The sequence below is a fragment of the Mytilus edulis genome, chromosome 13, assembly GCF_963676685.1.
Source record: "Mytilus edulis chromosome 13, xbMytEdul2.2, whole genome shotgun sequence".
Classification (NCBI taxonomy): Eukaryota; Metazoa; Mollusca; class Bivalvia; order Mytilida; family Mytilidae; genus Mytilus; species Mytilus edulis.
Genome location: NC_092356.1, coordinates 69,984,923 through 70,108,389, shown reverse-complemented (window position 1 = coordinate 70,108,389; position 123,467 = coordinate 69,984,923). Strand labels below are relative to the sequence as shown.

General features: G+C 32.6%; 3 protein-coding genes across 7 annotated transcripts; 1 reads left to right on the top strand and 2 right to left on the bottom strand.

The window, feature by feature from the left end:
* Positions 1 to 1,925: 1,925 nt before the first annotated feature.
* On the bottom strand, positions 1,926 to 48,483 carry LOC139501646 (neuralized-like protein 4). Of its 4 annotated transcripts, XM_071290784.1 has the most exons (27): positions 48,265 to 48,483; positions 43,665 to 43,827; positions 41,514 to 41,714; positions 39,425 to 39,714; positions 37,866 to 37,977; positions 37,477 to 37,565; positions 35,775 to 36,042; positions 35,108 to 35,198; positions 33,950 to 34,217; positions 33,481 to 33,643; positions 32,495 to 32,737; positions 32,024 to 32,102; positions 30,892 to 31,061; positions 29,887 to 30,015; positions 29,233 to 29,372; positions 25,793 to 26,005; positions 24,452 to 24,550; positions 24,041 to 24,160; positions 22,267 to 22,434; positions 19,892 to 20,050; positions 19,041 to 19,220; positions 9,444 to 9,525; positions 8,255 to 8,362; positions 4,119 to 4,257; positions 3,535 to 3,650; positions 2,967 to 3,114; positions 1,926 to 2,244 (listed from the first exon to the last, which is right to left on the bottom strand). In XM_071290784.1, the coding sequence occupies exons 1-27, from the start codon at positions 48,445 to 48,447 to the stop codon at positions 2,040 to 2,042; spliced, it is 4,326 nt and encodes a 1,441-aa protein (XP_071146885.1). In that variant the 5' UTR covers positions 48,448 to 48,483; the 3' UTR covers positions 1,926 to 2,039. The 4 variants fall into 4 exon arrangements, with proteins under 4 accessions (XP_071146885.1, XP_071146887.1, XP_071146886.1 ...); XM_071290786.1 differs by lacking the exons at positions 43,665 to 43,827; positions 48,265 to 48,483 and adding an exon at positions 43,063 to 43,135; XM_071290785.1 differs by lacking the exons at positions 43,665 to 43,827; positions 48,265 to 48,483 and adding an exon at positions 42,461 to 42,561.
* A 4-nt stretch (positions 48,484 to 48,487) lies between these two features.
* LOC139501647 (spermidine synthase-like) lies at positions 48,488 to 61,517 on the top strand. Its single transcript, XM_071290788.1, has 8 exons — positions 48,488 to 48,674; positions 49,898 to 50,018; positions 52,946 to 53,038; positions 56,730 to 56,883; positions 58,722 to 58,805; positions 59,289 to 59,434; positions 60,217 to 60,339; positions 61,347 to 61,517. Exons 1-8 carry the CDS (start codon positions 48,544 to 48,546, stop codon positions 61,383 to 61,385), a joined length of 891 nt encoding a protein of 296 aa, XP_071146889.1. The 5' UTR covers positions 48,488 to 48,543; the 3' UTR covers positions 61,386 to 61,517.
* Positions 61,518 to 67,319: 5,802 nt separating this feature from the next.
* On the bottom strand, positions 67,320 to 114,115 carry LOC139501645 (E3 ubiquitin-protein ligase MIB2-like). 2 transcript variants are annotated; one of them, XM_071290781.1, is made up of 19 exons: positions 114,070 to 114,115; positions 110,315 to 110,528; positions 107,614 to 107,785; positions 107,144 to 107,256; positions 104,079 to 104,285; positions 103,223 to 103,350; positions 102,005 to 102,115; positions 101,573 to 101,677; positions 100,941 to 101,157; positions 100,372 to 100,517; positions 98,999 to 99,147; positions 80,053 to 80,209; positions 79,031 to 79,191; positions 78,069 to 78,192; positions 77,165 to 77,270; positions 76,675 to 76,754; positions 74,653 to 74,804; positions 73,695 to 73,937; positions 67,320 to 69,231 (listed from the first exon to the last, which is right to left on the bottom strand). In XM_071290781.1, exons 1-19 carry the CDS (start codon positions 114,076 to 114,078, stop codon positions 68,811 to 68,813), a joined length of 3,015 nt encoding a protein of 1,004 aa, XP_071146882.1. In that variant the 5' UTR covers positions 114,079 to 114,115; the 3' UTR covers positions 67,320 to 68,810. The 2 variants fall into 2 exon arrangements, with proteins under 2 accessions (XP_071146882.1, XP_071146881.1); XM_071290780.1 differs by having other exon boundaries at positions 113,820 to 114,096.
* Between the last annotated feature and the right edge of the window lie 9,352 nt (positions 114,116 to 123,467).

The window sequence follows — 123,467 nt, the reverse complement described above, 5'->3', positions numbered from 1 at the left end:
TTTCTCATATACCGTAAGCAATAGACCAGCTTTATTTGATTTATGGAATGATTGTAAAATGTACATGTCAGTCATGCTGGTGTCACCTGACCTTGAACCTGTTTTTATGATTCATTGGATAATGATAGGGTTTTCTTAGGTAATATAAGCAATACTAATATACTTATGCAGAAAATGGTGGATTGCACCTGGTTCTATAGCTTGCTTAACCTCTCACTTGTATGACAGTCTCATATAATTTGAATGGAGATAAAAGGAAACATAACAAACTTGTTTTCACATTTAATCTTTAAGCAACATATAATTTACACAAACAATTATAACAATAGGAAATAAATTATAGTAAATTTGCCTAAAAAGTCATTATTGAAAATGACAAGCCTCCTGAAATGTTCGAAAGTTACAGATGTAGTTTTCAACCAACATAATACAAAAGATAATGTGTTGGTTTAAAACTCAAAACATAAAACTGATAAGTGGTTTCATTAAAGTCATGTGGTTTTGATAACCTAATTTTATCTGAAATGTCTACATTAGAAAATTGCTTGTAACTTAGATTGTTCAGATTTTTTTAGTGTATTTCATGGAATCTAAGAAATATTTAGTCAAATTCTGTTGAGGACATTAACATATCTGTTGAAATTATCCAGGAGTTATTTACCTTTGTCATTTTCTGTTCTATCACATGACTTGGAATTATTTTAGAGTTATCTACCTTTGTCATTTTATGTCCTATCACATGACTTGGAATTATTTTAGAGTTATCTATCTTTGTCATTTTCTGCATATGTCATGAATGATAAGGAATGTCAGACTGATGATTTGTTCAAAGGAATAAATATTCTGATTTTTCAAAATTTCAATACAGTATGTATAACCGTATACATAGGAGACCATGCCCTGATCACAAAAACCCAATTTCTATGTAAAATCTTGGTCAACCCCATAATTAGGAATACATCTTTTACTGTTCACATTAAAATCAGACCGATAGCTTTCTCATTTGAATTGTTTGTCAATTGTCATTTAAGGCCTTTTATAGTGAACTATATGGTCTAAATTTTGTTCATTGTTAAAGGCAATACATTGACCTATAGTTGTTAACTTCTGTGTCTTTTGGACTCTGGAGGAGAGTTGTCAGAACACACCTTTTTATTTGTATATTTGGTGGAGAGTTGTCAGAACACACCTTTTTATTTGTTCATTGTTAAAGGCAATACATTGACCTATAGTTGTTAACTCCTGTGTCTTTTGTACTCTGGTGGAGAGTTGTCAGAACACACCTTTTTATTTGAATATTTGGTGGAGAGTTGTCAAAACACACCTTTTTATTTGTTTATTTGTTAAAGTTTCAAAACGTTGTTACCCAAATTCATGGAAAACAAAAGCTTCCTCACTTTTCCATTTCTGATGAAACACAAATAAGGTTCAAAATTCTTATTTGGCATAAATATTAAAAAGTTAAAAAGCATATAGACTATGCTATAATGGTTTACTTTTATAAATTGTTATTTGGATGGAGAGGTTTCTCATTGGCACTCACACCACATCTTCCTATATCTATGACTCAAGTTGATTTGACCACACACTTCTGGTTATATAAACTAACCTAAAGTTTAACATGATACAGGAAGGGTGTTCAAAATGAGGCACAGATGAGGAAACATGATGCCACAAAGACAATCTCTTCTATCAACTCAAATTGAAATACTGTCCAAGTCTTCGTAACTCCACATTCAACCATATAATGACTTAGATGATAAATCCTTTTAACGACATCATAACATTTGATTTACAACGCCTGTTTTATGATTGACCTGTTTTTTTAAGGAACAGTCTTCATAACACATTTGATTTACAATGACTTTGATGATGGGACTGTTTTTTGAAGGACCAGTCTTTTTACATTTGATTTACCATGACTCTTTAATGATGGACGTTTTTTATGGATCCTAATACATCATGGATCAGTCTTCATGATGAATTTAAAATGACTGTTACATGGTGGACCTTTTACTTTTGATACTAAAAAAACATTTTTATTCAATCTTAATTAGCAATGACTGTAACATAATTGATCCCCGTTCCTTTGTTGACCATTCTAGTTCATTGTTTTTAAATTTGGGGTCTATTTGTTCATCAAAGCCTAAAGACTGAGGTCCAACTTTATAGGAGCCTGGTTTTAACCACACCTGTAGTCCTATTCTAACACAGTAGGTCTTTTTGGTCTTTGGATCTGTTAATCTGTAAACAAATATTCAAATGGAGTTATACAATAAAAATATGAAATTATTCCATAAATAATAAAACTTTGATTGAAACCTCTATCAATAATGTAAATATGTGACTATAGTTGAAGACTATGAAAACCTCCAGATATATACTTATTTTGTTGAGGCAAGTTTGTTTAAACAAAATTTTCCTCACAGAGGAGTTGCATACACAAGGCGTCATTGTACAATTAGTAAGATTCTTGACAAGTTGTACAGGCACTTGTCTTTGTGGCATATAAGACAACCATATACATGTATTAACCGCTTTCGCTCTTTTGGTGATATTCTTTAACCAAGAGTGTCAAAAAATGCTTAAAAGTTGAGAGTAATTTTAGGCAGTTAAGCTAGGTAGTTAACTCTTTAAATAGTAATGGGTTTGAATAACCTGTGTTACTTAGACACATTAAATTCTAGTAAATTGTGCTCACAAATTGCCATTGATTTAAATTTGAAGGGATTGTAATGTGTTGAAAACATGTTCTTCAAAACTCTGTGATATAGATTTAGACGAAACGCGTGTCTGGCGCAAATATAAAATTTTGATCCTTGTATCTATGATGAGTTTATTTATAATCATGTTTATGTTTACAATGGTTTAGGACTGAATTTGTCAATTCAGCACATTTAATACACATATTAGAATACACACTGGCTCAAGACCAGACATTTACACACCGTGTGGTGTGTACTTACTTATATTTAGGACTGAATTCATTACATCCAGCATATTTAATAGTCGGAGATAAGTACACTGGTTTGAGACCGCAAGTTTCTGGTCGTGATTTCTCTGTGTATTTTGTTATAGATGACGTTAAAATACTGCATGATCCACTCTCACTCCCTAAAAGTAGATTAAATTTTAAAAAGTTTAAAAATTGCTGATAATTGATAAAGTTTTATAAAATGCAGCTAATAAACCATAGAGTACAGCTCATTGAACAGATTAATTCACACTGAACAGATCTCTGCGAAAATGCTTTCACAATAATTGCAGGGATGAAGAAATGCCTGCTAATTTCTATATGTTCAACAAAACAAGGATTAGATCACTTTCATGAACATTTATCCAACAAAATAATCCTAACCTTGAAAGATTTGGTAAATTATCTTATATTATTATGATGAATGTACATCAGCATCAGCATGCTGTTCTACACTCTAATATCTGTGGCTGTTCTTCATAAAAGATTTTACATACAGCATCATTATCAGTACAGAAAGACATAATCTCAAGAAATCCCCCAAACAATTTATTTTTTACCTGACACATGTAAATCCCCAGTATCCACAATTCTCCGTAACAAATCCATCCGTGTTCCGTAATATGCTGAGTGCCATTTGTCCTGAACATTTAAAGTGTGAGCTTTGTTCGGTAATCTGAAATAAAAAAATGAACTTGTTGATTTTTTGTTCAGGAGTACTTTTCATGTGAATGGGGTCATCTTCACTCTGAAACATAATGTTTTATATTATTTTTACTTACATGATTCCTTAAAAGATTACTGTAAATTCAGAAATTATTGTGTGCACTTGTTATTGGGATTTTATCATTTTTGACTTAAATTTAAATATTTGCGATATCGAGAAAAATTCTGTTTCATTCATATAAAAAAAATCAAAATGCGAGTTTAAATAATTGTGATTATTAACCTGTCGCATTTTTTCGCAATAATTTCTGAATTTACAGTAGATAAGGGTCCACAATACTGAATACATGGACAATTTTTGAAAACAGTGTATTATGTCTACACCTTCATTTAAGTTATAAAAAGCTATTTACGTCAAGATCTAAGTTTGTGGCAGGCATCACAGAGCAGAGAGGTACAACAACTGCATTATACTTACTTGAAAGAGAATTTACACCACGAGGAGGGAAGAGCAAATTCTTTTGGTGGATCTCCTTTACAATGGTACATTTCATCAGATCTAAGTTTGTGGCAGACATCACAGTAACAAATGTTCATGGAGGTGTCAAAATATCCATCTACAATAGATAAACATTCATAGAAGAATCAACATATCCATCTTAAGATAGACAAACATTCGTAGAGGGGTAACAATATCCATCTTAAGACAGATGAACATTCATTGAGGGGTCAAAATATCCAAAGAAATCTAAATATAGACAAACATTCATAGAGGGGTCAAAATATCCATCTTAAGATAGATGGACATTCATTGAGGGGTCAAAATATCCATTTAAATCAACGAGGGATCAAAATATCCATCTTAAATCATAGAGGTGTCAAAATATCCAACGAAATCTAAATATAGACAAACATTCATAGAGTGGTCAAAATATCCATAAAAAAATAGACGAACATTCATGGATGAGTAAAAACATCTGTCTAAAAATAAACAAACATTTATAAAGGGGTAAAAAAATGCTATTTGTATACAGTTGTATTAGCATTGGCACATCTACTATTCATTGAAATTGTTTGGCCCTGTCCCCTCGGTAATGGTATATTAATTTTGAAACTTTTGCTAAGTTTAAATGATGAAATTTATCATTAAAGGGAAACTTCGCAAAAAAATCAAAAATTGATATTATGTTCATTCTGTATAAAAAAGCTCAAATTCATAATTATTAAAGTTTTATTCAGCTAGATAAGCGATCAACATCGATTTTAAATTAGGGTATCAATTCTCTGCGTTCGGCCATTTTGTCTTCTTTCCCGATTAAAAACAACGATATGTCTATAAACCACAAAGGAACAAAACGACAGTAACCGATGTAGTCGTAATTGCGTGTCGATATTTTGTCACTCGTACGGTTGTTTTATCCAACTAACTAACTAGATACGGAAAATATTCCTTTTTTTTTTTAATTACCATGGTCTGTTGTTTTTAAACTGTTAATATTGGAATTAGGTAAAAAGTCAAAGTTGAAATCATAAATAAGTGTTCCGTGAAAATTGTTTTCGAAAATCTAATTTGTTCATAATTCTTTAAAGTAATAAACTTTTTTCAAATAAATTCTGATCTTCCCTCATCTGATCACCAGCATGGCTAAAGGTATCACTTCCAAAGGTATTGTGAGGGGTGTGAGGTGACACGTCCAGGTATTCAAGCGATTTCCTGTCGGGCTTGCAAGTTCATGCATCGTTTCACTTCTGCAAGTATTGATCAGTGTACACGGCGGATAACTTATAACTTTCCATTTTGAACAATCAGATGTTATAATATACAAGTCTGTCTTACTTGTCATTACTAAACTCATACGCTTGTTTATAAATAACATTTCTAGTATAAAGAATATTATTCATAAAAATATAAATAATACCCAAAAAAATAAGATTTGATGAAATTAAAATCTATTTAAATATTTTTTCCAAGGGTGAATTTGGGAAAATGTAATATATATGCTCGTTGTCAATAGTGAAGGACAGAGTGGAACAAAATAGAAATATTGATTTAAAAATGAACGCACTTGTCGACGATTCGTTTCTACGACTGGGTAGAAAGTTACGGAACTATGGCGCAATTTAAAATATAAACATGTATACATTGAACATAAGAAAAAAATATATATTTTGAATAAATTGAGGTAAAAGTTTTGTAAATAGACTAGTCCACGTATACCAACATTATGTAATCATCGAATGTCGATAGACTATTGTATACCAAAAGAAGAAGAAGAAGAGAAACAATTTGATTTAAATACAGGACGATGTATAACTTGCTTTGGTTCATCGAAGTTGTGGACATAGTAAAATCACAGATTTATATTTCAATAAGATTGTTCTCGAAACAAAGGAAGGAATTCGTCATCACAATTGTTATATATGCCACTGGACGGACACTAATTATAAAAATAAATTGCTTGTCCGCTAAATAGGGTTATTCTTGTCAGATAAAAGACTTTTAGTTATATTAAAAAAATAGGGAAATATGACATTAAATTGGTTCTGTCTTTTTTTTAAACATCGTTAAAAAGATGTGTGTCTAAGGTGAACGCCACAAGAACCCTGTAATACTAGTACGAGAGTATAGCATGTAAACATTACTTCTAAATAATATGGTTGTATTGGAAATCTTTTCATACAGATTGACAACTCATGGTCCGATATGCATGTTATATTTGCCACATGACACCCATAGTTCTATCTACCATCATCATCTTATTCTTTAATATTGCTGTTAACATCGATGGTTCACACCAAAACAAAATGGGAGTGATGTACCTTCAGAGCTTCTCAGTGTTATAACTTGTGAATCTTAATATATAGACAAAATTTCAGTATTGAAATGAATCTACATCTCACAAACAGGATTTTGAGTAATTCCCTAACGAACCAATATAAACGTATGGCAAGATATAACCATGATTGAAGGAATTTAGTTTTTGTCAGACGCAAGAACTCATCACTATCATAAACGTATACGTATATATGCATGCAGTTTCAAATATCAAGAACAAGCGGTCGATGTCGATAGTCCGTTTTCTAACTGTTCAGAGTTAGACATGTCACATGTTCATTCTTGGAAGCCTTCATATTCCCCGTCCAACGATTGGAACCCTTTATGCTTGTATGGTTATTCTGTCGTTTATCTGTACAAGTGGTTTCATTTCCTCTTCTTTCCCAACAAACAAACTAACAAAACGCTACTAGTCTGCTTTCTCTGGAGCTCATCCTCAATGGCGCTTATACGTCAGGAAACTTACATGTATACTAATAATGATTGTTACAAGAACAACGATGTAGGGACGAACTATTCTAATTTCGTCAATATCAGTTATGCATGACTAAAATATAAGTTTTATTACAACAACTGTATTTGGTCTCGAATGTATGTTAACTAATTAATGTGTTTTTATAGACTAGCTCAAATCCTCATCCAAATAATATAATCTATATGTAATAATTGTTTCCTACCACACCAAGATTTAATGCCAAGCTGTAGACATATTTTAGGTACTAATTAAGTAATTAAATGAACAATATTATTGATAACAATAATTAATCATTAATGTGCAAAGATTAAAAAACAACAGTAGTTTTTCTTTATTTGTACATATTATATTCCGCTTCGGTAGAGTTATCTTCAAATAGTTTCAGATATTATTAAATACAGGGGTTTCAAAAGTCTAAATGTAAGTATTCTCGTACATTTTTTTGCCTAATAAAGACAATCAAAATGCTTTGGTAAAGCTATTTCTAATTTCTAAGTTCCCCTTTTTATGAGACATAAATCAAGGACAAGAGGTGTATATCATTTCATTCTGACACATGAATTAAGTTTCCCGTCTTTAACCGAAAATTGTTTATTTCTTTGCAAATTAATTTATTTGAATTCAAATAAATAATAGCACCAAATATAATTAAATAATTCCACGGCGATCTATTTTCATTTGTCACCAACTTGAATATGTATTTTAAATGTGTATATTAAATGCTCCCTTGTTTTATAATCCATTGATCCGAATAGACAGTCACACCTGGCAAGGTGTGCCCTAGAGGCGTGGTTAACATGATACCGAAGTGCAAATAACAATTTACCTTTCAACAAGCCATCTACGAGTTTTGCCACAGAACCGTGAATACACACATCGTATAAACCTAGTCATAGCAGAGACAGTAAAAGGTCAATAAGAGTACACCAACATATTGTCTTTGCAGATTATTGTACTTTAATTTGTTCACCTTATCAGTCCGATAATGCATTAATTAAAAATAAATTTATAACTTTTTGTGTTGTCTAAAAAATTAATTTGAATATATACGTTTAACATAGAAAATTTATCTCAGGAATGTGTACAATTGCACGTCTGTGTGTTTTATCTTATGAATAGTATTGGCATTAGCAAATCTTATCTACACAAACATTATTCTGCCTTCTCCACTCAGTGGCGATTCATTGACTTCAGTTTACATGTAAAAAGTATGGCCATTTTTATTTCAACATTTGTATTTGGTATTGAAATAATTTATAAGCAAGACATAACTGTGTTTTTATTATATATATGTTATACATACCAGGAACTCCTAACAGTATTTTTATCCTAGAACAAATATTTTGGTATTCACAGTTCCGGGCTAAGTTTGGTTCTACAATGTTTATTCTTCCTGACTTCTCCTTTACCACTACAAAACATGATAACATGATTTTAATACCTCATCTCATGAATATTCATATAACAAGACAACAGATTCTTCCTGACTTCTCCTTTACCACTACAAAACATGATAACATGATTTTAATACCTCATCTCATGAATATTCATATAACAAGACAACAGATTCTTCCTGACTTCTCCTTTACCACTACAAAACATGATAACACGATTTCAATACCTCATCTCATGAATATTCATAAAATAAGACTATAGATTCTCACTAATTTCTCCTTTACCACTACAAAACATGATAACATGGTTTTAATACCTCATCTCATAATAAGACTATAGATTCTCCCTGATTTCTCCCCTTACCACTACAAAACATGATAACATGATTTCAATACCTCATCTCATAATAAGACTATAGATTCTCCCTGATTTCTCCACTTACCACTACAAAACCTGATAACATGATACCACATCTCATGAATATTCATATTATAACTCATCTCATGAATATTCATATTATAAACCTATAGATTCTCCCTAATTTCTCCTCTTACAACTGCAAAACATGATAACATGATTTCAATACCTCATCTCATATTAAGACTAAAGATTCTTCCTGATTTTCCCCCTTACCACTACAAAACATGATAACATGATATACTTCATCTCATGAATATTTATATTATAAAACTATAGATTCTCACTAATTTCTCCTTTACCACTACAAAACATGATAACATGATTTCAATACTTCATCTCACAAATATTCATATTATAAACCTATGGATTCTCCCTAATTTCTCCCCTTACCACTACAAAACATGATAACATGATATCAATATCTCATCTCAAGAATATTCATATAATAAGACTATAGATTCTCCCTGATTTCTTACCTTACCACTGCAAAACATGATAACATGATTTCAATACCTCATCTCATGAATATTCATATAACATATAACATAGAACTATAGATAACATTTACCACTTTTGATAAATAACATTAAATTTTCTTATATTCTTATTAGGAACAATACTTAATGATTAAAACCAAAAGACTATGGAATCAAGCAATTAAATACAACATATAATACCTTCATCGAAATCAGCTTTTTCTCTGTCCTCTGCTATACACATAGGGACGGGTGATACACGTTCTGTTGGTACAACAGAAACCTATAAATACAATTTTTTAACCTAATTACACAATCCTAAGTGTTTGACATAGTATAAGTAGAGGTTTGGATAACACTCACTTAGTTTGAATTACATCTATATAAGTTAGGATTATTTCAATTAAATTATTTGTGATTCCCTAAGTGCACTTTTGGATGGATATAACTGTGGTTTGTTAAAAAGGGAGATAATATATTTTGAACTATGGATCACATCTTTTTTTTATTTATTGTGGTGTAAAAGCATTGAACAAAGCATATTTTGAATGGAAACCTAAAGTAATAGCACATTCTGTAAACAGGGGAGATAATAACATGTTTATATTACCATACATTTCTATTTTCCCACAGCCAGTGTAGGGAATGGGATTATGGTATATAATCAGGGGAGGTTATTTCCTAATCATATCAACAATCTGTTATTCAGAATCAAGAGATGGATAAGTCCCCTTCGTGATTTCCCCATTCCTTAGTCAGGGGAGATAATTACCTGTTCACATTGACAATCTGTAATTCAGAATCAAGAGATGGATAAGTCCCCTTCGTGATTACCTCATTTCTTAGTTAGGGGAGATAATTACCTGTTCACATTGACAATCTGTGATTCAGAATCAAGAGATGGTTAAGTCCCCTTCGTGATTACCCCATTCCTTAGTCAGGGGAGATAATTACCTGTTTACATAGACAATCTGTGATTCAGAATCAAGAGATCCCTTTCGTGATTTCCCCATTCCTTAGTCAGGGGAGATAATTACCTGTTCACATTGACAATCTGTGATTCAGAATAATGAGATGGAGAAGTCCCCTTCGCGATTACCCCATTCCTTAGTCAGGGGAGATAATTACCTGTTCACATTGACAATCTGTGATTCAGAATCAAGAGATGGATAAGTCCCCTTCGTGATTACCCCATTCCTTAGTCAGGGGAGATAATTACCTGTTTACATAGACAATCTGTGATTCAGAATCAAGAGATCCCTTTCGTGATTTCCCCATTCCTTAGTCAGGGGAGATAATTACCTGTTCACATTGACAATCTGTAATTCAGAATCAAGAGATGGATAAGTCCCCTTCGTGATTACCCCATTCCTTCGTCAGGGGAGATAATTACCTGTTCACATTCACAATCTGTGATTCAGAATCAAGAGATGGAAAAGTCCCATTCATGATTTCCCCATTCCTTAGTCAGGGGAGATAATTACCTGTTCACATTGACAATCTGTGATTCAGAATCAAGAGAATGATAAGTCCCATTCATGATTTCCCAATTCCTTAGTCAGGGGAGATAATTACCTGTTCACATTGACAATCTGTGAATCAGAATCAAGAGATTGATAAGTCCCATTCGTGATTTCCCCATTCCTTAGTCAGGGGAGATAATTACCTGTTCACATTGACAATCTGTGATTCAGAATAATGAGATGGATAAGTCCCCTTCCTGATTTCCCCATTCCTTAGTCAGGGGAGATAATTACCTGTTCACATTGACAATCTGTGATTCAGAATCAAGAGATCGATAAGTCCCCTTCGTGATTACCCCATTCCTTAGTCAGGGGAGATAATTACCTGTTCACATTGACAATCTGTGATTCAGAATCAAGATAAGGATAAGTCCCCTTCGTGATTTCCCCATTCCTTAGTCAGGGGAGATAATTACCTGTTCACATTGACAATCTGTGATTCAGAATCAAGAGATCGATAAGTCCCCTTCGTGATTACCCCATTCATTAGTCAGGGGAGATAATTACCTGTTCACATTGACAATCTGTGATTCAGAATCAAGAGATTGATAAGTCCCCTTTGTGATTTCCCCATTCCTTAGTCAGGGGAGATAATTACCTGTTCACATTGACAATCTGTGATTCAGAATCAAGAGATGGTTAAGTCCCCTTCGTGATTTCCCCATTCCTTAGTCAGGGGAGATAATTACCTGTTCACATTGACAATGGTAATTTTTGAAATCTCAAGAAGAGATTTTATATGAATTTATAGGGTTAAATAAACTTACCATGAAATTACATTTATATTATATAGAATATGTTTGCTTTCACAACATGTTCTCATCGCAATTAACTAGGTGATTAAAAATTACATCCATGAGATGTACTCACCTACGTCATAGTTCACCTGTGTAACATACACTAGCTTTAGTTTTAATTTGTCGTTTAATTGAATAATTTCAATTAAGTGAACAAAAAACTGAATTTATTCCAGGGGTGGTGGTGGATTGTGGTAAGTATATTTAACCCTATAAATTCATATAAAATCTCTTCTTGAGATTTCAAAAATTACCATTTTATATGAATTTGGTTAAATATACTTACCATGAAATTACATTTATATTATATAGAATATTTACTGATTAACAAGCAGTATTTCATTTGGTGGAGGATAAATTCTCTCACACACATACAATTTCAACATATAAAAAATTATGTGAAATTTTTTAAAAAGTAACTACATTAAATTTTGTAAATACGGATATTAGTAAAAACCGAAATTACTGAATTTATTATACAATGAAGCTATTCTGCATAACTATATGTATCAATGGCAAACTTTGCAGATTGTATAAATACAAGTATGCAAAATTAATAGACTTGATGTAGAGTTGTCTCAATGGCACTCACATGTATATATATACCCCATCTTTCTATATCTGATGAATAAATAATCTGCAGGTCAGTATAGAAATAATTATATTAAAGCTCCTTCATTATGAGCTAAATGTGTTGTAATATTTATGCAACAGTAAATAAGCATTTATTTCTGAATAGGTTGTTCTTGTTGCTTGTACAAATCGACAAGAAGTAATCCAACCTTAATTTCATTACTTTCCACTTTGAAACTTAAGTTTATTTGGAAACATTATTACCTTTCTTTAACTTTCCATTGTTTTCTCTATATTAATATAATAACAGATAATATATGATTGCTGTCGTCTTTTGATAACCTGATCAATATCACATCTTTAGAAATAAATTCTTTTCTACTTAATTAAAGAATTATAAGCAATTAAAATATACTTTGTAAATAGGTGTCCTTAATACAATCAAAGTTTATTAAAGACTCAAACTAAAGTTGTTTCATGATTATGCTAAATCTGGATTAATCTTTAAACTTTTTTTTTTAAAGTTATAGTCCCTGAGAATTTGCTTCTCTGCTAGATATACTACTTTTAATATTTTATAGATTTAGAATAAAATATTTTCATCAAGAGAAGTCTTGTACTATTGTATAATGACAATTCTCTAAACTGACTAAATTTAAAAAATCTGATAAAATTTCTATGAGTGGTAGAACCTTTGAATACAATGTCTACCATTTCAACCATGAACAATATTTTTGTTTTGTATTGGACTACTCAAGTGTAAAAATACAGAAATGGACAAATCAGTGGAAAAGTTTCAATATACATGTTTCCATTGATATACTGCTTCCACAGAACATTTGGATGTTGAGCTGAATTAAAGCCATGATTGTTGTCCTTATAAGTCCAAAAAGAATGCTAACAGATGATTTTCTCCAGCTATGAAAAATCTGTCTAAAATAAAATGTTTTGATATTTCTAATTAACATTTCACAACGGTTAACTTTCTAGAATATCTTGCCATGACGTACAGTTCCAAATTTAAAGAAACAAAAATTTGACATAATGAACAACTCTTGTATGTTGCTCTTGACAATTGTTTATATTAATTTCAGAAATTATTTCGCTATCAGAAATACTAAAATGCAACTTGTCAAATATAGTTCTATAGTTGTATTTATTGAAAAACACTTGTTTGGCAATATGGAAAACACTTGTACTAACTTGCAGTATCCTTAAGTGTTCTTAGTTATTTCAGAAATGGTTTCCCTATCAAAAATGCTCATTTTATTTCTGTCTTGGTTCACCTCATCTGAATCCTATACATTCTGATATGATTCAATATATATCAACCAAACAGCTTTTGGTAGTATTTTGTGACTTCAACCCAGTCATTTGGTTAAAGTTAGTCACTCAGAAGAATTTTGCATTTGTCCCCAGATTTGGCAAAAACAAAATTAATGTGATTTAAATAATCACATCTTTCAAAACCAATATTGAATCAAAATTCAAAGTAATTGTTTAAAATAAACACATTTCAATTTTGTGTAGCATATTCTTGCATAAGATACTAACTCTATGCTATATATTTATATTATTCTGGCTGGTAAAATGGAAATTGAAAAAAGTGAATAATTACCATCAATTCCGAGGTTAAAATCACATGCATTCGGAAAACCTTCCTGCATATAGATAATACACAACTTGACTTTGACCAGACTAGATTTTTGTAACTTTATGCTTATAATGAGCAAAAATAAAAATAAACAGTGACATTTTAATATTTAGGTATAATATTAAGAAAATGTCTCGCATTTGATTTGATATAATCATGGAATTATCATACTATATTTTACTTCCATGTACTATTCTTAGACTATTGAAAGCTATTTGCTAACTATTAATCATTCTTTTAAATAAATTGCTTTTCCTACATTTTGCTGTTAGATTAACTGCTTCTACACTGGTGCTAAAAATTTGAGAACCAAATGAAATGTATATATGTTATATGTTTATATTGGTACATCATGTGTTACTCCAAAAAAAAAACTCTTCTTTTTTTCTGCATCTCGTAAAGACTGACTAAATAAAAGGTTTATATAAAGAGCTGTATAATAGATAGTTTCAAATCTTGAGAACTACTTCAATTTCCTAGACCATGTCTAGCATTTTAAATAAATCCTGCATCCACAATGCTTTAAATCTTATTTATTTATTTACCAATATTTTACTAATTTTTTTTTTTTTTTTTTTTTTTTACAAGATCTAAATTAATGATAATCTTGTTTCTATAAATCAGCATATTTGAGTCCTCTATACTTCAGAATTCTGAATCAATATTTAACTCTAGGAAAAACAATGTGTAGCCATTGCATAAACTGTTGGGTTCTACCAATCTCACATTAAGAATAAAACAGACCCAATGAATGAATCCTTATAGCAGAAACTTGCCCATCTGTTGGCATTGCTTAGAAAACTTAAGATGTAAATTAAGGCATAATTTTCTATATTTAAAAGAGCATCCAAACTCATTTGCTTTCATGATTGGAAGATATATGTATAATTTGACAGTGATTCCCATATAGTGAGGGTAAGATAGTCTCTTAAGTCTTACGTTATCACCTCTTTTTTGTGTACTCAAAACAAAACAGAATTAGTACATATTATATTTAATAAATGCATTGGCAATGTACACTCTGAATTATGTAATCAATATATAAGCCATTACCTTGAATGAGTCTTTGTGAAATGCATCATGGCATCCCCTAAACTCTTTATTCAATAGACAATCTAATGTTTACATAAAAACATATAAAAGCCTTTGTTTCCTTACTGCCGACAAAAACAAACAATTGGTTATAGCAGTTCATACTTATAATATTCATGTTCTTCTTGTCATAAGTAAACTGACCATGAAATTTAATATTAGTAAAAAGAGTTGTCACAAGCTATCAACTGTATTTAGAACAGTGCTCCATTCTTACTGTCTCCATGTCTGTTAGAGCATTGGAGAATTATTTATCAGTAAAAAAATAATTAAATATTTACAGAAATTTGCTGTTCTGGAAAAATATTTCAGGCTTCTAAGAATTACTGTCCTGATTTAAACTGGACATATTTAAAAGAAGTATGCATTGGTATGCTTAAACTGCAATCACATTTGTATTGTACTAGATAACAATGTATTATTTTAGTGTCTTTAATATCTGTCTTGACTATTTCCAGACACTTGTTCAATATATCATCAATATGAGCAAATATGTTAATTGACTAAACTGTTGGTTCATCACAAAAAACAATGTGCAACCAAATATTAGCTATGCTTGTGTTGTTTTAAAATATAATAAAAGTAGACATAATGTTCCCTGGGTGGAAGGATGTCTAGAAAAGTCAGATAGACCTGGACTTAAATTCACTAGTCTGATTCTAATTTATTTTATTTGCAACAATCATCCACATGCAATTCTATGCTCCATAAATATCAATGTGCAATCAATAAATAGTTATGATTTAATTTTATGTAAGATATCAAATCTGTATTTTATTAGAATGAATGCAACTTATAGATTCTAAATCATACATGTTGTTCTAGTTCCTATGTTTCCTGTATGAAACATGTCAACATTAATCAAATAGACTTGGGCAAAATCCCTATTCTATTTTAAGTCTATAGTGATCCATTGAGCACGTTTTATTTTCAATAAATATGGTTTATGTTCCCTGAATGGAAGGTTAACCAAATAAACATCATCAGATGTGGGCAAAAACCCTATTCTGATTGTGATGTATTTATCAACTGTTAAAACAGTATCACTGTTGGTCTACGCTCCCTGTATGGAACGTTTTCCAAATAAAACAATCAGAAATGGGCAGATTCCCTTTTCTGATTGAAATTTATTGAACCAATTGAGGTTCTAGTCACAATAGTGGTATACGCTCCCATACGGACGTTATCCACATTAAAATAATCAGATCTGGTCAAAATACCTATTCTGACTTAATAGTTATAAATGTGTTTACAGTCTCGTGTACCAGGTGTACACGTAACAGACTGCAAATTGTAAACAATCAAACCAATTGAGGTTCTAGTGACAATAGTGGTATACGCTCCCATACGGACGTTTTCCACATGAAAAACAATCAGATCTGGTCAAAATACCTATTCTGATTTTAATATAGTGATGTGTTTACACAGTCTCGTGTACAGACTGCAAAATGTAAACAATCGACTTTATCCAAACTTTACACTCGACCCGTTTCGTAGCATTGCTCTAATGCAGTGAAAAATCCGGTCAGCTGAGCGTGAAAAAAAAAAACAAAAAAAACATCCGTTTAAATATATATCTTTTTAAAAACGTAGCACTCACGTAACATGTCCGATTTTGACAGCTAAATTCTGCCTTTCCTCGGACCCGATTTAATGTTTGAAAATGGCGTCTAAACAAAGGTCATTTTCTATGTCGTCGTATTTCCAGACTCGTAAGCTGTAAAAATGACGAAAACGTGCATATCAGAAACTTGGCAGAAGCGCTGTATTCTGATTCACATTAAATTAATCGTATACCGATATTCCGAAAACAAATAATGTCTTTATAAAACATAAGGATTTTCAACAGTAAACTGTTAAAAATCCTTGCCGACGAGAAACATGCGTTCTCTTGAACGCAAAAATTAAAACTAAAGCTAGTGTATGTTACACAGGTGAACTATGACGTAGGTGAGTACATCTCATGGATGTAATTTTTAATCACCTAGTTAATTGCGATGAGAACATGTTGTGAAAGCAAACATATTCTATATAATATAAATGTAATTTCATGGTAAGTATATTTAACCAAATTCATATAAAATCTGTGATTCAGAATAATGAGATTGAGAAGTCCCCTTCGTGATTTCCCCATTCCTTAGTCAGGGGAGATAATTACCTGTTCAGATTGACAATCTGTGATTCAGAATGAACAGATGGAGAAGTCCCCTTTGTGATTTCCCCACTCCTTAGTCAGGGGAGATAATTACCTGTTCACATTGACAATCTGTGATTCAGAATCAAGAGATGGATAAGTCCCCTTTCGTGATTTCCCCATTCCTTAGTCAGGGGAGATAATTACCTGTTCACATTGACAATCTGTGATTCAGAATAATGAGATGGATAAGTCCCCTTCGTGATTTCCCCATTCCTTAGTCAGGGGAGATAATTACCTGTTCACATTCACAATCTGTGATTCAGAATCAAGAGATGGATAAGTCCCCTTCGTGATTTCCCCATTCCTTAGTCAGGGGAGATAATTACCTGTTCACATTGACAATCTGTGATTCAGAATCAAGAGATTGATGAGTCCCCTTAATGATTTCCCCATTCCTTAGTCAGGGGAGATAATTACCCATTCACATTCACAATCTGTGATTCAGAATCAAGAGATGGAGAAGCCCCCTTGGTGATTACCCCATTCCTTAGTCAGGGGAGATAATTACCTGTTGACATTACCTCTGTGATTCAGAATAATGAGATGGAGAAGTCCCCTTTGTGATTTCCCCATTCCTTAGTCAGGGGAGATAATTACCTGTTCAGATTGACAATCTGTGATTCAGAATCAAGAGATGGAGAAGTCCCCTTCGTGATTTCCCCATTCCTTAGTCAGGGGAGATAATTACCTGTTCACATTGACAATCTGTGATTCAGAATCAAGAGAAGGAGAAGTCTCCTTTGTGATTTCCCCATTCCTTAGTCAGGGGAGATAATTACCTGTTCAGATTGACAATCTGTGATTCAGAATCAAGAGATGGAGAAGTCCCCTTTGTGATTTCCCCATTCCTTAGTCAGGGGAGATAATTACCTGTTCACATTGACAATCTGTGATTCAGAATCAAGAGAAGGAGAAGTCTCCTTTGTGATTTCCCCATTCCTTAGTCAGGGGAGATAATTACCTGTTCACATTGACAATCTGTGATTCAGATTCAAGAGATGGATAAGTCCCCTTCGTGATTTCCCCATTCCTTAGTCAGGGGAGATAATTACCTGTTCACATTGACAATCTGTGATTCAAAATCAAGAGATGGAGAAGTCCCATTCGTGATTTCCCCATTCCTTAGTCAGGGGAGATAATTACCTGTTCAAATTGACAATCTGTGATTCAGAATAATGAGATGGAGAAGTCTCCTTCGTGATTTCCCCATTCCTTAGTCAGGGGAGATAATTACCTGTTCAGATTGACAATCTGTGATTCAGAATGAAGAGATGGAGAAGTCCCCTTCGTGATTTCCCCACTCCTTAGTCAGGGGAAATAATTACCTGTTCACATTGACAATCTGTGATTCAGAATCAAGAGATGGATAAGTCCCCTTCGTGATTTCCCCATTCCTTAGTCAGGGGAGATAATTACCTGTTCTCATTGACAATCTGTGATTCAGAATAATGAGATGGATAAGTCCCCTTTGTGATTTCCCCATTCCTTAGTCAGGGGAAATAATTACCTGTTCACATTCACAATCTGTGATTCAGAATCAAGAGATGGATAAGTCCCCTTCGTGATTTCCCCATTCCTTAGTCAGGGGAGATAATTACCTGTTGACATTGACAATCTGTGATTCAGAATCAAGAGATTGATGAGTCCCCTTAATGATTTCCACATTCCTTAGTCAGGGGAGATAATTACCTGTTCACATTGACAATCTGTGATTCAGAATCAAGAGATGGAGAAGCCCCCTTCGTGATTAACCCATTCCTTAGTCAGGGGAGATAATTACCTGTTCACATTGACAATCTGTGATTCAGAATCAAGAGATGGAGAAGTCCCATTCGTGATTTCCCCATTCCTTAGTCAGGGGAGATAATTACCTGTTCACATTGACAATCTGTGATTCAGATTCAAGAGATGGATAAGTCCCCTTCGTGATTTCCCAATTCCTTAGTCAGGGGAGATAATTACCTGTTCACATTGACCGTAGAGATCTATTATTCCATAACATGGATAGGGAATGTCCCTGGCTGCTACACCTTGGTCCATATTATCTATATATAGGTGCAAACAGAAGTCATTATCTATTAATAAGCCTACAGTTTGGCCTATTTTTAACTGGTCTAGATTTGGTCCATATTTTTCTTTCACCTGTAAAAGAAAACACTTAATCATTGTATTTCAAATAAGTCTAACTGAAATATTTTGGTACAGATACAAAATAAAACCATTTACAAGATCTATTGACAAGATGATAATTTTTATATTTATTTCCTTGTTTCTCTTTGGATTTGTTATCATAAATTCCCATTTGGATAGAAGTTAGCAGTTATTTTATATGTACAAAGATATCTAATAACATTGTAAAAATGGTATAAATATTTCTTATCTCATTGGAAAAAATATTCTGTATTCTTTAATCAATTAGGGTAAACTAAGATCCTTGTCATATGGTCTCATTGGCAATCATACCCCGTCTTCTTGTCTTTTTAAGTTTAAAAATATTTCATGTCATTTAAAATAATATTATAAAGGAACTTTTAATTCCATGTAATTGGAAATAATATTATAAAGGAACTTTTAATTTCATGTAATTGGAAATAGTATTATAAAGGAAACTTTTAATTCCATGTAATTGGAAATAATATTATAAAGGAACTTTTAATTTCATGTAATTGGAAATAGTATTATAAAGGAACTTGTAATTTCATGAAAAGAGGACTATTTGGATGCAAGAGAAACTGATCACCTCTTTTTAAATTTGGCACTCTTTACCTAATCACAACAACTGTAGACTTAATCTTCTTGTATTATTACATTACCTTGACACCACAACTGTAAACTGAATCTCCTTGTACTACAATACAGGACTTTTTAATACCAATGGCTGATACTGGAAAGTTAAATCTGTCAGGTGTAAAACCCAATACACCAACAACTAGTGAGCAACTCCAACAGGCATTTAATTTATCTACTTTTATCTGAAAATATAAACAAAAAACAATTTAATAACCACAGGTCATTTAGAAAATTAAAAGGGAGTATAAACTTGGTGTGAGCCAAGGCTCCGTGTTGAAGGCCGTACATTGACCTATAATGGTTTACTTTTTTAAATTGTTATTTGGACGGAGAGTTGTCTCATTGGCACTCACACCACATCTTCCTATATCTATAAACATCTATTCTTAACTGAGAGTATGTCTAAATAAAGATCTAGCAGGTGATTTGAGATTCTAAATGTCAGACGATTTCATTCATAAAAAAATATATTGAGCTTGTTTCCAATTTGCACTGATCCGTTTCAGGACTTTTCTGATTAAGTATGAGCAAATACAATTGAGGTAAGCAAAGGCTCACCTGAATCTATCTTCAACACTTGTCACTTTCTAACAAAGACTCGCCTGAATCTATCTTCAACACTTGTCACTTTCTAACAAAGGCTCACCTGAATCTATCTTCAACACTTGTCACTTTCTAACAAAGGTTCACCTGAATCTATCTTCAACACTTGTCACTTTCTAACAAAGGCTCACCTGAATCTATCTTCAACACTTGTCACTTTCTAACAAAGACTCGCCTGAATCTATCTTCAACACTTGTCACTTTCTAACAAAGGCTCACCTGAATCTATCTTCAACACTTGTCACTTTCTAACAAAGGTTCACCTGAATCTATCTTCAACACTTGTCACTTTCTAACAAAGGCTCACCTGAATCTATCTTCAACACTTGTCACTTTCTAACAAAGACTCGCCTGAATCTATCTTCAACACTTGTCACTTTCTAACAAAGGCTCACCTGAATCTATCTTCAACACTTGTCACTTTCTAACAAAGGCTCACCTGAATCTATCTTCAACACTTGTCACTTTCTAACAAAGGCTCACCTGAATCTATCTTCAACACTTGTCACTTTCTAACAAAGGTTCACCTGAATCTATCTTCAACACTTGTCACTTTCTAACAAAGGTTCACCTGAATCTATCTTCAACACTTGTCACTTTCTAACAAAGGCTCACCTGAATCTATCTTCAGCACTTGTCACTTTCTAACAAAGACTCGCCTGAATCTATCTTCAACACTTGTCACTTTCTAACAAAGGCTCACCTGAATCTATCTTCAACACTTGTCACTTTCTAACAAAGGTTCACCTGAATCTATCTTCAACACTTGTCACTTTCTAACAAAGGTTCACCTGAATCTATCTTCAACACTTGTCACTTTCTAACAAAGGTTCACCTGAATCTATCTTCAACACTTGTCACTTTCTAACAAAGGCTCACCTGAATCTATCTTCAACACTTGTCACTTTCTAACAAAGGCTCACCTGAATCTATCTTCAACACTTGTCACTTTCTAACAAAGGTTCACCTGAATCTATCTTCAACACTTGTCACTTTCTAACAAAGGCTCACCTGAATCTATCTTCAACACTTGTCACTTTCTAACAAAGACTCGCCTGAATCTATCTTCAACACTTGTCACTTTCTAACAAAGGCTCATCTGAATCTATCTTCAACACTTGTCACTTTCTAACAAAGGCTCACCTTTTTTAAGTTCTTGTTTTTGCTGATCCTTTTAGTTATTTACACCTTCTCTCTACTATAGTGTTTACCAAAATGGGTAAACCATCTTTTTGTAAAGGGCCAGCAAAATTTCAGCTATATGTCATTTTTTTGGATCTTGTCTTGCTGACTGTTTTTGCTGTGTGATGTTTTTCTTTTAATTAGCCTATATAGTGTTTGCCCAAAACTAATTTTAAAACTCTTAGTAGGAGTCCACTAACAATTCCAACTTTGTTTACTAATTAGTAGATATTATATAACTAAAGATCAAAGCCAAAAACTTCAAAATTGGGAAATAACTCCTATAAATTGCAGCCATATTGCTTATTTGTAGATCTGTGATTTCCTTTGTGTACTTTTTAAGTTATAACATGTTACTATTAATAGGTTGCTTTGAACTGTTGTTTTGGTTAGTTCACATCAAATACTTTCTATTTGCATATAGTGGGAAATAATTACAAGAAAGTGATGATGCCCTTTGAGTACTAACCATTACATTATTTTAATTATAAGTTTTATGTTGTGACATTATTTTTATCTATAGAGCATGTTTATTTTCTATACTTGTTTTTCATGTCATCTTGAATCATTTCAGTTTCTTATAACACGTAAAACAAAACCATAAGTTACTTACTTGGAATAACTTATTTCTCTTGAGACGACAACTAGTAACGATAACAGCTTGATTATAACTACCCGCTCTTTGAGCTGTACAGTTACCAGCTGACAGAATTATATTCTTTCCATGGTTACCATGGAAACTAACATCACTGGATGTATCCTGATCCTGATCTTTGTCAATCTACAATTATATAATTCTTATATGATTTGCATATTAGGGAATACGTTGATATGATTATTCCAGAAAACTTCCAGTAGTTGATCTTGACGTTGGTTATTTTTCAATATACGATGTTGACCGAACTTCTTTTGGTAACCAATGTAATCAAGATGACAGCGATAATAACACTGATGCTACAGAATTTATTTTCACTGCATGTTAATCGTTAAAAAAAAATAGTACACAAAAACATTCGTTGAATTATAATAAAAGTTTTTGCAGTTTACCTTTTTTCAGATAGCAAACTTCATTGAGTACATATTGTTGTGTTAACCAACAAATATATTCATGCGCCAGTCCTATTCAATGACATATATATATATAATTTACGTGCCATGAAAACGTGTTTAATCTTATAATAAATAATTTACAGTATTATAACCATGACAATTGTTCAATTTGTTTTAGTACAACTTTTTAATTTCCAAATTTAAAAGAACTAACAAAGATAGTGATTCAAACCACATCTCATTTTCTAAAGCATCGCTTAACAATTTCACAAGACAAGGAATAGACTATTCATAATCTCAATGCTTTTTCTTTCTCATGAGGTTGGATATTCTGTCAGATATAATTGATATATACTAGTCCTATTTATTTGAGATAAATAACATCATTATTTTCAAAACTTAAAATTTGTTAAAGTAAAGGTCATCTCCCCTTACCTCAACATATCTAACATGATAGACTGGTCAATTTAGACAGACTGGTCAATTTAGGATACAGGCCTCTACAATAACTGATTTGTCTTGGTCCTGAAATGTCTCCTGCCTTGCCAAACTGTCTATCAATCATGTCTACTAAATATGTCTCCTACGGTGCCTATCTGTCTATTAAACTTTGAGCTAAACCTGTCCAGGTGACGAACTGTCCTGTAAAGTTACCTTATCTACAAAGCGCAGCATTGATTCGGATCAGTAAGACTGGTTTCCGAGAAAAGTATACCTTTAGCCTGTTAAAAAGTACCTAACAAAGAACCAGTTAAAAATTATCGATTGCAAGTAAACATGTTGAAGAAAAAGGTTTTGCAATTGAATAAACAGAATACAGAAATATGTCAAATTAACATTTGTTTTTTTGTTTATAATTATACTTTGTTCATCAAAGTTGGATGAAATTTATTTTCTGCAGAATTATTGTACTTGTCCTGACGGATAAGCTTAACACAACTTTTACTTGTCCGACCTATTTACCCTTTGGTACCGGACAATCGGACAAGTGTTATTGTCGAGGTCTGGGATATCTTCTCTTTTTAAAGAACCAATCAAAGAGAAATTTATCTGCCCTTACTTCTACAATTCCTGACACAGCAAGCTGACTAGCAAGCATTGGATTATCTCCTCCTGAATAACTGATCACACAGAGAGTAATTTTCCCTTAACTTTACAAGTTCTGATACTGTTGACACCTGACTAGCAATCATTGGATTATCTCCCCCTGAATTACTGATCACACAGAGTTATTTCCCCTTACCTCTACAAGTTCTGATACTGTTGACACTTGACTATCAAGCATTGGATTATCTCCCCCTGAATTACTGATCACACAGAGAGTTATTTCCCCTTACCTCTACAAGTTCTGATACTGTTGACACTTGACTAGCAAGCATTGGATTATCTCCCCCTGAATTACTGATCACAGATATTGATTCTACAGATCCATATAAATCTATCACAGCAAACACATTCTGTAAGTAAACATAAGTGTTAACATAGTTTGATGATATATAAAAGTTGTACAGAAACAAGGTAAAAATCTTACATTACACTATATAACTATGAGTTACTTTTCAGTTTTCCATTATTATAGTCAAGAGATTGGTCTCCATCTAATATCATCTAAAGCCAGATAGCCTTCCATAAAGAAAACATGGAAATTTCAAAAACAGACAATGGCAAAATTTTCTCTTTCAAAATTTGTAAAAAGCATATATCATGTAATCATTTACTATCTATATTTATTTTTGTACCCACTTTACCTTAGGAATGTTAGAAGCAGCAACGCCCATATCTTCTCCATTGATATATACATGCATGGTGCCATCAGCACATCTCTTCACCCCAACTCTGTTTCCTATCTGAAAATTGGACATAAATTAAAATGAAAGTTGTAAAAATAACTCAGAGCTATAAATATTCATAAAATTGAGAATGGAAATGGGGAAAGTGTCAAAGAGACAACAACCCGACCATAGAGCAGACAACAGCAGAAGGTCACCAACAGGTCTTCAATGCAGCAAGAAATTCCCGCACCCAGAGGCGTCCTCCAGCTGGCCCCTAAACAAATATATATACTAGTTCAGTGATAATGGACGTCAAACTCTCCAATTATACACAAGAAACTAAAATTAAGATAATACAAGACCAACAAAGGCCAGGGGCTCCTGACTATATATATTCATGAATATTCTTGTCAGGTAAATACAGAGCTATAAATATTCATGAATATTCTTTGAAAGGTAAACACAGAGCTATAAATATTCATGAGTATTCTTGAAAGGTAAACACAGAGCTATAAATATTCATGAATATTCTTGACAGATAACACAGAGCTATAAATTTTCATGAATATTTTTTGAAAGGTAAACACAGAGCTATAACTATTCATGAGTATTCTTGAAAGGTAAACACAGTGCTATAAATATTCATGAATGTTCTTGAAAGGTAAACACAAAGCTATAAATATTCATGAATATTCTTTGAAAGGTAAACACAGAGCTATAAATATTCATGATTATTCTTGAAAGGTAAACACAGAGCTATAAATATTCATGATTATTCTTGACAGATAACACAGAGCTATATATATTCATGAATATTCTTTGAAAGGTAAACACAGAGCTATAAATATTCATGAGTATTTTTGAAAGGTAAACATAGAAATATAAATATTCATGAGTATTCTTGAAAGGTCAACACAGAGCTATAAATATTCATGAATATTCTTGACAGATAACATAGAGCTATAAATATTCATGAATATTCTTGACAGATAACATAGAGCTATAAATATTCATGAATATTCTTGACAGATAACATAGAGCTATAAATATTCATGAATATTCTTTGAAAGGTAAACACAAAGCTATACATATTCATGAATTTTCTTGAAAGGTAAAACACAGAGCTATAAATATTCATGAATTTTCTTGAAAGGTAAAACACAGAGCTATAAATATTCATGAATATTTTTGACAGATAACACAGAGCTACAAATATTCATGAGTATTCTCAACAGATAAACACAGCTATATTCATGAATAATATAAACCAGTACTGTATACATCTACTCTATGTACAATACAATTTATTAGACTTACCTCTAGTCTATATAAAGATGGAGTATAATTTTCCTTAATAAGTGAGCCACATTTCTTGACCTCTGAGCCCAGAACTACCCATGTTGGTTTAGAGACTAGTTCTGTAGCTCTGGTGGGGACCAAGGACTGTGGAGTAGAGTCAGATATAGCTGAACTGGTCAGTCCGATGTGTAATGATCCAGACCAAACTTTGGATAGTGTTTCTATTCTTATCTACAAATAAAGGAATATGATATAGCTGAACTGGTCAGTCCAATGTGTAATGATCCAGACCAAACTTTGGATAGTGTTTCTATTCTTATCTACAAATAAAGGAATATGATATAGCTGAACTGGTCAGTCCAATGTGTAATGATCCAGACCAAACTTTGGATAGTGTTTCTATTCTTATCTACAAATAAAGGAATATGATATAGCTGAACTGGTCAGTCCAATGTGTAATGATCCAGACCAAACTTTGGATAGTGTTTCTATTCTTATCTACAAATAAAGGAATATGATATAGCTGAACTGGTCAGTCCGATGTGTAACGATCCAGACCAAACTTTGGATAGTGTTTCTATTCTTATCTACAAATAAAGGAATATGATATAGCTGAACTGGTCAGTCCGATGTGTAACGATCCAGACCAAACTTTGGATAGTGTTTCTATTCTTATCTACAAATAAAGGAATATGATATAGCTGAACTGGTCAGTCCGATGTGTAATGATCCAGACCAAACTTTGGATAGTGTTTCTAATCTTATCTACAAATAAAGGAATATGATATAGCTGAACTGGTCAGTCCGATGTGTAACGATCCAGACCAAACCTTGGATAGGGTTTCTATTCTTATCTACAAATAAAGGAATATGATATAGCTGAACTGGTCAGTCCGATGTGTAACAATCCAGACCAAACTTTGGATAGTGTTTCTATTCTTATCTACAAATAAAGGAATATGATATAGCTGAACTGGTCAGTCCAATGTGTAACGATCCAGACCAAACTTTGGATAGAGTTTCTATTCTTATCTACAAATAAAGGAATATGATATAGCTGAACTGGTCAGTCCGATGTGTAATGATCCAGACCAAACTTTGGATAGGGTTTCTAATCTTATCTACAAATAAAGGAACATGATATAGCTGAACTGGTCAGTCCGATGTGTAATGATCCAGACCAAACTTTGGATAGTGTTTCTATTCTTATCTACAAATAAAGGAATATGATATAGCTGAACTGGTCAGTCCGATGTGTAATGATCCAGACCAAACTTTGGATAGGGTTTCTAATCTTATCTACAAATAAAGGAATATGATATAGCTAAACTGGTCAGTCCGATGTGTAACGATCCAGACCAAACTTTGGATAGTGTTTCTATTCTTATCTACAAATAAAGGAATATGATATAGCTGAACTGGTCAGTCCGATGTGTAATGATCCAGACCAAACTTTGGATAGTGTTTCTAATTTTATATACAAATAAAGGAATATTTAAAACATATGTTCAGAGAAGAATTGAAGGTTTTTCCATCTCACATGTGTATAATTCAAAATATTTAACTGAACTGTCTATTACTTTTACATAAGTTGTATTTAAGTGGGTCTTACTAATTAATTAAATTGAGCCATTCACCAATGATATTTACATTTTGTTCTCATGTTACACTGTCCTATGTGTGTCTTATTAGTTAATTAAGTTGAGCCATTCACCAATGATATTTACATTTTGTTCTCATGTTACACTGTCCTATGTGTGTCTTATTAGTTAATTAAGTTGAGCCATTCACAAATGATATTTACATTTTGTTCTCATGTTACACTGTCCTATGTGTGTCTTATTAGTTAATTAAATTGAGCCATTCACCAATGATATTCACATTTTGTTCTCATGTTACACTGTCCTATGTGTGTCTAATTAATTAAGTTGAGCCATTCACCAATAATATTTACATTTTGTTCTCATGTTACACTGTCCTATGTGTGTCTTATTAGTTAATTAAATTGAGCCATTCACCAATGATATTCACATTTTGTTCTCATGTTACACTGTCCTATGTGTGTCTAATTAATTAAGTTGAGCCATTCACCAATAATATTTACATTTTGTTCTCATGTTACACTGTCCTATGTGTGTCTTATTAGTTAATTAAATTGAGCCATTCACCAATGATATTTACATTTTGTTCTCATGTTACACTGTCCTATGTGTGTCTTATTAGTTAATTAAGTTGAGCCATTCACCAATGATATTTACATTTTGTTCTCATGTTACACTGTCCTATGTGTGTCTTATTAGTTAATTAAGTTGAGCCATTCACAAATGATATTTACATTTTGTTCTCATGTTACACTGTCCTATGTGTGTCTTATTAGTTAATTAAATTGAGCCATTCACCAATGATATTCACATTTTGTTCTCATGTTACACTGTCCTATGTGTGTCTAATTAATTAAGTTGAGCCATTCACCAATAATATTTACATTTTGTTCTCATGTTACACTGTCCTATGTGTGTCTTATTAGTTAATTAAATTGAGCCATTCACCAATGATATTCACATTTTGTTCTCATGTTACACTGTCCTATGTGTGTCTAATTAATTAAGTTGAGCCATTCACCAATAATATTTACATTTTGTTCTCATGTTACACTGTCCTATGTGTGTCTTATTAGTTAATTAAATTGAGCCATTCACCAATGATATTTACATTTTGTTCTCATGTTACACTGTCCTATGTGTGTCTTATTAGTTAATTAAGTTGAGCCATTCACCAATGATATTTACATTTTGTTCTCATGTTACACTGTCCTATGTGTGTCTTATTAGTTAATTAAGTTGAGCCATTCACAAATGATATTTACATTTTGTTCTCATGTTACACTGTCCTATGTGTGTCTTATTAGTTAATTAAATTGAGCCATTCACCAATGATATTCACATTTTGTTCTCATGTTACACTGTCCTATGTGTGTCTAATTAATTAAGTTGAGCCATTCACCAATAATATTTACATTTTGTTCTCATGTTACACTGTCCTATGTGTGTCTTATTAGTTAATTAAATTGAGCCATTCACCAATGATATTCACATTTTGTTCTCATGTTACACTGTCCTATGTGTGTCTAATTAATTAAGTTGAGCCATTCACCAATAATATTTACATTTTGTTCTCATGTTACACTGTCCTATGTGTGTCTTATTAGTTAATTAAATTGAGCCATTCACCAATGATATTCACATTTTGTTCTCATGTTACACTGTCCTATGTGTGTCTTATTAGTTAATTAAATTGAGCCATTCACCAATGATATTCACATTTTGTTCTCATGTTACACTGTCCTATGTGAAGGGAGAAGCACATTTCCTAGGGTTCAGTGTTAACAAATATGTTTAACCCCTCTACATTCTCAATGTGTCTGTCCAAGAGATTAAAATCTGGGGAAAGGAAAATACCTCAAAAAGTTCATCTCTTTTGAGTGGATCAGAACTAAATACCAGTCCATGGTTAAAATTTCTCGTTCTACATGCAGAAGAACCATTATTTTTGATAGAAATATTCTTCCCGCAGCACTGGCTAAACTTGTGTGTGACATCTGAAAAATAGAAGGTACCTTTAATTAAAGTTATTAACTAAAACCATTTACACCCGCTGCAATTTTTTGTTTGTTTGTACCTGTCCTCAGTCAGGAATCTGATGTTCAGGAGTTGCTGTTTGTTGATGTTGTTCATAAGTGTATCCCTATTCTTGTATTTTACATAGCTTACAAATGTAGGTTGTTGGTTTTCCTGTTGGAATGGTTTTACACTAGTAATTTTAGGAACCCTTTATAGCTTGCTGTTCGATGTGAGCAAAGGCTCTGTGTTGAATACTGTACTTTGACCTATAATGGTTTACTTTTATAAATTGTTACTAGGTTGGAGAGTTGTCTTATTGGCACTCATACCACATCTTCTTATATCTACTGTTAAATATTTTGATTTGAGACAGAACAATTTTTCTGGAATATAAACACAAAAATTTAGTAATGAACTTTGAACATACATAAAAGTCTGATGGGTCGTTATCCTATATATTAACTAAGGACAAAGTTAGAGGTTACACATTACCTGATGGTGATACTATTGACAGATCTGTACTATTTTGTAATAAATTATTATCTGTAGGAAGAACTCCAGAACCACTTGTAATAGACACTTGGCTACATTGTCCATATAAATCTATGACTGCAAATACATCTGTAAAATACAAAAAAAAGCTACCTTTTGGTGTCTACTTTTAGTTTCAATTGTACAGATTTATCTATTATGTATTATTGCAAGGGAAATAAATCATTTCCACATTCCATAATATTTTTAAATTTCTACTTAGAGAAATCCATCACTCATTGATTAATTAATTCAAAGAAAAAAAGAGATCTTCAAAAAAGAAGAAATACATGTATCAACACACAAAACTGCATGTGTTTAGCTGAGCAAACCACTCACTTCTACTGACAATGTACCAACTTACTTGTAGAAATATCTGAACAGGCCACTCTCTGCCACTGACAATGTACCAACTTACTTGTAGAAATATCTGAACAGGCCACTCACTGCCACTGACAATGTACCAACTTACTTGTAGAAATATCTGAACAGGCCACTCACTGCCACTGACAATGTACCAACTTACTTGTAGAAATATCTGAACAGGCCACTCACTGCCACTGACAATGTACCAACTTACTTGTAGAAATATCTGAACAGGCCACTCCCTGCTACTGACAATGTAATAACTTACTTGTAGAAATATCTGAACAGGCCACTCCCTGCTACTGACAATGTAATAACTTACTTGTAGAAATATCTGAACAGGCCACTCCCTGCTACTGACAATGTAATAACTTACTTGTAGAAATATCTGAACAGGCCACTCCCTGCTACTGACAATGTAATAACTTACTTGTAGAAATATCTGAACAGGCCATTCCCTGCTACTGACAATGTAATAACTTACTTGTAGAAATATCTGAACAGGCCACTCCCTGCTACTGACAATGTAACAATTTAATAACTTACTTGTAGAAATATCTGAGCAGGCCACTCACTGCAATCTACAATGTACCAACTTACTTGTAGAAATATCTGAACAGGCCACTCCCTGGTCTCTACCGTTATAATAAAAGTGTAGCGTCCCATCAGAACATCTCATCATCCCCAGACGACACCCCACAGTTACTAAATCTAAATCTAAAGGATAACCATTTCTTATAGTAGTACCATCCTGCATGATGGCAGATCCACTGAAAACAAAAAAAGAGGACACACATAAATATCTTGACTAAATCATTGCAAGTCAATTTAAAATGAAAAGTGGACACATACAAATGTCACGGCAACATCATAGAATATTTATATAATAGAAAACATAAATACAATAGCTGCATTGTATCATAGTCGCTGGAAAAACATAAGATGGACACACCTAAATGTCATAGCTGTATTAAAGCAGATTCAATTAAAGATGAAGTGGACACACATAAATGTTATGTCTTAATAGTAGCACATCCACTATAATTGTGTACCATAAAGGTATTGTTTATGTACTACAAAGGTATTGTTTGTGTACCATAAAGGTATTGTTTGTGTACTATAAAGGTATTGTTTGTGAACCATAAAGGTATTGTTTGTGTACCATAAAGGTATTGTTTGTGTACTATAAAGGTATTGTTTGTGTACCATAAATGTATTGTTTGTTTACCATAAAGGTATTGTTTGTGTACCATAAAGGTATTGTTTGTGTACTATAAATATTTGTGTACCATAAAGGTATTGTTTGTGTACCATAAAGGTATTGTTTGTGTACTATAAAGGTATTGTTTGTGTACCATAAAGGTATTGTTTGTGTACTATAAATATTTGTGTACCATAAAGGTATTGTTTGTGTACCATAAAGGTATCGTTTGTGTACCATAAAAGTATTGTTTGTGTACCATAAATGTATTGTTTGTGTACTATGAAGGTATTAATATTGTTTGTGTACCATAAAGGTATTGTTTGTGTACCATAAAGGTTTTGTTTGTGTACCATAAATGTATTGTTTGTCTACTATGAAGGTATTGTTTGTGTGCCATAAAGGTTGTTTGTGTACCATAAATGTATTGTTTGTCTACTATGAAGGTATTGTTTGTGTGCCATAAGCTATTGTTTGTATACTATAAAGGTATTGTTTGTGTATCATAAAGGTATTGTGACTAGAACATACCTTAACATCCATGTATCATAATCTATATCTGTCATGGTGTTAGGAAATTCTAAATCTTCTGGCTTGATGGCTGTTACTCCTAAAAAATATACCAAAGAAAAATATTCTCAAATTTTTAAAATGCTATTTAATACTCCTGAAAAGAAGATACCACATAAATACTAGAACTTTATACTTCGGGGGAAACATAAAGTCATTACTTCTGTTGATTTCAGCCTTTCTCCTAAAAATAAAGTATTTTCACATTCATTTGAACCCTTTTGCATAAATCTGAACTAAGTACTTTGCCTACTAACCCCTCATTACAGTACAATCATAAACCAATCATTTTCTCCTGGGGACTGCCTTATCACACCCTAGAAAGAACAAGACACACAATTGACATAATTTACTAGGTCTGCATAGATGAATTCAATAGATTCAACATAGAAAGACCCAAAAATAATCATTTCATTGTTGTGGCAGACTTACCAGCCTCAATAGACCCAGACCAACGATCCACCATTTTCTCAATAATGATTTCAAACAGTTCGTTATCCTTTAATGGTCTGTTACTCATGATGATGGCATCATTAAATTCTCCCGTGGCATTAGGACGTGTAGCAGTTCTACCATTGTTGACAATAACAGCGTTCTGTCCATGGACGAGATGAAACCTTAATTCCTCTGTCTCCACCATACTACTAGACTCTGCATCGGGAGAGCTTAGACTATCTGTAAATACATGAATAGATTACAATGGTATAATAACTAGATTCTGCATTGGGAGAGCTTAGACTATCTGGAAATAATTTAATTTTGGATGTAAGGCGTCTTCTGATTGGCTGTCTTGGTTTTGTTTATCAGCTTATAGACATGATTTTGTCATGTGACCGTGATGTCATCAAGGTTTTTTTTATGATTTACTCCGATTTAAAATGGATTTAAGAATTATATTATAAGAAATTACTGTTATATTTTTTCTGCTATAGCGGGTTATTTAAAGTGTGCACCACATTTTTTATGTTATTTCTTCATAGACACACATTCATTAAATGCATAAATAGATTACCATGTAATATTATAATTGTTTTTTTCCACTACCAGAAGTCCTGCATGTTTTATGATTGAATGTTCAGCATTAGTTGTTTCTCATTTAGTGATTGTTTTCTCCTTAGTATTAGATTTGCTGTCATCTTCTTGGGGGTAAAAGGTCAGCCAACAACAAATACAAAATCAAACTCAAAATATGTTTATTTATGTCCCTATTAGAATTTTAAGGTTTGCATGGATAAAAAAACTTCCTTTTTTTATAAAATAAAGAATGGAATTTGGGAATATGTCAAAGACAACAACCAAAGAGTAAAACACACAGCCTTAAGCCACCAGTATAGTTCAGTCCATCTGTGAAAATATTTTTTTTCATTATTTTAATGTGAGTGTCCAAAGTTTCCCTTTAAAACTTGTAATTGTCTTACCATATCTATCTATAATTGTGGCCTGTGCAGCTTGTCCATACAAATCTACCACACCAAACACATTCTCTGGAATATTAGTGGCAGCTTGACCCTGGTCTATACCATTAACATAGAAATTCAAAGTCCCATCAGCTCTTCTTCTAACACCTACTCTATCTCCTGCCTAAAATAGGTTAAATCAAAGAACTGTTAATGCTGTGGGACAGGTTATACCATTAACATAGAAATTCAAAGTTCTTATCCTGGCTCCTTAGCAATCTCCTGCATACAACATATCAAATCAAGGCAGAGTGACAGCTAGAGGGACAGGCTATTCTGCTAACCAAGTTGTGTTAAAAAAAAGAAACAAATTTAACACACAGATAACTTTTAACAGAGTCTATGTGGAACACTCTTTCAACCTTAATATATTTCATGATTCTGTCATCAATAAGAGTCATCCCAACCCCTTTCCCCTAGGTAATCCTACCTTTAAGCGATCAAGGTTTTGTCCATATTCATCAATAACTGTTGTTCCATTATGCATCACTCCATTCCCTGTCATCATCCATGTCCCCGATCTGATGTTTGTCATTGTTGAAGGGAACTCCAGCTCCTCAGCACAATGTAATGTTACCCCTATCTCTACTGACCCTGCCCATTTGTCTATCATTTTATCAAGTCGGACCTCAAATAGTTCATCTGGTTTCAGTGTTCTAGTTGTAAGTACAACTCCATTGTTAAAATCATCCATTGCACTACAAAATCAACAAGTTCTTTTAATGTTAATTTACGGGATTCACGTTTTTCTTATATTCAAACAGTTTTTTTTTTCTCACAAAAGGAGTAGGTCCAGTAAGACCCCTTTTCGGCCCCAAAATATCGAAGTTTTATAAAATTGTTAAATTGTAAACTTTTAGTTATTTATTGGACATTAGAATGCTTCTGCTACATAAATATGGGCTGTTTTTGACAATACAATGCACATTATGGTACTAGCACCATAAAGTCATGCTGAATTACTGAAAACTTCACAATTCTTTGTCGGTTTTCGTGTAAGACGAAAGTGGCCGCATTCGTGTTCATCCTTTATTTTGAAATGTAAGTTTTATTTTATTATAATACATAACATATATAAAGGTTGAGGATGAACATGAATGCGGACACTTTCATTTTTGACAAAAACCAACTGAAAAGTGACATTTTTCAGCATATTTGATAGATTTTTCATATTTGAGCTTGAATCGGATTGTTTTTAATGACTAAATCAGTTAAAATCTTTAACTTAAACTGATTGATTCAAATGAAATAGACACTTAAGTGTTTAAAAAGTGGTCAAAATCTTTTTTCAGATGAACTTGAAATTTGAGGCCAAAATTGGTCCTTACCGGACCTACTCCTTTAGCAAGGTAAACAAATGTCTTTGTTTTTTAATTTACATATAGTAATGTGTTAATCAACAAATTTTGGATTTAACATTGATCTGCATACACAATATAATTCACTTAACAATATTAGTTTTACTTTATACACAAACCTAAACAACAAGTTGATGCTGTGGCTGTATAGATATATATATATTTACATTGAAATGTTGACCATGAAGGTTTATTAATTTGATTTTATTATACCCCTGAAATAAACTTACTTAGGTCTGAGAGCTGTTCTTTGTCCACTCATAACGGTAGCATGTGACCCACAGGATGTATGAAATAATAACCTGTCAGATTCTTCTTCATCTAAAAAATATATCTCAAACATTTCATTATCAATAACATGTGATCACTTCAGATACAACCATTATAACAATTAAGACTAGTTTGAAAATGGAACAAAACAACAAAAGTGATGCCAATAGTTTTTTTAAACCCTGAACTTATCATTTATAAGTAGCAAAGATTCATGAAATTTAGTTCTTCTATTACTGTGGATTCATTATTATTCGTTGGATACCAATTTTTGTGTTTTCGTGGAGACATGAATTCTCAAATATTCAACAGATTTCAACTTGTGAATAGGCTTTGTATGCAGAGATAGGCATAACCACAAATAAAATATTCACAAAAATTTTAGTTTTCCTCAATCAACGAGAATTGATACCCACGAAAATGGATCCACAATAACAACTAAACAGTTTGACATAATAGTGATGCTTCAGACATCAATCCCAAACACTTGAATACCTTGTATACAAAAGAGTTAATCCCCTCTTTATATTCAAATGAATAAAGCCCTGTTATATAAAAGGGAGATAAGCCCTACTAATATACAAGTAAATATTCCTCTATTAATGTACAAGGGAGATAATCAATTACCAATATTAGTCACTTCCAAAGCTTCTTCATCATACAGATCAGGAAAATGTCGGAAAACATTATTTCTTGTAACTGTGTTTTGTATGTTGTTAGGATAGTTAGGGTCATTTCTATCCAGAATGGTTACTTTGACAGCCATCCCATAGAGGTCCACCACACCCCATATAGTCTGTGGGGTCTCGTTAGAGGCCACACCTTGGTCCTGACCATTGATGTAATAATGTAACTGACCATTAGATTTCCTCATCAAACCAATTCTATCTCCCTCCTGAAAATAAAGTAAAGTAAATAGAAATAGAAAAAGACTTTTGATGGAACTGTTATTTCAACTGTAAACTTTTTTTTCCATTAAAGAAATGAACAGAAGGAAATATGGCTCATATATGTAAATTTTTAGTCATTGAATCAATTTCACATTGTTTTCATAAGGTTTTAATGTAAAAACAGTTTAATTCAAAAGCTTACAAAATTTTTCACTTTACAATGTTTTCACAACAAAAAGTTCACTTCATTCTCTGTTATGTTTTTTAAGAATTTAAATTTAAAGCCCACAAGCACTTTTATTAAAAAAGCTTAAATTTCAGGAAAAGATTTGAAAATTTACCACTCTTTATTATTTTGAAAGAGTATTTTACATGTAAAACATTGCATTTACAAAATGCATATCAATGGTTGTGTCAACCTTTTTAAAAAAATACAAGATAAGATGCATTATGGTACACCAGAGACCAGAAAAACAATTATCTGTCATTTTAAAACCATGTTATTAGCATAAACTTTAAAATACAATGATAATTGTCTTAGTTTATTTAAAGGGGCACTAGCTGTCAAATTCATTGTAACCGATTTGACTCAAATTCTCATATTTGGTTTATAACAATGTAAAACATTTATCCAAACTATCAAAAGTCTAAAATAAACAGTTTAAAGAGCATGGGGTAGATAATATATAGGTTCGTTTCGTGTGTATTTTAGTCCAGACGCCATCTAATTAACTATCGATTTGACCTCAGATGACCATATAAGCGATGTAAACAAAAATAAAGATACGAATAGATTAAACCAACACGTGCAATTGCATTTTTATAGGTCTGTTTGATTTTATTTTATAGATTAAAAATAGATGTTTCTCATTGTTTTTAACCATATAAGAATGATTTTATGTGCATCGAATTAGTAATCAAATGATTTACCGTAGTTTCACTTTCATTGTTGACATTCTTTTTCTTTAAATAACCAGTACACGTACAATGCATGCGTTGTCAATCTCTAGCTAGGGGTTAACTTGAAGTTCACATGAATACCGGTTAGAATGATGATGACGTTTTCACTTGCAAGTGAATCAGTCAAAAATTATGTTTAATCGCGTATTTCAACAAAATTAAAGGAAATTGATTGCTAAAAGCAAATTATTATTTCATTATTCCAATTTGATTAATGATTGATCTATAAAAAATCATACTTTTTTTTTATATATATATCGTAGCTAGTGCCCCTTTAAAGTTTCCATCCTTTTAATTTTCTACAACTCAATTCTAAAATGTTTTGACTGAAATGTGCAGTTTCAGATACAAACAAGTATGCCTAACCCTAAAACATGTTACTAAATCTCCTATAGTCATATTACAACCCTTAATGTCCACAGACACCACAGGTGACCCCCTCCCCCCTCTATATGATATTTAACCTAACCCATACTTACCGCCAATTCATCTAAGTTATATTGTCCATACTCTCTCCTTGTACCTTTCCCATTGGTCAGAATTCCACAACCACTCATCATAATAGTACCTACAATATAAAATATCATCAATTAGTAATGTTTCAAATAAAGAAAGTATATCATGCCATCAATAGCAACTTTTCATTGGCTATGCATACATCATGTGATCAATAAGTTATGTTCCATTGCCAGCAAATAGTAACCTTTCATTGATGGAGAATTCATCATGTGAATAGTTTGACTGCAAAAACATAATATGCTCAAGTAGTTTCATTAACTATAAATACACCCTGAGATGAATAAGTATTAAATCATTGGCAACAAGTTGATTTTTTAATTTTTTAAGTTCTCTTTGAAGAAAAACTAACCAGATCTCATATTTGTCATAGTTGCTGGAATGTCCAATGTACCAGGATTATGAGTTGTAATTCCTACCTCTATAGACCCTGACCATTTATCTACTAAAATATCCAGACGAATCTAAAACATACAAACATATATATAAGTTCCAATTATATCATTTCTAGTGCTTATCATTACTTATACACTGATAAAGAACCCTACATTTTTAAAACCATGCAAAAGGTTATAATTGAGAAATTTGTGTCATTATTTTGTATTGTAAATATTTTAAAAGCCTTCTTTATAAGAAATATCTTTTCATTAGTTTTATTTATGTTAAAGACGTTTTGCACTGCTGAACAAATGCAGTAATTCTACATGTTTAACTCTGATGGAATTCTTCATAAAAAAATCATGATGGTATATAATCATGATATACAATTTGGTTTAAATTTAAAGATGATTATCATGGTTATTGTTTGTATGATATCTGACTAGTTTAAGGTGGTATGGGAGTCTAAAATAAAAATGATAGAATTTGCTCATACTTTGCCAAAACGTAGTATCTATTGATATATATGTTGAAAAATATAATAAAAATGATAGGTCACCGCACATTTTCTAAAGCTACAGGACATGACAAAATAACACATTTTGTATGGATTATACAGGAAAAAACACCATTTTGGAATTAGAAACTAAACAAAATGATAGAATTGTTAAATACTTAAGGAAAAGATAGCTTTCGGACAATGCTTTGAGAATATCAAAAGAAAAGATAGGGTCACCATACGTTTTTCCCCAGCTAAAATACAAAATAGGAAAATTCCATGTAGATTCCTTCAGAAAATGCACTGTTTTAGAGTTACCTCCCCTTAAAATGCCAATTTAAAAAAAACAAAAAAACAACCAAAATTAATCAACATTTGCAAAAATATTTTAAATATTTATAAGTTATATTCTTATAAATTGGTTCTTTTAAATGAAAATTCAAATTAAATATATGCATTCCTGCATCAAATTTTGCTGACTTGATAGAAAATCTGGACCTTTGGTTCTCTGATTTTTACAATCCAAGATGGAGGAAGACACCCATACCACCTTAACTGCTATTTTACTCCTTAACTTGAGTGTTTTGAGTTTTGTGGCTTTATTGAAGTGTGTCTGTTTAGAGGAATACAGTAGCTTTGTTATCTCTTGCATCTTTACATTTATATCAATACAATGTACCATCTTTAAAGTTATAACAATGATTCACTTTTCTTTTTGTTGAAGTTACTAAGAGAAAACATTTTTTCACATTTTGAAAAGTAATGGTTATGTCCAATTTTCATTCCACAAGTTTTTTTTATCATATTTGTTTTTAGTAAATTGTGTTTGACATAAATTAGGCAATTAGTTTTCTCAAGGGACTTCATATTCAACTATACAGTTGTGTTTTTGTTTCTCATTGTTGAAGGCCCTACGGCCTACGGTTGCCTATAATTGTAAACATACACTTCATTTGAACCCTGGTGGACGGGTGTCTGATTGGCAATCATACCACATCTCCTTATGTTACATTGGGTAATATAATACAACATACTTCAAACATTTCATCATTTTTTAAAGGTCTATTTGTCATCACAACTCCATTATTGAACTCATCCAGGGGGCGCTTTCTCTCTGCTGTTCTCATTTCATTGGTTAATTTAATAAGACTGCCACACTTTTGATGGAATGTCAACATATCATTTGAAGGTGAAGCTTCAGCATTGGAAGTATTGGATGTTGATAAAATGTCTGCACTTCTGGTTAAATCATTGACAATCTGATTGGATAATTGTGTCAGAAATTCATTGGCTATCTGACTGGCAACATCATTGGAGGTGATATCTAAAACAGAATTTATTGAATAATTGTTACAAAACTTGTGCAGACCTGCCAACTTTTGAAAATCTCCATCGGGGATTTAGCGCGACCAGATTTCAAAGGGTTACAATTTTTGTGACGTTTCTGTGTGTATTGTTTTTTACTCCTAAAATAGTCTCATTTCTCTTCTTTTTTCTTTTGGTATACAAATGATGAGCTTGTGGCCTTTGTTTTCTTTTATTTGCATGATTCTTGTACAATTTAAATTTAAAATTTACAAAATAACTGAAGAAAAGAGAAAAATGGCTTTAAAAATAAAAGATTCAAAGTAGAGACCCCCCTTTACCCCATCCAAAGACCTTCTTATCTATGAACCATGACTGAAAAGACCTAAACCTACATGCCCTAAAGTTAAAAGGATAAATACGGATTTTTATTTAGTCTTTATCAGTATTAATGAGAAAATGGATAAAATTTGAGTTATCTTTCTTTGTATTCAGAGGTGCTCTTACCGGCAGAGGCTTACACAGTAACACAGTAGAACTAAGAAGTGATTACCAAATGGTGTTGATTTAATGGCGTCGATTTTAAATCGACAGACACACGATGTGTGGTTTCAAAAATTAAACGTATTTCAAGATAAACGATGTTTTCTTGAGAGTTCATTACAGTTTTCATCTTTCAGTTAATTATGATTTTGTTGTGGAACTACGGTTAAACATTGCAAATTGTGCTCCTATGATAAATTGATTAAAATATTGAAAGGCTGTCTGACCTAATTTGTGTTTACAAATTAATTTGAGGATTGTCATGACCCATTAGGTAATCCGATTACATACAACAACTAATTATTACGCCTGTTGTGACTGTTGATAAGCGTAAGGTAGTTTACCTGTCATAATATGTCCCAAGATAAAATTATAGATTTTTTTTTTAAATTGATCAGAAAAACGTCAATATCGGTAACCAATAATTTTTCGGGTATATTTTCTGAAAATCGGGATTTTGACTAGTTTGACGATAACGATATCGGGATTCGGGTAGAGGGATGAAAATCGGGATGATACCGGAAAATCGGGATAGTTGGCAGGTCTGCTTGTGTCAAAATCATTGGAGGATATATATATTAACTTTATTTTCTTCTGATCGAAGTTTTCTAAGTATTAAATAATTTTTGTACAATAATAAAGATATTAGAGTGATTGAATGATTTATTAGGGCTATCTGACTGGCAACATCATGTCAGGTGATATCTGAAACAGAATTGATTGGTTAATTGTCCAATATCACCAGAGGTGAAATCTGAAAGAAAATTGATTGGTTAATTGTCACACAATTTGTTCCAGGAATTCATTGGCTATCTGCCTGACAACATCACCTAGAGGTGAATTCTATTACAAATATTTGGATAGTTGTAATTGTAAATTAACCTAAATGTAAAACTTAAACTAATTCAATCAATTATTAAATATAGCTGATTGTGGTCTACATGTACTATACATCACTCAAGCTCATTGTGGTCTATATGTTCTATACATAACTCAAGCCACTGAGAATTTTAAGATAACCTAAATGACAAAATAATTCTGACTGATCATTACAAACTTCAATGTTCTGTGAAATGTATGAGAAGAATACTCACTATTATCTAGGTTGAGTTCAATATCGTAGCACCTACGTAGCGGCTTCATAGCTGCTATCATTATCTATATAGCAACTAATCTATAGCTACACGATCAATAGTCAAAATCTATGTAGCACTAAGTAGCAGCTACGATATTGAAAGCGGCCCTGTTCTTTGTACAGAGCCAAGAAATACTCACTATTATCTGTTCTATGGACAGAGCCAGGTCTAATAATAGAAACCTGTGCACATTTTCCATACATGTCAACAACAGCATAAACTTTAGAATTTATGTCTGATGCGGCTGTTCCTTGATCAACACCATTCACAAAGAACCTTAACTCTCTCTTCCAGTTCACCATAACACCAACTGTGTCCCCCTCTGATAACTGGTCTAAATCTGAAAATATATCAAAGAACCATAACTCTCTCTTCAAGTTCACCATAACACCAACTGTGTCCCCCTCTGATAACTGATCTAAACCTGAAAATATATCAAAGAACCTTAACTCTCTCTTCCAGTTCACCATAACACCAACTGTGTCCCCCTCTGATAACTGGTCTAAATCTGAAAATATATCAAAGAACCATAACTCTCTCTTCAAGTTCACCATAACACCAACTGTGTCACCCTCTGATAACTGATCTAAATCTGAAAATATATCAAAGAACCATAACTCTCTCTATAACATCAACTATATCCCCTGTTAATAACTGGTCTAAATATATCAAAGTACCACAACTCTCTAATTATAACATCAATATGTTCAGTGGACCGTGAAAATTGGAGAAAATCTCTAATTTGGCATTAAAATTAGAAAGATGATATCATAGGGACTGTATACTAAGTTTCAAGTTGATTGAACTTCAACTTCATCAAAAACTACCTCTACCAAAAACTTTAACCTGAAGCAGGACCCACGGACAAACAGACTCTAATTTCGCATTAAAATTAGAAAGATGATATCATAGGGAACATGTATACTTAACTAAGGTTAAAGTTGATTGGACTTCAACTTCATCAAAAACTACCTTGACCAAAAACTTTAACATGATGCAGGACAGACGGAGGAACGGACGGACGGACTGGCAGACAGACCAGAAAATATAATGCCCATAAATGGGCCATAATAAAAACAAACTTACCTGCCCCATACTCCTCTGTTATAGAATGTCCATCCTTCAGTATAGAACTACCAGACATAACCCATGTTCCCTCTCTGAAACCTTACCTGCCCCATACTCCTCTGTTATAGAATTTCCATCCTTCAGTATAGAACTACCAGACATAACCCATGTTCCCTCTCTGAAACCTTACCTGCCCCATACTCCTCTGTTATAGAATGTCCATCCTTTAGTATAGAACTACCAGACATAACCCATGTTCCCTCTCTGAAACCTTACCTGCCCCATAATCCTCTGTTATAGAATGTCCATCCTTCAGTATAGAACTACCAGACATAACCCATGTTCCCTCTCTGAAACCTTACCTGCCCCATACTCCTCTGTAAAAGAATGTCCATCCTTAAGTATAGAACTACCAGACATAACCCATGTTCCCTCTCTGAAACCTTACCTGCCCCATACTCCTCTGTTATAGAATGTCCATCCTTAAGTAAAGAACTACCAGACATAACCCATGTTCCCTCTCTGAAACCTTACCTGCACCATACTCCTCTGTTATAGAATGTCCATCCTTAAGTATAGAACTACCAGACATAACCCATGTTCCCTCTCTGAAACCTTACCTGCCCCATACTCCTCTGTTATAGAATGTCCATCCTTAAGTATAGAACTACCAGACATTACCCATGTTCCCTCTCTGAAACCTTACCTGCACCATACTCCTCTGTTATAGAATGTCCATCCTTAAGTATAGAACTACCAGACATAACCCATGTTCCCTCTCTGAAACCTTACCTGCACCATACTCCTCTGTTATAGAATGTCCATCCTTAAGTATAGAACTACCAGACATAACCCATGTTCCCTCTCTGAAACCTTACCTGCCCCATACTCCTCTGTTATAGAATGTCCATCCTTCAGTATAGAACTACCAGACATAACCCATGTTCCCTCTCTGAAACCTTACCTGCCCCATACTCCTCTGTTATAGAATGTCCATCCTTCAGTATAGAACTACCAGACATAACCCATGTTCCCTCTCTGAAACCTTACCTGCCCCATACTCCTCTGTTATAGAATGTCCATCCTTCAGTATAGAACTACCAGACATAACCCATGTTCCCTCTCTGAAACCTTACCTGCCCCATACTCCTCTGTTATAGAATGTCCATCCTTCAGTATAGAACTACCAGACATAACCCATGTTCCCTCTCTGAAACCTTACCTGCCCCATACTCCTCTGTTATAGAATGTCCATCCTTAAGTATAGAACTACCAGACATAACCCATGTTCCCTCTCTGAAACCTGTTGCACTGATAGGGAAGTTCAGGTTATTTGGATCACAAGTAGTAACTCCAATCTCTATAGATCCACTCCATGAATTAACCTGAAACAATCAAAAAATGATTTCCACAATAACAATGTTAAACTAGTCCTGAATACTGCTTAAATCTTATGGGTATGCAAACAATATGCAACTGTATACATTACATATATATTTCCTTTTTATGGGATATCATTTTATTGATTACTCGACCTTAGTGTTTTATTGTTTGTGTTAATGTATATCAAAATATTGAACCGACGTACATATACCAAGGATGCAAAAAACAGTGCTTCTTCAATGTAACATTTGACCTGTGCAAAATCGGATAAGTACATCAAAATGTTCAAAAGGGAAGGCACTAATACATCATTTTTCAGTTCTGTCCTTGAAAAGTTCATTAATTATGCACACCTTCATAATGTCATTTACCAGATCATGTGATCGCCTATCATGTGATCGCCTATATTCATGCAGTATCATATCATGTACTAAAAGCATTATATATTGTTATGAGGCATAATATTTTTTCAACCGCTAGCACATTGACTATGGGGAGGAAGTAAGGATGCTCCTAAACTAGGGTAGTAATGCCCTTTACCGTCAGGCATCAAACGGGTCAATCAGTCATTTTCGTCTACCATTTAATAGCATCAAATTGGTTACAATTTTATTGTGATACATCAAAATATTTATATGGTAATTCATCACACGCCTGAAAATAATTAATTGTTTGTTATTTTTGAGAGAAAAAAAGGAACATAATTCTTCAAAATACGATGATTATTTTATTGCCATACACTGAACAATGATATAAAAAATGTACAGTTTATTTTTGTCATGCATGTCATGTATCAAAAAATTACTGTTAATGTCATTTGGCAAGATTTTTCAACTTTATATGTCCATTGAAAACACTCTGAAAAGGTTAACTGATGTTCACTAAAACCAAAGTTTTAGACAGATACTGTATACATGGTATACATCCATACCTGCCAACCTAAGAAACCTTCAAAGAGGGAGATCTCCCCCTCAGTCAAAACAGCGGAGGGGAGCTTTTTCGCAAACAACATTTTCAAGTGAAATATATGACCTGTTTATTTATTCATCTACAAAACATATTTATATATATATATAAGAGTTACTTAATATATTTTTTTTTTTAAATATGATTATAACCTGTCATGCCTGAACAGAGTGTGTTATTTGTTTATTTCCTTTCACCATGTTCACATCATCTTTGTCATTTGTATCCCATCAAAACAACTATAATATATGTGTATATATGTACTCCATGTCTTTAACTATTATCATGATTATGGTTACATGGTACGGTATGTGTATGCACATTTACAAGAGATACAATTTGGTTCCATAAATAAATTATAAATTTCAATTCAAACATTGAATAGAGGTATATTTTTTTTAAGTGATTTTTTCCCCCTTAGGCATCAAAAAATTATTTAGTTGCCATCCTTTTATGATTCTTTGTTCAATTTGTATTTAATTCATATTGTTTTATCAATTCACATTATTTTTAGAAGGGAAACTTAAAAAACAGGTTTAAACTGGGGAAGTAACCCGAAATTTCTTTGAAGTGTTTTGAAAGCTTGAAGCATTGAAAAGTCGTTAATGATCCTTAATTAGTACTATGTTTGACACCCAAGTTGCCAAGTGAAGCCATTTAATTACACATTGTCTGTGATTTACAGGTAAAAACAACCCTCAAACGTAATTAATGTTAACTTGTCATTCAAGGTTAAAATATTCAAAACGGTAGATTCTGTACTCCTGTACAGGAGGGTACCGGCAAGCGGGAGATTTCCCGAATTTTGGCATTTAAGGGGGAGTCTCCCGCTCAAAACGTGAGGATTAGCAGGTATGATACATCAAACTTGAAGTGGCCTATGACCATATACAAATGTACATGTTTGCAGTTCCAGATACCTTTTTTAGTTGAATCTGTCATATATGACTTCCATCACCATGTGACCATAAACATGAAAACCTAGGCATCGTTACCTCCAGCCCGAGTTGAACAAACAGAGGAAAAAGTTTGATTTTAGACTGCACAAAATATTTGGAAAATTTAAATCTAATAAGAATGGTCACCCAGACGTATGGGAATCAAGATAATTTCCATACTTACGGAACATAAAATATTGAGGTACATGTGCTACCGTATGGAATGACGATTCTGAAAGTATTGGACACTCTTAATTAGTAGAGCAGGGATACAGGCGCGCCTTCTATCTGGTAAATGACGTCTTCAATTGACAATCTTTTTCAGTGAAAGACTGATACTGGAAGATCATGTTCTGTATATGGTAGTCCAAATAATTACGATGTCTGGCAAGGCTATTTTAAATTTTTTTCTGGGACGCAGGGAGGCAACACAGAAAAAAGTAAAATTGCCTTGCCAGACATCATAAATACTAGAACACACCCACGAAATCGCGTGCATATACAGCTTGTGAACTGCTGTAGGGTGATTTTTTGTAAGAGACATTACATGTATGTATGGAGAATTTCATAAAAGGTATCAAAAGCCCTCTCCCTTTTTCCAAAGTCCGATTATTTGTTTCCTTTCTGTTAAATTCAATTATTTTCGTGTTTCGTGCCTCAGACCACAATTATTCTTCTCCTTTGCTACAATGCATCTTTTGGTAATAGTCAAATTAAATTAAAAATTTGCACCACTTCAAACATGAAATAAATGTAACTGCTTATATAAAGACCATTATTAGTCTAATAAAATATGCTTCTAGGACAATCCATAAGTGCTTTTTCTTTTGAGAGCCTTGTTAACATGCCAATGGTAGGATATGAATCTTGTATAAATAACTAAGACCGACTAAGGCCAATTTGAGGGTGGTCGGAGGGGTCCTGATCCCGAAATCCAGGGCTTAAAAACATGAAATCCTGAGATGCAGAATTTAAAGAAATTCATATCCCGAAATCGAAAAATATATTCCCGGATCCCGTAAGAAACGATCCCCAAATCCCGGGCTTAAAACACACGACCCCGACGTCCCAAAAAAGGTCCTGCCTCCCTCTAATCTCTACCCTACTTTCATTTTTGCCAAATCATTACTTTCACTTCCAACAATAAATTTTTATGACCCATTTATGGGCATTATGTTTTCTAGTCTGTGCGTTTGTTCGTTCATCCTTCCGTCTCATGATCCCGCGTCAGGTTAAAGTTTTTGGTCGAGGAAGTTTTTGATGAAGTTGAAGTCCAATCAACTCGAAACTTAGTAAATATAGTGCCGATGTGGCATCCGTGTACTATGGACACATTCTTGTTTCCACATGTTTTACTTATTTTAATATATATTCAACTGGTATGACTCCTTTTAAAAATAGTAATATATTTCAAAGAAAACTGCAGACAGAATACAGAGAGTCTCTATATATTAAAGTATTATAATCGTAGTTTACATGTAGATAAACGCAAAAAATAATTGTCCTCTCTAAGGAGGTATAATAGTAGTGGTTCTGGCGACCTAAACACCATGATATGGAGAACGCTCTGATTGGCTTATTTATTTTTTCATTTTTGTTATCTATCATACGATTGGTTGTACTTGTGCGTGTTTCAAACCGGAAGTTGATCTATGACTAAAAGTCAGTCTGATGACGTAATCAATATTCGGACTCCTTTTTTTTCGTTTTTCTCCAAAAATAACACAATCTGAATAATCATAAGAATGAATGACAAATGCGACTATGCATGTTACATATAGAACACAGAGGCATGATGATTAATTTATCGTGGAAGGAAGAGAAGCGACACACAAAATGAGGTCTTCTTGTTTTATAATAGTATAGATTTGGACCATGTACATTATGTGAGTTCGTGGTCTAGTGGTTAAGACCGATGGCTACAGTGCTAAAGGTCCCGAGTTCGATTCTCACTCGGGGTGCTAAAAATATCAGTACATCAGAAGGGTAATTTTCACCCTCTCACACACATCTCCGGTACCCAGACCGGAGTTTAAACTAGAATGAGTACTTTGGGGGCCTAGGTTGGTCAAAGTTGTCCCCTACTTTGACCTGGAGATCAATCTTCTGATATCTCTCTGGTTTGTCTGTTTCCACCGAGTGGCCCGGTGGTTCTCTCCAAGTACTTCGGCTTCCTCCACCATAATAACAGACTTCTCTGTGTCCTACACGCTCCCTTGGGCAGTGTTGGGTGGAGATTGTTCTGGTGGTGGGATAATATTGTAAAGGACACATCTCCATTAAACCTTAGGGAGTGAACATGGATCCACTGTACCCTTGCAGTCAATCAAGGGGTGCGTTTAAATTATCGGAATCTCGAAGTACATACATACATGTCAACCCTTCACTCAAATGTTTATGGGTATGCACAGACGGTTTTGGTTAAAATGTTAGCACAGACATATCGCACCATTTTAAGGCTGATATTGGTTTAAGGGACTGGGGAAACGCTGACAAAGTAAGAAAAAATATAAGACATGCTGAGACATGGACAACCTTTTTGTCTATTTTGACTTCAAATAATTGGTCTTCCTTTAATGGGTCTCTGCTAATAGCGACACCATTATTGAACTCTTGGGCGGGATGGTTTCTCTGTGCTGTCCTGTTCTCATTACTCAGTTGGACAAGCGATCCAACCCTTTCATGGAATTTTGGCAAGGGTTCGTCTGAGGAGGCCATTTTCTGGAATCCTCTGATTTTTACGTCTACCTGGTAAATCCAAGAGAACACCCGAAGTTAACAGTTTCCGTTTTTCGGTTCATCAGCTGATTACCAATGGATTTAATTAAAGACGGGTGGTTTAGTGAATTAAGTGAACTATGGCCAGGACAGTGCATGTCACTCCAAGTGGAAGAATTGTTGTTTCATGAAAAATCTAAATATCAGGATTTAATTGTATTTAAAAGGTAAAATTTTATATCTCTCACTGTATAAACAACACACGTGTCCAAACTGTTATTTTATCTTATATGATGCATTTTCAGTCAATGCTAAAATTAAAAGATAAAAGAAGATACAATGTTACTTAGAATTTAGCTGTAAAGAATTATTTGCTTTTTCAAAGTTTTTAATAAGAACATCTAGGTTTTGATGAATGTTTTCCAATTTTTAGTACAACAAGTATAACATGTATAACAATCGTGTATATATTTAGATATATAATAAAGTTAAAGGGCATAATCATTCAGCTTATCATTAGCCTAATATTTTTTTGCTAATTTTGAGAAGAAAAAATGTGAACAAAAAAGGTGTTCAAATATTCTTATTTTACAAGTTTTATTGGTTTTAAGCAAAATATATATTTTTCATAAAAGCAGAATTGTGAAATTATAATTAACCTTAACCTGAAACCCTATCATGGGACATGTACCTATTCAAATAAACATGATAAACAGATCAAAACAACTTATACATATGTCAGTGCTATTTAAATTTTAATTATATGTCAGTGCTATTTTAAAGCTCACTAGAGCTTGTGTTATGTAGTTTATTGAATATCGACTCTAAATAAAACTTTGAATCTTGAATCTTATTTAAGTTAAACTTATATGTCAGTGGTATTTACATTTGCAAGTTAAAACTTAATTGTCAGTGCTATTTGATTTAAGCTTATATGTCAGTGCTATTTAAGTTTAAATTATATATATGTCAGTGCTATTAATTTAAGTTTAAATGTTTAAATTATATGTCAGTACTATTTAAGTTTAAATTATATGTCAGTGCTACTTAAGTTTAAATTATATATATGTCAGTGCTATTTAAGTTTAAATTATATATATGTCATGTATGTCAGTGCCATTTAAGTTTAAATTATATATTCAGTGCTATTTAAGTTAAACTTATATGTCAGTACTATTTAAGTTTAAATTATATGTCAGTGCTATTTAAGTTTAAATTATATATATGTCAGTGCTATTTAAGTTTAAATTATATGGCAGTGCTATTTAAGAAAACTTATATAATGATATATAAATATCAGTGCTAATAAAGTTAAACTTATATGTCAGTGCTATTTCAGCATGTTCAGTAAATACTATTTGTCAGTGATCCCTATTTCAGTTAATATTACATGTCAAAGGGTTCCCTCTTTCACTCAGTAAATATTATATGTCAGTGTTGTCTATTTCAGTAAAACTTATGGTAATGTTTTGGTGTTAGATGGTGTAATACAGTGCACAGAAAGAGATGAATTTTCATATCAAGAAATGTTGGCACATTTACCACTGAATTCTCATCCTAACCCTCAAAAGGTTTGCAAATAGAACAGTTTTAAAGGGGAGATCCAATTACCCTAAGGTACATGTAATCCTTACCAGTGAACAGTTTAAAAGGAAGGGGAGATCCAATAACTTGAAGGTAATCTTTACCAGTGAACAGTTTGGGAAGGGGAGATCAAACTATCTTAAGGTAATTCTTACCAGTGAACAGTTTAGGGAGGGGATATCCAATTACATTAAGTTAATCCTTTCAAGTGAACTGTTTGGAAAGGGGAGATCTAATAACCCTTAGGTAATCCTTACCAAAGAACCTTTTAGGAAGAGGAGATCCTATTACTCTATGTTAATCCTTACCAGTGAACAGTTTAGGAAGGGGAGATCCAATTACTCCAAGGTAGTCCTTATGAGTGAACAGTTTAGGAAGGGGAGATCCTATCATTCTATGTTAATCCTTACCAGTGAACAGTTTAGGAAGGGGAGATCCATCTACTCCAAGGTAGTCCTTATCAGTGAACAGTTTAGGAAGGGGAGATCCTATTACTCTATGTTAATCCTTATCAGTGAACAGTTTAGAAAGGGGAAATCCAATTACTCCAAGGTAGTCCTTATCAGTGAACAGTTTAGGAAGGTGAGATCTAATTACCCTAATGTTATCTCTATCAGTGAACAGTTTGAGAAGGGGAGATCCAATCAACCTAAGGTAATCCTTACCAGTGAACAGTTTAGGAAGGGGAGATCCTATTATTCTATGTTAATCCTTACCAGTGAACAGTTTAGGAAGGGGAGATCTAATTACCCTAATGTTATCTCTATCAGTGAACAGTTTGAGAAGGGGAGATCTAATCAACCTAAGGTAATTCTTACCAGTGAACAGTTTGAGAAGGGGAGATCTAATTACCCCTAAGGTAATCCTTACCAGTGAACAGTTTGGGAAGGGGAGATCCAATTACCCTAAGGTAATCCTTACCAGTGAACAGTTTAGGAAGGGGAGATCCAATACCCTAAGGTAGTCCTTATCAGTGAACAATTTAGGAAGGGGAGATCCAATTACCCTAAGGTAATCCTTATCAGTGAACAGTTTAGAAAAGGGAGATCCAATTACCCTAAGGTAATTCTTACCAGTGAACAGTTTAGAAAGGGGAGATACAATTACCCTAATGTAATCCTTACCAGTAAACAGTTTAGAAAGGGGAGATCTAATTACCCTAAGGTTATCCTTACCAGTGAACAGTTTAGAAAGGGGAGATCTAATTACCCTAAGGTTATCCTTACCAGTGAACAGTTTAGAAAGGGAGACCCAATTACCCTAAGGTAATCCTTATCAGTGAACAGTTTAGAAAGGGGAGATCTAATTACCCTAAGGTTATCCTTACCAGTGAACAGTTTAGAAAGGGGAGATCTAATTACCCTAAGGTTATCCGTACCAGTGAACAGTTTAGAAAGGGGAGATCCAATTACCCTAAGGTAATCCTTATCAGTGAACAGTTTAGAAAGGGTGATCAAATTATCCTAAGGTAATTCTTACCAGTGAACAGTTTAGAAAGGGGAGATTCAATTACCCTAATGTAATCCTTACCAGTGAACAGTTTAGAAAGGGGAGATCAAATTACCCTTATGTAATCCTTACCAGTAAACAGTTTAGGGAGGGGAGATCCTATTACCATGATTAATCTATGTTACCCTTGCCAGTGAACAGTTTAAAGAGGGTGATACGTTATACTGATCCAATAACCCTTAGGTTATCCTTACCAGTGAACAGTTTAGAAAGGGGAGATCCAATTACCCTCAGGTAATCTTTACCAGTGAACAGTTTAGAAAGGGGAGATCCAATTACCCTTAGGTTATCCTTACCAGTGAACAGTTTAGGAAGGGGAGATCCAATTACCCTCAGGTAATCTTTACCAGTGAACAGTTTAGGAAGGGGAGATCTAATTACTCTAAGGTTATCGTTACCAGTGAACAGTTTTAGAAAGGGGATATCTAATTATCATAAGGTAATCTTAACCAGTTAACAGTTTGGGAGGGAGAAATCCAATGACTTTAAAGTAATCTTTACTAGTGAACAGTGTACAAAGGGGAGATCAAATTACTAGTAGGTTATCCTTACCAGTGAACAGTTTAGGAAGGGGAGATCTAATTACCCTAAGTTATCCTTTCCAGTGAACAGTTTAAGAAAGGGGATAATTATCATAAGGTAATTTTAACCAGTTAACAGTTTGGGAGGGAGAAACCTTATTACTTCAAAGTGATCATTACTAGTGAACAGTGTAGAAAGGGGAGATCCTATTACTCTAAGGTTATCTTTACTAGTCAACTTGTTGGAGAGGGGAGATCTTATTACCCTAAGGTAATCTTTACAAGAGAACAGTTTGGGAAGGGAGATTCAGTTATCCTAAGGTAGTCGTTACCAGAGAATAGTTTGGGAAAGGGAAGCCCAATTACTCTAAGATAATCCTTACTTGTCAACAGTTTGGGAAAGGGAGATCCACTTATCTGAAGGTAATACATGTAATACCATGAATACTCAACAGTTTGGGAAGGTGGACTTTGCACATGATTATTTAAATTAATGTAAGGTCATGAAGGTTCTCTTTACCAAGTCATGTAAAAATCTAAAATCTTTAACCTTCATCAAAGTTTTATATGAAAACTTTATCATTCAAGGGTACTTATTATACATGTACAAGTGATTTCAGAGTCACCCTTTTAAGTGATTTTTGCATAAATTTTTTTTTTTTTAATTTAAAAAAAAAGATCTGAATTTGTGGTTCACAGTTATCATCAAAAATTGGTACATGAAAAACAGGTATGCAAATAATATGCATACTAATTTTCTTACAAAAATGTTGAAAGGTATTTAAATTGAAATTTATCTCAAGTTCTAAAATGTAACATGTCATGCATTCATCCATTCTCCATGTTCTCAATTTAATGTATATCATTTTAAATTTTCTTTTCAGGTTTTGATAATTGGTGGAGGTGATGGGGGCGTACTGAGGGAGGTTGTTAAACATCCACAGGTGTCTTCAGTATATATGTGTGAAATAGACGAGGTATGTTGATAGGTATTAAGGGAGGTAATTATATAATCAAGCATTAACTGGAGTCATCAGATTATATGTGAAAAAGATTAGATTGTTAATACAACATTTATTTGTACAAGTATCAAACCTCCAGAGGGTCAATAATTAATATAGTATGCTCAAACAGGTATCTTTGTTGTATGAAAGTAAGTCCTTACTTGAATTGTGAATAAGTCACATGTTACCAGGTTACAGATAAAACAAAGTGTTCTTGGAAATCCCTGTGAATGTCATGCATGTATCACTAATGAAGTTTATGTAAATATAGGTGTCATTGTGATAATAGAAAGTTAAAATAACTGCCTGGCATATAACAAGTAATAAAAAATACCTATATGAATAATTCCTGTAATAGCAGGTATTTCAAAATACCTGCCAGACATATATAACAAGTCATCCAAAATACCTTATTATCTTTGTCTCTGGATATAAACATGGAATTAAAATGTATCTGGGTAAAAACAGGGAATAAGAAATATCTCTTGGTAAAAACAGGTAATAAAAAAAAATTGGTAAAAAAAAGATATCTAGAAAATACGGGAATTAAAAACAGGGAATTAGAGATATATATTGGTGAAAACAGGGAATTAGGAATATCACTGGGTAAAAACAGAGAACGAGGAAATGATATCAGGGTAAAAACAGGGAATTGAAATTATTCTTGGGGAAAACAGAATTTTGTAATTACTCTTCAGTAAATTTAAGGCAAACACATAACCAATCAAGCTATTTGTTTTTTTTCTTTTGAAATTTTTCTTATTCTGAAACAAAGAATTGCATTTTTGAGAGTTTAATACAATTCATTGATGTTTCCTCTGAAATCCTGTTTAAATATTTATATAAGTTTATACCTACATACATCAAGTTCTATTGAATTTTCTTGTAGATTTTCCACACTGCATATATACCAATATTTACTTACTGTCAGATCTTTGAGCTGATGCTGGAAATAGTCCTCTAATTATTTTGGTACACTCTGGATAACATATTGAAAGTAAAAGTCTGCACCTTAATATACATGTAAATGTAATATACATGCTTTAATTATATACTTTGCTTGCTTTAATAAACTCCTTTTATTGTTTGATGAAATTTTACTTTTTGTCTCTCATAATTCTTTTAAGAATGGCATTAATATATATTTATGTTTTATGATATTGTTATGAATTTATAGTTTAAGAAGGTTATAATATTTCTACAGTTGCATATTTTTCGAAACCTCTTTGAATTTTCCATTTGATCTCTTTATCATTGAAAATGGCATTAAAAATCATCCCTTTATCCTTGGTTGCTATCAGACGCTTTACCTGTACAGTTGTTGCTAGGGTGCTCTCTTTGAGGTCCGCGTTCGAAGTATAAATAGTGGGTAGCTATTCAGTTCAAATTGTCTTTTTTACCGAAGACAGCAGTCAGTGAACATCGGAAAGGTCGGAAAGGAAGTAGTTTATAGCAGGCAGAAGGTTTAGGTTAAGTAAAGTGAAGTGCTTGGAACCTGCGGACAGAATAGAGAATGGTCTGAGACTGTTGGTTCGGTACAGATTGTCCAAACAGGGCTGGTGCTAAGGTTTTGCGTCTCGCATCTCTCATTATTGCAGTGAGTGTTTGCTGACATACCATGCCTTAGTGCTATCCTGTTGTTCCAACAGTTATAGACATGTTTATTAAATAAAGTTTTATACCTTTTACGTTTCAGCCCGTTTGACACATTTCAGTTTCAGTTCGTTTGATACATTTCGGTTCAGCCCCGTTTCATACATTTATGGTTAAGACCCGTTCCATACATTTAGGTTTCAGACAATAGTTCCAAACTGTCAGACCAGTTTCATACATTTAGGTTTCAGACCAGTTCCAAACATTTAGGTTTCAGACCAGTTCCAAACATTTAGGTTTCAGACCATTTCCAAACATTTAGGTTTCAGACAATAGTTCCAAACCGTCAGACCAGTTTCATACATTTAGGTTTCAGACCCATTCCATACATTTATGTTTTAGACCAGTTTCATACATTTAGGTTTCAGACCCATTCCATACATTTATGTTTTAGACCAGTTTCATACATTTAGGTTTCAGACCAGTTTCATACATTTATGTTTCAAACCAGTTCCATGTATTTAGGTTTCAGACTATAGTTTCAAACAGTTGGTTTTAAACAGGATTGGACTGAAAGGGTTTTAAACAGTTTTAATTCAACAAGTTCGGTTTAGGTTGATAGGGGTTGAAATTAGTTTTATGTAGTATAGTATTTATTTCATATTTGATAGTGATAGTGTAACCTTTTTATTGACTTTAGAACTTTTGAATTGCTTTTCAAATCCTAGGAAACTGGTACGAACCCGAGGATAAAAATATCTAAACGTCCCCGCCCGGTTACACGTTACAATATTTGTAAATATTGTATTGTGTATATTAATGGTGAGACGTTAATAAACTAACTATCATGTCTTTCTATCTATCTTTCTTTAATCTAGTCTATTCTGTGAATTAATTTGGAAGGGTTGAGACTAACTTTCCTTGCATTTGGTCTACAAGGTCTTGTCTGTGACTTATCTTGGGAGGGAGACTTAGGTGTGCTTTTTTCAGCAATTAGTAGAAATAATCATTTTTGTAATTAGTTTGAGTGATAATGCATTACAAATACAAGTGCAAGATATATCTCCATGATCTCTGTGTAAACAGAAAACACATTGTCTACATTGTTTATGCATTTTCTTCTTATTTCCTCATTTACCTTAAACATTTATCATTAAATTAACATTATTTTTACAATTTACAATACACATGATACATGGGCTCGGTAATATCTATCAGCATGTATTTTTCGTCCAGATACCATCTAACATGTCTAATGAACCATTGAGGAGACCTCCAAAGACTGCAGACAGTCATATAACATGATATAAACAAAAAATATAGAAATAAATTGATAGATAGCAAACTAGTTCAATTAGATTTTTCTAGGTCTGCTTGATTTCATAATATAGGCTAAAAATAAATATATCAATTATTGTTTTTACCAGTATAAAAAGAATGAGTTATTGTGAATTGAATCAGTTTAATCAAATTGTTTCCTTTAAAACACTTTCAATGTTGATATTCTTTTCCATTCTGATAACTGAACATGCCTAATTCATGCACAACCATCTCTAGCTAAATGGTTGAATTGAAGGTTACATCATGTACATGAATATTGACTCTATGATGTTGAATTATTTAATTGCAATTGAACAATTCATCACCAATGATTATTATCTTATTTTGACAAAATTGAACAAATCAATTCAGTTTTATTTTTTTATCTCGTAAGTAGTGCTCCTTTAACAAATCTTGAGTTATGCCCCTTTGTAAATAGAAATTTGCTAAATCTGTTGTTTCTGTTCTGTATCTTTAGTTTGCCTCAATCAAATGTTATAAAATTTATACACTATATTTAGTTATATGGGTAATAAGTATCTATTATACTGAAAAAACATTCTTTGGTTTTGTTTGTTTCAGGCTAAATACTTTTTTGAGGAGCACTCCTAATATTTCTACTGTAGGCTAGGTCACATAATTCATGCTACAAAAATCAATGTCAAATGGAAACAGCATCTTGAAAAAGGAAATAAAGCACTGAGTCTATTATAGACTTACATCAAACTTTATTCTATTTTTTTAATTTCAGAAAGTGATAGAGGTATCTAAAAAGTATTTACCCAACATGTCATGTGGGTTTAACAGTGACAAATTAACTCTGCATATAGGAGATGGATTTGAGTACATGAAAAAACACCAGGGTGAATTTGATGTCATTATAACAGATTCGTCAGATCCCATTGGTTAGTAATCTATTGTTACTATGGTAATGTACTTATCCTTCGGGAGTGCTCCTTAGATAGGAGGAACATAACAGTAACAGTAATGGTGACAAATTACAGGCAAATTTAGGAACTGTTTGAATACAAAAAAAATAACACAGTTTAGATGCCATTACTATAAGGTATGAAATATATTTTCAAAAGATTGGCCATTTTAACATAGAGATTGAATAAGGAGTATCAAGTGAAATGTTGTATTTGTCCTCTAAGTCTTTTTTACATGAACATATTAAACTATTAGAAAAACAGCAGTGATAAAATAATGATAATAAATTCTTTTTATGCCCCACCTACGATAGTAGAGGGGCATTATGTTTTCTGGTCTGTGCCTCCGTTCGTGCGTCCGTTCATTTGTCTGTGCGTCCGTTCGTCAGGTTAAAGGTTTTGGTCGAGGTAGTTTTTGATGAAGTTGAAGTCCAATCAACTTGAAACTTTGTACACATGTTCCCTGTGATATGATCTTTCTAATTTTAATGCCAAATTATAGTTTTGACCACAATTTCATGGTCCACTGAACATAGAAAATGATAGTGCGAAGTTCAGGTTAAAGTTTTTGGTCAAGGTAGTTTTTGATGAAGTTAAAGTTACATCAACTTGAAACTTAGTACACATGTTCCCTTTGATATGATCTTTCTAATTTTAATTCCAAATTAAAGTGTTGACCTAAATTTAGTGCGAGTGGGGCATCCGTTTACTATGGACACATTTTTGTTTTTTAAAAGATTAACCACAGTAAGTTACAAGCTTATCTTCCATGAGGCCCTAACATTCAATACATTACAATCATAAACAGATATTTACAGATAGATTATTTACAATCTTATAGTTCAATGTACGTAACTTTATAAAAGATTAAACAGTTCAAGAGGTACATGTAGTTAAAACGAAAACATGTGATATACATGTACTTGATGTACCAATCATTATTACGTACATTCTAAAATCATTCATAAACTTATCTGTGTCTAAGTATTTCTTAATGTTTTGATTAAAAGTAAGAAAGTGTTTTAAATTTTATGTATTTTGTGTATGGCAGACAATTCCATTGAACTGATCTAGAAGTTTAAGAAAATCTTAAAACAGTTCACATGGTTCAGTTTTTGGCTTAGGAACTATGATTTTTTTGAGTACCACCATTAACATGATTAAAATAATACTGATTATTATCATAATTATCTGATATCTAAACATTGATTGGATAACATCTGCTGTCAAAATTATTGGCATAAATGTTGTTTTAGGAATCAGAATTTGTTATTTGTGTTTTGAACATATAACTAGTATAACTAGTATAAATATGTGACACTACAATAAACAAATTGTATTCTTATTATAAAATATAATTAAGAATGACAGTTTGTATTTGAATAACTCAGTTGGGAATTTTATTGGTCTCTTATTTCCGTGTGGACAGCAACACTATAGTTTGTGACTGTCTAAACTCAATTGACAGTGGCGAATCTTCAAAAACAGTACTGAAAATAACATACAAAAACATACCATACCCGTAGCCAGAGGGGGTTTGGATGAACCCCTCTTGAAAACAAATAAGCACTGTTAAAGTCAATGTTCTGTTCGAATTGTGACTGTTAAAGTGGAGTTTGTGAGTCCAATGGGCCTGCATACTGCAAGAAAAATTCAAAACTGAAAGTCCCTCATCAAATGGCAAAATCAAAAACTCAAACACATCAAACTTGTGGAAAACAATTGTCTAAAGTTCCTGACTTGATATCCTTGAAATGCCTTAATAAACCTTTGACCTAAATGATAATAGCTAGGTTTATATTGGTTTATTGTAGGACCAGCATCTTCTTTGTTTGAGAAATCATATTATGAGTTGATGAAGACCGCATTAAAACCAGGTGGCATTGTCTGTTGTCAAGGTAACCGCTATAAGTATAGATAAATGTAAACATAATTCATTCATTGTGATTAGTTAACTTTTATATATTAAATTTTTATGATTAAATCTGACAGATTTTATTTAGTTTTTTGTTTGTATAAATATATCAGCATGAAAATACAGTTTTGTAATTTGAATTTTAAATATTAGAGCGCTGTTCTTGCCTCCTACCGGTACTTCCATATTTGAATAACTTATTTGATAATACTTCCATGTTGATACCATTGTTTAATTGACATGCATCTGACTTCTTTATCAACAAACAAAACCATACAGTAATACCTGGTTTTCAAAAGACACATGTTAATGCAATGGGGTAATGTAGTTATTCTACAATAGAAATAACCTGTCAAAATGTGTCCTGGAAAAGGTATGAATTACATGTAGCTCTTGATAAAGATCTGATTTAAAGAACAATCTCTATATATGTATGATTGATTTATACTGGGAAATCTTCTTTCAGGAGAGTGTTTATGGCTTCATTTAGACCTAATTAAAGGAATGTTAGATTTTTGTGGCAATCTGTATGCTGTAACAAGTTATGCCTACACAGCAATACCCACCTACCCTAGTGGACAGATAGGTTTTATCATGTGTAGTAAAAACCCAGTAAGTACCCACCTACCCTAGTGGGCAAAAAGGATTTATCATTTGTAGTAAAAATCTAGAAACTTTCCAACTTTCTTACAGGAATGATTTATCATATGTATTAAAACTAAGTAGTTATCTAACTTTCCTATTGGGAAATTTATCGTGTGATTGTTCAGTAAAAACCAGTAAATATTCACCTATCCTAGTGGAAAGTTTTATCATGTGTAGTAAAAACCAAGTAACTATCCAACTACCCTAGTGACATTTTCCCCCAATACATTGTATGAGTGGATATATAGGATTTTTCATGTGTTGTAAAATTGAATAGACCTATATATGTGAACAGATAGGATTTTATGCTCCTGCCATAGCAGAGGAGGCATAAACTTTTATTCTTGTTGGTTTGTATATACGTACGACTGTAGTACTATACCATAGATTAATATTTAATTTGGGTGGTGTCATTTATACTTTTCAAGAGTTATGCCCCTTTACAAATGGAGAAATTGCATAATATTGCATACCAGTTCTCTATTTTAAGTTTGCCACATCCAAATGTTATGGATCTTATAGATACAATGCTGATAAACTTGAAACACAGATTATTTGGTGGCGTAACTTTTAGAAAGAAAAATTTAATGATTTTGTCTTCAAATAGTTATCAAAGGTACCAGGATTATAATTTAGTACGCCAGACTAAGTCAAAGTTTGTTTCGGTTTACTTAAATGCAAGCATTCATTTTACTTTCAATCACAAAGTTAAAACAATTTGAATGTTTATCTTTTCTTTTTTCTTTCAGGATACCAATTTTGCAGAACCATTGAGAAAATTTACACCTGAAGAAAGTGAGAAGTTAGATTTAAAGTATTACAACTCTAGTATACACAGCAGTGCATTTGTTTTACCAGAATTTGCTAGAAAGGTAAGTGTCTGTTCAACTTACCTGAAAGACAATAAAAACAACAATAATATCCAATGAACCAACTTACTAAAATACCTTATTGTGGGTTATTTTCGCAGGTGTAAAATTTCGGTATTTTAATTGAAAAAAGTATACAAAATATTTTGGCAGATTCAACACTTTCATCAATACTTTTGCATGTACCCTTTAAAATTAGTAGAATTTATTTTGGCGATTTTATTCCATATGCGAAAATCCCCCCTGAAAATAACCCGCTATACAGTACAACCTATGGATAAAACAATTTGGTATTGGGTTTGTTTGAACACTCCATACTTAATCGTGTTTATTCAAAATGAGGCATGAGATTTAATAGTGTACAACTAGTTTTCTCCATTTGAACTTGTAACATTACATGGCTCTTACACTTTACCATGCTGGTATAAATTTTACCTGTATAAATTGATGAATGCACTAAGCTTACATCTATAATAATTTCTGCAAAGATGATCATTCTAAAAGTTTTTTTTTGTTGGTGTATCTGCAAGGTTATTTTTATGCCTTATATAAAGAAAAGTGACCCTTGTTAGTTAATGTGTGTCACATTTTTTCCTTTATTTTCCAGCTACAAACTTTAAGAAGCTTTATCTTTCTTCAGTTGTTAGGTATTTCCTTTCATATATGAAGGAAGCATTTTATCTGAGTTTTAAAGTATCTAGTAAGATCTAATACTATTTATATTTACTTGACATTCCAGCTACAGCCATTACATGCTGACAACACATCATTCTTTATGTAATGTCACCGTCAGTGGCGGATCCAGGGGGGGGGTTCCGGGGGTGCACCCCCCCCTTTATTTTTGCCGATCAATGCATTTGTATCGGGACATATGTTTTGCACCCCCCCTTTGCCCTGGGTGCCCTGGGTTAGCACCCCCCCTTTCGAAAATTCCTGCATCCGCCCCTGCCCGTATACATGTACATGTATATCATTTCATCTTCTATAGATTGATTTTCATTTTATTTCAGAAATTGAGTCAGACAGAGAGTATACAGAATGGTAATTAGAAGACGAGCCTATTCAGCATTAATATCATCTTTAAGTTTCATTGGTTGTACAAGGATGTCTTTACTGCATTCAAATATAAAATAAACATTCTAAGATATCTTTGCACAGATAATAAATGTATTTTATGTTAATTTTGTGCCTTTTTTATACTAATGTTTACAATTGGTAATGCTTGTTGGTGTTTAAAGCCAATTTTAGCACTTTTGGCTATATCAGTTTTGATTGAAGAAAAACAGTGTGCCTCAAGCAAACACTACTGAACAATCTGCATTGTGCCTAAAGCATTGATATTTTGTTGATAGTCCTTAATAGAAAGCTTTTCCACAAGGCTTAAATTAAAATATTGTTTGTTTGCCCTTTACAGACCGACCCTATAAATTTGTTTTGCCTGAAAATCTTTTATTTGTATTTACCAGCAAGATTTTATTTTATTTTATTTTTTTTGCTCTTACCAAAAATCTTATATTAATTTGTATTTCCCGCTCCAAACTTTTTTACCGGAATCCTCGGGTTTTATCTTTCCCATATAAGGTATAGTCCGTTTGGTATCACGTGAGCGGTTGACATGAATGAACACTTGCATTTAGAGTTTCAAAGCATTTGTTTGAAATCAATGTTGAAAGCTTTGAAATCATGATATGACGAATGTTTCTCTGTGTCTTTATACTTGAAGAGCAGGGTTCATTAAAAAAAAAAAAAATTGTCCATTACAAAATTAATATGAGGCAGGCATTACCTGTGAATGGGGACGAAGTCTGTATGAATTAATTTTTTTGGAACTTAAATATTTGTTAAAAAAGAAACGGAAATACGGTAGCGTTTCTGATTTTGGTTTTGTTGTTAGTGATTTTACTTGTAACGTTATTCAAGTTATGACATCATGTTCAATGTTAACAAAGAAACGAAATGCATCAGGTAACAAATTCATATCAAAGACAAAGAATTATTAAAAATGAAATATTGGTATTGTGTTCCTTGAGTTCCTATATTTTACTAGACTGCTCAAAGTCTCACGACAATGAGACCAGAAGAAGTAAGTAGATTTCTGCCTTCTGCGCAAATGCAGGAACTAAAAAAAAGCGACAAAAAATTTTTGAACGATTTTGAGTTCAAATTAGTACAATGAAAAATTTTCCCGATATTTTTATTGATTTTTCTACTGTAATAGAAGGTCTTCGTTTACATATCAATGTGTGTACAAAATATTTTGTAAACGGACCTTGTATCCTATGTAGGAATGGCCTTTGATAGTCCGTAGATCAGGATGCCTTTGACATTGATATATTATTTATATCCGACATGAACCAAAGGTCTGTAAAGTGGAGAATATTTGGCATTAAAATCGCTAAGTTTTTCCATACAGATCATTTATATATATATGCAATGTAAAATACGTGACAATTGCGTTTCAAGTCTTGTAGCATTTTTATTGGAAACACAGGCACACACACAAATGTTTAAAACACTCTAGGGACTTTTTCTACTAGTAATGTATGTCTGCCTGGACATATTTTACCAGGACCATGTTATCTCTTACAGAAAAACTTTAGGTCAGGGTAAGCGTACAAGGTTTATAATATTTCGCACAGCCCTATATTTTGATATTTGAAAAAAAATAGTAGTGCATGTGAATTAACTTCACATTCTACATGATATTTTTTTTTCAAAACTTGGGACTATTATACTAATATTATACTAATAGTCCCAGAAACTTATTAGCAAAAGCATACTTAAACAAAAGCAATACAGACAAAATGACATCATGCAGATTCTGTATCTATAAAATTAAAATATTATACCTACCAGCTGCCTACCCATGACCACAATGTACCGAGCTAAGTTATTTTATTTGGAAAGAAAAATAAAATATTTTACCTTCCTACCTACCCTGTTTCAAAACATAGGGTTGGAAAAGGGCAAACAAACAATATTTTGATTTCGGCCCAACTATCACATAAACTTAACATGACACAAGAAAATGAGGTCAAGGTCATATAAACCAAAAGAGAAATACATGTACACCTAACAATTATTCAATACACTAAATATAAGTTGACCTATTTCTTATAGTTTCTAAGAAATAGACTTAACCAAGAAAAACTAAACAGTTACCAATAAATCATGAATCATGCCAGGCAGGTATGTACAGCTTACAATCCTTCAATAAAACCAATATAGTTGACCTATTGCTTATAATTTTAGAAAAACAGACCAAAACACAAAAACATAACACTGAGCAATGAACCATGAAAATGAAATCAAGGTCAAATAAAACCTGTGAGACTGGTCATCAACATGTCCATCATAAGGTATTTCCATACACCAAATATAGCAGACTGGTTGTATAAGAAAAAAGACCAAAACTCAAAAACTTAACTTTGACCACTGAACCATGAAACTGAGGTCAAGGACAGATGATACCTGCCAGCTGACATGTACACCTTGCCATCTTTACATACACTAAATATAAGAGACCTTTTTCATATAGTATATGAAAATCAGACCAAAACACAAAAAGTAAACTATATCTACGGAACCATGAAAATGAGGCCAAGGTCAGATGACACCTGCCAGTTGGACACCTTACAATCCTTCTATACACCAAATATACTAAATCTATTGCTTATAATATCTGAGATATGGACATGATCACCAAATTTAATAAAATTGAGAATGGAAATGGGGAACATGTCAAAGAGACAACAATCTGACCAAAGAGCAGACAACAGCTGAAGGCCACCAATGGGTCTTCAATGCAGCGAGAAACTCCCTCACCCAGAGGCGTGCTTCAGTTGGCCCCTAAACAAAAATGTATAATTTGTATACCTTAACCTTGGTCACTGATCCATGAAATGAGGTCAATACACCTTATCACTATTTGTCCGCCATTACTGGATATCACACAGGTTCCTGTAAAATTTTGACGTCACAATACAAAATATCTGACGCCACAATGGAAAAGTGATTGTTGTATGCATCAAAAGTTCAAGCGGCCGGGTCAGCCGGAATTAGCGATAAGGTGTATTGAAAACTGTCTGACGGGCATGAGGACATTCAAAAATATGCACATACCTAATATAAATATCCGATTACTTATAACAAGAGAGAATATTAACATTAGAAAAAAATCTTTTTTTTTAAGAAGTCACTGAACCATGAAAATGAGGTCAAGGACAATTGTCATGTGACAGACGGAAACTTAATAACATAAGGCATCTATAAACACAGTATGAAGCATCCAGGTCTTCCACTTTCTAATATATAAAGCTTTAAGAAGTTACCTAATGAAGCCGCTGCAGGATCACTATCCCTATAGCTATGTTGAGCTTTCTGCGACAAAAGTCGCTGGCTTGACAAAAATGACAAAATTGTAACTTGGATGAAGAGTTGTCTAATTGGCACTCATACCACATTTTCTTATATCTATCTTGTACAAATTTCATAAAATTCCATGAAAATTATTGATGTCTTTGAAATCTTTTACTGCAGACTGGACCTAAATGTTATGGAAGCTGACAAAGGATTCTAAGATCACTATATCTCACTATTCAGGAAATGTACTTTGCAGGCTCTGCAATAACATATGCTTAATAGGTTGTGTGAAGTAATAAATTTTGTGGGAAATTTCTTTTCATCATTTGTTCCTCATTTCTTTTTTAATTGCTTTGAATAAGGTTAAGTAATGTGATGTATCTTGTTGTGTTGTTCTGCAACAGTGATTTCCTTTCTATCTCTTCTTGTTAAATGGAGAGGAAAAAAGTAAGAGAAACTCGGAAGGTAATAAAGTATGGACAACTGATCTGATGTTCAGTGGTTGTCATCTGTTGATGTGGTTCATAAGTGTTTCTTGTTTCTCGTTTTTATATAGATTAGACTTGGTTTTCCTGTTTGAATGGTTTTACACTAGTAATTTTTAGGGCCCTTCATAGCTTGCTGTTCAGTATGAACCAAGGCTCTGTGTTGAAGGTCGTACCTTGACCTATAATGGTTTACTTTTATAAATTGTTACTTGGATGAGAGTTGTCTCATTGGCACTTATACCACATCTTCATTTTCTAACAACTAAAATGGAAACCTGGGAACTAGACATAAAAACATGGATACACTTTATTCTAATGTGAAACTTGACAAAATTACTCACTTAACAAAGCCTTTCTCACCGGATTACAATTCTGAAGTATTTTGTTGGTATATTAATGTCTGAAAAGCATTATCATATACGCTCTCCTAGATCTTAGTATCAATAAATACGAATTAATGTGAAAAAAAACTGAAAAGCAGTACATGAAGATACAATTTGTACATTGTTCTTTTTAAATAAGCTGTATGTCCTAGGGTTTCTGAAAACAAATATTTCCACAGTACTTTGAATAACATGCAGGTTATATTTTTCTCTGAAATGTAATCCCATTCAAGTAGCCATGAATTTTATTTAATGTATATGTCGTGTACAAGTTGCGATTTTGTACAGGTTATAACATGTACAAAAATATTGTACATGTTATAACTTGTATAATGCAAAAATACAAGTTATAACATGTACAAAAGTACCTCATACATGTTATAACCTGTACAAAATATTGCTTAAAAATGGTTTTAACTTGTACAAAATTTAAAATAAATCTTAATGAAGTAAAATATACATTTAAATTCACCAATGCATAAAGAACAACAATAAAAAGGCCAGAACGTGTCTTTTTCTGTAGAGGACAATGAGCACAAAGTTTCAGAAATATATTTTTCATGACTTATGTTGGCAAAATGTGTTTTCATGAAATTGTATGTTTTATGCAGTCCATCATGGCTTAAATAAGTGTGAAACTATTTACTAAAAGCGTGCATTCCTCAATGACAATTACATTATATACTAGTAACTAAATTCTTCCAAAAAAATTAAGAACGAATCCTAATAATTTTGGGAAATACTCCTCCCACTCGTTTTTATAGCATGCAAAGACTAGAACAATGTCTTATATGATTACTTTCAGGCGTAAAAGCAAGAGAGAGCTGAAATAGTTTTCATTGGACCACGCTTCATTATCAATATCTTTGGATCTATTCTACAACATTTTTGGCCTTCAGCATGACTTATGTAAATATTTAACTCAATTTTTGTTTATAAACTATAAGATCATTGCATGAGGCGAATGTCATTTTGATGTTTTAAATATATATCCTCTACTTTGAAAGCATGTATTTGTGGCCTTTGGATGTTGTCTGATCCATAGGCGGGTTGTTGTCTTTTAGACACATACCCCATTTCAATTCCTAATTTTATTTGTAGACACATCTATCCTGGCTATCCTCTTATGTCTTTTAGTGTCAACTAGAAAGAAAGTATTTTACTACTGCCTTCAAAGTGGACACTCACAATTATAATTCATCAAATAAAGATATGTCCATAGATAGTCATAAGAGGATCATAAGACATGTCCTAAGATATATCTTATGACAGGTCTTAGGAATGCTTCGTAATACCGACCCCTGGACATTAACTGTATCAAAAAAGGACAAAACACACTAACATGAAGGAATAATACAAAAGTTATGAAAATGTTATTGAGGTCAATATCATCTGTTGCGATAATAGAAAAATATCTTTATTTTTCGATTTTGTACAAGTTAAAACCATTTTTAAGCAATATTTTGTACAGGTTATAACATGTATGGGGTACTTTTGTACATGTTATAACTTGTATTTTTGCATTATACAAGTTATAACATGTACAATATTTTTGTACATGTTATAACCTGTACAAAATCGCAACTTGTACACGACATATATATAAAAGAACAAATGAAATATATTGTCACTCATTGATGGCATTCAGTTTAAAGCATTTCTGCATGTAAAAATATTAATATAATGAACTTTGACATGAATTTATATTCATTCACACTAAGAGAATGTTGAAATTTGAAACTATGACACATGAAGAAAGATATGTTTATTCCTATAAAGTCTACAATGTCGTTAACAACCTAACAAATTAACACTTATCTTAACAAACTTGTGTATTAAAAAATATAAAACACACATTAATTTGGTTACATGGCATGTCATTCACTCATGTTGAACTATAAATACATAAAAATAGAGTACATGAAGATAGTATGAATGGAAAAGATTTAAATTTTACACTGACAGTCCGACATTAATATTGATACAATATAAAAATTATCATTCTTAATTAAGAGCTGTAACAAAGTTTGCCTATTAACCCTTTTAACTGAAATGATAGATTAGACTAAAAAAAAGTAATTATATCATACAAATAATGAATTATTATTAATCAAGTTGTCTCTTAATATTTAGCTGCATAAGGTGTAACACCACTAATTAAGGCCCAGTCAGAAAGGAGTATATATTTAACACAAAATATTTCCTACACAAAATATTTAAAAATATGTAGAACATTAAAGTATTTTTGGAATCAAATGGGTACATTTTGCCTGTGTGTCAGATCTGAAGTACGTGTTTTCATGCATCATAAGGTACAGGAACCATTTTTTTTATATGACATTATTAAAAAGGTATGTTGATTTTTTTTTTCAATACAAGACACCATAATGTGTTGCTTTGACATGCAATGATGGTTACTTTTTTCCAACTTAAAACAAAAGAGTTGTGTCTGCTTGAAACAGAGAAAAGCAATAGTCCATGAATTAGTGGTGTACTTCCATAACTAGGTAAAAAAGAATGTTTACTTAAGGTTGAAGAAGTTAAAAATATATATCAGAAAATTCAACAAACATGTAAAATGTAATTGCTTTCATTTGACCATAAAAGGGAAAATTGTTTGAAGTGATTACACAAGAATACATTGTCATTTTTCAAACCAAACTACACAGTGACCAACATAAACAATATCTAGACATCTTTTCCATCATGTCAATCCAGTGTATGATATTTGTTCAAGTACAGTAATAACCACATATACCTTTACTACTGGGGATTCATTTATTTTCGTCGTTTGAAGAAAACATGCATTTCCACAGATATTTGATTACGAGGTTTTACCAATCTCTGCATAAAAGCCTATAGAAAATTTGTAATTGATTGAATATTTAAATTTGTGGTTTACCTGTATGCAAGAAACCCACGAAAATTGCTATCCGACAAAAAATTATGAATCCATGTGGTTATTACTGTTGAACAAATATCATAAACTGAATGGACTTGCAATTGTGATAAATAAATAACATCCAAAAACTACTATGATCATACATGCATGACAATTAGTCAAAATTATATACATAAAAAACTGACATCACAAGACATCTCACTCTCAGCAGATATATAGTTCAGCCACCTTAACTATATTAAAGCTGCAAATCTTGTTAAGGTTAAAGTTATGCATTTCTGCAATGTTTACAACACTAAGGAAAAGCACAATATAATTTCCATAAAAGGTTATAAAAGTTTATGTGTATTCAATAAGGTGTTCTGGGTAATATTGACTGTCATGAAAAACACAGTATATTCTAGGGTTCTTCTCATTGTCAACACAGCTATCAAATATTGGACCCTTTGGGTTATTGGTATCTTGAGGTGGTGGTTTTACATATTCTGATCTTCCAATACAAGTCTTCCCTGCTAAGACCTTCAAAAGAAACATGAATTTATGTCCGTTGTGATCAGCTTGGGCATACAAATCAGAATATTTAGCATCTGTGGCAAAGTAAGTACCTTTACCAAACAATGCACCTACTCGCCCTCCAGCAAGTCGAGGATCTAAATTTTGTTCAGCAATAACATCTAATTTATCTGGAGTTGTACCATGGAACAGTGTTAGTTCATTGGCACATCCATTTCCATATGCATGCTCTAACTGCCTTTTTCTCCTGCAAAATAGAAAATGAAATTAAAGTTGTATTGTGTTACACAACTGAAATAAAATGGTGGTATACCACCATTAATTTTCCCCTTATTAGTCTTAGTTACAGAAGAAGGCCTGTTAAGACTGCTTTTTGGCCCCAAAATATAGCATTTTTACAAATTTGTTAAAATGTGTTTAGCTATTTATTGGAAAGTAAAATATATGTGTTCCATAAATATAGGCTGTTTGTGGCAATACAATCCACAGGCATCAGGTAATAGCATCATAAATTCGTGCAATATTACAAATTTTACAGTAATGGTTGTAAGGGTGCTCATGGGTATAAATAATTTTTTTTTTTAAATATAGGATTTCGCTATTTTTTTCTATAAATAAACTTTACCCTATACTAAATAGAAAAATGAAATAAAAATTTGGGGTGACTGTTAGTTTAAGCTCACAATTTGCCTTCTAAAGAAGCATGCATTTGTCTTAAAATACTTTTTTTCTGTTGAACTAATAGCAGAAAAAAAGGTACTGTGGATTTATATATATTCGTTGGATACCAATTTTCGTTGATTTTGTGGGTACAGGGAAACAACAAATTCAAATGTTCAAGGAATCACACATTTTCTAATAGAATGTGTGTAGACTTTGCATAATCCATGAAAATAAATATCAACGAATATGCAAGTTTTCCTCAAACCACGAAAATTGGTAGCCACGAAAATAAATGAATCCACAGTAATATCGAAATAAAAAAAGAATTAAATTACAGAAATTGCTTAAATTTTACACTAGTTTAGTTTTTAAGTACTGTGTATTTGAAAAAATAATAAAAAATATAGGTCACAGATGAGTTAAAAAAGTTATTTCAATTTTAATGCCCCAAAAAATGGCCTTTTTTCACCAAAGGGAGATAAATTAGAGCTTTTTTGATGATATTTATATTTTAAAAATCATCTGGGGCCAAAACGAATTAATGTTTTTGGTTGATTTTGTACCATATCATAAAGTAACAACTAATAGTGTAATAAATCAAATTTAATTGTAATGAAAAAAAAATGTTTTAAATTTTGCTGATTTTTTTGTACCTTGCGAGCCTCCTTAAAAATGGAAGCTGCCACATTTGTTTTCAGTCTTAATATTTGAATATATGTTGTGTTTGAAAATAATACATAACATATATAAAGGTTAAGACTGGACACAAAATCGGCCACTTCAATTTTTGACAAAAAACATCTAAAAAATAATGTTTTATGGCATGTTTGATAGAATTTTCATATACAAGCTTGAATTTGAGCGTCTGAAATGACCAAATAAGTTCAAATCTTTTACATAAACTAATTGAATCAACTGAATTTTAGTGTTTAAAAAATGTCAAAAATCTTTCATTAGGCCACACCAATTTAATTTCTTGTTCTACGGAATTTTGGACTCCAAAATTTGGGGCGAGCGAGCGATTTGAATATTTTAATGAAAAAATATTTAATTTGAAAATTTTTGAGGCGAAGCTTGAAAAGTAAAGGCGAGCGATTATAATTTTTTTTTGTAAACATAAAATAATAGGTTTTGACAATATTAAAACTTGATTTATCACTTGTACTTTGACATTTCTTTAATTTCGGAAGTATTTTTTCCCTGTTCACCAAGAAATAATTAAATCTGGTCTATGTATGTGTGACTGACAATGAGACAATTCTCCATCCAAATCATAATCAGTTTGGGGGCAACCCCTTAATGTTATAAATATACCTTTTACATGTTTTATGAGGGATCAATATAAGTTATAATATATTTGTTTGTACAAAAGGACTCATATTTTCTCATATATATCTATCTGGTATTAAATGGTCAAAACATGTCCAAGAATTTAGTAGTATTCCTGGACTTTAACCATGTAAACACATTTACTTTAACAGTTTAATATTATTCAAAAATAAGTGGACCCCTCTTTTAGAAAAAAATGTTTAAAATATGATGTAAGTCTCCTCTTTTTGAGTACAAAATTCTAAGTGTTCAAAGGTTTTGTATAGAAGATCTATACAAATCCTTGGTATTTCTATTTTCTTTTCTACATCAGTAAAATGACCCCTTGTCTGAGGGAGGGTTGTTCTCAAACTGACAATAACAAACACAGGTCAAAGTACGGCCTTTTACACAGGGCTTTGATACAGACCAAACAGCAAGCTATAAAGGACCCCAAAATTATTAGCGTACACAATTCGAACAGGAAAACCAACGATCTAATTTATATATCCAAACGGGAAAATACCAATGAACAACATCAACAAAGGATAACTGCTGAATGACATGCTCCTGAATCAATCAGGATAGGTGCATAAACATGCAGCGGTTATGGATAGTTTTGTTTCGCCAGCATACAATATAATTGCAGTTGAAGGCAAATCCTTCAGAAGTTCTTTGTACTTTATTCTAACAACGAACATTTTTTTATAGGGAATATAAGTAAAGGGGAAAGAAACCAATTTTTTGTTCTTCACGGAAATACCCGCTGTTATAACTTTTTATCGGAGCACTCCAGGTTTCATGCGGAAACAAATATTCTCACAGATATTTACACAGTGTGGTGGGGTGCTTTTATGTTTAAAATCGTTATATACAGGTTAGACTGTGATTTAACAAATGTTGATATCTTTTTATAATATTTACAAACAAAAAACGGTGCGGGAAATGGACATGATTACAATTCCGAATGCGGGAAGCGGGAATATAAAAAAAATAAAAAAATTCTGTTTTGAAAAAAATAGGTGCGGGCAGGTCCGTCGAACAAGGGATCAAATTGGTGTTTACCTTTGCACTTTTCAAAAAATTGTGCAGAATTTATCTTGGATTCAATAAAGAAATACTTGGCATGAGTAAACTTTTATTCTGTCCAGTACTATAGACAAAATTTCTAAAACCAAAAGAAATAAAAATTAAGTTAGCTTTTGACAAATTTTACTCCTAAATTACAGTTACTCAAGAAATTATCCAAATTTGACATGTAAAGAAGAAATAATGTTAACATTTTTCTACTCCAATGTTAAGTGTTGGAGTAAATCTGTTTGAAACACAAAAATCAATCTTTTAGAAAAATAAACAAGAGACTCCTACAAGCCTGGGCCTGTATGCATAAAGCTACTAAAGTTAAGATTTGTTCTGAATTGACAGATTTTTCGTCATGTCCTACAATAAATTAGTATTACCATTGGATATCTTAAGGGGGTTCGCGGGTCTAAATCATTTATATAGGATTTCTCTATATTTTTCTATAAATGAACTTTATCTTATAGTTAATAGAAAAATAAAATAAAAAAGTGGGGTCACCGTTCATTTGCGCTCACAATCTGCCTTCGAAAGAAGCATACATTTTTGTAAAGGCGTTTTTTTTTCTGTTGAATTAATAGGAGAAATAAAGGTAATATCGAAATAAAAAAAAGAAATTTATTACAGAAATCGCTAAAATTTTACAATGAGTTAGTTTAAGTACAGCTTATATGGAAATTATATTAAAAAAGATAGGTCACCGATGAGTTGAAAAAGATATTTCAATTTTGGAGCCAAAAAATGGCATTTTTCCACCAAAGGGAGATAATTTGGAACTTTTTCAATGATGTATACATTTTGAAAGTCATCTGGGGTCAACACGAATTGATTGTTTTGAATGATTTTTGTACCATATGATAAAGTAACAACTACAAAAGGAAATAAATAAAATTTGTAATGAAAAACAAATGTTTGATTTTTTTCTGAAATTTTTATACCCTCGAGCCTCCTTAACTAAAGTTGTTTTATGCACACAATATCTGAATTGTTAAAATGATAGGTTAAGAACTTGAAAATTAGTTGAAAATCACTATCAAAGGCTAATAACTCATAAACTGAGTCTTCCAATGGATTCAGTCAGAACAAATTTTTGTAGATCTTGTCTAACTGATAAATGTTGCTGTTTCCATTTTTTACCTATCTATTAGTTTTCAAGATAATAGGCAATAAACTTTTACACTATTAAAAGAAATATTATCTATAATTAAAGGACTCATATGATTTCAGATTGCTCAGTATTTTATTTAAGGAAAACCAAGAATGTGTCCATGGGGACAGATTACCCCACTTAACTGTTAAGTTACAAAAAAATCAGCAATTTATTCATTCATAAAGGGACATAACTAAAGATAGGTGAAAGTAACATCTTACTTGATCTATGTTTGGTTCTAATAAACATTGTGTATAAGTTTCAAAATGTTAAAAAAAAATTCAGCAATTTAGCAAATTTCCATCTATAAAGGGACATAATCCAACAGTAATAGTAACTTCATCCAAAGTTCAAACATGATCTGTGTTTTGTGGTAATAAGATTTGTGTATAAGTCTCAAAACATTTGATGGAGTTAAGATTAAAGTAAACCAATTTCTAACTGACAGGGTGATTTCAATTTAATCCGTAATTTTTTTTTACAGGACTATACAATAAAGTAATACTTACAAGTAATACATTTCCCATAGAAACATATTTTGCATCCTATGGATTGATATAATTCTGGCTTGAGGTAGGGTCTTCTCAAACTGATGTTTAACATTGTCAAATTCTATCTGCATAATACCACCTTTTGTTGGACTAATAGAAACCTTCAATGCAGTTCCCCCACTCATGTCTGTCCAATTAGAGGGTGCAGGAAGACCTTTAGCAGTGGTGGCAAAATCTTTCTTTTTTGCTCGTTTAGCTAACCTAAAATCGAAAGTAGCATGATTGTATATCACATATGAATATAGGGTCAATGCAATTTGACTGCTCAAATAGCACAGCTGCAGTATATATTTCTAATAGTATCCATTTCAGGAGTTAAGCCTTTTTAAACTGATTTTTATAGTTCGTTCTTATGTTGTACTGCTACACTGCTGTCCCAGGTTAAGTGGAGGGTTGGGATCCTTTCTTACATTTTTAACCCCACCACATTCTGTATGTATGTGCCTGTCCCAAGTCAGGAGCCTGTAATTCAGTAGTTGTCATTTGTTGCTTTGTTAAATATTTGCTTTTCGTTCATTTTTTTGTACATTAATTAGGCTGTTAGTTTTCTCGTTTGATTATTTTACATTTGTTATTTCGGGGTCTTTTATAGCTGACAATGTGGTATGGGAATTGCCCATTGTTGAAAGCCGTACAGAGACCTATAGCTGTTAACTTCGATTTTTCTGTGTCTAAGTTTCTTGTGGAGAGTTGTCTTATTGTCAATCATACCACTTCTTTGTTTTTAAAAGACAAATATGACATGTGTCAAACATTAAAGATGGTATAGACACTTTTTTATGTCTGTTTACTTTGTATTGTTGTTGCCTTACAAAAGTAAACAATGTTTTCTACATAGAGATCCTAGGTTAACATTTGCTGCCTCACATAACAATTCTATTGACAAAATAAATTTGTCTAATTTGTATAAACTCACGTTTTCATGAAATGCTTGACCATTTCATCATTAGCGAAGTCTAATGGTGTTTTCCCTTCATTATTCTTTATTTCTATATTTGCTCCACTTTCTAGTAGTGAACATATGATAGCTGTATCTTGACTGCTACTGGCTGCCTTGTCTAATGCAACCTGAAATTAAAATATCAGGAATTATATACATATAATAACTGGCTGTACCAATGCTATATGTAACTTGGAGATTGGACTCATTTTTTGTTGAACTGTGCTACAAATAATTCATCCCTTAATCTTATCCATATGTAGCTAGACTTAAGTTGTTCTTGACCTGTGCCACATAAAATAATATCTTTGACCACATTTTTATTTCACTTGTGCCATATGTCGCTCACCACTCAGTGTTCCAGCTAGGATTTGAAAATAGAGGGGCGCGTTTTTAAAAAGGGCACTTTAGCGCGTTCTCACTGAAAAAAAATCAAATACTTAATATTACCACATAAAGACATATTTCTTGATGCATGGTGGGTCTAAGATGAATTTGCAACGCGATGCGCTGCGTTGTTTTGTAGAATTATTTTTATTACACTTGTGAAATGAATTGTGCATGTCAGTTTAAAAACTTCACATAAATCTGCAATACAGTCAGGAACAATACTTAACATTTTCTCTGAAGGCCAGCCTGGATTCAAAATTTTTTACAAGGGCCCTGTAGAATTTTTTTAGGCCTTACCAGGTTTGTTTTTACTGCAGGCAGTATAACCATGTATTTTCAGACTGGTGAACTTTATATATATTTGTAATATTATTGAGAAAAAAACAAAAAAAACAGCCCCCCTTTCCATACCCCTAGATGTAAATTATTTTAATAAAAAAAGTATTATCAGTTTCACCCCAAGAAATTATTATAATTTTTCATGAATAAATCTTAGAAGTTGTAATCAAAATGATTTCCAAAATGAAATTCCTACTGTCTATAAATAACAATGAAATGTAACTGTTTCCTGTTAATAAGGGGTTTCCCGAATTTTCCCGCCAAAAAGCACATGGCTTTGAACAATTGTAAACAAAGCATTCAATTTGTGATCATGGATTACAGTTTTAATTAATTTAATTTGGATATAGATATTCAACTTAAGGTACAGTCAAGCAATGTTTTTACTTTCTTCTGGATTAAAACTAGTTTGAAAGATCAGTTTCAAAAATAAAAACATCAAAACAAAAACGATCTGAATTGTGAATATTCAGTGACCCATAAATTTTTTGACTCTGCTATGGAGGTCAAAGTTACATCATGTTTCATGCATTTTGCGTGTTGACCTATTGGAAATTCCGAATGATTCTTTTTAAATGACATAATAAATAACAAATACAATAGAAATGAACACCGTTCACATTTATTTTATAAATTATATTTTGCATCGTCAGGTGTTAAAATAATCAATTTATTTAACTTCGATGTTTGGTGCTTCAGGGTAAAGGGATTAGACAGGGTCGTAAATTTCACCTGATTAAGTAATTGACTCTAATCAAATAGGTGATTATAATCAGGTAACAAGTGTCAACAATTTTAATCTGTTGTCTTAATGAAGTGTGTTTATAAAGAACTCAACAAAATGGCGACGATATGAGGAAAAAAGATCGTTTTTTAAACTTTTTTTCAAAAGGGCACAGAGGGGCGCAGGGGCGCTTAAAAAAGGCAGAGGGGCGCAAAATTTCGGGGGCGGGGCGCGGCGCCCCTCCATTTTATGCTAGCTGGAACACTGACCACTTAACCTGTGCCTAATGTAACTTTCACCTTCCCTCAAGTTCCCTTGACCATTGCCCATATGTTACTTACAGCTTGACCTAAATTTTTCTTGACCTATGCCACATAATACTTGCAGCTTGACCTGTGCCACATGTAACTTATTGCTTGACCTACGTTTTTCTAGACCTTTGCCATATATCAATTACCACTTGGGATAAGTTTTTCTTGACCTGTGCCACATGAAACTTAAGGCTTGGCTTAGGTTTTTCTTGACCTGTGCCACATGCTACTTACTGCTTGGCCTAAGTTTTTCTTGACCTGTGCCACATGTAAAGCTGTATTACCACTACTATCTTGAGCATTGACGTCACAGCCTACAATATAAGTATAATGTATCAAGCTGAGTTCAGACACCATAATTTCAAGTATTATAAGGTAAACTTGAGTTTAAAATTTTTAAAAGAAGCGAAGATATACAAAACAGCTGATGCAATAAAATCAAGAAGATAAAATAACATCTATTAAAGGATCCCCTCTTTTCTTAAAACTATTCCTTAGTTATTCCTTCTGCCGTGGTTCTGAGGAAGATAACATAAGAAGTTTTCTCTTTACATATTCCCTGTATCCCTTTAGAAATAGAAGCAAAACTCAGTTTTCAGTAGTTATATACATTGCCTTGATGTAGAGATAACATTTACTCTTGTCTCTGTACCCTTCCCCAACAAAAAACAAAAAAACAAACAAACCCATGCAACTAGCTCTCTGAAACAGATATAAGACTCACCAACAGTTATCAGTAATTCCATTGTTTTCTTTTTGCCTTGAGATACAGCTAAAATCAAAGGTGTCCTCTTCATACTGTCTCTTATGTTCATGTCTGCGTTACCTTTCTAAAAAGATCATTAAAGTAATGTTCAATTAATGTTTTCCATGTTTTTACCCAATGTTAGCAAAATTAGACATTATTTTCATAATAAATGTGGAATGTGTCCATGGGACAGAGATGACCCCCCTGCTTGCATATAACTAATACACGGACATGTTTTAAGAACTGTAAAAGTGATGCTATCCAAATTTGTAATTGATAAGTTTAGTGGTACATGTAATTAGCCTGGTGTACAAGTTTCATAACATTTGGTTGATGCAAACTAAAGTTAGAGAACAGAAACCAATTTTGGGACATACATATAGATGGACAAGGGTAAAACTTAATGCCCCTCCCCTACGACCGGGGCATAAAAAAAGCCCATACTTTAATTTTAACTTTTTTTGGAAACTGTCTAGTGGTGGAAATCAGAAAATAGACAAAAAAATTAGGGCCTTAAAACTATGTGTTACTATTTAGCAGAAAAGGGCTTTCCAAAAGATGCGACAATATGCTTAAATTTAATTTCAAATGAGTTTTAATAATTCTCCCTGATTAATTTTACAACTGAGAATTTAAAAGTTTTTTTTATTTTAGGTGAGCATTCATAAATTTTTGGTAAATATAATGAATCAACAAATAAAAGAGTGGCGAAAGATACCAATGGGACATTCAAAATCATATGTGGATTATAAACTGACAATGTCATGGCTAAAAATAAAAAAAGACCAACAAACAATCAATATTACATGAAACACAACATAGAAATCTAAAACAACCAACACCACCAAAAAATTGGGGGAGATTTCATTATCTTACTTACCGACTGGAGAACACTGGCTATCTCCACTCTATCATTAGCGGCAGCTATATGCATGGCTGTACTGCCATCCTTCATCTTGGAATCCACACAGCTTCTATCATTACCTATTATCATCTCCACAGAGCTGTCAACAAAAATATATATTATTTTAAAATTTTGACCGAGCAGATTCAGACAACAAGATGGAATGTGACAGTTTATGTAGGATAAGTAATATATATGATATTAATAAAAAATAATTTAATTTTGGATGTAATGTGTCTTCTGATTGGCTGATGTTATTTTGTTATCAACCCATAGACATAATTTAGTCATGTGACCGTGACGTCATCAACTTTTTTTCATGGTTTTCTAGGGTTTAAAATGGAATTTAGAATTAAATTATAAGAAATGACTATAATATTTTTTCTGTCTATTCGAAATAACATAAAAATGTGGTCCACACTGTTAAATAACCCACTACGCTCGTTATTCAGTGTGCACCAAATTTTTATGTTATTTCTTCATAGACAGAAAAAATATTACAGTCATTCCTTAAATATTTTAAATTCAATCTTGTAAAAATTAAGACAAGTTGAAATGGTTCTGACATGACATTCTACTGTGAATTAATGCATGGCAGATAATTGTTTATTATTCTATATAGATTATCATTGATCATCACAATGCAATTGTTTTTCTCCCTTTAGCCGGTACAGCGAAAGTGAGAAAAAGCAATCAAGTTGAGATGACAAATTATAATCTGTTTATCACTATTTTACCTATGCAGACATTGTTAATTTCATTGACGATGGCCATGTGCACCCTTAGTTTATAGCAATAATTTTTCATATCACTCTACTGTGCTGAGAAAGGAAATTATCAGTCAGTAAGATTAAAGGAAAATTTTGTAAAATAGCGATTATATAATATATTTATAAATTCAGCAGATCTTAAATTGTTTATTATCCTTTAAAACTAACTCTTTATTATCCTTTAAAACTGCCCAGTGTAGAACATTAAATCCACGACTATTTTCTGTGGTAAACTTTGCCATTTTAGATCCCAGGACATATTTCAATATATCTTTAGAGGTATCTTTCTGTGATATGGCATCGTGCATTGCTGTGTCAAGGTCATCATCCTGAAAAATACAAACAAATCTATCTACTTCCTAGAAATGGTAATGCTTATATTATTACCATTCTGAATAATATAACACATATTGTTCCATTGGTTGTTTGTCTACACTCTCCCATTTCAATATTAATCAATTTTGTTTTGTCAAGTAAGAGAAATTACAACCAATGTCCACTTTTGTCATAAAGTATAACACTGCTGGATAGTAAAAAGTAAAATTACAAAAATACTGAACTCGGAGGAAAATCAATTCGGAAAGTCCATAATCACATGGCAAAATCAAATAACAAAACGCATCAAAAACGAATGGACAAGAACTGTCATATTCCTGACTTGGTACAGGCATTTTCAAATAACACTAAATCCTTTGTTGTGAGGTGGAATAAGTCAATGCAGATACAACTCAACTGATTTGTAGACATTAATTTTTACATAAATATTTTAAAATCAGGAACAGATATAATAGCATTGTTTATTATAAAGTTTCCAGGAGAACAAATACAAATTAACCTCTAACCTTTAGATTGGGTTATATCATTCATCTACCAACACTTTACAACAGTTAGGTTGACCTCTAACCTTTAGATTTGTATATCAACACTTGACCTCTTACCTTTAGATTTGGGTCACATCCTTTGTCTACCAACACTTTACAACAGTTAGGTTGACCTCTTACCTTTAGATTTGGGTCACATCCTTTATCTACCAACACTTGACAACAGTAACGTTTACCTCTTACCTTTAGATTTGGGTCACATCCTTTGTCTACCAACACTTTACAACAGTTAGGTTGACCTCTTACCTTTAGATTTGGGTCACATCCTTTATCTACCAACACTTTACAACAGTAACGTTTACCTCTTACCTTTAGATTTGGGTCACATCCTTTGTCTACCAACACTTTACAACAGTTAGGTTGACCTTTGTTGACTGCTATATGTAAAGCAGATTGTTTTTTGGCATTAACAGCGTTGACTATAGCTTTATTGTCTAATAGAACTTGGAGTATTTTGCTTTCCTTCCTGTAAAAGATGTATTCAACTTTATCCAAGGGGAATTCATAAATACAAGATATGAAAAATTCTTTTTGATGTAATCAGTAAACATTTATCGTAGATATATCAGTATTTGGTGTGACTTTTTCAGAAGGATTTTTCTTTTAATTGATAATAAATGTGACAGCATTGCTCCCCTTAGAACATGTAGTAGATACTTATAGCCAGCCATAAGTGGTTAAGCTGCCTTATAAAACAGAGCTCCACAGTTCAAGTCCTGGAGCGGTACCTCGAATGACCGTCCCGAATAGCACTTGTAATGACCGAATAACACTTGAAATTTAAATATTAATACATATTGACGACTGTTAAACATTGATTATTAAATAATAACATATTATCGATGTATTTTATAGCTTAAAAATGTTTTACAGAAAGCAGATAAATTCATTAAGAACTTTTTAAATTTATTGTGTACATCCATCATGGCAGCCATTGTGATTTCCGTGGTCACCATGGTGGATGTAGACACTAAAATTAAAATGATCTTTATGAACTTATCTGCTTTCTGTAAATCATTTATAAGTTACAACCATTAGTGGCAAGGTTTCGGTGCAAAATATAGTTGACATGCATTTTGTGTCCGGACACATGGACACAACGTTAAATTACAAACATTGAATATAGTAATTCAGTTTAAATGCTTGATTTAATATAAATGACCACATGACAAATGACAAAAGAAAATTCAATCAGATTCAATTTTCTTAAGTATGAATTATACTGCAAATTTCTTTTTTCATTGTGTTTAAGCACCGGACACATATAGAACACCAATGACTATACTTATATTTAATATTCAAATCATTCCTGGATATTAAAAGGTGTGCAATATTCAAGATATAGAGTGAATAAATCGTCAATATAATATTATACCCTCATATGAAGTATGTAAAAGGACAAATTAACTTGCGTTGACCAAATTCTTGCAACTTAAATACGCAATGCGCAGGCGCACATACAATCTATTAATCCAGGGTACAGGTAACTTTAATTTTTAATTGGTCTTTTGATAATAAAATCGCATGGCAATGCAACTAATCCAAAGTAAGAATATATATTATATTCCTAGATAATTATCAGATATTTAGGCGTATATGATATAAAATATTTTAGTATAATACTATTTAAAACTACTAAAAATATTTTTTTTATTTTCTCCTTTCTTTCCGCTTTAATTATGAAATTGTCAGCGGCTGTTGCATATCTTTCAACTGACCTGTATCCTATGGGTGTGAACTGAGAGTTTCATAATTCTGAGGGGTCACCCGGGATATCCGCTAGGTCGTTAAATAACCCAGGAAATCCGAAAATGGTCCGTTTTCATTATGATTCCTAATCCATCAGACTGATTTCATTAAGTGATTTTCCTTTGAAATACGGCGGCAATTTCGTAATTCTAGCTTCCATGGACAGGAAGGGAAATTCAACTAGTTGTGTGTACTGTCAAATTAGCTGACACATAATTGTATGACTTCACTTGACAGCTTTGGTGTCAAACACACTAATTACCTTAGCTTTAGGTCGTAAATAATTTGTGTATTTCAAATATAAAAAGAATATGTGGTATGCGGATTGCCATTGATACAATTCTCCACAAGAGATAAAATGACAAAAAAAATTAGGTTACCGTACGGTCTATAACGATGAGTACAGCCTATACCGCATAGTCAGCTAAAAAAGGCCCCGAAATGACAATTCAAAACAATACAAACGAGAAAAATAATATAACGGCCTAGTTTATGTACGAAAATTGTTTACAACAATTTGAATTACTTCCCCTTTTTTGTCACCTTTCAAAACATACTCCATACTCCTTGAAACTACGTTTATATAATTTGAAAAATATACTAAACGAATCTAAAACAAATTAAATTTCAAATACATATTACAATATCACTTTTCATTAATTTTCTACCTTAGTACAATTACACCGTGTAGAACGCCACATGCTGGATGTCGGCTATGCTTGACACGGGGTGGCGGTTTCGAGCGGAGAAAAACGATCCCGGCAAGTTCAAGTATCAAAATAACTTTTTTTTAGAGTTGTTAGTACCAAATAATATATTACACGGAAGGAACCGAACAATAATCTGTTTCCTGCAAGCAATAGTAGACGTTTCTCGTGGCCTATTTTCTCAAACACCTCCCTAGTTCTTCATATGCAAGTTTCAGGATAAAATACTACTTTTAACGATTTTTTTCCTGTATAATTTACTAAGAAAAAGTCCAATCATGGAATTTAACCAAATGCCAGCTTAAATAATAGTGCCGGACATCGATTACAATCAACGTGACATTTCGACGCTGAATGAACCCACCACACGAAAAGAGATCAGTATAGTGCAGTCGAATTCGCGAAACTACGAAAAGCTTCTGGATTTGATGAGATACCAGCAGTAGTAATTAAAAACACAGCAGCCATTGAACTTTTTTATATAATCTGTAACGATTGTTTCGAACTGGGAAAGTTACCAGATAAATGGACTACTAGCATAATCAATCCAATTTCATAAACGAAGTTGCGAGGAACTGGCATAAATGGAAAATCGAGCGCGTAAATAACCTTCAAGACAAATCCTTCTATTCAGATATACCAACAATATCTCCTTTAAATTGTATTTACACTTTGGCCTATGTAAATAAACTCATCATAGATACCAGGACTAAATTTTGAATATACGCCAGACGCGCGTTTCGTGTACAAAAGACTCAAATGCTTCAAAATAAGCCCTCACAAAAATGGGTCACCGACCTCGTTTTCGATTTGAAACGACCTCTTTTTCGAAGAATTTGAAAATCGTGACTCGGCTTGCATAGTTTTTTGCAATATATAAAATTTTATAGAAAGTCCGAATCACTTAAACAATTGCTTCTTTTGTTAACCTTTTTGTTTGCAGAATCTACATTATTCGTAAACGTTATTTTCTGAAGAACAAGAGATATCGATAATTTGCTTTAACAATTTTCCCGCCTTTGCAATGTATGGTGCAATGTGGAGGTTATCTTAGTAATTTAAAAAAATGAACAATTTTTTTTTCATAAAAATTCGATACAATATTCATTTCTATCTATAAAAACAATATAATCAAAGTACTGAAGTACTGAACATCGGATGACCGCAAGTTCTTGTGGATGGTCAAAAGCACATGTCACAGAAAAACTCGCATCTCTATACATGAAACTGAGTATACTTACGGTTACAATTGAAATTCAAAGTTATTTGTGCAAACATTCTCATACAGACGGTAAACAAAAGAAAATAGTAGCATGAATTCCATGCGTTGTTCAGTATACACAACAACGAGATTGGGGAATATAAAATTATTTGTATAACAAAGTACATAACCACCCTATCATGCCTATGCTATCTCTTTTTTTTCTATTATACGTGATTTGATGAAAATTACGATGATCGTTAATATTTAGCAATATACAAACGAATTGTTAGTATTTTATTACCTATATTAAAACCGCATACTTTCACCTGATTTTAAACTATTTTTGAAAACTTGAGGTAGCTCTATCGGTACCTAAGAGTTAAGTGAAATCTTAGGCGTTTTCTTAGTAAAGGGGGTTTATGCATTCCAATTAAGTGTTGTGTCGTGACTTAAAACACTTAAGATTTTACTAAGGAAATACTTTAGTTAGTTTAGGACTTTTTATGCATACCACTGAGATAAAAAGGGCGGAGTTTCCTTAACTTAAGGAAAATCTTAACTTAAATAGCTTTATACACAGACATCCGATACGAATTTTTTAAAAAAATCACTTGAACTTAATGATGACTTTGACAGAATGAATACATAGATTAGATTTATTGCTCTTATAAACTTATAATACCCTTATATTTGGCTTGACGAACACTAAATACATTAAGAAAAATTACCAAGAAACTAGCAAAATCAGCAAGCCGAACCATTGGGACTGTTTTTTTATACTTTTTTTTATCCGGTGGTATCTCCTTTAAGGTTTAAATTTCGCCAAATGACGTCATGAGAGCAAAAAACTATTTGAATATTAGTCTTATAAACGGAAGACTTCATCTTTAATTTAAAAAAAAAGTCGTGTATCGTTTCTTTTGTTGACTGGTATTTGGAGTCGGATATCACGTCGACGGAAAGGTTGAAATAAGGAGGTGAACAATACAGTCAACCTGTTGGAAATTAGGAACATTGTTACTTTGTTTTTGATGTGACTGACAATGAGTACAAAAGTAGCCTTGAAAAAAGTCATTGAACAAGTTAACATCATAAATAACACAGAATGGCAGAGAGAACTCTTTAACGATCGCGGAAGAGACAATGGAAAGTTATAACATACAGGCAATACCAATGCAACTGCTCCGTTGAACCGTTTATTTCAAAAATTATTCCACGATCGAACCGGCGTGATACAGTCCTTTTTCGTGCAGGCTTGCTCCCGTTAGTTATTGAGACTGGAAGATACACCAAGCCTGTTAAAGATCGTTTATGTACTCATTGCTCTGACATTTTTTTATTGAACAGTTGTCTATATAATGACTTTTAAGATTTGAACTTTACTCATAATGTTCACAACATATATAACAGTTTCGATAATTTGAAAGATGATTTAAAATTTATGCACATCATGAATTTCTCAAACGGATTCGGCCATTTTTTCACTACATTTTTTGTTAAATATTTTTAATGCGACGTAAATTGTTTACATAATTTTCAACCGTTTTTTTTATGCGACATAATTTAATAACTTATTTTTTCCGTAAATAATTATTCTAATTAATTATGTTCATTTGAATTATGCATATAAGATTGGTTTTTTTTCATTACATCTTAACGTAAATATTTTCACACATTAGATACTGATATTTTTCAGTTATATGGTCTGTTTACAAAATGATGCGTTAGAAGCATTCGTCTACTTTTGTCTATTGCCGAACATTTTAAAATGGAACTCGTCGCCAATATTACAGAATTTACACAAAGTACAAATACGATTTTCTCTCTGAATATTTCCCCATCTACCAATTTCTATATGGATTTTTGTGTTCATTTTTCTAAATCAACAAAATGAAGCAACATTTTGGAGTACGTCATGACATAAAAAAAAGTCCACTCAGGATAGAGTGAACGTAAAGGAATGCTTATAGTTTGTTGTTTTTTTTTAAATCAATTTTATCGGCACGAACCGTTATTTGGGATTAGCCATGCACGACCGATGATCATATTCAATACCGATAACCGTGTTGATTAGGTCGTCTGATCTTTAAAAATTAGGTGTCACTGTGAAGGTAATAAACACATACAAGTCGGAAAAATTTCTATTCATTTTATTTCATTTGCAAACGTTAAATTATCAACCGAATCCATTACAAACCGTGGTATCCTAAGGGATCCACTAATGTTCTAACAGCGTTTGTCTAGTTTTGCCGAATATGCAAAAACATAATGAAACTCGTCCTCAATAGGGATTACATTTAATACTAATGACATTTTCTTTCTGATTAATCTGCCGTCTACCAATTTTAAAAGTTTTTTTTTTTTTGTTCAAAGTTCTTATCAAAACTGTCTTCTATGAAAGATAGCTTTATAATTGATGTCAATGCTTTTTTTTTAACAATTCATCCTTATTTCAACAATTGACGATGAATAACATTTTCTTTTATAATGTAATAGGCATATACTTTAGTGATTTAAGAAACCAAAATATTCACAATGTGTTATAGAAGTTAACCATGCCAAGAAATTGCCTCCGTTGAAATTCTGCAAACACCCCATAGAGCAAATTACATGGATGATTAATATTGACCATTTGGTATATGGCTGTGTTCTAAGCGACACGTACATGAAGGTCATAAATTAATTCCTTCAATGAAATCAAATCTTTAGCTACTAATGACTACCGTAGGGGGTCGACCGGAATTTTTAGCGAGGATTTCTTGGCATGGAGTAACATATAGAAACTCAGGGTTAGAATTCATAGATTAGAAAAGGGGCAGTGGCAAATATTTCATGTATATTTTGAACACGGAAAGAATTTACCTGCACCTTTTGCCAAAAAAAACTTTCTTTTTCTTATTTGTGCCTTCCGACTTTATGTTTTGAATTGTAGTTTCACTTTCCATATTCGGTATTTATTCAAATGTAAGCTCCACATGGTAAAAATCACGTGATGCAGGAATATAATATCTTTTCGATCATGCATGTGTATAACGGCACTGTAGATTTTCGTATTAAATAAAGAAAGTTGCCGGTCCGTTACATGAATGGATTGGTTAGAAAGCAAGGTTTTAATCCGTTATATTGTAGTTGTATTCCTAACAAATCATATAAATTTATTGTTATTCTTATGTGTATTTTGTATAGTTATAAAATTAATGTTATAAATATAATAAATTGCAATGGTCAGTAAATACGAATTTGTTGCTGAACATGTCTTTTCACGTGGAAATAATATGCCGCCGTCTATATGTCAAAGTCATATGCAGATCATCAGATGGAAACATGAAACTTCGTTCCGAACACGACCCTGATTCCATACTTTACCAGAGATCAGCAAAAAATTAACTTTACAAACAAGAAAACGAAATTAAAAGGATAAAAATATCAAAAAATAAGAGTAGATAATACGCTATTACTATAGAAGTAAAGAATATAACAGAGACAGAAATACAAAATAAACACGATATATAGTAACAACAAAAACAGAACATTTTAAAATACCATATACATCACTGGGGTAAAGCTGATGACCGTAACTGCATTCACGGTCATCCCAAGATGTCGGATGAAAAATTAGGTCAGTTTCTGTATTGTCTGTTTAAGTGTTTCTATATCATTTTCTTTACAAATCATACATTGAAACGATGTAAATTTATAAAAGAATCACTCGAAAATCATTAATTACTTCCGAAAAATGTGCATGAAACGGGAAATTCGATTTGAAAAAATCGTTAAGATGACCGTAAATCATAATCAAAATATTTTCAAGATGACCGTAACATAAAACCAGGATGACCGTGATTGGTAAAAAGATGACCGTAACTTTTATAGGATGACCATCAATTCTAAGAAATATCCGTATTGTATTCAAAACTTTTTTGTTGAGTTTGTCGATCTCAATAGGGGCACGGTTAGCGGATATAAATATGTTTCATAAATTTCTTTTTTTTAACTATAACATAATTGGTCATATTTAGGATTTATAACAATGATAGTAAATTGCATATTTCTCGTAAACAATGAAATATTTATTGATATCGACGTTTTTTATTTTTAACACAAATTGACAACGATACGACGAAAATTTGAAGAAACATGAATGTGTCCCTAGTACACGGATGCCTCATCTACACTATCATTTTCTATGTTTAGTGGACTATGAAAAAGGGATAAAACTGTAATTTGGCTTTAGAATTAAAAAGATCATACTATAGGGAAAATGTGTACTAAGTTTCAATTTTATTTAACTTGAAGCTGGACAAACAAACAGACGAACGGACGAACGTACGCACAGACCAGAAAAACATAATGCCAATAAATGGAGCATTAAAAACATAAATAATACATACGAATATTTGGTAATCGAGCCCATGTGTATGGTCCCAGAGGAAGCAGATTAAAATCTTAATTTGTCTTGGTATATGCAGGCGGAAACACTTTTGAAATAGAACAAAAGAATCGAAGCTCTGTGTGTATCGAGAAAGCGATAAATATTAACTGTAATGTTTGATATCGTAACAAAATTCTAAAAAGTTAATAGAAACAAATAAAACGACAATTTTCTTATTTTAAAAACACCATTTGCATAAGTTTTCAATGTATCTATTACATAGTAATGCAAAACAATAAGATATCAAGTCGACGACATGGTTCTTATCGGGGCCTTTTATAGCTGACTATGCGGAATGGGCTTTGCTCATTGTTGAAGGCCTTATGGTTACCTATAATTGTTAATGTTTGTGTCATTTTGGTCTTTTCTGGATAGTTGTCTCATTGGCAATAATACCACATCTTCTTTTTTATATATAGTATCTATATTAGTTGGATGTAGAAAATGCATAACCTCCGATTTTTTTTTTATCACGGACGGAGAACATATCAATCTTATAGTTCAGAAATTTTCGTGTCTGCCCTTCCATTATGTGAATTAAGAAAAAATTCCCCAAAACAGGTAACGATTGTATCGAAAAGAGAAAAATCGAGTGCACCTTTTTATGTTAGGGCATGTTTGGGTGTATATTTTGTCTTTAAAACGTACAAAGCAAGAGTATTTTATATAGCATCTCGCTTCAGATTCTATCATAATTATATATCAAAGCTACAGGTTGACTTTATAACGTAAAAAAATGACTTACGAAAAGATGAAATATATGGGTCAAGTGAGATACCTATCTAATGAATCACAAAAACAGAGTAGGTGTGTTCGAATAGCTATTTTTTTCTAAAAGTACTTGACGACAGTCTTTTAATTTTGATGATGAAAATGGATATCTTCGAAAAAATATGATTTTCTTGTGTGTGATAACTAGGGTTTATAATCTTCAACCACTAAAAGTGTTTAGTCTGCCCTTCCACGAAATATTTAATTAGAATTTTTTTAAATGCTTAAGAATTTTCAAAAATTCCATCTGACATCCGAACAGACAATATTTTTAAGTTGAATCAATGCAGACAAGATCATTAACTAATGCTCATTAGCTAGTAGATACATTTGTCTTTTAAAATATAACTGACATATAACGATCGATCGTAATGGTGCTATGTGGATAAATTTATCAGTTTTCAAGAGCAAAATTGGCAGAGCGTCATCCCTACAATGGGTTCCATTTCTACGATTGTGAGCATGAACTGGCGTAATGGGGAGATAATTTTGAAGAAGTAGAATCCTGACTGTATGAATAACATTTCTGAATACATTGTATATACAAATTGACAACGTTCCGCCTTGTGATACGCTTTTCGTACAATACTATTTTAAGGATCTACTTTGCTGGAGCTCACCTTCACTAGTTTATTCGAATGATATCTTCAAAATATTTCTGTTATTTTATTTGCACGACAAAATGAAAGACGATATAATATCAATGGGTGTACATGCATTTTTTTTGACATTTTTAAAAATGTGTATTTATCATATGTCATTAAAAGGAATCCCAGAAACAAAACAAAATCTTATGTCGAGCAGTTGAACTGTGCACCGCATGTTTTTTCATTATGCTTGTAAGGTGTCATTTTATCGCGGTTTTGTAGCATGTTTTCCCTTCCTGTTCATTTGCATGTCTTTTGGCAAATTCATTTTTAAAATTAAACACTGTCTCTACTGTAAAAAGATACATATGGTAATCTTTGCATTTGAAGCACGTCTTATTTTCTTCTACCTATGGGATAAAACTCTCATAGTAATATGTGTATACCAACACGATTAATCATTTGATACAAAAAGATAGTTATATAAATACAGATATTTCTTAGAATTGAGGGTCATCCTTTAAAAGTTACGGTCATCATTTACAAATTACGGTCATCTTAAAAGCAGTTACGGTCAGCCTTGTTATGAATCGCTGATTCTGTTACGGTCATCTCGATTGTGATTTACGGTCATCTTGGCGATTTTTTCAAATCGAATTTCCCGTTTCATGCACATTTCTCAGAAGTAATTAGTGATTTCCGAGTGATTCTTTTATATATTTACATCGTTTCAATGTATGATTTGTACAGAAAATGATATAGAAACACTTTAACGGACAATACAGAAACTGACCTAATTTTTCATCCGACATCTTGGGATGACCGTGAATGCAGTTACGGTCATCAGCTTTACCCCAGTGATACATGTTTAATCAGTATACAAGTGAATTGTAAGGTTTCGATTATAGCCGGGTCAAGGTTGAGCCAGAGACATATATATGTTACAGTGAATTTGTATAATCAGTGATTATGTAAAATCCCTGAAATTTTCAGGGATTATGTAGAATCACTGGCCAGTTTAGGGATTATATATAATCACTAAAATTTTCAGGGATTATGTATAATCACTAGAAAAAAAGTCAGGGATAATTATACATAATAACTGAAATGAAGAAATAGTTTTAATTTATAAAGAAAATAAATAAAAGTCAAATAATTTATGCTATAAATGATCAAAATAAAACAGCATTACACTGTATAAACATAAACTGTAAAATGTTAAGCACAACATATCAAAATGATAACCCTATTTTTTTTTTAAATGTTAAGCACAATATATTAAAATGTTAAAAACAATATATCAAAATAAATGCCTCACATCTGTTATTACCACAATATCCACATTTTAGAAACCATTTTCATTCACATATCGAATCAGATTTTATGACCCGCTTAAGAGAAATAAAGTGTTCAGTAAAAAACATCTGTAGGTACCCCCCAAAAAGGGAATTAGCAACACCGAACTGGATCGAGCAAGAAACCATGTTTTTTGGCCAGGCGATATCCTTTTTTCAGACTTTTGGTGAACAATTATCATTAAGTTTTTTGGTATCCCCTTTCCTTTTTTACCCTGTGAAATCATGCTAAGAGAATATTACACCAAATGCCAGTTTCCTCTAAACTTTTGTTCTAATTGTCAATCCTTAGTTTTTCTATACATTTAGATGCGTAAGTTCTCTCTGTTTAAATATCTTGTTCATTTGAACAAAAAAAAAAAAAACAACAGATGTTCCATAATCGTCTTCACCATTTGTTTTCTATGTACCACAAATAACATGCTCTGTTTAATTACAAATAGAACATGAATATCCATTGGACTCTGGCTTTTAATAAACAAAAAATACATGTAAAGTTATCGCTTTAAAGTGAATCTTGACAATATTAATTTTGAAAGTCTTCAACTTTATCTCTAAACCTTCAGTTAGTTGTATCTTTCAGATCATCCTCTGTGTTTAAAAGCAAAATTATTTCATCTACAAGGAATATGAAAGTATGATTTACTTATGTCTAATCCATTTTGCTTTAATTCAGCAAATAAAATATGTTTAAACTAAACTATGAAAGTAAAAAAAAGATGATTAGTCTATATGTATTATTCTTTTTATCAAACAAAGGATCCTTAAATTATTCATAATCCCTGAAAAAAATGTTAGGGAATTTGTAGAATAATTATTAAAATGTTCAGTGATTATGTAAAATCACTGGTCATTTTCAGGGATTATATATAATTACTAATGATTTAAGTGATTCTACATATTCCCTGAAAAATCAGGGATTCTACATAATCCCTGATTATACAAATTCATTGTAACATATACACATATGTATATAAGACATATATACACATATGTATATGTCGTGTACAAAGTTGCGATTTTGTACAGGTTATAACATGTACAAAAATATTGTACATGTTATAATTTGTATAATGCAAAAATACAAGTTATAACATGTACAAAAGTGCCTCATACATGTTATAACCTGTACAAAATATTGCTTAAAAATGGTTTTAACTTGTACAAAATTTAAAATAAATCTTAATGAAGTAAAATATACATTTAAATTCACCAATGCATAAAGAACAACAATAAATAAACCAGAACGTTTCTTTTTCTGTAGAGGACAATGATCACAAAGTTTCAGAAATATATGTTTCATGACTTATGTTGGCAAAATGTGTTTCAGCGGCATGTTATTGTATGTTTTATGCAGTCCATCATGGCTTAAATAAGTGTGAAACTATTTACTAAAAGCTTGCATTCCTTAATGACAATTACATAAGATACTAGTAACTAAATTTTTCCAAAAAATTTAAGAACAAATCCTAATAATTTGGGGAAATACTCCTCCCTCTCGTTTTTATAGCATGCAAAGACTAAAACAATGTCTTATATGCTTACTCTGTAAAAGCAAGAGAGAGCTGAAATAGTTTTCATTGGACCACGCTTCATTATCAATATCTTTGGATCTACTTTTCAACATTTTTGGCCTTCATCATGACCTATATAAGTGTCCTAAGATATATCTTATGACAGGTCTTAGGAAAGCTTCGTAATACCGACCCCTGCATGAACATTAACTGTATAAAAAAAGGACAAAACACACTAATTATAACATGAAGGAATAATACAAAAGTTATGAAAATGTTATTGAAAATGTTATTTTCGAAAAACTAAGGATTTTCTTATCCCAGGCATAGATTACCTTAGCCGTATTTGGCACAACTTTTTGAAATTTTGGATCCTCAATGCTCTTCAACTTTGTACTTGTTTGGCTTTATAAATATTTTGATATGAGCGTCACTGATGAGTCTAATGTAGATGAAACGCGCGTCTGGCGTACTAAATTATAATCCTGATACCTTTGATAACTATTATTGAGGTCTATATCATCTGTTGCGATAATAGATTGATTGATTGATTGATTGTTGGTTGCTTAACGTCCAGTGGCAAATATTTCATGCATATTCAGGACGAGAACAAGTTAACAATAGATACAATAGGTAGGTTGTTATAATAGAGGAAGTTGGTTTGGGAAATTTGGACTGCCACTGGAAAATGAGGGTATATTGGATACAGACAGAAATTTTGCCTTGCAACAGGCCACCTACGGACCCCTCGAAGAGTTGTTGCAAGGGTTCTTAACGTGCAAAGAGCGTGGCACTCTCTTTACACGAGGCATCGGATTTAACGTCCCCTTCTGACCGGACGTGACTGCGAACTTGATACATCCCGCACAGCCAAACGGACGCCCCACTTCGATAATAGAAAAATATCCTTATTTTTCGATTTTGTACAAGTTAAAACCATTTCTAAGCAACATTTTGTACAGGTTATAACATGTATGAGGTACTTTTGTACATGTTGTAACTTGTATTTTTGCATTATACAAGTTATAACATGTACAATATTTTTGTACATGTTATAACCTGTACAAAATCGCAACTTGTACACGACATATATATATATATATGTCTCTGGTTGAGCGAAGGTGAATTTCTTATCAATGACACAGGTGACAATCAACAGATTGAGGCGCGTGTCGATAAAATATTAAATAACTTTCTATTTACAAAAGATTTGAAATTATGTAATTTTACAAAGCCTACTGCTATATGCAAATATTAAATACAATACAAAGGTAACAAAGAAACAGGCCGGTAACAACCGTTGCCGGATAGTTTTTCTGCACGAGTAGTCAGGTCAAGGACCTGACTACAAGTGCAGAAAAACTATACGGCAGGTTGTTTCCGGCCTGTTTTTTTGTTACTTTTGTTTTGTATCCGACTTGTACGACGTTTAAAGGAAGTATTACATTTTGCAAGACTAAACATTTGAGAAACTTAAATGACCTCAAATTAGTAAATGTAAGTTATAGTATAAACACATTTTTTTTCATTTCCCTCTAACGGAGTTTTTTTTTCTAGAAAAAAAATTCAGGAATCTAATAATTTGATAAAAACAAAAGAACCATTTCAAGCATAAGATGTGTGTTAACAGGTTTGAGACTTTTTTTAAAATGCAACATCGTTAAAAAGTAATATATTAAAGAAATATTTTAGTGGTAAGTAAGATGAGATTTAATTTTTATGGGTGAAACGGAAACCGGGAGGGGGCCAAAATTGATTTGAGATAAACAGGCTGTGATCTTCACTTTGATGAAAAATGCAGGATGTGCCATTTCATTTCCCCATCCCCCTTTAAACATTTCGTGAAAATCGCACGTTTCCTGCCAAATACATGAATTTAATATTCAATGGTGGAGGGATTGCCTGATTTTATAAGTTTTATACAAAAATAACGTTGTGTCCAGCTGTGTCCACTTGTAGCCAGCAGATTTTATAAGTTTTATATAGAAATTGCGTTGTGTCCGCCTGTATCCCCTCAATTCTAGAAGTTTTATATAGAAATAACGTTGTGTCCAGCTGTGTCCACCTGTAGCCAGCAGATTTTATAAGTTTTATATGGAAATTACGTTGTGTCCAGTTGTGTCCGCCTGTAGCCCCCCATATTCAGACATTTAATATAGAAATAGTACTGTGTCCAGTTGTGTCCACCTATAGCCAGCATATTTTATAAGTTTTATATAGAAATTGCGTTGTGTCCACTTGTGTCCGCCTGTATACCCTTATTTCTAGAAGTTTTATATAGAAATAACGTTGTGTCCAGCTGTGTCCGTCTGTAGCCAGCAGTTTTCATAAGTTTTATATAGAAATTGCGTTGTATCCACTTGTGTCCGCCTGTATCCCCTCATTTCTAGAAGTTTTATATAGAAATAGCATTGTGTCCAGCTGTGTCCACCTGTAGCCAGCATATTTTATAAGTTTTATATAGAAATTACGTTGTGTCCACTTGTGTCTTCCTGTGTCCCCTCATTTTTAGGAGTTTTATATAGAAATAACGTTGTGTCCAGCTGTGTCCACTTGTAGCCAGCATATTTTATAAGTTTTATATAGAAATTACGTTGTGTCCGCCTGTATCCCCTCAATTCTAGAAGTTTTATATAGAAATAACGTTGTGTCCAGCTGTGTCCACCTGTAGCCAGCAGATTTTATAAGTTTTATATAGAAATTACGTTGTGTCCAGTTGTGTCCGCCTGTAGCCCCCCATATTCAGACATTTAATATAGGAATAGCACTGTGTCCAGTTGTGTCCACCTATAGCCAGCATATTTTATAAGTTTTATATAGAAATTGCGTTGTGTCCACTTGTGTCCGCCTGTATCCCCTTATTTCTAGAAGTTTTATATAGAAATAACGTTGTGTCCAGCTGTGTCCGTCTGTAGCCAGCAGTTTTCATAAGTTTTATATAGAAATTGCGTTGTGTCCACTTGTGTCCACTTGTGTCCGCCTGTATCCCCTCATTTCTAGAAGTTTTATATAGAAATAGCATTGTGTCCAGCTGTGTCTACCTGTAGCCAGCATATTTTATAAGTTTTATATAGAAATTGCGTTGTGTCCACTTGTGTCCGCCTGTGTCCCCTCATTTTTAGAAGTTTTATATAGAAATAACGTTGTGTCCACTTGTGTCCACCTGTAGCCAGCATATTTTATAAGTTTTATATAGAAATTGCGTTGTGTCCACTTGTGTCCGCTGTATCCCCTTATTTCTAGACGTTTTATATAGAAATAACGTTGTGTCCAGCTGTGTCCGTCTGTAGCCAGCAGTTTTCATAAGTTTAATATAGAAATTGCGTTGTGTCCACTTGTGTCCGCCTGTATCCCATCATTTCTAGAAGTTTTATATAGAAATTACGTTGTGTCCACTTGTGTCCGCCTGTGTCCCCTCATTTTAGAAGTTTTATATAGAAATAACGTTGTGTCCAGCTGTGTCCACCTGTAGCCAGCATATTTTATAAGTTTTATATAGAAATTACGTTGTGTCCACTTGTGTCCGCCTGTATCCCCTTATTTCTAGACGTTTTATATAGAAATAGCACTGTGTCTAGCTGTGTCCACCTGTAGCCAGCATATTTTATAAGTTTTATATAGAAATTACGTTGTGTCCACTTGTGTCCGCCTGTGTCCCCTCATTTTTAGAAGTTTAATAAAGAAATTGCGTTGTGCCCACTTGTGTCCGCCTGTATCCCCTCATTTCTAGAAGTTTTATATAGAAATAGCATTGTGTCCAGCTGTGTCCACCTGTAGCCAGCATATTTTATAAGTTTTATATAGAAATTACGTTGTGTCCACTTGTGTCCGCCTGTGTCCCCTCATTTTTAGAAGTTTTATATAGAAATAACGTTGTGTCCAGCTGTGTCCGTCTGTAGCCAGCAGTTTTCATAAGTTTTATATAGAAATTGCGTTGTGTCCACTTGTGTCCGCCTGTGTCCCCTCATTTTTAGAAGTTTTATATAGAAATTACGTTGTGTCCACTTGTGTCCGCCTGTATCCCCTCATTTCTAGAAGTTTTATATAGAAATAGCATTGTGTCCAGCTGTGTCCACCTGTAGCCAGCATATTTTATAAGTTTTATATAGAAATTACGTTGTGTCCACTTGTGTCTTCCTGTGTCCCCTCATTTTTAGGAGTTTTATATAGAAATAACGTTGTGTCCAGCTGTGTCCACTTGTAGCCAGCATATTTTATAAGTTTTATATAGAAATTACGTTGTGTCCGCCTGTATCCCCTCAATTCTAGAAGTTTTATATAGAAATAACGTTGTGTCCAGCTGTGTCCACCTGTAGCCAGCAGATTTTATAAGTTTTATATAGAAATTACGTTGTGTCCAGTTGTGTCCGCCTGTAGCCCCCCATATTCAGACATTTAATATAGGAATAGTACTGTGTCCAGTTGTGTCCACCTATAGCCAGCATATTTTATAAGTTTTATATAGAAATTGCGTTGTGTCCACTTGTGTCCGCCTGTATCCCCTTATTTCTAGAAGTTTTATATAGAAATAACGTTGTGTCCAGCTGTGTCCGTCTGTAGCCAGCAGTTTTCATAAGTTTTATATAGAAATTGCGTTGTGTCCACTTGTGTCCACTTGTGTCCGCCTGTATCCCCTCATTTCTAGAAGTTTTATATAGAAATAGCATTGTGTCCAGCTGTGTCTACCTGTAGCCAGCATATTTTATAAGTTTTATATAGAAATTGCGTTGTGTCCACTTGTGTCCGCCTGTGTCCCCTCATTTTTAGAAGTTTTATATAGAAATAACGTCGTGTCCACTTGTGTCCACCTGTAGCCAGCATATTTTATAAGTTTTATATAGAAATTGCGTTGTGTCCACTTGTGTCCGCCTGTATCCCCTTATTTCTAGACGTTTTATATAGAAATAACGTTGTGTCCAGCTGTGTCCGTCTGTAGCCAGCAGTTTTCATAAGTTTAATATAGAAATTGCGTTGTGTCCACTTGTGTCCGCCTGTATCCCATCATTTCTAGAAGTTTTATATAGAAATTACGTTGTGTCCACTTGTGTCCGCCTGTGTCCCCTCATTTTAGAAGTTTTATATAGAAATAACGTTGTGTCCAGCTGTGTCCACCTGTAGCCAGCATATTTTATAAGTTTTATATAGAAATTACGTTGTGTCCACTTGTGTCCGCCTGTATCCCCTTATTTCTAGACGTTTTATATAGAAATAGCACTGTGTCTAGCTGTGTCCACCTGTAGCCAGCATATTTTATAAGTTTTATATAGAAATTACGTTGTGTCCACTTGTGTCCGCCTGTGTCCCCTCATTTTTAGAAGTTTAATAAAGAAATTGCGTTGTGCCCACTTGTGTCCGCCTGTATCCCCTCATTTCTAGAAGTTTTATATAGAAATAGCATTGTGTCCAGCTGTGTCCACCTGTAGCCAGCATATTTTATAAGTTTTATATAGAAATTACGTTGTGTCCACTTGTGCCCGCCTGTGTCCCCTCATTTTTAGAAGTTTTATATAGAAATAACGTTGTGTCCAGCTGTGTCCGTCTGTAGCCAGCAGTTTTCATAAGTTTTATATAGAAATTGCGTTGTGTCCACTTGTGTCCGCCTGTGTCCCCTCATTTTTAGAAGTTTTATATAGAAATTACGTTGTGTCCACTTGTGTCCGCCTGTATCCCCTCATTTCTAGAAGTTTTATATAGAAATAGCATTGTGTCCAGCTGTGTCCACCTGTAGCCAGCATATTTTATAAGTTTTATATAGAAATTACGTTGTGTCCACTTGTGTCTTCCTGTGTCCCCTCATTTTTAGGAGTTTTATATAGAAATAACGTTGTGTCCAGCTGTGTCCACTTGTAGCCAGCATATTTTATAAGTTTTATATAGAAATTACGTTGTGTCCACTTGTGTCCGCCTGTAGCCCCCATATTCAGAAGTTTTATATAGAAATAACGTTGTGTCCAGTTGTGTCCGCCTGTAACCCCCATATGTAGAAGTATTATATAGAAATAGCGTTGTGTCCAGTTGTGTCCGCCTGTAGCCCCATATTCAGAAGTATTATATAGAAATAACGTTGTGTCCAGTTGTGTCCGCCTGTAGCCCCATATTCATAAGTTTTATATAGGATTAGTACTGTGTACAGCTGTGTCCACCTGTAGCTAGCAGATATTTAAGTTTTATATAGGAATACCGTTGTGTCCAGCTGTGTCCGCCTAAATTACAAGTTTTATATAACACTGGGCTACTGTAGCCACTATAATAGACATTGATTGTTTATCTGTTTATATAGTTCTATATATACGTGTCCATGTATCCCCGGACACAAAATGCATGCTAACTATATTTTGCACCGAAAATAGGACATATCTAGTTACAACATACATGGATGATATATTATCATTTAATAATCCATGTTTAAAAGTCACCATATGTGCTAATATTAAAATTCTAAGTGTCATTTGGTCATTACAAGTGTTATTCAGATAATGACAGTGTTATTCGGTCATTCGTGCTACCCGTCCTGGAGAAGAAAAAGTGATTCTGTTATAAGACATAATAAAATCATGCTCTATAGTTATATTTGGTGTCCAACACAATATAGCTCATATTGGTCAGAGAGAGGACTTCTAGTCAGGGTAAATGTTCTTTGAGTTATAATGGTATGATGGTCCTTGAGGTGGGGGAAATCTGACGGGGCCCATAAAACACAAAACAAGATTAATTCCTTTCTACATCCATCATGACAAAGATATGGAACAAGTCCATCATAACTTTTTACCCTTATTCAGTGCAGTTCTAGAATAGAAACAACCCTTACACTGTATGATAATTTCCCTATTGTAAGTAAATTTTTATTGGTATAATGATGTTTTGTAATGAGGATATCCAATATCTAAGATATTCGGTTTCCTCTAACAGTGGTGCTCCCAAGAAGGAATGAATTACCCATAAGCAGCATAGTGTAATGCTGGATCTCCTTCGCTATCCTTTATGTTGACATCAGCTTTGTTCTTTACCAGGAATTCTACGATTTGGGAATGACCTTCGTAACATGCTAACTGTAACGCTGTTTTACCCTCCATCTTTGTATTGATCTGAAATTGTCAAGAAGTAGAAACAAATGAACTTTTACATTACACAGTCATGAGTTCATCCATATTATTGATGTCTTTTTAGCTTTTATTTATCACTTTATTTCCATATTTTATTGATCTGAAAGGAGTAGGTCCGGTAAGGACCGATTTTGGCCTCAAATTTCAGGTTCATCTGACAAAAGATTTTGACCACTTTTCAAACACTTAAGTGTCTATTTTATTTGAATTAATTAGTTTATGTGAAAGATTTTAACAGATTTAGTCATTAAAAACGATCCGATTCAAGCTCAAATATGAAAAATCTACCTAATATGCCGAAAAATGTCACTTTTCAGATGGTTTTTGGTAAAAATGAAAGTGGCCACACCCGTGTTCATCCTCAACCTTTATATATGTTATGTATTATCATAAAATACAACTTACATTTCAATATTAAGGATGAACACGAATGTGGCCACTTTCGTTTTACACGAAAACCGTCTAAAATTTAACTAAAATGCTAGAATTTTGAGGATTTTAGTAATTTAGCATGACTTAATGGTGCTAGTACCAGATATATGTGCATTGTATTGTCAAAAACAGCCCATATTTATGTAGCAGAAGCATTCTACTGTCCAATAAATAACTAAAGGTTTACATTTTAACAATTTTGTAAAACTGCTATATTTAGGGGCCAAAAAGGGGTCTTACCGGACCTTCTCCTTTGTAAGTAGTAATTTATAAACTTTTACATTATACAGTAAGGATTTCTACGAAATTATTGATTTCCTTTTAGCTTTAATTTAGAACTTTATTTCTTTAAAGAAACATAAAACAAACCAGAAATTCTAGGGGGGGGGGGGGGGGGGGGAGATTGAGTACTCGATCACAAACATGTTTAATTTCGCCACTTATTCATGAGACTTTCCAATGCTTGTTGTACACTCACTAGGGTTGCCATTGGTTAATGTCAGTCCTATTCTTATTTATAAATTGTTTAGTTATAAAACAGGTCATTAGTTTTCACGTTTGAATTGATTTTCATTTTTCAATTTGGGGCTTTTTATAGATGACTATAAAGTATGGATTTTTCTCATTGATGAAGGCATATAACGGTGGCCTATAGTTGCTTACTACCCCTTTATATTATTTTTAGTGGTTAGTGTCTCATTGGAAATCATACCACATTACATCACCTTATTTTTATAAAAAAAAAACATTGGATGTCATATTAAATCATCATACCTTATCTGGGTGTTTTTTGACAATCTTTTTGACCACATCAAATTCTCCTTTGGCTGCAGCCTCTACTATAGAATCATTTTCTTCTTCAGTCCCAGGACCTTCTCTCAACATGGCTACAAACAGCTGTGCAATGGCTTCAGCGACAGCTATAATAAAGAAAAAGATTATTTAGACCTGCCAACTTTCCAGATGAGAACAGTTTACTGTCTCTTATGAACCAAGACCTTATCTCAACACGAAAACAAATAGCTGAGCAATGGCTTCAGCAACAGCTACAATAAAGATGATGATTATTTAGACCTGCTAACTTTCAAGAGGAGAGGATTTTACTGTCTCTTGAAATCTCTCATTATATAAACTATACTAAATACATGTACAGACAAATTCAGGTTAAACTATCAAACAGTTATTAACCGGTCGACCTGAAAAAAACAGATTGTTTCCAAAATGCTTTAGTTATAAGAAAGCACTGAACATATGCATAAATTCTTTTCACAATTTTTCTTCGTCTCCATAATGCAAAATAAACACCCCAAAAAATTACTCGCTATACAGTATAATACACATACCCTGTCCACCCTCATCCCCTTCAGATCCCGTCTCTGATTCATCATCCGAATGATCTCTGGTGTCCTGTCTAGACAAGACTGGTATTGATTTAGCTGTGCTGGCATCGTCTATTGGCATTATACAGGCTGGGTTAAATATCCAGGTCTTATCTCCTATCTTAATTCTCATATCACCATCACTATCAAGGCGAACTATTCTACCATTCTTTCCAAGAGCCTAGAAATAAAACCATAATCTATTAATAACGTCTGAAGGTTGTAAACTTTGACCTTGACTTAGTCTTCATTTCATCATTCTATCATTGGACTTGTGTAAATGTTATCTTTTTAAACTTTGACTTTGACTTAATCTTCATTTTATCATTTAATCAAATGACTTTCTAAAGGTTATTATGTTTTAAACTTTGACGTTGACTTAGTCTTCATTTTATCTTTCTATCATAGGACCTGTCTAAAGTTTATAATGTTTTAAACTTTGACCATGACTTAATCTTCATTTTATCATTCAATCAAAAGACTTGTCTAAAGGTTATTATGTTTTAAACTTTGACCTTGACATAGTCTTCCTTTTATCTTTCAATCAAAGGACTTCTCTCAAGGTTATTATGTTGTAAACTTTGACCTTTACTTACAGTCTTCATTTCATCATTCCATCCACCATGACCTTTCTGTAGCTCTTTGACAGCATTATAATTATTCAGAATAGTAACAGGATCTCCTTGGGTAAAGGTGTGTTTCTGTAAACAGATATTGATTAAAGGTGTGTTTCTGTAAACAGATATTGATTAAAGGTGTGTTTCTGTAAACAGATATTGATTAAAGGTGTGTTTCTGTAAACAAATATTTTTTTGTTCAAAAAAAGCAAATGATGAAAGTGTTCAATTTTTTCATCTTATTTTAAAGACAGTGTCTAATCCTGTCTTTTTCTTTTTTACCTTTTTTTTATTTGCTCACTTAGTTCACTACTTTATAAATGATTCAAGTTTTAATGACATTTAGTTGCTCACTATTGTTAATTATACTTTATTGATGATCAATATTTATTACATTAAATGTTAACTCACCCTGGTTAAAGCCACTTTATTGATGACCCAAGTTTTACTGTCTTCGTACTGTACTTTAACACTCTTCCCATTGTAAAGGAAGCCAACGATAGTTCCTGTTTCTTCCAAACACTAAAATCACAAAAAATAATTTTACTGTACTGTGTGTATTTGTTTCTTCTAAATACTACTGGTCAAGGACCAGTTACCGTCAGTTAGCGCTGAAACCCGTCTTTGGGAGTGTAGACATTCCATATAAACAACATATATAAATTATTTCATATGAAAGAAAAACAAGAATGTGTCCATAGTACACAGATGCCCCACTCGCACTATCATTTTCTATGTTCAGTGGACCGTGAAATTGGGGTAAAAACTCTAATTTAGCATTTTAAATTAAAAAGATCATATCATTGGGAACATGTGTACTATTAAAGATTCAAGTTGATTGGTCTTCAACTTCATCAAAAACTACCTTGACCAAAAACTTAACCTGAAGTGGGACAGACAGATGGAAGGACGAAGGAATGGACGCAAAAACCAGAAAACATAATGCCCTCCTACTATCATAGGTGGGGCATAAAAATAATCACCCTTTCGATAATAAGAATTCTAATGCTTTTAAAGCCATGTTTTTAAAAATGCTAGCACATATTCTAATTCAGTCTAATCTGAACCCTTTTTCTGTTGACAGGAATATAATTGTTTGTTTAATTTTTATGGTGAGCATAATGAATAAAAAACAAGAATGTGTCCCCAGTACATGAATGCCCCACTCGCACTATCATTTTCTATGTCCAGTGGACCGTGACATTGGGGTAAAAACTCTAATTTGGCATTAAAATTAGAGAAGATCATATCATAGGGAACATGTGTACTAAGTTTGAAGTCGATTGGACTTCAACTTCATCAAAAACTACCTTGACCAAAAACTTTAACCTGAAGCGGGACAGACGGGTAGACGGAGGGACACACGAACAGACGCACAGACCAGAAAACATAATGCCCTTCTACTATCGTAGGTGGGGCATAAAAATATTTGCCATTACACATACTACAATAAAGAGTTCCTGTAAAATTATTTACGAAAACCTCTGAATTTCTCACCCTATCTGGTTTTAAACCAGCAGGTTACCAAATGTATTAAAAAATAGTACACTTCTATACACTGTTGTTTATTTAGTTGTGTGTTTCTTCATCTTTTCTGGGCTAGACACTTACAGCATACAGTGAATTTACCTGATTTATATCATCATCCCATTCTTCATAGGCTTGGTCATCCTGTAACTGTCGGAATCTTTTTAATGGTAAAGTGATAACTACTTTGTCGCCAATCTTCAACAGAATCTGTCCAGGATTGACCACATCTGAAACAAATCTTACAATGATCAGATGACAATCATCCTGACACAAAGCTTTATAAATTTTTGTAAATTATTGGACCAAAGATAATTTTAAAATTTTAATTTCGATCCAACTAGTTTTTAAGTTTCTTTTGATAAAGAAAAGTTACAAACAATATTGACAATGCTCTATTTTAATGCTTTTTCTTTAGGCCAAATAAAAATAAATATATGTGTGGTTCCAGTTACATACTTTTAAAAAATAGGGTCGGTAGGTCGGTAATTTTTTATTTTATTTTTAATGTCAAAATCCGGAAAAAAATCATGTGTTTACTGAAATTGTTTCCGGTATTATACACGCCCCAACCGGAAATCTGCCATTTTTACATGTGTTTGGTTGTGAAATAAACAGTCATGATACATTTTTAGTTAATTTTGTTGCATTCTGTTATGAATTCTTGCATTTTAGCCATAACAGATACTTGTGATGGAAATTCAGATGACAGAAATCTATGTATTTTATTATTTTAATTCACAATCCTCAAAATTTGATCGTTTGAAAATTTATTTTTCAGAAATGAAAAAAAAAAGTTCTAGGGATGGGGGGTTTTAACTAGGGTCGGTCGGGTTACTGGAACCACACATATATTTTTATTTGGCCTTATTACAAATCATCTACTCATTACCCAATGTTTAAATAATGTTAAATTCCTCTCCTAGGAAGAAAAATTCTTAAACCCACCACTACTTACCAACAAATGGAAGATGATCTGCGTAGTAATTGCCACCGGAGGCTGTTTCTGTCATCCTTGTGTAAATCACATCTACACAACCTTCTCCACCAACACGATAATTCTTAACCAAATTATCAGCTTTCCATGAAATCTTTACGGCTCCTCTGTATGAATCTTTACCCCAGGTCTCCAGTGCCTTCACAAGGCCTACACCTCCCTCACCACCTGAAAAATAATGTCCTCATATTTACTTCAGATAATGGATATATACCTTGTGCTGAATTGTATATAATTGATATACCTTGTGCTGCATTGTATATAAACGATAAACTTACAATAATGTATATTTATCATTTTTCCAATTTGAACCCCTTATCATTCTATCATCAGCCGGAGCTAACCCACTATTTTAGTCTGAAATAATGTATATTTACCATCACCATTTTTCAGTTCCAAATTTGGATGCTTTATCACTCCAGTAAAGGGGAGATAACCCATTATGAAAGCGTAAAATCAAAGAGCTGATAGCTCTGAGGTGGAAGAAGGTGAGTAAAAGGTTACAAGCAGCCCGAATAACCTAACCTGCTTCGTTCCATTATTGTTATGCCGTATTTTTTTTCTTCAAACAAGAATGTGTCATAGGTACATGGATTTCCCATCCGTACAATCATTTTCTATGTTCAATGAACCGTGAAAATTAGGTAAAATCTTTAATTTGGCAGTAAAATTAGAAAGATCATATATATCATAAGGAACACATGTGTACTAAGTTTCAAGTTGATTGTATTTCAACTTCATCGAAAAACTACCTCGACCATAAACTTTAACCTGAAGCAGGACGGACTGACAGACCAGAAAACATAATGCCCATAAATGGGGCATAAAAATAGTAAGACTTGTTACATACCTGCCAACTTTTGAAAGTTCCAATGGGGGTTTTAAGTGCACGACAACAATTTTAAAGGTTACAATTTTTAGCTAAGTATTTTGCACGATCTGGATTGTCTAGAAAAAGTGTCATATTTGTATGATGAGCTTACATGCCTTTTTCTTAAGTCTGTTTGCATGATTCTAGTTATTAAATCAGTAGAAAAGATGAACATGTAGCTAGCAGACCAGGGTTTATTTTCTTATGTAAGAATATATGATGCTTGTTGAAATTTCCAATTTTGAATTTTGCACAAAGATGGACCTTTAACAAGTTGGAAACAACACTCCAAATGAGGGGTAACCCTCATTGGAAGAACATAACAACCCACTGTAAAAATAAGCACCTTTATATTCATATTATTTGATGAAACCAACCTGTTTGTTGGTCTTTGTGAAAAAAAGAATAGTACATTGTGCTTTAAATGATTTAATTGAATACAAAAATAATGTATTATGTCAATAAATTAGTGAAAAAACTACTATTCAGTATTATCTTTATGGTAGTACTGCATCATTGAATTTTGTCAATCAGCCATGCTTTTATCCTTAAGATGTGTAAGAACCCTCTTTGCAGATGAAAATTCACCTGCGGCAGTGCCATGTTCACGATTTTACAACTAGATGAAAACAACAAAGTTCAAAATCTAGCATGTTTGAATAATCTTCAGAGAAAACGTTTTTGATTTGCTTATTAATTTGATTCACAGTGAGAAACACAGAATTTGATTAGCTGAACACGACTGTTTTACCTTGGGAACAAAATAAGGAACAGATGATTTTCACTAAATCGTGTTTTAGAGGTTTTTTTAACGATACCCTTAATATTAATATTTTTTAATAAATGCAAGGATGTATTATAAAACGTCCTTGATAAGAGTGAAGAGAATGAACACTGGGCGAACATACTATATGGTCGAAAGAACTCAGGACGAACAGACCAAGTGCGAACATGTAAACAGGACGAGACAACCTGATAACAAATTCATGCATGCGTACTACAAATATCTACATTAAAAACATCCGGCTACAAGTAAACAAACAATGTTCATGTAGATGAGATGAAATCTAATAATTTACATAAATAAAAGGGTACATATTTACAATAGTGATTGTTTTTCAATCCTAATTTACAAATTTAATGATTCAGATGCTTAATCATGTGTAAAAATCGTTGTCAAGAATTGGAAGTTGTTATGGAATTGTAATGCACAGAAACAGATGCGGCATACAGAGGTTCAAAGATTTTAAAGTCGGCACCATAGGTCTTCAGAAGACTTGAAGTCTTCTTCCACCAAAAATGTATATTTATGTGCCATCATCATTTTTCCATTTCCAGTTATGACCCCTTTTCATTCCAGTATAGGGGAGATAACCCATTATACATATATAATTCTGTCTATTTACCATCATCACTTTTCCATTTCCAGTTATGAACCCTTTTCATTCCAGTATAGGGGAGATAACCCATTATACATGTATAATTCTGTTTATTTACCACCATCACTTTTCCCTTTCCAGTGAGCACCCCTTATCACCTAGTATAGGGGAGATAACCCATTATAAAAGTGTATGATTCTGTCTATGTAGCATCATATTTTTTTTTTCATTTCTAGTGAGGATCCATTATCACCCCCCACATCAAGGGAGATATTATGAACCCATTATATCAGTGAATAATAATGTATATTAACCATCATCATTTTTCCTCTTCCAGTAAGGACCCCTTATCCCCTTGGATCAGGGGAGATAACCCATTATATAAGTGAATAATAATGTATATTAACCATCATCATTTTTCCACTTCCAGTAAGGACCCCTTATCCCTTTGGATCAGGGGAGATAACCCATTATATAAGTGAATAATAATATATGTTTACCATCATCATTTTTCCATTTCCAGTAAGGACCCCTTATCCCCTTGGATCAGGGGAGATAACCCATTATATCAGTGAATGATAATATATATTTACCATCATCATTTTTCCATTTCCAGTCAGGACCCCTTATCCCCTTGGATCAGGGGAGATAACCCATTATATCAGTGAACAATGTATATTTACCATCATCATTTTTCCATTTCCAGTAAGGACCCCTTATCCCCTTGGATCAGGGGAGATAACCCATTATATAAGTGAATAATAATGTATATTTACCATCATCATTTTTCCATTTCCAGTGAGGACCTCTCATTACTTCAGCATTAGGAAATATACCCTTGGCTGTCTTTTTATTACTGCCACTTTTTGATCTGGTAGGTACATTGAAACTAGAAAAGATCAAATGAGAGAAATTCTCTTTGAATCCTTGCAAAGTCTGTTCTCATGAGTATAATAGTTTTGCCATTGATGAATGGTATGGTTCTAATTGTATATATTTTAAAAATAGACACACAGTATTCTTGTCACAAGGGGAAATCTTCCTTAATTTAACACAAATATCTTTCTTGCTTTTAATGGTTTTTATCAAATTATATGAGGATAGTGGCCAAATTAATTTCATAAAAAAAATAAAATTATTGTTTTCATTTATTTTTATGTAAACACACCATTTCCAAGATACAAGGGGATAAACTAGATGCTCCCGGGACTTGAATCACTCACTAAGTAACACAATTAGTACTTACGCTGTAGAGTTAGGGGTGTCCACTCGTACAAATGCATGCTTCAGGTCATGTTTATCGGCCATATAACATGGACTACACATATCAAAGTCATGGCAATCACAACACTTCCATCGTAATCCATGGATTCCTTTCTCCCCACAAATATCACAAGTTATGTTAGGATGACAAACTCCTGCAAACAAAATCAATTAATAATAATTCCTTCCTCAGTGTTATCATAATACAAGTTATATTAAGACTGCAAATAAATATTAATGTAAAAACCATCATTTATTTTATACAAGTTGAAATGTCATAAAGGGTTGTTAGTCCAGAATTGACCAATAAATTATATATATTCTAATGCAATTTTGATGTAACAATTGTTTTCATTGGCTAAAAGTTGCCTTCTCAACAGTTGGCCAGGCATAACTAAGGAGGGACCTGCCATTTTCAATTGATGAATCAACAAATGTTCGATTACTACTATATAATCAATCAAAGAGCTGAAGAGCTCTGAGGGAAAAGACGGCCATTGTTTCAATTTTTAGGGGGGTATCTTTTGATAGTCTACATACAAAGAATGAGCAAAAGAACAGCTAGAACATATAGAGACGCTGACAATAATGAAACTAATTGTTGTTTATTGTTATTTCATTTCCTTAGTCAAGAACTCATCATAGAGACAATTTGGACCAATGAGATCTGCACCTTCTAAATCAAAACATTTAATTAAAGTTGGGAGTTAATTATCTAAAATTCAATTGAATTTAACAACTACTACAATATATTTTAGAATTTTAATTATGTACAACTGAACGGCAGGCTAAGACCATTCTCAATTTTTTGTGACAGTATTCTCAAGAAAGGGAGGACTGAAAAATCTATTCAGTTTTAATTTTCCATTGATAAATTTCCCAGTTACAACTCTCATCACAGGGATACATGTACATAAAATCAAATATGATTGATATAAGCTGTGTGAAGTTTGTTTCCAGATCCCACATTTTGATATATCTGTAAAATTCATGAATAAATAGCTTTAAAAGCAATATTTAAAAAAAAAAGAAAAAAAAATGACCACTACAATAATTATGTTAGTACGCAAAATTATTTTTTAATTGATGACTACTTATCATATATATACTTAATGTGACATTTTTAGTGTTCAGATACATTAACTTTCATTTTAGTGGGTAATTACTCATCAATTGAGGTGCCCCTTAATTGGAGAAAGATTCTAAAAACATAACTTTACAGAAAGAATGAAAACTGCAGTTGCTCTCCCCAATCTCAATAGGAAAAAGCAACATTTTTTTTAAATTTTTTTTTTAACCATTTCAATAATTAGGTTGGTACACAAAATTTTTTTATATAGAAGACTACTTATCATATACTAAATGTCACATTTTAAGTGTTCAGAAACATTTACTTTGATTTTAGTGTATAATTACTCATCAATTGAGGTGCTCCTGAATTGGAGGAAGATTCTAAAAACAGAACTTTACAGAAACAATGAAAACTGCCGTTTCTCTCCCCTATCTCATGTATCCCCATTGACATTGTTTACCGCGAAAGTTGACCTCAAATTATCTGATTATAGCCTCAGATTAAAGCATTGCATGTTGGTGTGTGAATCATCTACACTACAGCAAACATCATTAGGTTTACATTTAACAAATACGGATTTTAAATTAATATACAAATACTGTGAATGATTTGTATAATGAATAAAGGATATCCCTGTGTAGGTCGGCATTCCAACAATGACATCACTATGTTCTTCTTCTTCTTCCGAATACGGGAGTAGACTCCTAGGTAGGAGTGTAAAACTTCCCGGAAGTTGTTATTTATGTTAGATATATTTAGAATATTTCGTAATACTGATTTTTCCGGACTGGAAAAGAAACGTATATAGTGTAAGGGAAAGCTCAATATACGATAATTTCACGAGATACGGAAGGGAAATGTGTAAAAAATGTATTTAAAGTCAATCTGTTTTCCTTGTCATCAATTTCAGTATGACATTTTGAGGGGGTTTCCAAACTATCAAAACAAAATGATTGATGTGAGGGAATGATACTCTGGCCAACCCCATTAGGGAATTGACGGCTTGAAGCCGTCTTTCCCCAAAAATAAAACAACACCTACCTCGAATTCGCCTTTTTAATGTAATTTAATCCGAATTTGAAGCGAACAGGTAATGTAATAACCACCAGCTTGTAAGTTTTCATTTGTATGACGTCATGTTTAGCCATGACGTCTTTGTGCCAAAATCATTCATGAAGTTTCCTGGATTTTTTTTTATTTGACAAATTTAGACATTTTTTCAAGTTTTATCGTATTTTTTCTTTTTGTAATGCATTAGAATCGGAATAACAGTACTGTAGTTGAAGAGTTGCCACCGTCAATTTTGATTTGACGGTCGCAAATTTCTGTTTTACTGTCTCCACTACCGGTCGCCAGTAAAACTGCATTTGCGACCGTCAAATCTACAATTGACGGGGGCAACTCTTCAAATACAGTACTGTTATTCCTTAATTTGACTTGTAATGCTGAGCCTGAAACAGACATTTAACATGGGTTTGCCAGTCTAAACATAATTCAGAAAAAAAATTGAAGTTTATGCGATCTTTCATTGACCAGACTTTTTTTCTAAACAGCCACACATTTCAGGTAATATTTTCAATTCTCTCTAGCCCTGGATATCTATCTATATTACCTGAAGGTGCAGTGTCAAACACTCTAAGGTCATATTTTCCATTTTCCCCAGCCCTATATCTCAGCTCACGTCCAGAGTCCCATATGACGGTAACCTTTTTGTCATCTGAACCAGGTTTAGGTACAAATATCACAGTTCCAAGGAAGCCTTCGCCATTATCTTGTTTCTTTGAGATCCAATCAGGACCTCGTACTACACGAGTACCAGGTTTTATCTGAAAAACATATCACACTTTACTGTGATGTAACAAAAATCCTACATGCAAGAATGTATAAAATCTAATATCACAAATAAAACTAAAGTTCCACCTGAAACTATAATTGACACTTACATATAGAACCTACAATCACATATTCTACTCAAGTTTTATCGAAAAATGTAAATCACACATATGCATAAGCAATGATAAGACATCTTAAGAAGTAAAATTAAGAATAGAACAGGGACTGTGTCAAAGAGACAACAACCCGACTAAAGAACGGAAAACAGCCAAAGCCCACAAATTGATCTTCAACACAGCATTAATTACTTGTATATATACATGATATAAGAATGTTAATAAAAGAATAGTGTACCAGGTTACGGTATCATAATTTAAACATGTTTAGGACCTCAAACCATTTCAGTCTATGTTTTCTGTACATAATTACTAGCAATTATCAAACATCTGATTTGGACTCAAACCATAAATGCCATGAAAGTCTTATTTTAAGATTATATAAATAAACGTTTTACCTCACATGGTCTGCATTAAAGTCATCAATAAGTTATAAATACACAGAAGGTTACATTACACAACAAGAGCAGACTATTTGAAATGAAGGGAACATACTTTCATTTATTTGAAAAAAAGAAAGACAAAAACCATTTGCAAAAGAGAGGCTAAAGATACCAAACAATATAATAACCATTGTGACTGAGAGCTATGTTGTGAAATATAAATTCGATTGACTGTTGTTGTTTTTAGATAGTTTTATTAAATTTCTTTTAAATTTAAAGATTAGAAGAAAAAAATCTTAATGATAATGATGTAATGTGTGAGAGTATGCATGTGTGTAGTGTTGTATGGACTATCTTCATAATATTGAAAATATGATATGTATAACGATTGTATAGTATGTATAGAAATGTAGTATGATGAATAAAAAAAAAAAAAAAAAAAAGAAGATACCAAACCTACATATCTAGATTTCATAATTAATATAACAGGTGTCCATTCAGCATGTTCAGGGGAATGATTCCTTCAAAAGTTCAAAATCATAATAAAAAAATGACATTTTAGAAATACACCTTATAAGGCCAATTATTGGGGTTATTGGCTCAAATTGAGTTCAAACTTCCCGTAAACTGGTGAGTTTAGGCAATGTTTGGTGTTTCCTGTTCTTTACATTAAACCTGGGTGTCAGTTTACCTGGGAAACTTCCATAAAACTTCCCTTAAGCTTGTGTCATGTGTGTGTTTGGCAATGTTGGGTGTTTCCCTTACTCTACCGCCCACCCGCCCGCCCATGTATGGCATGTTTGGTGACAGTTTACCTGAGAAACTTTCAACCAAATTTCTGTGGTAACTTTTCTCTTTTTATATGGAACAGTACAAGCTAAGTCAGTGGAATGGTGTGATCTCTGTACAATGGAAAGTGTAAACAAAATAGAAAGTTGTTCAGTAAAACACCTCTTGAATACATCAGACATGGCAGTAAATGACCACAGTACTGTTATTTAACAAATTTAATTAATGTTTTCATTTTTGTTAAATGGCTTTTATTAACCATCAAATACGCAATTGACATGTCATGTTTGGTTTTAACACCAATAAAATGATTTGATTTGTCAAAACTAAAAGTTACCTCTATAATAACTTTCTTAAATCCATAAATGTTTAATAAATAAAAATCAACAGAATTTAGGAGAAATAGCACCTACTTTAAAAACTAGCAAAAACTTTATTTTATTCAGATCTTATTGGAAATTTGAAGCTTGAAGCATACACGTGACGGAATATCTTTTGCTTGAAACTTTTCTTTCGTACGACTTCAACTTTGTTTTGCCATGACATTAGTTTGCTAAGATCTCTCATGAAATTTCAAAATTTTGTTTAATTTTAATTTCATAAATTTTAAAAGCTTTAATTTACTGTATTATTTCTTTTTGTTTAATTTCTATGCATTAGAAAAGAAACAATTGTTTAAAAATCTCAATTTGCTAAAAATCTTGAGATCACTGCCAGCGTGTGTATTGTGCATGAATAGATCACAGTGAAGGTACCAAAAGTAGGTTCAGAAGTTTGGTTTATCCAAGTATAATTAACCAAGGGAAATAATTCTAACGGACCTACCCTTTTAAAGTATTTATAGATATGCAAATCATATAATTTAGCATGATATGTTATCATGAAACCTTTCATTCTACCATGTCAATTATTATAGTTGTATGTAATGCCATAGGTCTTAATCATTTATTGTTAATGAGTTTGTGTCAATAAAAATATCTGTATTTGTGTTTGTATTTGTATAAGAATTATATAATAATTTCCATTAAACATGTAACCACAACATATCAAGATCAGTTCAAGATAAATGGTATCCCAGCTATTGCTAAATTAATCCTTTCCTCCATAATGACGCCTTTTGACACCACCCCCTTTACTCCATTATAACGCCTTTTGACGCCTGTGTAGTGCCTCAGTTGAAACGTCTTATGAAAAAACTTTATCAGACTTAATAAAATTTGTATCTAATTTAAAAAGGATATTCATGATATTCATTAAAAGATTTTTTCGCAATGCAAACATTCAAGCTTGATAATATACAGCTCTGAATTTGGATTGAGATTAAATAGTTGACACATTATATGTTTCTGACACAGAATGAATGTGGTCTAATGAACTTAATTTTTTTTTACTCTTGGGCAATACACTATGCCTTTTGAATATTAATCCCCTCAGAAAAATATTTGCAGAAATTTTTTTTAATTTCTGAAATCTGAAATGAGAAATATTGACTGAAAACTATAAAAATGCTGATTTGGTCCGATTTTCCTAAACCTTTTGGTAACCCCCTTAATTCCTAGACTGTTTGCCCCATATCCCTTAAAATAAATCTAAACCTTCTACTTGTGGTATGAAACATTGTGGCACAATTTCAGAGCAATTGAAATACTTATACACAACTTATTGTCCTGAAACTAGATAAATGCTTGTTTTGGGCCCCTTTGGGCCCCTAATTCCTGAACCTTTGGGACCATAACCACCAAAATCAATCCCAACCTTCATACCTGCCAACTGCCATTTCAATTTTTATTTTTTGCGGTCGTATAAAAGAATACACAGAAAAGATATGGTTAATAGGGATCATCCTATTTAAGTTTTAGTTATAAGAGCAGAAATTTCTACTTTCACTTTCCATTGGGTTTGCATTAGTCGGAGAAATAACTCTCTATTGAATCAGACCTGCCCAAAAGGATATTATTATAGACAAAAGCAGACTTAGACATACACTAATACTCACTTTAAAGTTCTTTTCCTCATTCTCAGAGCTCATTATTATAGAAATGTTTTAATTTTCTAATAATTTTAGAACATGACTGATTTGTTTGTCAAATTTAGTTTAGGTTATTTCGTATGTTTGTTAACTGTCATTTTTATATCAGTTCTTCGTAAAATCAATAATTGGATTCCAGGAAGTTTAAACAAAAATTGAGTGAACCATGGGGAACAAAATACTTATAGATATTATATTAGCAACAATCAGAACAAACCTCACTCATTTCTTCCTCATTCCATTCGAAAGATAAAACCCGAGGATTTCGCATTAACAAGGAGTTTTTTTGGCGGTAAATACAAATTACACAAATATGATAACAAATTTCTGATCATGTTTATGATATAAATTGTTAATCTATCAATTATAATTATATTGTATAAAGTATAACGTAAACAAATGTTTCTCTTTAAATATCATAGTTTTGACGATAATAGGCAAAAATGAAAATAAATGGTAAATAAACTCATCATTGATACCAGGACTAAATTTAGTATATACGCCAGACGCGCGTTTCGTCTACAAAAGACTCATCAGTGACGCTCGAATCCAAAAAAGTTTAAAAGGCCAAATAAAGTATGAAGTTGAAGAGCATTGAGGACCAAAATTCCTAAAAGATTTGCCAAATACAGATAAGGTAATCTATGCCTGAGGTAGAAAAGCATTGATCAGCATTAGTATTTCAAAAAATACAAAAATTTGTAAACAGTAAATTTATAAATATAACCATACCAATGACAATTCATGTCAGCACAAAAAGTGCTGACTGCTTGGCTTGTGATACCCTCGGGGAATTAAATCTTCACCAGCAGTGGCATCGACCCAGTGGTTGTAAATAAAATCATCATAGATACCAGGACTAAATTTAGTATATACGCCAGACGCGCGTTTCGTCTACAAAAGACTCATCAGTGACGCTCGAATCCAAAAAAGTTAAAAAGGCCAAATAGAGTACGAAGTTGAAGAGCATTGAGTACCAAAATTCCTAAAAGTTTTGCCAAATACAGCTAAGGTAATCTATGCCTGAGGTAGAAAAGCCTTGGCATTGCACAAGGTCATGTTTTTCTCTGGCTGTTTATGACGTCTTTATACTAAATCCATTGGATGTTGGATGTGTAAGGATTGATAGTCTAGTCTTAGATGCATGATTTTTTATTAGTTGTTAGTGGCTTTGAACTAGCTGTCAGATAACTGCGAGTACTCTCAGATCTGTTCATTGTGTCTTTTTGTATCGGGATGTATATAAGTACCCGGCCATGTCCACTTGTATTTTTGTCCATCTGATGAGTTAAGCCTTTTTCAACTGACTTTTATAGTTCGTTCTTATGTTGTACTGTTATACCACTGTCCCAGGTTAGGGGGAGGGTTGGAATCCCGCTAACATGTTTAACCCAGCCACATATTTATGTATGTGCCTGTCCCAAGTCAGGAGCCTGTTATTCAGTGGTTGTCGTTTAAATATTTGTTTTTCGTTCATTTTTTTACATAAGTAAGGCCGTTAGTTTTCTCGTTTGAATTGATTCACATTGTCTTATCGGGGCCTTTTATAGCTGACAATGCGGTATGGACTTTGCTCATTGTTGAAGGCCGTACAGTGACCTATAGTTGTTAATGTCTGTGTCATTTTGGTCTTTTGTGGGTAGTTGTCTCATTGGCAATCATACCACATCTTCTTTTTTATATTAGTATTTCAAAAAATTCAAAAATTTGTAAACAGTAAATTTATAGATATAACCATACCAATAACAATTCATGTCAGCACAAAAAGTGCTGACTACTGGGCTTGTGATACCCTCGGGGAAATAAATCTCCACCAGCAGTGGCATCGACCCAGTGGTTGTAAATAAACTCATCATAGATACCAGGACTAAATTTAGTATATACGACAGACGCGCGTAAAATGTGTCTTCTATAAGGATATATTCAATATCTCTAATTATTCATTATTCTGAACATATTTGCATCTATTCATAACGGCTAAAAAAAATAACAGATAAAACTTGCATTGTATCCCTATAAATTTACTATTTTTAGCCATGTCAACCATGTTGGTTGGTAGGCCAAGTCATCTGACACATTTTTAACAAGATATCAAAATGATGATTGTTGCAAAGTTTGGTTAAATTTGTCTCAGTTGTTCCAGCGGAGAAGTCTTTTGTAAAAATTTAAAATATTAAAAAACTTGTAATCAATTCAATATGAAGGACAATAACTCCTACAGGGATCAATTGACCATTTTGGCCATGCTAACTTAGTTGTAGATCTTACTTTGCTGAACAATTTTACTGTTTCAATTTATCTCTATTTAATATAATATTTAAGATAATAACCAAAAACTGCAAAATCTCCTCAAATTACCAATCCAGGGTCAGCAACCCATCAACTGGTTGTCTCATGCTTCTGGAAATATCAGGGCAGATAGATCTTGATCTGATGAACATTTCATCCATGTTAGATTTATTCTAAATGCTTTACTTGCAGAGATATAAGCCCAAAACTGCATGTTTCCCTTTGTTTAGGCCATCTTGGTTGAGGTCATCAGACACATTTTTAAAACCAAATATACCCAAAGGATGATTAAGGCAAAGTTTGGTTCAATTTAGCAAAGTAGATTCAGAGGAGAAGATTTTTGTAAAGTTAAAGGACGACGGACGATGGACGCCAAGTGATGAGAAAGGTCACTTGAACCTTTTGGGCCAGGTGAGCTAAAAGGGAAACATTAAATTTAGGCACTGGGTACGGTTACAATATAATGTAACAATAATAAAAGCGTTATTGTTTCGCATTTGCACGTTAAGAACCCTTGCAACAACCCTTTTCAAGAGTGGTCCATAGGTGGCCTGTTGCAAGGCAAAATTGCTGGCCTATCCAATATACCCTCATTTTCCAGAGGAGGTCCAAATTTCCCCAACCATCAGCTCGGATGACCTCTATTACAAGACCTATCTATTGTATTTATTGTTAGTTTGTTCTCGTCCTGAACCTGCATGAAATATTTGCCACTGGACGTTTAGCAACCAAAAATCATAAATTAATCAATGTTACATTGGAGACTATTTGGCTGGAATACAGGGTTGGGTAAACAGTTATCAAAGGTACCAGCTAAGCTAATATAAGATTAGTTACGAACTCAACAATAATAGTTGTGTCTATGATTACCTTGTGTTATTGTCACATTAAAGCACTCTAATGTATTATGGGAATCGTAATATGTATCAAAATTAAACTTGAAAACTTTTATTAGAATTTTACAATTATGCATACAATATATTTCTTCAGTCCGACGCATTTTTAGTGAAACCATCACAAACGAGTGATACAGCAATATGAAGACTTTACAATTCCGCTCTGAAATATCCATTTTTGAAGTTATAGAAACTTTCAACATCTTTAGGTGAAAATATTTTCTTAACATCAAACCATTGAACTTTATTTTTCAACAACAATAATAAGAAACTATGATAACACTATTTCGTACAATGGATATCCTTCATCAGCGTTTTATGATTTAAAATGAATTATATCAATCTATTCTGATTTTTAAGTACACTATCTTGAACTTTTTACAATTAAAAACACAAAGACAAAAACTCTTACAGAAATCTAAAACTTCAAAAATGACGTAGGTATTTACAACAGGGAATGCATATATATGCTTCTAATAAAGCTTCTGTGCTGACATGAATTATCATTGATATGGTCATATTTATAAATTAACTTTTTACAAAATTTTTGAATATTTGAAATACTACGACTTTCTACCTCAGGAATAGTTACCTTAGCTGTATAGTTGGCAAAACATTTAGGAATTTTTGCCCTCAATGCTCTTCAACTTCGTGCTTTTTTTGGCCTCTTTAACTTTTAAGAATTCGAGCGTCACTAATGAGTCTTTTTTGTTGACGACACGCGCGTCTGGCGTAAATACAAAGTTTAATCCTGGTATCTATGATGACTATATAGCAATGTGCGATATAAACTGGTTCATTTCTTAAATTTTAATAAAGGTGATGGCAGTAAAGACTTAACAACAAAGACTATGTGGAACTACATTCCAAAATAACGACACTGACTGATCTAAGCTGATATATTATTTCAAACTTGACAACGCTAAAATTATTACAACAGAGGCAGCGTATTTAAATTCAAATAAATTAAAGTTTGATAATGATGAACTGATTCAAAAATAATAAATTTTGACAATAGCTGAGTAATTGAACGTGACTGCGTACTTGTTCCATTAAACATGAATAGAATCCTGCAATTTAAACTGATATAGTTATTTTTTTTTAGAGTAAACAAAGGTAAAAATATAGCAAAGAGACTGTGTAGTAATATTTATATTACCCAAATGTAAAGGATTGTGCGAATTATAACTATATCTTTTCATTCATTTCATTGGGTGTACCAGTCAAACATCGTTTGTGTCTGTATCCCATGCAAGAGCCCACTACTTGATGGAGGATAGACTCACTCGAGAAAGATGTTGGATAAACAAATTAAAAACTTTGGCACCAAATAGGATAAATGAAAAGATGAGTTCTAATTCAAACAGCGTTTTTCATTTGGGATATATTACGTATTACTACACCGTCTCTGTTGCTATTTCTTTATCCTTATCAGCTCTAAAATTCTTGAATTATACCAGTTTAAAATCGCAGAGTTCTATTCATTTTTGAAGTACGCAGCCATGTTTAATTACTTATAACCTTAGTCAAATATATTTAAAAAAAAAAGGGAAGATGTGGTATGATTACCAAGGAGACAACTCTGAACAAGAGACCAAAATGACACAAAAATTACAGTACGCCGGCCTTTAATAATGTGCAAAGCCCATACTGCATAGTTAGCTATAAAAGGCCCCGAAATGACAATGTAAACTAATTCAAACAGGAAGACGAACGGCCTTATTTATGTATAAAAAAATGAACGAAAAACAAATATGTAACACATAAACAAACGGCAACTACTGAATTACAGGCTCCAAAGTTTGTTAATTTTTATTTTATCATTATTTAACTGCTATTTATTTGGATGCTTAAATATGCTTACTCAGTTGTAATTACATTACCGTTCTCAAATTTTAAATATATAATATCGGTCAGTGTTGATTATTGGGAATGTATTTCCACGCAGTCGTTATTGTAACATCTTATCTGCTGTCACTTCTGAAATTTTAGAATTGAACCAGTTCATATCGCACATTACTATTTTAATTTGAAGCATATATAATGCAGTCTCTGATGTTGTAAATATCTATATAACATAAGTCTTTTTTTTTTGGACATTTTACAAGAGTTTTTGTGTTTGGTTCTAATTGTATAAATTTCAAGATTGAAATAGTTAAATCAGAATAGATTGATATAGTTAATTTTAAATCATTAAAATTGATAAAGAATATCTGTTATTCGAAATATTTATAGACAATTACATATATTTTCCTTTTTTATTATTGGTGTTGTCCACTGCTGGTGGAGATTTATTTCCCCGAGGGTATCACAAGCCCAGTAGTCAGCACTTTTTGTGCTGACATGAATTATCATTGATATGGGTATATTTATAAATTATTATGGTGAATTTTTTGAAATACTAAGGCTTTTTACCTCAGGCATAGATTACCTTTGCTATATTTGGCAACACTTTTAGGAATTTTGGTCCTTAATGCTCTTCAACTTCGTACTTTATTTGGCCTTTTTAACTTTTTTGGATCAGAGCGTCACTGATGAGTCTTTTGTAGACGAAACGAGCGTCTGGCGTATATACAAAATTTTGTCTTGATATCTATGATGAGTTTATCAATACACATTTTGTCATATATATATTTTATAAAAAGCAAAATCATAAAAAAACACTGGACGCAGAAGAAAATTCAAAACAGAAAGTCCCAAGCAAATGGCAAAAATCAAAAGCTCAAACACTTTGGTTAATCGTATCTGTAAAAGTTTGTTAAAATCATCTAAATCAAAATACCTATTTACTTTTTGTGTGATGAACTGGCCTCAGGGAACGACATTTGTATATTATGTATTTCAAGGCGTGTTCTTATTTTAAAATATTGGATTCATATATCTTTATATTGAATAAAAATTTAAAATCACAAAAATACTGAAACCCGAGGAAAATTCAATCGGAAAGTCCCTAATCAAATGGCAAAATAAAAAGACAAAACACATCAACCGTCATATTCCTGACTTGGTACAGGCATTTTCAAATGTAGAAAATGATGGATTGAACTTGATTTTGTAGCGCTAAACCTCTCACTTTTACAACAGTCTCGTAATAAAACAGTGTTGTTTACGATGTTTACAATCTTCAATGATGGTATAAAACAATTTGGGTTTCTTGTGTTCGGGATTTTATTATCGAATCTGGTTATGAACTTTGTTTGAACATACAGGATGTAAAAACTTAATACTTATATAGTTTTTTAAAATATTGTTAAAAACGTAAATACTTCAGGAATGACTGTTATATTTTTTCTGTCTATGAAGAAATAACATAAAAAATGTGGTGCATACTGAATAACCCGCGTATAGACAGATAAGATATGACAGTTATTTCTTATAATTTAATTCTAAATTCTATTTTAAACCGGAGTAAACCATGAAAAAAACATTGATGACGTCACGGTCCTATGACTAAATCATGTCTTTGAGCTGATAAACAAACAACGTCCAACTCTATATTATTGATAAATGTTTACAAGAGTGTTCAACAACGTTATATTATTTGAGAAAACTTTGTAAACGCACAATTTCTAAAAAGATCGTAAACGCGAGATGCTCTTAAAAGATCGATTCAATTTTGTGCAAGTGTTAACGGGGTCTATTTAACATACTTTCTGTTTTGATCATGCATCCAGGCATCTGTGCTTATCGAAATATTCCGTAATGTTGCTAGAAACTCAGTCTAAGTAATATACTCATACAGTTGTCATACCGTGATTATGAATGGAACCTACAGTCCGACCTCTTTTTCTCAAATCAACTATTGATTTTATTTCCATATGTATTCCTCTTTGATTCTTTATTCCGACAACTTTTAAACACAGACACGATTATGTTGTTTTTTTATATAAAAATTGTGCACCTAGTATATAAATATAAAACTTAGCAAATCGGATCAGACTCGGAGTCATCAAATACAAAAACCTACAATCATTATGTTAGAAGCGTATATGTTAACTTCTCTAGATGGACTTTATTTTACACGTATGCGTCCATGGTTACTGTTTTGTTGGTGTTAATCAGAAATCTAAATATTATTTTCGTGTAAAAATGTAATCGTCGTACACATTCAAAATACGTATGTGCAATTTGCCATATCCATATATAGGTATATATCTACGAAATGTACCTATAGCAATAGATACATTGAATTTTGATGACATGATTGATGATTTTCGTACTTTCTTAATGATTTGTGGAAATATAAATACAATTATAAACCTACCAAAGAGATTGACTCTAAGGAACAGATAAGTCCATTCACGTAGCAAATTATGGAAATTAGTATTTTATTGTATTTTAATTGTTTCAACTTTTTGTCGAGTATCCAGATTTGTTTAGTTTCTTGACAGTCGTTTTGTGTTTTTTGTTGTTGTTGTTGTTTGATTGCTGTATAGCTGACTGTCTTTTTATTCATATATTTTATTATTTGCTGTTTTGTTGTTTGTTTCAGCTACACTAAATTCACATAATTAATCTGTATATCCCATTCTGGAACATGTCTATTATACAAAAACCATTTTCATTTTCTTCTCGGCAAATAGACATATCAAAACAATTGTCACTCTCTCAATCGGGTCAAAGAGGAATAACTCTCATTAACGTTTCGTGTTTGCGGAAACCGCGACGTCATAAACCGCTGACGGCATAGTACTATTGCGCTTGTATATGCACAAAAACAATAGAGGGATTTGATACAGTTACAGGGGAGGTAATGACGTTGCTAACGTAAAAGGTTATTTTCGCGACGTCAAACTGTGACATATCGGGAAAAGATGCATTTTTCGACTGATTTTTATCATTCAAACTGATTTAATTTGAAAACGAGTGCATGGACCCCCATTTTTTAAACGGACATTTTGTTTCATTTTGCAGGGAGATTATGTGGACCAAATTTTATAAAACTGTAAATAGCGCAATTTTTTTAATTTTGATAAATATACAGCAAAAAATTACGTTTTTTTCTCAATTCATGGCCATTTGATAAATATGAGTTATTTCTGAACAAAAAAGGCATACATTTTTAGAATACTTATAAAATACAGAAATTACAAATTATTTAACAAAAAACAATTTGTGTTTATCTTTTAAAACAAAAAAGTTATGTCTTTCTTTCGAAATGGAAAATACGGCCAAAAGTCCGAATTTCGAGCAAATATACAAAATTTCGACCTCATTTAACTCAAAAAGTAGCACATGAAGGTATATTTTTTATTATATATTTGATTTAATCAGGAAAAAAATAGCCTATATGCAAATTTTCATCAACTTGTAAATACGGAATCAAAACTGTATCGTATGCCCTTAACTCGACAGATTTACACGACACAAAAATTAGTTGGAAATGGCTTATCTCGAGAGAAAGACACGACACAAAAATCAATTGGAAATGGCTTAATTCGACAGATTGACACGACATAAAAATCAGTTGGAAATGGCTTATCTCGACGGATATACACGACACAACAATCAGTTGGAAATGACTTATCTCGACAGATTGACACGACACAAAAATCAGTTGGAAATGGCTTAACTCGACAGATAGGAACGACACACAAATCAGTTGGAAATGGCTTATCTCGACAGACACGACAACAAAATCAGTTATAAATAAATTAAATAAATAAATAAATAAATAATCTTTATTTCAAGAGGATGATCCCATTAGTTAAAACTAATCTTCCTGAGAGTCCTCAAAATATTAATAACATATTTATAAGTACATAGAGTATTATAAAGTTATATTATACACAATATACACAATTGTATTTAAATAATAAAAAAGCATATTAATTTGCACAATTGATGAAAAATTTGTAACATTGTGTTTTAAAAGACACAAGTGTATTACTCATTTTTATTTCATTTGGTAAACTGTTCCATATTTGAGAACCTGAATATGTAAATGTTTTCTTTAAAAAATTTGTTTTTGGTTTTGGAAGATTTAATAGTTTTTCATCAGCTGAACGTAAGTTATAATTTTGATTATCAGTAAAATGAAAATTTTCTTGTAAATAGTTAGGAACCATACCATTTAATGATTTAAATACAAGTATTGCCTTTTGGTATTGAATGCGTTTTTCCACATTTAACCAGTGTAAACTATTAAACAATCAACTGGATGATGTCATTATGTCAGCTTCTACTATAACCCTAGCAGATTTCTTTAATAACTTATTAAGTTTATTTATTCCACTTTCACAACAGCTTCCCCATATATTGCAACAATAATCAAATAATGGCAGAATAAAAGCATTAAAATAGATAATACGTATATGCATAGGTAAATATTTTCTTATCTTTTGTAATAAATTGATTCTGTTTGATATAGTACATGACATTTTATCTATCTGCTGATTCCAATTTAGGTTTTTGTCAATATATAAACCAA

Bases quoted from the DNA above. Each gene is read 5' to 3' on its own strand.
- LOC139501646 (XM_071290784.1), bottom strand. From the start codon at position 48,447: ATGGCCTCCTCAGACGAACCCTTGCCAAAATTCCATGAAAGGGTTGGA. The intron at 22,435-24,040 runs GTAAGGGGAAAT...ATATAATTGTAG, and splicing joins CAGTATCAGAACTTGTAGAG to ATTGACAAAGATCAGGATCA. The intron at 9,526-19,040 runs GTAATTATCTCC...TTGTATTTATAG, and splicing joins TCTACGGTCAATGTGAACAG to GTTTCTGTTGTACCAACAGA.
- LOC139501647 (XM_071290788.1), top strand. From the start codon at position 48,544: ATGGATTTAATTAAAGACGGGTGGTTTAGTGAATTAAGTGAACTATGG. The intron at 53,039-56,729 runs GTATGTTGATAG...TTTTAATTTCAG, and splicing joins ATATGTGTGAAATAGACGAG to AAAGTGATAGAGGTATCTAA. The intron at 59,435-60,216 runs GTAAGTACCCAC...TTTTTCTTTCAG, and splicing joins TCATGTGTAGTAAAAACCCA to GATACCAATTTTGCAGAACC.
- LOC139501645 (XM_071290780.1), bottom strand. From the start codon at position 113,852: ATGAGCTCTGAGAATGAGGAAAAGAACTTTAAA. The intron at 100,518-100,940 runs GTATGTGTATTA...TCTTTATTATAG, and splicing joins AGGGGATGAGGGTGGACAGG to CTGTCGCTGAAGCCATTGCA. The intron at 78,193-79,030 runs GTTAGTTTTAAA...TTTTGTTGACAG, and splicing joins GTTTTAAAGGATAATAAAGA to CTCTGTGGAGATGATAATAG.